We start from the raw sequence: 144,179 nt of genomic DNA, 5'->3' as shown, positions 1-144,179 counted from the left end.
GAAGCAAGAGAGAATATGATGGGAGAGGCCAGTGACCTGCACTTGCAGTACATGTGCTAGTCGAGAGTCTGACACAGCACTAAATGGGACATGTTAATAGACCCATTTTACTGAGAATAGACTAATTTCTTCATTAGTGTTTCTGGGTAACTGTTAATTAATATACTTTTGATATTACCCAAGCGTTATCTAGTTACTTATCTATATGTTAATGTTTTATACGTAAACACTGATGTTAAAATGTCAGCATTTCTCAAAAGCATTCCCCAAAATCCTTGTCCCATTATATCAAGAAAATGATTTTCTGAGCTTGAATAAATTAGGGAAATCCTTCCATTTCTATTAATCCTTGAAGATTCAATGAATCATATTAAAATTTCTAAGAAGTCCTAAACTTCAAAAAAAAAAGTTTAAATTTATTTAAACCAGTATTTTCTAAATATGTAACATTGTTCCTGCAATTAAATCTTATTTGTGATGTGCAGAGAATATATTCTGGAAGATATTGCTCTTGGCCATGAATAAACTGTTCTAAAGAAACAAAATTTGCCTGTTTTACCTAATCTTTGTGATTCAATGTAGCTTGAATAAAAAGAACGTGTTTTATTTATGTCATTAATGGTGATTCCACACATTGCTGTTTACAATATTCTTTCTCGCACATTCTCTTCTTTAATCTAATAACCCTAGGATCTAGGCTTTACTATAACTGACAATTTATGGTGAAGGAAATCAGCAATGCCAAATAATTTATTTGCTCACAATCAGTTCAGGAATGCCATTGCAAACAGGAGCCGGATTTAAATATTCTCTCTACAATTTTGCTACTAGCTACTGACACATTATTTAATGCCATTGAGCCAAGTTTTTCTCAGCTATACATGACAGATGAGGGGGAGGATTCAATAGCTGACTCTTAGTAACTATTTAATGAAGGGCAGCAGAGATTATCATCATTATAACTGTATGCTGTTACTTTCACCAAATTCATGAGGGCTCTGCAACTATATCTGGAGGAGATTAAAAAAAAAACAACATTTGGTTCAGTAGAAAGATTTGATCTCCGCTTTCATAATCCATCTAACGTGGTTCCTTCAAAATCTTCATGGACATCAGTAAGTTCCATGGCAGCTTTCACAAATTCAGAATGTCTTTTGTTGTAACACACTATCTTTTCATATTCTTTTCCCTCAAACTAGTATTCCATTCCATTGTAGTCGCTGTCAGAACTGCCACTTACCCTTTACAATCCATCTCAGCACTGCCATTTCCACTGCGAAATGTTAATTTTGCTTTCCAGTGCTGAGTTGGTTGCTCTCCTGTCTGGGTTATCACCTTTATTTTAGCATGAATATCATACTGTAGTTTTCTATTTGCTTCTCTAACTCCTCATCCTATTTCAAAACTTTTTTGAGAACATAACACACAGTTTAATCCTGCCTACATTTCTAGTGCCCGGCAGGGTGCTGGCACATGATATATTTTGTTACACATCAAAATTGCTCACAAAAATCTTTCATTGATTTTCTAACACAGGGTTTCAATGTATTTTAGGTATTTAAATTAGACTCAATAGAAAGTGATTGCAAGTATCCATCATTAATGAGTAGTTAATACACTATATCAGGTTATCCACAAAGTCATTTGAAACTCAATCATGTGAATTAAATTTACTTAGATATTTGTAGCATTGGCCACTTTTACAGCAAAAATTCATTTCTTTTTGTAAGTGTATGTGGATATTTTTATTCTCTTCATTTTCCCACGAAATCATCTCTTTGCCACTTCATCCATTTCCTCCACAGATTGATGTGGATTTTTTCACTGTTCAGGTACATATTCATTTTAGAATAGTAAGTCACAAAGACTACTTTCAATTCTGTATGGCTAAAACTTTTGTTTCCTTCTGGTTCTGAAAGTCTTTTGAAAAGTCCCACCTCTTTTCATCCCTTAAATGTCTGAAATCCCATAAGAGTAACCAGGAAGCACTGCATTTACTTCTAAAAATATATCTACAAGCAGGGTTCTGACTCTTCAACATATCATCTTTACAGATTTAATTTATGGTGTCCAAAAATGCAGACTATGTGTTGAATACAACTTAGAAAATGGTGATTGTGGATCACGGTTGCCTTCTTGGTGGCCTGTGAGATTCTGCAAAAGGTTCAAGTTGAAACTGACGTACAGTCATTTGAAGGCATTTCATGTTTTCCCCTCTGACTTGGACTGTGTATTCAAGTAAGACCTATGCATTAACACCAGTGTTATAATGAACCTATTGTTTTTGAATATATGGGTATTCTGCTATAATTCTTTGCTGTGAGATTCTGGATCTTGCTGTTATTGCATTGTCATGAAATTAACTCCATAAAACAAAGGTTTCTGGATACTCATTTTTATATTCTCTATATCCTACCAATGTGGTACCATAATGGCCATAAGTATTATAAATAATATTTATACTATTTTTATAAATAATATAAATATTTTACCTATTGATGTATATATTCACATTTTTGAAGCCCAAGTCTGTAAAGTTAATTTTAAGGTTTGAACTCATAGAGACTTGAAATCAAATCACTTTGGCATTTCGTAAAGTATTAATACAGTGCCATTTTCATGCAGTACCTATTAGGGATACAATTCAGCTGGAAGAGAATAGTAATAATGACACTGATAGAATTATAAAAATGTGACTTTATTTTCATATACTATATTACACTGGGAATAAAAATGAACTTCTTCAACTTCATAAAAGTCATCTAATCTCAGGAAATCTGTAGTTACCATTTTATTAATGGCAAAGGACTGAATAATTTTCCCCTAAGATCAAGAGAAAGTTTAGGATGTCCACATTCACTATTATCATTCAATATTGCACAGGAGGTCCTGGACATTACAACAAGGCAAACAAAAGAAATAAAACAGAAATAGATTTCATAGGAAGAAAAAAATTGTCATTATTTTGGTGACAACATGACTGTGAATATAGAAAATCATGAAGAATAAACCAAACAAGCTCCCAGAATTAATAAGTAATTAGCAAGGTCAAAATATGCAAGGCCAATACCCAAAAAGTAATTGCATTTGTACAATGAACAATTGGAAAGTCAAATAAATAAGTCCAATAACTAATGTAATTTATGATAGCATCAAAGAATAAAATTTTTACACATAAATTTAATAAAATACATGTAAGATGTATACTGGAAATAAACAAAATTGTTAACAGATATTAGAGAAGACTTTAAACAAATGTTCATGGATTGGACGTTTCAATCCTGTTAAAATGTCAATTCTCCCTAAATTAGTTTATAGATTCAAAACAATCCCAGTGAAAATTCCAGCAGGCTACTTAGTAGAAATTGACAAGCTGATGTTAGAGTGTATTAGAAAATTGAAAGTGCCTTAACTGCTCCAAACAACTTTGAAAAGGACACACTGCTACCTCTATTCCAAGAATCAGTCTAAAGCTACAGTAAGCAAGATGGTAGGATGCAGTACAAAGTAGCCAAACGGATTAAAGGAACAGTATAGAGAATCCAGAAATAGACTTACACATACAAAGTCTGTGTAATAGGATATGGCTAAAACTAACACTGAAAATACCAGTTGTTGGCAAAGAAGTGAAGCAATTGGTGAAGAAACACTTATTACTACTTGTGGGAATGTCAAATGTTTCAATCCCTTCAAAAAACACGTCCAAAGCATACTTACTCCATGCCCCACAATTTTGCTCCTAGGTATTTACTAGCCAAGAGACAAAACAAAATGTTTGGCCACACAAAATTTGTACATGAATGCTAATAGTAAATTTATTCTTAAATATCAAAAACTGGAAATCCATGAACTATCCATCTAGTCATGTATGCTTTCTGATATATTTCCTTCCTTTCTCTCTGGATATTTCCATTCAATTCTTAAAACTAAAGATCAACTTTTGAAGATCTCTGGGTATTTCCACTCAATCCTTAATACTGAAGATCAACTTGATATTGAAGATCATCTCCTCTAAAGCATCTACCCTTCGGACTAGGCTGGGTTAAATGTAGCAAATTTCCACCCAGACCTGGATTATCATGTCACCCTCACATTCTGGAAAACATGATCAATATCTTGATCTCTTACATCTTTCCCTACACTCAAAACTTTTGAGACATGAGACTGTTTCATTCATGGCAGCATGGGTATGAGGTACACCTATTCTATCTCACAAACATCCTGGTCTTACAAGGGTACCAGGGCATCACAGAGGACTGCAGGACAGCAAAGGATAGAATTAAGAGAACAATAGTAGATTCTATCATTACCATGAACAGATGACCAACTTTTAGAAACTTCTCCCAAGTACTCTGAAACCATTCGGTGTCCTAAAATTATGACACAATCCTGACAGAACGGAAAACCCTGAAGCAGTTTGAGGATAATTTTCCCAATAGCTGAGTGGTATGGGGGCTTAAAACAGAAATTAGACTAACACAAAGCTAGCAAAGTTTAATTTTCTACACAAATCTAGTGAATGTTCTATGCATACTGTTTAAAGGGTTAAGCACCAGCAACTTAGATGAATTGTTCCAGAAAATTATTTTGAAATGGTAAACTGTCTTTTGAAATCATTCGCTTAAGTTTCTGAAAATATAAACCAGCCAAGCAGAATGGAAATATGCCCATGCCATTCTCCAATCTTAGAGTCACTGCAGGAATACTAGCTAGTTTAGCAACAATTATTCTGGAAAGCATTAGAGTTGATGATATTAAGAGGCATTGGATTAAAATGACATGATCACTGGGTAATAGAAGCGATTTGACAACTGTGATGAACAAGTAGAATTTATAGCTGAGAACTAATTAGTAAATAGCCCTGGGAAACTATAAGACAGTAGAGTAAGTTTCAATTGCAATTCAAAATTTACCTGCAGCCTAGTATGCCCCATTTCTTAGAGGTTGTCAGTAAACTGACTGTTCAGGTATAGTTTCAATGTGTTCACCATAGCATTATTCAGAACTTTCTCATGTCAGTATATTCAAAAGCAAAAGGGAATTTCAAGAAAGCCTTCAATAAAGATGTTTGTGGAGCCAGGCAAAAGGTCATTATCTTTGCTGGTTGTTAGTCTTATAGAAACCCTGAAAATCAATTATTCCCATTAAGGGAATTTACTTCTAAAATCCATAACTTAAAATATGAAGGCTAGATATTGATTTGGACTTTGCAAATTGAAAAAGAACAGCTGTTTCAAGAACAGAAAACAGCTATCTTAGGTATGGACTCTAGCTTGTTTTTGAATAAATGAAAATGGCTTATTTTTTGATGGAGAACAATAATTTACAGTGAGAATGAACTGGATAAAGAATAATTTACAGTAAGAATGAACTGGAGAAAGAAACAGGAACATTCTCATTCAATCCAAAAATTCACAGTAAATTTGACCGTAAGTCCCACATGAATAACTTCTATGATGGTTAGTAGCTGAAAGGTCTACAGAGTTCTGCACTTAATGACTTTAGGTAATCACATATGAGGTTCAGTATGCCTGGCCCCATATCACTATCTTATTTGAAGCAAAAACTACAACTACACAAGATACCACTTCACATTTGTTGCATCTAGGTATCGTCACATCTGTTCATGCCTATTTTGCTGGACTTTCCACACCTTTCACAAGTCTGGTTGCATGAACAATATGTTCTCCCTTGTACATAGCCAACTCCATTTGGCAAGCAATGTCTCTGGCCATCTGCAATTGGTGCATAGCTAGTTTTGCTAATCGCTCCCAATGGCATTTACTAAATTTTTTTTCTCCCATCCTCCATTAATTGGTCCCAGGTCATTTCATCTTGCAGAGATCTGCATTTATAGGTAGCTAACACAACTAAGAGGACTGACACAAGCTGGTGGTTTCTTGGCCAATAAGAATGTTACCAGAATGAGCATGGTCTATTAAAGAAAGGGCTTGGTGCTTAGCTAAAATTAAAATCCCAAAGCACTGACTGCATCTTGTATTACCCACAAATAGTAGATAGAAGAAAACAAAAACTCAACTGTATCCCAAACATGTTAAGAGGTTCCTATATTCTTGGACCAAGATGATCTCTGTTAAAAGCCTAACAGTAATCATATATGAGAGCAGGTACTTATAGAAATGTGACAGAGAAGAAAAGGATACCTTGGTTTGACATAGGCATCATCACATAAAATTCATTTCTAGGTCTCTTTTGGATTTTTGCTAAATTCACAGTGACATGGTCCTTGAGGGGTCAAATCTGTTTGTTTCCTCACAGGCCTTGAGGAAATTGGAATGTATTGGTGATCATATGGCAAAAAATACCAGGAAACCAAGAAGTGGGAAGAAAGATATGGAGAATTGTTTCAGTTTACTAAAGCTGTCAGTATACATTTTGTAAATTAAGCGACTGGAGTTTAAATAAAAGCATGCCCAATAAGCAGAGGGCTTGAATGACTCACCAGGTCTCACGTCTTATCTGCACTCTCTTTTCTGGCACACAGACCAGAGCTTTTATTGTAGTATCTGCTAAAGCTCTCTGTCAAAATTGATGTATATCTATGAATCCAGAATATTTCTAACAGCTTTTAACACAAAATCACAATGATGCCATCCTGCTTTGTGGCCAAAATAGTTATTTCACTTACTTCTCACAATCACCCCGTGTGTTAAAGGTTGTATTTCCATTTATCACGCGAGGAATACCAGTCTAGAAAAGTTAAGAGGCTAAGGTTACACAACTAATGTTAAGTAGCTGGACTGGTATTCATGCAGAAGTTTATTTCTTTGCAAGATCTGCAATGATCTTTTTCTCCACATTTTTCAATACTTATGTAAATAAATCATGAGTTGTTTTAAAGCAAGTTAAAATAGTGAGTACAAGTAAGTTTTTTGTCAATAATGTGATATCTGTCCTAATTGGCCATCAATTGACTTATATTATAATGCTTAAACAAGTCTCCAGATCCTGTCTTTTTTCACCATTGTAAATGCTCTGGAAAAAAATGGTAAATGAGCAAACCTCAGGGAAAACCTCTCTTCACTGAAATGAAAATTGAAAGCTACCTCAATTATTACCTCTTGGCCCTTTGGTTTCTTCTGATTGAGAATGGAGTTGTGTAACTACTGGAATGTGAAATAATATGTTTAGCAGCAATGACTTTGTAAAGACTCTAGAATTAAATTCATTCCTTAATGTTTATATCTTACAATAATTTAGAAGAGCTTAGAGAAAGTAAAGAATACAACATTATAAAAAATATAATAGCTTTTTTGGTTAATAGAAAATGTGGCTAAACTGGAGATGAGAAGGTATTTTGACTGAGAAGTTTGGTTTTCTTCTTTTTACTGAAAGTTCTATAATTCCCATACGACAGAGCAAATTTCTTAATCATAGAAAAAATAAAAACAAAAAATACCCTAAAGGGAGAAATAATGAAGGATTTTAAATTAAAGAACACCTTTAGCAGGTATGGTAGAAGTTCACTTATTCATTTATCAAATATTGATTGAGTGGCTATTATGTGCCAGGAACTGTACTGTCTGCTTAGGATACACCAGTGAACAAAACATACTAACACTCTTCCTTGGAGAAACTTACATTCTAAGTCCTGTGAGAGTGCTGGTCATAAAATAAGACAGATCTTCACTGGCTAAGAAATTGCCATTCCTTTTTCATGTACCTCAAATCTCCCCATTAATACCTTCTGTGAAAAATTCTGTACTAAACTGCATTCAACAATCTGTTTGCAAATCCATTCCAAATCCTTTCTTGCCTTCTTCCTTGCAAGCTTTCCAAATGAGTTCTCATTTGCACAACTGTGTTAATTTATGCATTCTAACCTTCATGTCACAAATAACTTGGTTCTCTTGGGCGGAAAGGAAACCTCACCAGGAATAGCTTGCCTTTTAATCTTCATCAAGGGGGACTCTGAAACAACTTGAGAACTTTTACTACCAGCTGATCTCTGCACTAATGTAGCATTTCACAGGGTTTCTGCAATAACTATCTTGGGTCTTATAATAGCCATAAATATTCCTCTGGAGTGCAAGATAGGATCTGAAAGCCCTATAATAGCTATCATAAATGAATAATAAAATGTAGAAAGGACAAGCCACCATGAAAATGGCAAATGAATATGATGACGTGTGTACTGTACATGAAGTAATTATTGGAGTGTTCTATTTACATTAATTTACAGTTTTTTGTGGCGCCTGCAAAATTTAGCAAGGGTTGCATATCTTACAAAATTGGTGGCACAGAAAGAATGGTTCGGCACAATAAAACTTAGAAAACTTCTCCTTATGTTTCTCTTAGAATTAAATCAAGTACAACCGTCTCATCACACTGACTTCTGAAATTTATCAGTCTTACAACAAATTCTATGCTTACTGAGCATCCAAAAAACTCATATGCACAAAAAATAAACAATACACAAAACAGTAGAGTTCTTGCACTATCATCAGATATCAGCAAGTGATTGGAAAAGAAATTCTGCCACGAAGATGAAAATATGATTTTCATGGGAGTAGGAGATGGGAGGGTATATGTGTTGAAAGAGATTAAGAAAATGAACATTCACAAGATGGCTCTCAGTTTCTTACAAATTTAAACAAAGGCTTACCACATATCCAGTAATCACTCTCCTAGGTAACTTAAGTGAGTTGAAAACTTATGTCCATGTAAAAACTTGCATGCAAATGTTTGTAGCAGGTTTATTTATAATTGCCAAAAACTGGAGGTAATCAAGATGTCCTTATAAACGAGTGGGTAAAAAAAACCATGGCACATCCATGCAATGAAATACTATTCAGAAATAAAAAGAAATGAGCTATCAAGACAAAGAAACATGGAGTAAACTTAAATGCATATTATTAAGTGAAATAAGCCAGTTTGTAAAGGTAGATTCCATACAATGCCAGATGTGTGACATTCCAGAGAAGACAAAGCAATAGGGATGGTAAAAAGATGAGTGGTTGCCAGGAGTTCAGTAGGATGTGGGGGAGGGATGAATTGACGGGGCACAGGGTTTTTTTAGGTTACTGAAACTATTCTGTATGATATTGTAATGGTGGATACAAGAAATTACGCATTTGTCAAAAACCATAGAACTGTACAACACAAAACATGAAGCTAAATGTAAACACTAGACTTCAGTGACTAATAATATATCAATATTGGCTCATCAATTGTAACAAATGTACCAACTAATGCAAGACGTGAAAATAAAGGAATGTGTGTATGGGGGAGGTTAGTGACATATGGGAAATTGGTACTTTCTGTGCAGTTTTACTGTAAACCTAAAACTGTTCTTAGAAACGATTATTTTCTTAAAAGCCCATTTAAAAAATCATCACATAACTCTCAGTTAAAGAAGGAAGTGTGAGAGAAATGAATGCAACATTGCATTGTGCTTAGTAAGGAAAGCAGTTCCGGAAATCTCTTGGAAATGGATAAGTTGTATGTTTTACTCAGAGGAAGCTTGTAATGTTTCCTACCTAAAAGGTCATTTATCCTGCCAGGAAAACAAAAAATTGCAAAAGAATAGCTATGAGAAAAGAATACAGGAAGACCTTGAAAGGAATCACGGAATATAAAAAGAATCCTTTTGAAGTGCTGGACTGAAAGCGGTCTATGAGTTCTTACTAACCTGATACATGATATTCTGGTTCTTGGGGGTCTTGTTTTAAGTCGTAAAGGATTCATGTGGGGACTTCTATGTCCAAATGAGGAAATCATCATGAAGGAACCAAGGGTGAAACACCTGATATGCATTCTTCTCCTTTTGCTTCCCAGAATTCTTTCCATTTTAATTATGAGAAAAGACCTTATGAAAAATAACTTCAGAATCCATGAGCACTAAGGGAGAGTACTTTAGGGCAGTCCTTTCAGGTACTACGTTTTGGGATTCCATCTACCATCTTTGCATTCTTATTCCTGGCTTACCAAAGTCTCCAGCATCTGGCTTTCCTTTATTATCATTTTTCGCTCCTTTATGTGGTCTCTTCCATCTGAATCTTGAATTAATTGCCTTGTTGCCAATTTATTCTGCCCATATAAAATAGAATATTATGCCCAATCTCCAGATTTCATCAAGTGAAGCTGCTCCCCTCAATACCCCCATAGCCTTGCAAAACCCTTTTTACCCTTACAAATTTTCAACATAAGCCAAAAATAATTTATTCCCTGATCTGATCATAGATTTACTTGTGCCTACTCCCTGTTCAACATCCATCACATCTACCCAAGAATGAAGAGAAGATTGCAATTCTCTATTGTTTCTGAAGCCTTGGCTGACTGCAGCTGCTGAAAACAACTCCATATTAATGACTATTGGACCATTCATCAGACTTCATCATTGACTGCCTCGCAATGCTCATATCTGTGTACATATTCTCTCCAAACGGATACGGCTAATTTGTGGAATTTATTATCTTGGCAAATCATAGTTTTTTGCACATAGTAGATCAGCCTGAATCGGCTAAAATAGAAACGGTTTTCAGATACTCCTGACAAAAACTTGAGGTCTTGATATAAATTGAATTTTCCCTTTTAGTTAAAGGTAATCAAATGACATCCAGTTTTAAGGGGGACAAACATTCAACTGGCTAGTTTTTGCATCTGAACACTTGCTACAGACCTCCCTTTTTTGTTTACTAAAGCTGATGTGGCTGACAGTGTGTAAAAAGCAGCATTTCTGGGGCTTCTCCTTATTGAAGCAACCATGTAGCCTCTTTATAACTCCATCTTCCCATTTCCAGAATAAACATAAACTTCCTGCCCCTTCTACTACATAAGACCATTGAGAGAAATGAATGTGAAAAGAGGTGTGCAATTCATTTGGAAAGTGTAAATGGATGTGAGCTATTCTTACATGCTGGTGCATATCTTCACATTATATAGTGTGCTCTGGTGCTGATAAAGCAATATACCATTCAGTAATTTTGTTACATTGTACCCAGAAGGACATACTTCTGAGTATTTTTCTTCTTTGCTATTAGGAAGCTGGGGGTTTTACAAGCTGCGCTGGTTGCTTCTAGGGTTGAAACAATTGCTGCTAAATTACTATATGAAACCTGACCAAAGAGGATGGTTTTGAACATCTTCATTTAGTTCACTAAATTCATGTATGATCCTATCTTCAGTGTCCTCCAAAAGAGCAGATCCAGTTACTATCTTCCTTCTTTTAAGGTCCTTTCTTACTGTTCTACAGCATGTCCATAAAGCCTAGAAACACAGACAAAATTATTTTTTCATGTTTATAATAATATATCAATAAACCTTTTTATTATGCATTTGTCTAAATTACTGGACTTGGCTTCCACCCTATATTTATGGCCTACTGGAACTCAATAATGAGAATTTGTTTTATATGGGATGTTTATGAAGTATATTTGTATGAATATTGATGAAGAGATTGATAAATGGTCCTAAAAGGAAGATTCAGAGATTATATTTTGGTTCTGTATAATTTGGCATTCTTCCTAAATCAATGTTTATTCAATGTATTCTGTTTTAAAAACAGTAGCATGGATAGTTTTTTCTTTCAACAAATATTTGTGTGGTAGATTGCATTAAATACCCCAACTTAGACATGTTGCTAATCTTTTTTTTCAAATTAGAGAAGATGTGGATTTACAGAAAAATCATGCCGAAAGTACTGATTTCCCATACATCCTCACCCACACACATTTTCCCCCATTTTTAACACTTTGCAATAGTGTGGTACTTTTGTTACAAGCGATGAGGCAGTATTATTATGATTATACTGTTAGACATGTTCTTAATCCACATTCTTGTCAATAGAATCTCTTGAAGATGTACTTTTAGTTAAGGTCCAGACTGACTGAAGGTTGGAGGCCATATAAAGAGAACCTGGAAGTTGGAGAAGCAGAAAGGAGGGAACATCGCCATGTGATGGGGCACAGAAATACGAGCCAACAAAGCCCCAAGGATTGCTGGCAGCCAGCAGCAAAACACTACAGCTTTTGGGGAGAAAGCAAGTTTTGCTGTGACCTTGACTTTGGACAATATCTGTTCCAAAACATGAGACAATTAATTCCCATTGTTTAAGCTAAACTATTGTGTGGTATTAGTGATCTCAGCTCTGGACAACTGAGATATTTATACTGCCTAGTGCTGTGAAATGTGCTAGTAGAGTTCTTGAGCATATTATATGTATGTTTAAGCTATTCCCCAGATTAAAAATAAAACTAATAGGCATTTATTCTTAAAATTCCTGCTTAAAGTTCATTTGAGCCCTTGCCCGATTTCCAAATACAATTAATGATTCTCCATACTTTCTTTTATTAGAAATTTGTCTGTAGACCTTAACACATGCATCATGTACAAATTTGTTGAACAGAAAGTATAATTGTTTTCCACACTAGATTAAACATTTCATGAGGTCAGGAACTTTACATGATTCATCTTTGTATCTCCAAGGCCTATCACCTAATCTTGGCAAATAGTTAGCAAATAGCAGATACACAGTAAAAGGCAAATAATTCTTGTCATTTGTAGGTAGATGTGAGGAGTGTTAATGTGATTAAAATGCAGATCTTTCAGAAAATAAATGATTAAAATTGGAGATGGCTGTGGAAGTTACATCAAAACCCATCTTTTCTTTCTCTAGGATGTCTTACAGTTAATCAAATGAAAGAAGCATATCTGTTTTGATCCTCGCTGTCTTTCAAACAGTAGTTGCCATGACAATGTGAATCATGATACCACGGCAGAGGCTAAACCGTAGTTGACGATTCAGTTTAATTTGCTGAGACCATTTCCTGTGCCTCCTCCTTCCCTTTTGCGTCCTGGCAGAATTGACTATGGTTCATTTAAATAAGGATTAGTGGATGCTTGGGGGTGAGTATGCTCAGATATTAGAGCTACAGTAATAACACGATTGACAGTACTTGCATTTCAAGGTGCCACCATTTCACTCAATGTTCCAACAAGGATTGACAAGGGAAAACTGTTCCAAGGACAGCCTGTCTTCCATTCATCTCACATGCCCATATTTTGCCTGCTCTTCTTTTGATCCTTTGGTCAGAGTCCTACTCCACTCCCCCAGGTGACTTGTTTCCTTATTACAGCAGTCAATCCCATGCAAAATGTACTATGAAGCATTCTAACACTAAAGTGGTTTCAAACATTTGATTTTGCTGCCTATTTGCAATGTAATACAATCTTGATCTAAATGTTTGAATCATTCAGTCAGAATTTCCGTAATCAAAAAGAAAGTCATGGAAATTTATTGGACACCCTATGAGACTTGGTAGAGGCCTGAAGTTTCAGGCCATAGGCAAGCACCAATTCTACCTATATAATTAAGAGTTAGCCAGAATCAGTATTTAGTGCATGCACACACACACACACACACCAGAAACTCAATCTGATTCAATCACTGTGGTGGTAAACATACATATACACAAATGTATACACATTTAAAGAACAATCCTATGTTCTGAAAAATGGGCACCTTATGAAGCTTATCTATATACCTATAAATTTCATTTCTAGGAACTTTGGTGAATTTCTTAGCTTGGTTTATGCTAAAATATATGGGATTTTTTTTAAGGTTGTGAAGATTGAGTTATGTACCCCCAGAAAAAAAAAAAAAAACATGTTCTTAATCTTGACCCATATTATTGCGGTTGTGAATCCCATTATACATAAGACCATTTGAAGATGTTATTTTTACATAAGATGTGGCCAACTGAATCAGGGTAGGTCTTAATCACATGTGAAATAAAGTGACCATAAGAATAGTTGGTACCTAAAGGGAACAGGCTCATGGAGTTTTGTGGGATTTCTTCAAGAAGTAGGGAAAAAGCTTTCTCCATCGAGCAAAGTCTAGAACAAAAAAAGATAATACTACTACTAAAATTACCATTCCTAATAATGTTAGGCTTATATTTTGATTAAAACAAGGGCTCCTTTCACATCTACCTCATGAATCCTGGCATCAGCACTGCAAATTATATCAGTTACTTTATTGTCTAATTTATATAATCATAGAATTTCTTTAGGAGTTTAATATTCAATTTGGTAATACCTTACACTGCTCACATTACAATCTTTTATCACTTAACTTGCTTCCCCAAGACAAGGGCAAATTCATTCTTAGAGCGTTTATTATACAGAAAATAAAAGGTAGTGTATGATATCAGGGTTAACACATAATAGATAATCCATAATTTTCTGTATAAATGAATGGCTATTTTATTTGGTTCTCAATCATGCTTATGGTAGTAAAAAAGAGATCAAAATTGCATCAAAACATTCTACTAAAACAAGTCATTCTACAAGAAGATTAGACTTAAGAATAAGAAAGCTTGGATCAAAACCCAATTTCACTAGTTACTACAGATGAATTTAAGCAGTTTATTCTATCTTCCTGAGCCTTGAACTTCTCATATGTAGTAAGAGAATAATACTCACCATGAAAAAATGGTCTGAGGGGGAAAAAATGAGGAAATATAGAAAAAATGCTAAGCACAGTGGTTGCTAAAAAGTACTTTTAAATACCATTTAATAGATGGTTGAATGAGCCCACCAATTTGTGCCAAGCCCCATGAAACACTAATATATGGAAAAAAAAGGAATAAACCCAAAACAATTAACAGGAGGATGGTGATCTATGGAACATAAGTTGTGACAGATTTCTCAAAAACAGTAAGGAATGAAGTGCCTGATACAGTATCACTGAGAAAGAGGAAAGTGCAGCTTAGAATACCAAGCTCTAAAAAGCCAGGAAGGAGATGGTCTGCCCAGTAGAATACTAGAAAGCCAGGATTCCAAGACAGCAGAGGCAACTGAGCACAACAGTGACAGCAGAGATGAGAACAGGGAAATTAAAGTCTGGTGCGGAAATGGTAAAATTTCTCCATTCTATTCTGCAACACAGGCTTTCAGATCTTGTTCAAGACAAAGTAAGGAGTCATTTCTTCTTGTTGTTTTTAATATTTCTATTGTCTATCCTTTACAAACACACATACAAACATTTTTGACATACAAACATTCTATACATGGTGTAGAATCAATGCCTCACAGTATCATCACATAGTTGTGTATTCATCACCATGATCATTTTTTTTAATATTGGTATTTCTCCAGCAAAATAACTAAAAAAAGAAAAAAGAAAAAAATGCCTACATATTGTACCCCTTATCCCTCCCTTTTCAGTGACATTTAGTAGTATTTCAACCTACTCAATTTACTTTAACCTTTTTTCTCCCATTATTATTTTTTATCCATATGTTTTACTCATCTGTCCATACCCTAGACAAAAGGAGCATCAGACACATGGTTTTAATAATTGCACAGTCACATTGTAAAAGCTATATCATTATATAATCATCTTCAAGAAATCACCTACTGGAACACAGCTCCACGATTTCTGGTACTTCCCTCTAGCCACTCCAATATACCATAAGCTAGAAAGGGGATATCTATATAATACATAAGAATAAATTCCAGGATAACCTCTCAACTCTGTTTGAAATCTCTCAGCCACTGACACTTTTATTTTGTCTCACTTCTCTCTTTCCCCTCTTGGTTGAGAAGGTTTTCTCAATCTCTTGTGCTGAGTCCCAGATCATTTCAGGATTTCTGTCCCACATTGTCAGGGAGGTTTACATTCCTGGGTGTCATGCCCCATATGGGGGGGCGGGGCAGTGAGTTTGCTTGTCACGTTGGCTTAGAGAGAGAGGCCACATCTGAGCAACAAAAGAGGATCTCTGGGGCTGAGGGAGTCATTTCTTCTTTAAAGAGGTTGAATAAACTGGGTTTTATTAGGTCAGTTAGTCATGTACTGGCAACTCAGAGTTAAGTCTTTCTCACTTGTATATTGAGAGATTTCTCCAGATAAGAATTTGATCTTGTTCACACTTCCTAAAATGAAGTGTTGAAGTAAATTAAGACTCAATTTTCTCTTATTTTTTTTTTTTCGCATGGGCAGGCACTGGGAATCAAACCTGGGTCTCCAGCATGGCAGGTGAGAACTCTGCCTCCTGAGCCACTGTGGCTTGCCCAAGACTCAAAATTTTAAAATAAGATTTCTCATCATAGGAAAGAAAGATTGATATGTTTATCTTCCACCTCTAATTCCTTAGCACAGAAGAAAAACAAGTTTTCTTCTATAAACTAGTACAACTTTAGACCTCCTCCAAAAATTGTCCTGTGGTCATCAGGGGAGAGGCACCTCTTGATACCTAGGTGGGAGAGGAGTTCTCATGTTACTCAATAAAAATATAACAGGTTTTATGGTCAAAAGAACAAACTTGAAAAAAGCTATTTGACAGGCATGTTGATAATGTACATTTGAATGGAGTTATGTGGTTTGTATAGCAAAACATTAAGAATGATTTTGTTGATATTTTACCTTATTTACAATAAGGCAATACTATTGTCTTATTATAAAGGGGCTGATTTTTCATCATTTTGCTTTCTTTGTGATTATGTCATCTATATATTTATACCTCTATATCTACCAGTTGGAATTAGCTTAATGATTTACCTGTCCATATTTTAATTCCTGAAGTTATTTGTTCTTGATCACCACAGCACCTTCCAAGGGTCTTCCACATGCCTTCTAGTTTAAGGCTGCTGTCAAGCTTTAAAAATAGTGATTCTGGTTTTCCTTTATTTTAAATGCACCTAACAAATCTTAATATCCTATTTATAATCTACCAAATTTTACCATTACTTTCAAAGAGTTTTGAAAAAAGTCTCTAATTTGAAGCATAGTCAATATGTAACCTTAGAAGTCATTAAACAGCATATATAAAATACAGTTCACTTTCATACACTGCAATTGTCTGGAAACACTAATTTCCCCAGCACTATATATTTCTTATAATTCTAGCAAACTTACAAATATAGTAAATAAAAGCTTTTCTGAGACGATTCAATATTAATGTCTGCTTTAGTAAGACTTAAAAAGAAAAAGACAAATCAATTATCCAATCATTTATTCAAAGTATAGTTACAATGCACTCACTCCAATAGATCAAATTCTCCCTCAGATTAACATAACAAATATGCACAGATTCCTTCTTTGCATGAAATATTAATATCATTTTTTAACCTTCTTATATAATTATTCAGGGTTTTAGACTTATACCTGAAGGAATTACATTTGCCAGCAATTCACTGACATTTATTAGCAGAGATTTCTGGTGATGTGATGACTAGAGTCTTGTTGACAATCCAATTTCATGTGCCTATTACCATTTGTAGTTACACCAATGATTCCATAACTTTAAAATATGAATAATCATTTATTTACCTATTTCTCTGATTTAAGTTATAGATAGTACTAAATTCATGTCTTTTCACAGAAATCTGCTGCTCCCATACAGGCTGAACTCCTAATTAGAATTAGGAATTTCAAGACGTTTGTATGCATTGTTCATTATAGCTTTAGAGCACCTGCACTTTTATAGACACTTGAATTCCTTTTATTTGCACTAACATGATATTCTAAGAGATATTTAAAATTATAACTAATTGAATTCTGGATACCTGATTTAGATATGACAGAGATCCTTGCATCATAAAACGTCTTTAACTAATGTTTGTAATGCTAATTAGTTTTTATATTTTTCACCATTAAAGCAAATGCATCAAAAATACCAACATATTTGCATAGCTTGACTCAAAATTAACATACATGATTTTGTGTGCCTTCTTTTAAAATGCTTTACTTCAACTTTATATTACTTTTTCATTGCTGGGTATCAAAGATTTAAAGTTTATGTTCTTGTATACCACCTGCCTGAGTAATGAAGGTGTACTCTAATATCAGATGTGTAAGAGTAGCTTGACAAAGTCAGGGGGACTTACTGGTTCAAGTCATATAAGAAAATCCCTGTCTCATTATTAGTTTCCCACTAGGTAATCAACCAGAGACTTCAATGACCACACATGATAAAGACTACAGGTGTTACTGAATTAAGAGGACATTAAATAAAAGAGAAACAATAATAACAACAGCAACAACAAATCCTTGGGAGAGAGCCATCTGATTATCATAGTTGCCACATTGTATTATTCAAAATGACAACTTTTAAACAAAAAGTTTGAAGAAATAATGCCGAACACTTATAAAAATTTGATGAAACATGTGAATCACCACATCCAAGAAGCTCAGTTAACTGAGGAAAATAAACTCAAACAGATTTGTCTCTGGATACATGGAAAACTGTACAGTGCCAAAGACAAAGAGCTGTTCTTGAAAGCAGCAAGGGAGAAACAACTCATCACACACAAAGAATCTCCAATAAGACAAACAGCTGATTTCTATCAGAAACCACGGAGGCCAAAAGATAGCAGAAATGACATATTCAAATTATGAGAGAAAAAAGTTTGTCAGCCAAGCATTTTATATCCATCAAAATGATTCTTCCAAAATGAAGCAGAAATGAAAACATTCCCAAACAAACAAAAGCTGAGAGAACTATCCCTAGCAGAACTGTGCTACAAGAAATACTAAAGGGAATCCTTTGGCTAAAAGGACACTAGACAGTAATTCAATCTACACGAAGAAATAAAGACATTGGGTAAAGGCAACTACAAATATGAATGTACAGGATAGTATTAAAGAGAATTCTTTAATTCTTTGTGTGTGTCCCTTCTACACCTCCTTCATTATCAAAAATATAACTGTATAAAGCAATAAATATAAATTTGTATTATGAGTATGCACTGATTTGAAGCTATATGTACTCCAGAAAGACATGTTCTGAAATTTAATCCATTTCTGTGGGTTGAACCCATTGTAATAGGACCTCTTGATGAAGCTACTTAAATGAAGGTTTGATCTATCTCATTCAGCATGGGTCTCAATCCTATTACTGAAGTTTATTTTATAAATGGAATGAATAAAGAAAGAGAGAGAAAAAAACCACAGAAGCAAGAAGCTGAAATCAATGAAACCCAGAAGAGAAGGGAGAGAACAGCAGAGGCTGGCATATGCCCATCTATGTGGCAGAGAAGCCAAGAATGGCTGGCAGCCAGCCCCAGAGCATTGGGCTTAAGGAAGAAAGCGTTGCCTTTATGAGGTCTTGATTTGGACATTCTCCTGGCCTCAAAACCATAAGTGAATAAATTTCCATCATTTAATCAGACCCTTTTCACAGCACTTCCTTTGAACAGACTAAGAAACCAAAACAGAGTATATAAAGTACAAGCATGTAACTTGCATGATGATAATGGCACAAAGGAATGGGAAGGAATGGGGCAAGGGGGATGACGCTATAAAGGGGCAAAATTTTCATATCAACTGAAAATCAGCTGCTATTAATGGAACCTGTATGATGATAAAATAAGACATTAATTTTAATCACAAAGGCAGCCACTAAGAAAATATCTTGAGTATAGTAAAAGAAACAATGAGGGCATTTAAATGGTACACTAGAAAATATCTAACACAAAAGAAGGCAGAAATAGACAGAGGAACAAAAAAGACAGAAGACATATGGAACAAATAGTGAAATGGAAGATGCAAATCCTACATTAACAATAATTACAATGACTATTAAACGTTCCAACCAAAAGTCAGAGCCTGGCAAAATGGATTAGGAGAAGGACATAGGTCAATTATACGCTGTATACAAGAGACATACTTTGGATTCAAAGATGCAAATAAGTTGAAAGTAAAAGAAAAGAGAAATATCAGGCAAGCAATAGCAAAAGGAAGTGAACTTCAATAACTATACTAATATCAGACAAAATAACATGTAAGACAAAAAATATTACTAGATAAAAAACAAATTTTATGACGATAAAAAGGTCATTTCATCAGGAACATATAAAATACAATATTAAATATATAAAATATATTACATATAATACATGATACAAAAACTGGTAGTTGAAGAGAGAAATAGAAAATTCAACAATAGCATTTGGAGATATCAGCATCCCTCTTTCAATAACAGATAGAACATTTAGGCAGAAGATCAACAAAGAAATAGAAGACTTGAAAAATACAAAAAACAACTAGACCTAACATGCATCTATGAACCTTCTTCCAATAACAATGCAATAATTATTTCTCTCAGGTGCACACAGCACACAAAATCTTCCGAAGATGTGCTGGTTTGGATCATATTCTTCCCAAAGATCTGTTCAAGCCCTAAACCAGTTCCTCTAGGTTGGGATTCATTTTTTAATGAGAGCTACATATATTCTGCTAAAATGGTGTCAAACTGAAAATAGGTGAGTCTTGACAGAGTTTTTATAAGAAAAAGAAATTTGGACATAGAAGTATAGAAATACACAAATCTATTTTTTGTCACAGACACAGAGATAGATTGCCAGCAAGCCACCATCAGAATGCTACAGATTTCCAAGAATGTATGGCCTGCTGATACCTTGATTTTGGACTTATAGCTTCCAAACCATTGTTTAAGTCGAGAAGTTTGTGGCATTTTAATTTAACAGCCCTGGCAGATCAAAACACAAGAACAGAATATATGCTAGCCTACAAAATAGCCTACACAAATTTTAAAAGATTGAAATCATACAAATTATGTTCTTTGATCACAATAGAATAAAATTAGAAATCAGCAATAGAAGAAAACTTGGGAAATTCATAAATATATGGAAATTAAACAACATAATCCTAAATAACTTATGACTCAAAGAGGAAATCAAAAGGGAAATCAGAAAATACTCTGAGGTGAAGGCAAATGAAAACATGGTATACCAAAACATATATTTAGCTAAAGCAATCGGAGAGGGAAATTCACAAATGGCTATGTTAAACACGTAAAAGAGATCTCAAATCAGTGACCTAACATTCTACTTAATAAATTAGAAAGAGTAAATAAAACCACAAGAAGCCTAATGATGGATATAATAAAGATTAGAAAAGAAATAAATGATAAAGAAAATGAATGTAACACAAAGTTAGTTCTTTGAAAATGTCAGTGAAATTAAGAAACCTTTAGCTAGATTGACCAGAGCAAAGAGAAGACAAATTGTTAAAATAAAAAATGAAAGAGAAAAGATTACTGCTGGCTCTAAAGAAATAAAAGGGGTTTATTAAGGAATATTACTGTTATAACTATCAATATTTTTTGTGTGCTGCCACAGCACCCATCTTACTTGAGCAAAGCCACTTGCCTCATCACTGACCTTTGTCCTAGTAAATAAAAAGCTTTCCAGCCCTGGAGCAAAATCTTACACCAGAGACTACCACCCATACCTCCCCCAAGCCTCACTCAGAATGCACAGCTGGTCCCAAATTTTAATCTTCCCATCTCCTCAGAACAGAAGTCCCTTTCCCTTTTCATGCAAGTTTGCGTTAAGCTATCCGGTCCTTGACTCCTGTGGGAAATCTACTAACCTTCATCCCTGGATGATAATAAAGGTACAAGGCCATGGGTCTCTCTTTGCTGGTGTTTCCCACCTGCTGGTGAGCCACCCAAGCTATCATCAACCCCTCATGGTACCCCTTCCTCACTGGGATATGTAAGGAACAAACTATCTTCTCTCATGCAATAAGGCCTGAGTTTCCCGTTGCATTACACCTGACCTTCACCCAGACCCAATCTTAAAATTAGCTTCACTAATTCAAAACAGCTATGAACAATCTTATAGCAATATGCTAAATAACCTAGATGAAAAGCAAATACTCTAGATAGAAATGAACTATCAAAATTGACTCAAGAAAATTAAAAAATCTGAATAGACCAAAAACAAATAAATAGTAGTGATTAACACCCTTCCCGCAATGAAAAGCCCATATAATTTCACTGGTGAATTCCATCAAACTGTTAAAGATGAATTAAGAGCAATCCTTCTCAATTTTTTCCCAAAAATTAGAAGAGGAATACATCCCAGCACATTCCTGGAATCCAGTATTATCCTGATATCAAAATCAGAACAAGACATGAAAAGAAAAAATATATACAGACCATTCTATTATGAATAATGGCAGAGAAATCTTCAACAAAATACACTGTCAAACTGAATACAACTACATATAAATAGTTCTTTTCAAACTGTGAGCCAATAAATTCCTGTTTTTTAAGCCAACCAGTGTGTGATATTTTGTTATAGCAGTCCCGATAGACTAAGACAAAAGCAACCAGGATTTAGAACTTATCCTGGGGATTTACAAAGTTGGTTGAACTTAGAGAAAACACCATAATATTAGGAAAAAAGAGAAAACATAGTACAAGCATTTGACAAAATCGAATGCCCTTTCATAATAAAAACTTTTCACAAACTAGGAATAGAAGGAAACTGAACTTTCTCAGCCTGATAAAGGACATCTTTGAAAGGCCCACGGTTAGCATCATACTTGATGAAAGACTAAAAGTTTCTCCCCTGAGATCAGGAAAAACATAAGGCTGTCTTCTTTCAATACATCTATATGACATTGTATTGGGCAACTAGGAAAATGAAAAGGCATTCATATTGGAAAGGAAGAAATAAAAGCATCTCTATTTTTAAAAGTAGATTTTTTATTTTAAAAATAAAAAATCCTAAAGAATGAACAAAAACCCGCTAAGACTAATAAACATGTTCAGCAAAATGTCAGGATCTGAAATCAATACAAAAATGAATTGCATTTAAATATGCTAACAAATTAAATGAAATTATGAAAATTCTATTCACAATAGGATCAAAAAATATGTATGAATGAATTTAAAGGGTTACAAATCTTGTATACTGAAAACTCAAAAATCTTTCTAAAAGAAATTAAAGGAGACAAATAAATGAAAGTCACCCCATAGCTCATAAGCTGGAAGATTTATCATTAACATGACAATAATATGCAATTTTATCTATGATTTAATATGGGAACCTTATTTTAAAATACTTGCTGTCTTTTATACAGAAATTGACAAGCTGATCCTAAAATTCATATAGAAATGTCATACAGCCAAAAAAAAAGCCAAAAAAAACTTGAAAGAGAAAAAGTTGGAGGATTCACACTTCCCAAATTCAAAACTTAACACAAAGCACCAATTACAGTGCACTTGTTATTGTTCTACTTTGTTACCTGCTGGAATGCAATATACCAGAAATGGAACAGCTTTTAAAAAGAGGAATTTAATAAGTTGCTAGTTTACAGTTCTAAGGCCGAGAAATTGTCCCAATTAAAACAAGTCTATAGAAATGTCCAATTTAAGGTATCCAGAGAAATATACCTTGGTTCAAGAAGGCAGATAAAGTTCAGGGTTTCTCTCTCAAGTGAGAAGGCACATGGTGAACACAGTCAGGGCTTTTCTCTCAGCTGGAAGTGCACACGGCAAACATGGCATCATCTGCTAGCTGTCTCTCCTGGTTTCCGGTTTTATGAAGCTCACCAGGAGGCATTTTCCTTCTTCATCTACAAAGGTCGCTAGCTTGTGGACTCTCTGCTCACAGTGCTGCAACATTCTCTGCTCTCTCTGAATCTCCTTCATTCTCCAAAATGTTTCCTCTTTTATAGGACTCCAGAAATTTATCAAGATCTACCAAAATGGGTGGAGACATGTCATCACTTAATTCAGCTTAACAACCACTCTTGATTAAATCACATCTCCAGGGAGATGATCCAATTACAGATTCAAACATAAGTATTGAATAGGGATTATTCTGCCTTTGCAAAATGGGATTTTGATTAAAACACGGCTTTTCTAGGGTCCATACATCCTTTCAAACCAGCACAGCTATACTGTATCATAAAGTAGGCATATAGATAAATGGAAGACAACTGAGAGTCTAGAAATAAACCCTTATTTTATGATCAATTAATTTTAATAGGGGTTCCAAGATAGTTCAGTAGTAGAAATAATATCTTCTCAACAAATTGTCCTGGGATAACTGGATAGCCACAACCAAAAAATGAATATGAACCCTAACCTTATATCATATAGAAAATTAACTCAAAATCTGTGAAAGAACTAAATGTAAGAGCAAAATTATTAGAATCCTAAAAAACACATAGCTCTAAATATTCATGATTTGGATTAGGCAATGGTTTCATAGATATGACACCAAAAGGATAAGCAACAAAAGAAAAAAATAATAAATTTGAGTTTTGGGCTCTAAAGGATATTCTCAAGATCATGAAAAGACAGTGCACAAAATGGGAATAAATATCTGCAAAACAGATAAGGAACTATAATGCAGAATACATATAAGTATATTTCTTACAACTCAACAAAGAAAAGACAAATAATAAATTAAAAAATAAAGGATTTGAGTAAATCTTTCTCCAAAGAAAAATATAAATGGCTAATAACCCCATGAAAAATGTTCAACATTAGTAATCTTTAGTGAAACGCAAAGCAAACCCACAATGAGGTAACACCTCACACCAACTAGGAGAGGTTTTTTTTTATAGTTGGCAATAAAAATGTGTGTGAATATGTGGGAAAAACAGAATCTTAATACACTGTTGGTAAGAAAGTAAAGTAGTACAACAATGGTGGAAAATATTTTAGCATTTGCTCAAAGAGTTAAAAGTAGACTTATTACCATATGGCTCAGCAATTATATTTACAAATACCAAAAGGAATAGAAAACATAAGTTCACACAAAAACTTATATGCAAATGTTCTTAGCAGCATTATTCATATTGGCAAAAAGTGGAAACAATACAAATACCCATCAAATGATGGAGAAAGTGAATATGGCATGACTGGAATATTATCCAGCCATAAAAAATGAGTGTAGTACAGATAAATGCTGTAATGTGGATGAATCTTGAAAACATTTATGCTAAGTGAAAGGAACCAGACACAAATGGCTATATATTGTACGATTTCATTTATATGAAATGTCCAGAATAAGTAAATCTGTAGAGACAACAAAATAGAATAGTGGTTGCCAGGAGTTAAGGAGAGGTGGGAATGAGGAATAACTACAAATGGTCACCAGGTTTATTGGAGGGGTAATAAAGGTTTTCTGGAATTAGACAGTGGTGATGGTTGTTTTATACCTAAAACCATTTGCTTCTATACTTTTTTTAAGGGCTGAGCTTTATGGTATGTGAATTATATCTCAATAAAGGAAAATGTGGAGGGGACTCTGCTTTTTTCTCTCCGACCCCATTCATTTTACTACTTAAATTTTGGATTCTTGTGATCAGCCCAAAGTTAAATTTTGTAGCTGAGTTCAAAACTATACTAGGAAGAGAGAGTAAGAGAGAGTGCAAGAGAGAGAATTATTAGATTTTAAAGGGGCTTAATACACATAATTTTTGCTTGATAAAATTCAATTGCATAAAGCTTCCTGCATTTCTGGCTAGAAACATAAAAACACATTCAATCAGAATATTCAAACACTATCTTTACTTCATATACTTACTAGTAAATGCTCCCTGATGTTTATCTAATGACTTTTGTTCAATTGTTTTCTGGAGCTGTACTAACTAGGATATTTGCCACTTACCACGCATGACTATTGAGTATTTGAAACAAGCCATATTTTGTAAAAGGAAAATGCATGCTGGCTTTTGAAGGTAGTTTGAAATTTTTAAGAAATAAATAAAATATTAATTGATATGAACAAGTTAACTTGTATTTTGATATATTAGGTTAAATACAACATATTACAGTTCATTTTCTTTCCTTTATGCTGCTACTAAAATATTTGAAGTTATAGAGAGGGCTCATGTGTTTATTAGTTAGCTCTGGTAAGGAGAATATTTTTCCATACAATCAGTTATTCTTGTGACCTGAGATGTCTAGTCATTCTTAACTCAATAAATGTTAAAAGTGTGAATCTCAGCCCTTCAGTCACTTTCAGAGGAAACAAATACTTTTATCTATGTAAGAAAAATTCTTCACGTGTTGAAATGGAGTTACAGTGACACATATTTTAACTTTATCATTTACCCAATACCTCCTCTAACTCATGTAATTCATTACAAACACTGAATGAATAATTTGTAGGGAGAGTTTACTACATTTTGAGAAACTTTCAATTTATTCAAAAGTAGAGTCGTTAATATTTTTTCAAATGTGCTGGATAGCCTCCTTTTTCCCCTCCCGTGTTCACGACTCTACCCTGCCTGGCATCTTAGGTGTCTAACCTCTATCAGACCAGAATCCCTCGTCCTCTGGATTCCAGTTTAGTTTGGCTATTGCAGCACTGGTAGGAGATGGGGGCAGAAGGAGAGGGACCCTGCACATCTATGTCTCTGGTTCTCTCACAGCCAAGCTTGTTTTACCTCAGCTGTGTTTGTCTGCCTAAGACTACAGCTCCTGAAAGAACAACCCCTGTTGCCTAACCAGGGTTCTTCCTGTGAGGTTTTAGTAAAGACTGCTGTTAACCTTTCCCATAAGTGTTTGTGCTTCCTCATTTCTGTTGCCCCTAAGCCTCTACCACACCTGTGGAAACAGTACCTGCATAGAACTCTCTCTAGTCACTTATTTGAAGACTCTTGTTTCCTACCACCACCCAGAGCAAAAGAGAGAGCATCCGAAGTTTGCAATGCCAAAGGGCTCAGTGTATTTGGAGAGATGCACTGAGGGCTTTAATCTTCTCAAGTGTAAGAGTTTGGACATTTGTTCTTAGAGGCATTTAAAAGATGCTTGAGCATATTTCTCTTCAAGTTTTCATCTAGGTACTTAGCATGGATTTGCAGCTCCACCTGGATATCTATGTAAGAGACTGACACAATTTTTTGTCTAACTTTGGCAAGACTCCCTTCCCTACAAAGGACCACCTGGAAGTTTTCCAGGTAGTTCCTCATGCATCTCAGAACAAAAGGATTTCTTAGATAAGTGGCCTTCCAACATTTTTGATCATATACACTTAATTTTCGAAAGCAATGTACTTAATCACATAGTTTATCGTGACATTTAAAATATTGTGTGAGAAATTTAAATACCTTTTTAAGGAATGTCATTTCTATGCATTGTAAGCATAGACATCTTAAAAGGTAGCTCTTAATTCAATCACACATGTCCAATGATATATCAGAGTAGCACAGAAATTTGATAGCTATCACCATCAAATATAAAAATCGATGAACAAGCTCTTAATCAATAAACAGGAAATTTACATCATTTCTTTCTGCTCCTTGTACTCATGTTTCCATTTCAGCTCCTACACAGAATTTTACCTTAATGTAGCATATTTTTTATTCTTGATAGTATTTTATTGATCTTTCTTTCATACTTCACTAAAGAAAAAAATACATATTTATATAAATAAACATAGACTTTTTTCTCCCTGTAATTTAGGCTCTATGTGCTAAAAAAAAAAAAAAAGAGAGAGAAATTTTGGCATGGGTATCAATAGTGACAAGCACAAAACTGATTGCAAAGCAACAAAAAATTTGAAACTTTAACAAACAATTATTAAATAAAAATAACATGACTAATGGTGCACACATTTCTTAATTAAATGAATGAAGTGGCTTTGTTCAAATTATGTCTTATATCCATACAAGAACATCACTTGTTGCTAGAAGAAGATATAATAAAGTCTCAATTCTCTTCTATTCTTGTTTTGTTTTGCCTTTATGGATTGAAATACAGAGAAAAGTTCACATAAATAAATAATGAGTTTGAGTGCTTTGTTTTATCAATGTCACAGAATTTTTAAAATCCGTCCAAGTTATTTACCAAATGCCATATAGTGATACATCGTTAAAAGTTCTTTTAAATGATATATCAACTAACAGCTGGATCAAGTCTTTCAATTACATTGAAAGCAAACTTTTAAGTTGACATATACACAACTTTTATCACCTGATTTGCAAAAGTATTTATGACCCAGTTGTTAGAGTCAGAAACAACAATTTAAAAAAATGGCTATTATTTAGGTGCCCTGAGAATCAATTTAGGATGAGTGGGGGTCTGGCTTTTTTTAGCAATTCTGGGGAAAAGTCATGGTGAAAGGGGATAGGAAAGAAGAATCAAATCTCAGTCCAAAAATGTTCATTCTCAATCAGATAAGTTGTGGGAAAGAAAACAGCCAGAGTTTTGTGATATGGAAATCAATTGGTTTGAACTATCAGTGCCCTTTTACCCATACTCCAGCTTGAAGACTGGCACAATATGTCACAGGTATGAGTGGAGGGGTCCTTATCCAAATCCCTCCAATCTCCCTTTAGAAGCTAAATCTTTTGCCATCCTACACTGCCTGAGTTAATGTATATGAAGATCTGCCTTGAAGATATGTTTTAGTTATATAAAGAATAAAAAATTTATACTTCCCACACTTTTTCTTAGAAACTTATTGAATTCTAGCTAACAAAATGTGGACCTTACACAGAAAGGAGGAGGAGGAGCAGAAGAAAAGGAAGAGAAGGAGGAGGGGGGAAAAAGAGGAGGTAGAAGAAGGGGGAGGACTCAAAATGACAGCAATGTAGCAGATCAAGGGTCACGAGGCCAGCCTGGACCTATAGAGAGGCAGCAGTGAAACCAGCATATTGAATAAATGGTGCTGGTGGAATTCGTTATTCTCCTCAAAGAAAATACAATGGTGCCATTGCTTACTCATACACAAAAGTCTATTCCAGGTGGATTGAATGTGAAATGAAAGTTTGACTAACTTTTTGAAGAAACTAGAAAAAAAAATAGTTAATTTCAAAGTGGAGGAAGAGTTCTAAAAAGAAAAAAAAAAAGAAAGAAAGAAAGTAAAAGCACAAACCTTTAAAGCAAATGACAACGTTAAAAACTATATTTAAGAAATCTTCTTTCAATCAAAAGTCTGCTTTAAATAGGAGCTGTATACCGGGGATGTAAAAAATGAAAAGAAATGTATGTTCTTTGGATGTAGCCCTTTAAAAAGCAATAGAAAAAAATAGCTAAACTCAATGGAAAAATGTCAAATAAAAGGAACACATTTGTGGGAGAGGAGACCCAAATAATACTGGGAATCAAAGATATGAAAATTATCAAGCCACAAAGAAATAGTTAGAACTCAATAGTTTCAAAAGATTTTATATGTCAGACAGCTGTTGACAAGAATTTGGTGTAATAACTCTATGCTCTGCTGGTACGTAATTTGATACATAACATAAATTGTTGTAACTACTTTGGTAGTAATTTGACAGTATGTAGTGTAAAACTGGAGAGATTCAAATATGCCTATGATCCAAAACTTACTCTCTTATCTGTCTTCAGGAGGGAATTCTTCCTAAGACTAGCAAATATACCTAAGTAAAAGTATCCACTGCAGCATTGTTTATAAGAGCAAAATTTTGGGAAAAAAATCTTAAAAACCCATCAACTTGAAAGTAGGTTATATAACTTTGAACAAGTTATATACCTTGTTGAAGGAGCGAACTAGTACTCTAAAGCTGGCATAAAGGAATGATCTGGAAATAGATGCAGTGATAAGGATTACTCTTAAAACGTACTGTAGTTGACAGAGCTAAATGATGAATGCTACACACAGTGTGATAACACTTAAAGTTATAACTCACAGAAATGCCATATGTTGTTTAGTGACACATCCATATGTATTAAATATTTATTTAAGAAACTCAAGAGAATAATAAATTCCAATTTCAGAATAGCAATTAGCTTAGAATGGTTGTGGCGGAGAGTACCGAGGATGGGAGCAAACAAATGCAATCCTAAAAATGTACAATAGCCCTATTTGTAACTTTTCTTTCTTAAGCTGGTTGGTGCTCATTTATTTTCCCTATATCATATTAATACCATTATAATTATTGCTTCCAGGGGGTTATACTATAGGGGAGAAAAGAAGACCCCAGAAACTAGGTAGTATTGTTAAGAGTATAGAAAATCTGATGACATGATGAGAAGAAAAAATGAAGCTACACCAGAACCAAGAACAAAAATCCACCACTACCAAGAAAAGGCTATATTTGAACAGGAAGTCAATTCAAACTGGAATGGATTCCTATAAATGGTTGAATTTTATTTTTGCACACAGTTGTTATCTATACAAAATTTCAAAAAAGTTCAACCTCTATTTTTTGTAATAAATGGCTAACCAAACTATTTCCAAGTGCCAGCTAGAGATTACCTTATAAGATCTGTTCAATCAAACAAATTTCCTTTTCTCGTTGCAAAAATACATTTTTAGAAAAAAGCATTTAAAGGTAACTTTTCATTGTAATTACCATGATATGAGATGCTGTGGCACAAAGAAGTGACTAGACAAGGCTTTTTATCACTATCATTCAATTGCTTCTATACAATTTTTAATATGAATATTATTGATATTGGTAAAGTAAGACTTACATATGACAGGTGAGAAGGTGAAAAACAAATTAAAAAATTAGGTGAAGAGAAGAATAAGTAAGGGACTGATGCCCTTAACTTTAAGAATAACTAAACGAGAGATATTTTTATAGTGGATCAAAATAGAAATGTGAAGATTTAAAACATCGCTTGATGTTGGAGCATGTCAATTTTACAGTCAGTTATCAGAATGTAGCCATCCACCAGCTTTAGGACAGGAGCCCCTTTTTGACAGGAAAGTGTGAGGAGGGGCAGCAGAGGGGACCCTTGGGTCCTGGTGGGGGTGGGCGACAGCTATCGCCTAACCTTCAAGCATATTTCAATATTCAACAACTCTTCTAGTGGTATGGTGTGTACCAGTTGAACACCAACCCTGTATTTGGAGATTCGGGGAAGAAGATGGAAGAGATATTTACTGTAACTGAAAAAAGGAAAAAACCTTCCTTTAGTGCAGGAAGCCAAACAGCCACTTCAAAAACAATAAAATAAACAGCAATATAAGCAGAAAATAGCAGTATTTGGTCATTTGACTTCGATCTTAGATTAGGAATGGCTGAAAGGATTTTATTTTGACCAGTGATCCCATTTGTTGTTAAAAGATGACAATTCCTCGCTCTTGTAATACTCTTCTTCAACAGTATCCTTCTCCTCAGTACTATCGTTTATCAACCTTCTGATCCTTTCCTCATTCTGTTTGAAGATGTGAGCTTCCATTTCTCTTACTCCATTACCTATTATTCTTCCCAGAAATGCATTGCCTTACCTGTTTATTTCTACTCTCCTTTCTTTCTTGGCTTTTGTATTATTTGTTTAGTTGCCAGAATGCAGTATACAAGAAATGGATCGGGTTTTATAAAGGGAATTTAATAAGTGACAAGCTTATACTTTTAAGCCTATGAAAATGTCCAAACTAAGGTACTCAAGGAAAGATACCTTAATTCAAGAAAGGCTGATGGGTCTGGAACACCTCTGTCAGCTAGGAAAGCACATGGCTGTCATCTGTTAGTCCCTTGCTCCTGGGATCCATTGCTTTCAGCTTCTCTTTCTGTGGGCGTTCCTCATTTTGCCTCTACAGGGCTGGCTTTTATCTCTTGGCTGCCCTTGACTCTCTCCAGTTTTTGGCTTGCTTAACATCTCATGGAAAGGTACATGGCAATGTCTGCTGGGCTCCAAGCATCTCCAGATATTCATGTGTCTGCTCTCTGAAGCATCTGTTTTACAAGTGTCTACATCTTCTCTCTCTCTGTTGGCTCTGAGCTCTTTCAAAGATGTTTTCTCTTTTAAAGGACTCCAGTAAACTATTCAACACCTACCCTGAATGGGTGGAGTCACATCTCCACCTAATCAAAAGGCCACACCCACAATTGGGTGTGTCATATCTCTGTGGAGATAATTTAAACAAGAGTTTACATCCTACAGTATTGAATTGGGATAAAAATAAATAGCTGTCCCCACAAAATTAGATCAATATTAAAACATGGCTTTTTGGGGGTGCATAATACTTTCAAACTGACACAGCTATATATTGTATTGTATTCCCAAGCTTATTCTTAGACTTTGTCATCATCTGTTCTAGTTTGCTAGCTGCTGGAATGTGATACACAAGAAGCAGAATGGCTTTTAAAGGGGGGAATTTAATAGGTTACTAGTTTACAGTTCTAAGATTGTGAAAACTGTCCATATTAAAGCAAGGCTATAGAAATGTCCAATCTAAGGCATCCAGGGAAAGATAACTTGGTTCAAAAAGGTCAATGATATTCAGGGTTTCTCTCTCTACTGGAGAGGCACATGGCAAACTTGGCAATGTCTTCTAGCTTTCTCTCCAGGCTACTTGTGCAATGAGGCTCCCCTGGGGGTATTCTCCTTCTTCATCTCCAAAGGTCACTGGCTGGTGGACTCTGTGTCTCTTTTCAAAATGTTTCCTCTTTTAAAGGATTCCAGTAAAGCAATCAAGTCCCACCTGAATGAGTGGGGGTCACATCTCCATCTAATCAAAAGTTAATACTCACAATTGGGCAGGTTACATCTCCATGCAGATAATCTAATAAAAAGTTTCTAACCTACATTATTCAATAGGGATTAAAAGAAATGGTTGCTCTCACCAAAAGATTGGATCAGGATTAGGACATGTCTTTTCTACATAGGGTACATAACACTTTCAAATCAGCACAGCACCTAAAAATGAAACTCTTTCAAAATCTCAAACAGTAAGAACTTAAATCCCACATACTTGTCCCAATCTTCTCCATTTCCAGCTCAGTTCATACCCCTTTCGAAGACAGGGAATCACTTTTCTCTTACTATCTTTCAAGACTCTTCTGTCTGCTCTTCTATTATGTGAAACTTAAATTTCATGATGTATCACAATAAGAACTCCTCTGCAAAAATGTTTAACTTTCATGTCCCTTCAGTTTCTGCTCTACACAGCTGAAAGAACTTCAACCTTACCCTCAACAGGGTCCTTCATTGTATGTGTATCTAGATGAAGAAAGTCACACAGCTGTTTAAAATGAAAATTTAATTGAAATGTGTGATACCAGATATCAAGTAAGCTCAACATTGCCTGGCAATCTCAGAGCATTTCTGTGGGAAAGCTTATATTTCTACCCTAAAAATAATAATTTCATGTCTTATCTTTTCCCCTCAAACACTTTAACACTCCTCAAACATCCCATCTGCCTAGTCACTCTCAGATGAACTTGCTTCCAATTCACTGAGAGTACAGAAATAATTAGTTTAGAATTTCTTCAGATTCCTACTTGTTTTCCAAACTTACAGGCATTTGCAGCCATCTTGTTCATTTGCCTTTTGTTACATTCAAAGTTTATTCTTATTTTTATTCCATAACATTTACTCTGAACTCCATCTCCTTTCACTATCTTAAAAAAAATTTCCCCTATTGTTCACTTCTTACCTTCTCTGCTGGAATATTTGTAGAAGCACATAAGCTTGCCTTAGTATTCCACATTTAAAATTTCTTTTTCATTTTCAATACTTTCCAGCTACTGCTTTCTTTTTTTTTGAGAGGAGGGATGGATGGGCCAGGAATCAAACCTGGATCTCCAGCATGGCAGGCAAGCATTCTCCCACGGAACCACCTGTGCATCCCCTACTGCTTTATTCTTATACTCACCTACACAGACAAACTATTAGAAAGAACAAGCTACACAGCAACCAATCCCAATTCCTCACCTTCCTTTCACTCCTGAGAGCTCTACAATTTAGCTTCTTTCCCCACCACTACACTGAAATGTCTTTTTTTGGTCAAATCTCCAGCAACGTTACTTTTGCGAAATTCAGTGATCATTTTTTGTCCTCGTTTTTCTTCTCAGCAGCTTTTATCACAGCTAAGTGTTCTCTCCTTCTGCGAGCTATCTCCTCTCTTAACTTCAGGGACAAGGATCTTATCTTCACTATTGTAACAACCTTTCCAATTACCTTCATGTTGAAGTGTCCCGGGCATCTTCAGCCTTTACTCTTTTCTCTCTGCACTATTTCTCTGGATGCTAATGACTCTTAAATCTCTTGTTGGATCCCCCTATTGGTTTTTGTTAATGTTAATTTTGTTTTGAATATAAAAACCTCAAAAGTAACATGCCCATAGCAGATGTGATCATTTATTCTTCTTATCTAGCTAAATGACACAATCGTTCATACAGTTTCTTGAGCAAAAAGCACTATAGTATTTCTTCACTCCTCCCTCTCCTCTTTTCCATCTCCATCTAACATATCAGCAAGACTTATTAAAGCTTACATCAACAAAAGTCACATTCTGTCATTAAGTCAGCCCCCATGTTCAGTGGCTAGGTTAAAGTGAATAATATAGAACTAATAAATATATAAATTATTTCATTTAATTCTCTCTTTGTCATTGCCAAATTTGGAAGCAAAATGTAAATGTGAATTTCATTGACTTTTATAGGGAAAATAAATTAGTAACATTCCCTTCAAGCAAACTAAAGAAACCCACATGGTTTCTATTTTTGCATTGCCTTTCATCATAATTTTAAACCACCCACAACAATTCAAACAATCTGTGTGCTTTCTCCTCTGGGGAACTTGCTAAATTTGTAATTGAGATAAGCAATCAATACTCACCTCTGCTAAACTGTACATAAATATTATTTCAAAAGGAAATTCCTTGGAGGAATTCCTTATGGAATGTAACTTCATTAGTAAGTAATGGATTGCTCTATTGAAGGTTTTCTCCCATCAACCTAATTTGGAAACTGTTAATTGTCTTACATTTCTTTTATATGGTAAAATGAATGATACCCCTGTGTGAGAACTGACCTAATTACGCTTTTCATGAGGTAATGGTATTGACTTCATTCAACTTTAATGTTCATATTAATCTATTTATTAGAGGATATTTACAGAATTGAACTGGAATAGAATTCATCCTCATTTCCATTTTCTTCCTTAACCTTTCATAGGCTTAGGAATGGGGTGGGGGGAGAAATCCAGTAATAAAGGAAAAGATCTAAGTATCTTTTAAGTCCCCTTCAGTGTTCAAACAAATCCTTTCATCATTCCTATCTATCCCAGAACTAAGTTTGCATATGGTTGGATTTTTTTTTCTTAAAAATGGAATTACAAGATCTAGGTCCTGATTCCTATTAGAAATTTTTGTTTTTCGCTACTGATATTTAAGTGTTTGCTTGGTTCATAGGGAAAATGTCTACTTTTCACTTCAATGTACATTAGCAGCATTTTAGCCAAAGTTTCGGAGTATCAAACAACTATATTACAGCTATATTATAAATATAGAAGAGACTTTTGAAAAATATAGCAACTAACATTTTTGATAATGAGTCAGAGGTATGTACAACGTAAAACACTTGGTTTAGCCCACATCAGAAAGAACATCAAATTACAATCCTGTAATACTTCTAGGAGGAGGAGGGTCTTGTCAATTTTCCTAGCTGAAAACCATCTTCGATAGATGATGATGCTATTACTTGGGAATTAATCATGGAGGAAAGTGTGCTGATTTGTAACTGAAATTTAATTGGCAATTTTACAATTTCAAGTTAACGTCTGCAAATTAAGCTGATACTGAATTTTTTCCCAAGACTAATTTACCTATTGTAATATGTTTATCACAGGTAAATAATGAGCTAGAAGCTGTGAAATTGTGTCTCCAAATCTTCTTTTGCCTTGTTATGCTAGTTTCCAATTGCTGTGTAACACATTCCCGCACAGTTAATTATGTGGTTTAAAACCCACACTGTTTCTGTGGATCAGGAAGCTGACATGTCTTTTGCTGGGCCCTCAACCATGGTCTTCCCCAGCGAAACTCAAGGTGTCTGCAGGGCTGTTATCTTAACTGAAGCTCGAGGCCACTTGGAAGCTCACTACTTGCCAGAATTTAGTTTCTGGTATTTGTAGGACTCAGGTTCCCGCTTTCTTGCTTGTGGTCAGCCACAGGCTGTTCTCACCTGCTAGAGGCGACGTAGCACCTATCATTCCCTGCTACCTAACCTCCTCTAGTATTTTCAGCTTGCTCTGTTAAGGGCAGCGGAAAACTGCTGCTGCTGCATGACTCATTTAAGGGCTCACATGATTAGGTCAGTCCCACCCAGGATAATCCCTCATTTGAGTCTCTCCAAATTGACAAATTAGGAGCCTTAATAACATCTGCAAAAGTCCTTTTTCCATGAAATGTGATAAAATCACGTGCGTGATAGCCCGTCATATGCACAGGTTTTTCCTGAACTCAAAGGGAGGAGATTATATAAGGCATGGGCACAAGATGATGGGAATCTTGGGAGCCAGCTCAAAATTCTGCCTCCCATGTATGCTGAGTGATATTTTGCAAATATTTTATGTTTGATTTCTGTATAAAATTGTTTTATAATATCTACAACTACTAGTCTTAAGAATTAATTAAATTTGAGACCCATATAGGTCTATTCCTCCCTATTTTATTTATTTATTTACTTTTTGCTTCTGAAAGGCTTAATTAATATGCCTTCAGTCACATTACGGATTTATACCCATTAACAGCATAAATACCAAATTCTATCATCCAATAAATATGCACTGTTATACAAAAAAGTAAAAAAAAAAACTGAACATTTGGGTCCCCAAATCAAGTCTCACAGCTAGAATTCCTTTAAAAATATTATATTGAATCAATATTTTATTTCTCATGTAAGTTTATATTTGCCTCAAAAGCTAAATGCTGAATGTCATATTCATACACTCACACACATATGTGTGTGAGTGTAACTATCATGATCTACACTCCTGCTGAAGTAGAGAAGTCATAATCTGGCTCTGCTTTTTCAAGTATGATATACATAGTTTGCTAATATGACTCAATGCCATTTTCTGTACTGACTTAAGAGAATGTAATGCCCTTTCTTTATCACTAGAATAATTTTAACATTTTTTTCAGAGTAAATATAAATGTGAAATAATTTTTTACACTTGCTTTTAGGAATTTTATTTTTCAAACCCATATTTACTAATAGCTTGTTTTGCTAATGGCACCACAACTGCTGTGTGGTTATGGGTGTGCATATACACAGGCATACAACTATCCATAAAATAATTGTAGGGAAAAATATTCTCCTGACAGGAAAATAAGTGGGATAGATTTATCTCTCCTTTTCTAGTGTTTATACTCAAGAGCAAATTTTACTCTATGCTAATCAACCGGGCAGAGCCCTTTTAGTATAAGATGTTAAAAAGGATGTATTTTTCCTAACATTCTTTGGTAACATGGAAACCATGTGAAAAGAGATATGCCATATAAAAATGTACCAGAAAAGTCAAAGAGAAAGAAAAAAAATGAGTATTTTACTTAAATATTTAGATACATGATAGATATAGATAGATATAGATAGTTTAGAAAAGCACTTATATTTGAAAACTGAAATTTAAATCAGTTAAGCCAAGGAAAACTTTGTTTGTATGTGGTTCTAATATGACAATATTAGCACCTGGGCAGCTTCCAGCTGAAGTGTAAAGACAAGGATATTGAGCAAAATAGCCTATTATTAAAGCATATAATAATACACCTATATTATGTACTAGGAGGGGTGTCATTGCAATCATTTTATTTTCCGTTGTTTTTTTAAGGAAGGCTTCAGAAAAAGCATGCTTTCCATACTTGCAGGTACCAAATTCACCTTCCATAGTGTAGAAAACTAGAACTTACTACAACTCTACCATATACAGTTCTAACATAGAGATACACAACCTCTGTAAGTGGTAAATTCAGATGAAAACACAGAAAATAACGGGCAGTTGTTGCTATCAAATTCAGTCTCTACAATAAACTTAATAATTTAGCTTATGCTAGATATATTTTGTGGCTAAAAAATGTGCTCATTATCATTGAAAACCAAAGGAAAGGGAAGAATCTTATTGTACTTGGAAAACGCAGAGCACAGTAAAATTGGTTATTAAATTTAGGATTGTATTCAATTTATAAGTGATCCTATCCTAGCCTTTTTCATTTCTCTGCCTGGGTTATACTATTAAAATAAATAATAGAGCCAAACAACTAATAGCACACCTTTAAAAATCAGGAAAGCACAGCTTTTCCACTATGATCTGCCATGTGATAAGTATCTAGTAAACTGCTTTATCTTTGACAGTTTTGTCTCCTGTAGGAGCAAGAAATTCTTATTTATGGAAACATGCATACAGGCTTTTAATGTCTGTCATATCCCCTGAATAAAAGTTGAATGCAGAACACTTTTAATTTATCACATGAACATTCTAATCTTGATTTTAAAAGAACACAAAAGCCATCATGTTTCCTCAAAGAAGGAGAACTGGGAGTTTTAGCTTTTCATAGGGCTCCCCAGCAACCTTTTCTGATTTTATCAGTGGAATAACTGACTAAATAAACACACTCCATTTTTGTAATTTTTTTTAGAATATCAATTTCAAACTTGATAATTTAAAGCATTCACGAAGAAAGGAAAAAAAAAAAAACCCTGTATTTTATGGGATACTTACCAGGTGAATATTCTTGATATTATAATAGAAATGACCTTAATTTCAGGTTAATCACATTTTAAATTATATGATGTATTTTAAAATATACTACAATTCTGAACATAAGAATATTTAAAAATTAATCAGATTGGTCAAGTCTGTTGTATAAACTGAAGTTTCCTTTCTGATTTCATGTTTCTAGCAATTTGCAGGCTAGAATATTTGATCTAAAGAGAGGAGTAACTAACTGGATATAATACATATTATGGTTTACTTATAGTAACAAGAGCTGATAGGACAGTGAGGAAATAGGAGAAAAGGAAATTCACAGAATTAAATGAATTGAAATGCACTTTTGCCCTGAGGGCATATGCAGGTTTCCAGAAATTTGAAGTTTCCAGTGGGTGAGGATGATTAAATTCAAAGGCTACTTCTACAGCTGCATGTAAGGAGTTGTTGAATATTGAATTTTGTCCCCACAAAGGATATGCTCAAGTCCTCTCCACTCCGCGAGTGTGAACTTATCTGTAAGCAGGATCTTTGAAGATGTGATTAATTAATGTGAGGTCAAATTAGATCGACAGGCCCCAATCTGATATGATTGGAGGAAATTTGGACCTGAACAGAGAGTGAAAGACAGAAAGATAATGCCACGTGGAGATGGCAGGCATTGAGTTATTCCATAGAGCATCCACAAGTCACCACCAGCACTGGACAGACTTCAGAGGAAGCACAGCTAGGCTGAAGGGTTGATTGTGGACTTCTTGCCTCTAGAAACATTAGACAATACATATTTGCTGTATTCTGGCTTCCATTATTGCAGTTGAGAATTTTGCCATCCCTCTGTTCTTCATTAAATATACCTCTATTATTTTCTTATACTGTAAAAGACTAAGGAAAACGAAGGCAGGAGTTAAACCATGAAACAGTATATTAGGAACCCAAAGAACAGCATTCATAGGACAAGATTGAAAATTGTGCATTCTCGCACAGAATTTTGCTTGGACCATCCAGGAAACCCTAACCTTGAATTGGTTTAATCTAACCTTAGGTCAGTATTGTTTGTAGATGTTTGGCAGAAACCAGTGCTTACACATTCTGAAGGGAAGGAAACTTCAACCGCATCCTCAAATTATTGCTTCAGAAAATATTTCAACTATGATAACCATCACATGGTCAAATATAATTGGGCACAAAAGGAAAATTATAAGACACTATGAGTGTGAACTTCAGAGAAAATGAAAACAGAAACACATAATCAAAGGCTGGAGTTATTAGAACAATAAACACAGACTCTGAATGTTTAAAGCATTTTTTTTTTAAAGTCTGAAAAGGAAAAGAGAAATACACAGGCAGTTTACCATAACTTTGGGGGGGAAATGTATGCATTTTGGAAATGAAAAATGTACTAACTGAAACACTATTTCACAAAGCTAAGGAGAAAATGAGGAAACAAACAGCAGATCATAAGAAATTGTTGTGTAAAGATAGAAAATACAAAGAGATTCAAGAAATATGGACAAAAGGAAGTTCTTCACACATATAATAGGCCTGAAAGGAGAGGGAATATAGCAAAGGTATTAATTGATAAGATGAAGAATGACTTGCAAAGACATGAAAATTCAAGGATATTACAGGTAGACACATCATAATTTAACATGACACTGAAGACAAAGTTAAAGTCTTTAACTCTATAAGAAATAATAGACATTATATTTCAGTGAGAAACAGAGAACAGTTAAATCCTCAACTGCAATAACTAAAGCCAGAAAACAGTGGAAATGCATCTTCACCATGCTAAAAGAAAATAACTGCCAACCCAGAATTTGATACCTAATGAAAATATCCTTTCTTAGAAGGTCATTTCAATATAAACATGAAAATAAAATAATGACACTTTCTCAGAAAAACAAAAAGAAAATCTGCATAACCCCATTATAGGATATTCCAAATAACTTATTGAGAACAAAAGAAATTTGATCCCAAATGTAAGGTATTAGAGGCAAGAAAGAAAGAAGATGAAAGAAAGTGATAAAGATGTTACAGTGTAAAAGGAAAGCAAGATAAGATAAAGTTAAAATTCATAGTAATAATTATGTGTCAGTAAAGAAAGTAATGAATTGGAGTGAAAGTGCTGTAAAGGTTGCTGCTGTGATCTAAATTTCTTGCTCTAAGATACTTTGGAGGAGAGTAAACATCAGACTTTGCTGAAGAAAGTGGGTCTGCTGGAATGGCTAGTAGAAGAAGAGTGTACCGGGTGGTGCAACAGTGGCTCAGCAGGTAGAGTTCTCACCTGCCATGTTGCAGAGCCAGGTTCTATTCCCAGTGCCTGCCCATGCACAGAAAAAAAAAAAATAGTGTACATACTTTTCAAAATAGTAAGCAATGAAACTTAAGTGATTAACAAATGCTAAATTCAGAAGAAAATACATTTTAAAAACAAAGTTTGAACACATGGGACAAATAAACTCAATATGAGATGGTAAATCAAATATCTCAGCAATTCTGTCAATACAAATAGACTAATTTGTTCCAGTAAACAAAAATGGTATTCCAAACCTAACATTATAACACTTACAGGAAACCCATGTAAATTACAAAGAAAAAAAGTTGAAAGTAAATTGATGAAAAATATCCCAGAAAAATTACTTTACAAGCTAGTATAGGATTTCCAGGAAGACAGCTGACTAGAGTGGCTTGAAATTAGTCCTGCTCCTTGGAAAGGTTGGAGAGGGGACAGGAGGGCAACTGAGGTGGCAATTTGAGAGTGTGGCTGACCTGGGAGAGCCTTCTGCATCACATGCGGCAACCCTGGTTGCAGAGGCCAAGGAACCTGGCATGGAGGCGTGGAGCTGCGGAGCCTGCAGGAGTGCACAGAATGGAGCACAGGACCAGGAACTATCCTAGAACTACACATGCACACGGCCCTCAGCCTCACTTCCCAACTCTGAGAAAGTGCAGACCTGTGCAGCCAGGTCACATCTGCCCCCAATCCATGAAAGCATAACGCCAGTGTGTGGCCACAGGTCTAGGCACATGCACAAAGGGCTCCATGCCTTAGACCAGCACACACCAGGTTTACACCCCTCAGACTGGTGCACCCACACAGCTACATCCTCCCTGGCTGCTGGGTGTACATGTTCACAAACATCAGCATAACATCCCCAAACTGCACCTATACCTGCCCTCAGACTGGTGCACCCACACAGCTACATCCTCCCTGGCTGCTGGGTGTACATGTTCACAAACATCAGCATAACATCCCCAAACTGCACCTATACCTGCCCTGAAACAAATCACTGTACCGAGTGCTCCAACTGGTGCCCTGCTCCCTGCTGTACAACAATCCCACAAAGACAAGGCCTTAGACTACTGAAAGAAATCAACTCCTAAAGTAAATCAGTCAAGATATTTACATGCCATGAAGACAGCAGAAGATCTCTAAGCATATCACACTGCAGACAGATAGAACCCTGCCTAATGACCAGATTAAAACACCGGAGGAGACGCAGACATTGGAACAACTAATCAAAGATGTCAGTACAACGCTACTCAATAAAATAAGTGGAATAGCAAGTGACATACAGGAGATCAAGAAGACAGTAGAAGACCACAAAGAAGAATTTGAAAGAATAAATAGAAAAGTAGTGGAAATCACAGAGATTGACTGACCGAATAAAGAACAACACCAGATTTGAAGAGACACAAGAAAGAATAAGTGATATAGAGGACAGGATAATTGACTTTGAAGATTCAAAACAGCAAATATCAAAAAAGATGGAAAAAATTGAAGGAGAACTCAGGGAAATGATAGTCAAAACAAAGTGTGCAAAAATAGGAATCACTGGAAGGAGAAGCGAGGAGTAAAAGACTAGGAAGAGTAGCTGAGGATAAAATGGGGAAAACTTCCCAACCCTCATAAAGGACATAAATATACAAGTCAAAGAAGCCCAAAGAACTCTAAACAGAACAAATCCAAATAGCCTTCCCCAAGGCACATACTAATCAGTCTGTCAAGTGTTGAAGAGAAGCAGAAAATCTTGAAAGTGGCAAGAGAAAAACAATCTACTACATACGAAGGAAAATAAAATAAGACTGAGTTCAAACTACTGACACAACTAGCATCTTGGACACAAGAAGGCAGTGGTATGATATGTTCAAGATCTTGAAAGAGAAAGACTTCCAGCCAAGAATTCTGTACCCAGCCAAATTGTCCTTCAAAATTGAGGGAGAGATTAAAGTTTTCATGGACAAAGAAGTCTTGAAAGAATTTGTCAACAAGAGACTAGCCCTACAAGAAAGAATTTGTAAAAGGAGTTCTGCCAGCTGGAAAAAAAAAGACAGGAGAGAGAGGTCTGGAGGAGGGTACAGAATTGAAGAGTACCATTAGGGGTAATTTAAATAATATGAAAGAGAAAAAGGGAAAAGAATATATAGATCTGACAAATAAAAAAAGATAAGTGGTGGAATCAAGAACTGCCTTTTCAGTAATAACTTTGAATAACTATGGACTAAATTTATCAATTAAAAGATACAGACTGGCAAAATGGATTAAGAAACATAATCCAGCTATATGCTTCTTACAAGATACTCAACTTAGACACAAGGATACAAATAGATTGAAAGTGAAAGGGTGGAAAAAGATTTCCCATGCAAAGTGTAACCAAAAGAAGCAGGAGTAGCTATACTAATATCGGATAAAATAGACTTTAAATTTAAAGACATCATAAGAGACAAAGAAGGACACTACATACTAATTAAGGGTCAGTTCACCAAGAAGATGTAACAATCATAAATGTTTATGCTCCCAGTCAAGGAGTTCCAAAGTACATGAGTCAGATATTGGCAAAACTGAACAGAGTGATAGATGTTTCAATAATAACTGTAGGAGACTTCAATACACCATTCTCCTCTATAGATAGAACAACCAGACAGAAGATCAACAAGGAAATAGAGACATTAAATAACTTGATGAATGAATTAGACCTAACAGACATATATAGATCATTGCACCCCAAGCACAAGGTTATGCATTCTTCTCTAGTGCGCATGGAACATTCTCCAGGATAGATCATATGCTGGGGCACAAAACAGGTCTTTATAAATTTAAAAATGTTGAAATTATTCAAAGCAGTTTCTCTGATCACAATGGGATGAAGTTGGATCTGAATAACCACCAAAAAACGAGGACATTCACAAATATATGGAGATTAAATAGTACACTCTTAAACAATCAGTGGGTCAAAGAAGAAATTGCAGGAGAAATCAGTAGTTATCTGGAGATGAATGAAAATGAGAATGCAACTTATCAGAACTTATGGGATGCGAAAAAGTCTGTGCTGAGAGGAAAATTTATTGCCTTAAATGCCTATATTTAAAAACAAGAAAGAGCAAAAGTTGAGTACTTAACAGCAAATCTGGAAGAACTTGAGAAAAACAGCAAACTAGCCCCAAAACAAACAGGAGAAGAGAAATAACAAAGATTAAAGCAGAGATAAATGAATGGGAGAACTAAAGAACAATAGAAAGAAACAATAAAGCGAAAAGTTGGTTCTTTGAGAAAATCAATGAAATTGATGGGCCACTAGCAAGACTGACAAAGCAAAAAAGAGAGAGGAGGCAAATAAACAAAATCAGAAATGAGAAGGCATGCATTACCGCAGACCCTAAATAAATAAAAGAAATCAAAAGAGGATACTACGAACAACTATATGCCAACAAACTAGACAACTTAGATGAAATGGACAAATTCCTGGAGACACACAAACAAGCTACACTGACTCAGGAAGAAGTAGAAGATCTCAACAAACCAATCACACGTAAAGAAATTCAATCAGTCATCAAAAATCTTCCTATAAAGTAAAGCCCAGGGCCAGGTGGCTTCACAGGGGAATTTTATCAAACATTCCAGAAAGAACTAACACCAATCTTGCTCAAATTTTTCCCAAAAATTGAGGAAACGGGAACTCTACCTAACTCATTTTATAAAGCTAATAACGCCAAACTGGGTAAAGATGCTATAAAAATGAATTGGGACAAAATAGTCTTTTCAATAATTGGGCATGGAAAAACTGGAAATCAATAGCCAAGAGAGTTAAAGAAGATCCTTATCTTACATCCTACACAAAAATTAACTCAAAGTGGATCAAGCACCTAAATATAAGAACTAACATCATAAAACTTCTAGAATAAAATGTAGGGAAACATCTTCAAGACATAGTAATAAGAGATAGCTTCCTAAACTTTATACTCAAAGCACAAGCAACAACAGAAAAAATGGATAAATGGGAATATCTCAAAATCAAATGGTTCTGCACCTCAAAAGATTTTGTCAAAAAGGTGAAGAGGCAACCAACTCAATGGGAGAAAATATTTGGAAATCACATATCAGACAAAGTTTTGATTTCCTGTATATACAAAGAAATCATACAACTCAACAACAAAGGAATAAACAATCCAATTATGAAATGGACTAAAGATATGAACAGGCATTTTTCTGAAGAGCGAATACAGATGGCTCAAAGGCTCATGAAGAAATGCTCATTTTCACTGGCTGTAAGGGAAATACATATCAAGACTACAATGAGATACCACCTCAGACCTATAAGAATGCTTACTATTAAACAAACAGAAAACTATAAATGTTGGAGAGGATGTGGAGAAACTGGGACACTTATGCACTGCTGGTGGGAATGTATAATGTTGCAGCCACTATGGAAGACTATTTGGCAGTTCCTTAGGAAGCTAAATATCGAGTTGCCCTATGACCCAGCAATAGCACTACTTGGTATATACCCAGAAGAGCTGAAAGTGACAACACAAACAGATATTTTCACATTGATGTTCATAGAAGCATTATTCATAATTGCCAAAAGATGGAAACAAACCAAATACCTGTCAACAGACAAATGGATCAATAAATGTGGTATATACATATGATGGAATATTATGCAGCAGGAAGACAAAATGACGTCCTGAAGCACATGACAAGATCGATGAGCCTTGAGGACATAATGCTGAGTGAAATTAGCCATACACAAAGGACAGATACTATATGATTCCACTTTTATGACCAGCATAAAGGTATAATCAGAGGCTTACAATATAAAATATAGGGGACTTAGAGATAGAGATAGGGGACGTAGAGATACATGGAAGCTAGAGATGGGTGAACTGTTAGCTAATGAGGTTGAATCCCAGTGTAAGGAATAAATAGGAGTGAAGATGATTCTCTAGTGGGTCTAGAAGTAATATTACCATATTGAAGATGAACAAAATTGAAAGGGGTTGTATAGACCTATGTGTCCCACTGACTCACACTAGAAATATGAATGAGTTCTTGTAAGAATTACTCCAAAGATATGATTCCTGCATAAAGTGTTTAAGTCCAGGGTACAGTGGGAAAACCGCTATTGTGTGCTGTGAGCTGCGTTCAAAAGGAAACCATCAGCACTACCACAGTAACAGCAGAGGTAAATAATGGGGTGAGGGACAAGGATTAAGAGGAGGTTCAGATTTCCTATTTGGTGAGAGTGTGTTTATTAGTTTTCTGTCTCTTGGAAACAGTGAACTTATCTAAAATTGAGGATGCTGATGGACTGTGGACTTTGGGCCCTCTACATGATGTACGACATATGCAGGTGGCTGAAGGATGCACTGACAGAGAAGTAGATTGGCGAACGATGGTGGATACTTATGAACGAAGGTCGTGCTGCTACAAAAGGGAAGAATGCCGTGAGGAATGCAAGGATGTAAATGAACATGTGGGACATTTGGTGAGACAAAATAAGCCAGAAACGAAAAAGCAACAATGGTATGGTCACCTTTAGAAAACGCTCATGAGAAAACAGGGACCTAGATTGTAAGCTTTTAGAGCAGAAACATTAAGTCTGGAGTGGTGATTATTATTTCTGGATTTTGAGAGGCTGTTTATATATATAATCTGATATTTAGAGATAAGAATGAAGCCAAACAGATTGGGGTTAAAGTAATTCAGAACATAGGGTTAAGGAAGACTGTGTCTATATTTTAGAAACACACATGCTCTTTGAGACCAATGGAAGAAAGTTTTATTTGATCTGGAACTGAAATTTTCTGTAGTGCATAATCTAATTCAACCTATCAGTATAGCTCATTTGAACAACTGAAACACAGGAAGCAAAAAATAAGAGGTCCTTTAATCTGTATAGATTATTGTAATGCCTGCAAACATCCTAAATTATATTAAGCAGGTAATCAAAAAGTATTGACAAAGTCTCCTGAAGGAGGGGAGAAAGTCTATGGAACTATTAAACCTTACCATCAGGGAATCCCCTGATACCGTGTCAAACTTTAGGGACATCCAAATCAATAGGCCATGACCTTTATCATGAGACTTACTCTTGTGAAGCTTATGTAGGTAGCAGAGAAGTTTAGACTACCCATAGGCATCCCTAAGAGTTACTTTTGGGAGACCTCTGTTGTTACTCAGATGTGGCCTCATTCTCTCTAAGCCCAATTCTGCAAGTGAAATCATTGCCCTCCTCCCTATGTGGGACATGACATCCAGGGGTAAAAGTCTTCCTGGTGACATGGGAAATGACTCCCAGGGATGAATCCAGACTGGCACTGTGGGATCAACAATTCCATTCTGACCAAAAGGGGGAAAAGAAGTATAATTAATAAAGTATCAGTGGCAGAGAGAGTTCAAATAGAGTTGAGAGGCTACTCTGGAAGTTGCTCTTATGCAAGCTTCAGTTAGACCTTGCTACCTATCATAACCTGCCAATCCCCAACCAGGACGATTTCAGCCAATCCTAAAGAACACCAAGGACAATATATAAGATTCCACAAGGGTTCCAGGCACTAGAGTAATTTCCAGAAACCTACAACCTCCAGATGGGTCCTTGGTCCAGATAGGTCCTGAAACCTAGCCCAGCCTCTCCAGAACATCAGATAGATCCATCTCCCTATCCCATATTTGTGACAGGCTCTTCCAATATCAAAAATTTAGAACTGCCATAGCCCAAACAACCCCAAAGAGAGGTATGGAAAGATCAAAGGTGGTGGTGGAAGTAAACATAGGAGATAGGAATTAATAAATGAATATGAATGCTGAATCATTAAATTAACAACTCTTTTAGTCACCAGTATTTTAGAGCAGCTAGAAGTAAAAACCTAAAATTGGGAAATTGTAGCCCATGTCAAAGTCTGAAATTTGTTCTACAACTAATTGTGGTGCTGTGCTTTGAAATTTATAGCTTTTTTGTATATATGTTATTGTTTACAAAAAAGGAAGGACAATGTCAGTTGTGATGATAAGAATGTGTGAAACCCTCTAGCCTCCTATATTCTGGAGCAGCTAGGAGGAAAAAATATATGCAGGTCGTATGGTAGCCCATTATAAACTCTCAGATCTGTCCTGTAACCACTTGTCGTAGAGTGCTTTGAAACTATTGCTTTTTTATTTCTTTGCTATATCTATTTATCTATATCTATCTATCTGTCTATATATATATGTTATACTATACAATAAAAAAATTTAAAAAAAATAAAGCTAGTATAGGATGGTGCAATGGTGGCTCAGTGGCAGAATTCTCACCTGCCATGTCGGAGACCCGGGTTTGATTACTAGAGCCTGCCCGTGCGCCCACCCTGCCCCCACCCCCTACAAAAAAAAGCTAGTATAGCTGTATTACTATCCAAACAAATCAATTTCTAACCAAAAGCATTAGTAAAGATAAAGAGAATTACTTCATAACGATAATCATTTCCACTTCACCAGGAAGATAGAATTATTTCATCTTTGCACAAAGTAACATAGATGATGCATAAAAGAAGAATTGTACAAGGCAAAGTTTTACAAATTCATAGTGGGAGATTTTTAAACATTTCTCTCACTAACTGACAGAACAAGCAACCAAAAAAACATTAAACATTTGCTCATTTTTGCAACATAATGAGAGAATTTGCCCTAATAAATAATTATAGTCTTTCTAATAACCAAAGAATACACACTATTTTAAAACGTACTGAAGAATATTTTATAAATGACTACATATTGGAACATACAGCAATTCTCAACAACAGAGGTTTCAAAGGAAGATCAAAAGTACATGGACTATAGTGTCTCACTAAAAGGAATTACATTTGAACTCAATTATAAATATAATACAGGATGTTTGTGAATAATAAAATGCACTTCTAAATAATCCAGGGCCAAAAAATAAATAAGAATGAAAGTTAAAGAATATTTTAAGTAGAAATATATGAAATTATTGCATGTCACAAAATGTAGGACCCAGTGCGGCAAAATTTTAGAGAAAACAAATAAATTCACAAAAGAAATTTTAGTAGTTTTCTATTGCTATTTTAACATATTACCAGAAATTTGATGTCTTAAAATGACACAGATGTATTATCTTATACAGAAGTATAATAAATCAGAAGCCTAATATGTGGCTCATTAGAATAACATTGAGGTTGCCAGTGCTGTGTTGCTTTCTGGAGGCTACAGGGTGGAATCTGTTTTGTTACTTTTCCTCACTCCTAACAGCTGCCTGCATTCCTTGGCTTAGGCATGGATTTCTCCATCTTCTAAGCCATCTGCTCCCATCATCACATCTCTTTCTCTGACCATAGCCAGGCAAGATTCAACCCTTTTGAAGATGTGTGTGATCTGATTGGGCCCATTACATAATCCAGGTTACTCACTTTCTCAAAGACCCTATCCTTAGTCACATCTGCGAAGTCCCTCTTGCTTTTCAAGGTAATATAGTCACAAATTCCAGGGACTAGTACATGAACATTTTGGGAGACCATCAATCTGCCCACGCCAGAAAATTTTCCAATATTTCATAAAATCTTCAAAGGACTAGGTTCAGAGAGTACATTCTCCAGCTTTTTATGAGGTTAGCCTAAACCTGATACCAAAATCTGGTAAGTGAAGTATGAGAGATGAAAACGACAGGGATATCTCACTCACAAAAAGAGATGTAAATACTCTAAGCAAAATAGTAGTAAAAATAAAAGAATTCCTACATGGGGATGAAACTGAATGAAGTCTCAATGGCTGAGAGATTTCGAACAGGGCTGGGAGGTTAATCTGGGGAGGTTTGCTAAGCATTATATAGATAATCCTTTTTGGTTTGTGGTATATTGGAGTGGCTGGAGGGAAGTACCTGAAACTGTTCAACTGTGTTCTGGTAGCCTTGATTCTTGAAGAAGACTGTGTAGCTATGTGGCTTTTTCAGTGTGACTGTGTGGTTGTGAAGACCTTGTGTTGATGTTCCTTTGTCCTGGGTGTAGACAGACGAGTAAAAGAAAAAATAAAGATAAATGATAGATTAACAATAGGAGGAGTTGGGAGTAGAGTTTGGGTAAATCGAAGTGCTGTGGGTCAATGGGAGGGAGAGGTGAGGTGTGCGGGATGCATGAGTTCTTTTTTTTTTTATTTCCTTTTCTGGAGTGATGCAAATGTTCTGGAGATGATCATGGTGAAGAATACACACACACACACACACACACACACACACACACAGACAAGAATCCCAACATGAACAATATGCTTCTATAGCAAGAATGCAAAATGGGTTTAAGACTAGAAAGGAATCAATACAATTCATTATATTAATATATTAACAGAGATTTAAAAATCATATAATTATTTAAAATATGCAGAGATGCATTCGATGAAATCATAAACAAGAGAACTCTTAGAAAACTGGAAATAGAAGGGAGTTTCCTCCATGTTTTCAAGGACACCTCCAAAATAAACCTCACAGCATACACCATATATGCAGAAGAATACAAGTAGTATGATTACATTTGTTAAATCGTTATTAATCAGCAGGACTAAACTTCAAGATGTAAGGATGACTATGTAGACTGGGTAAAGAAGAGGTAAAAAGTGATTATCATAAAGGAAGGAAAGTCATTGCCTAAAAACATCCTTTGAGAGGAAAGAATCAAGAAGAGGTACGTTGGGTGGCTTTGGGTTGTGGCAATTCCATTTGTCAACATGGTTGTATGAGTATTTCTTTTAGAATTATTGGTTAGCCTGTGCATTTATAGTTTAGGCATTTGTGCTATATTTCAGAATAATATGATTAAGTAATGAAAGGGCATTTCTTCAAATACATTATACCAAAGTAATCATTGTTTGTAGTTAGAAACATCACAAATAAAAGCATTCAAAAAGTCAAAGGGGAAAAAAAACCCACAAAAACAAATATTCCTTCCATGTTGAAGTAACAAATAACAACCGTAATATTTCCTTTGGGGTATTATCTATGTGTATAACTATACAAATAGGTATGATTTTCAAAGGGACTCCAGCACACATACTCTGAATTAGGAATACAAAATGAATGTTTTAGCATGTCAATATAACTCAACAACACCATTTTTTAATTATACACTTATGCTGTATTACTAGAAGAATTGCTTGGTCAAACAGAATGCAATATTTATGTGATTTCATATATATATATATAGTCATACTGCACTCCAGAAAGTTTTTATTAATTTATGCCCCAATTAGCTGTATAATAGAATGCCCATTTTGTCACATCCTTATCAAAACTAGCCATTATTATTCTTTTATAAATCTTCATATGTGAGAAGTAAAAATGATTTTACTATTTTTTTGTTAGTATGTCCTTGGTTAGTCACTAATTGGAACAGTTTTTTCATGTGTTTACTTATTTTACTTTTTCATTTGTATTTCTTTTTTTATGAAATGCCTGCTGAATACCTTTTATCCCCCCACCCCTTGGAGCATATCCTGTGAGAAATCCCCTTGATGCTAGGATAACCCCAATCACTGCCAGTAATGTACTTAGAAGTCACAGAACTGACTAAACTTGAATAATTCAATCACATGGTTTAATAAATCAATTTAAAATTGATATATTTTAACAGTGACAGGGTCAACTGGCAAACTTAGGCTAGGTGGGCAAGTGTGAGGAGGGGACACACACTTGGGGCCTGGAACAGGTAAAGTCCATATGTCCTGGCTTTCTTTCTGCCACATCAACCTTCTCTGCTGATACTATGGTTAAGGAAACTGGAGCAAGACTTCTGTCCAACTGGACAGAAGATGTCTGATTGTGCTCATACATGCCCCACCAGAGAGACACAGGCGTAGGTGGGGATACACAGCTGTGACCCCACCATTTCGCCTCTTGAACAGTCATGGATTTATTTTGCTTTTTCAGATAGAGCATAGATGGAGCCAGAAGGGGACTATACTGGTGTCATCAAGTGGTGGTCAAATACTGGGGTGATACCGTTGTTAGGGGAGAGGTATAACTATGACTCAGTCTTTTCAACTCATCCTATCTACAAGCAGCACTCTTATTGCCCCACTTTTCTATTTGTTTTCATTCACTCTATTTTCTTTTTTTTCTATAGCAGAATTGAATAACCTCAAAAATGTAGCAAAATCACATTACAGCACATCCAACGTGATTTCTATGACTTGTAACGTTTCATAAATATCCATCCTTTGTTATGTGAAGTTGAAATCTTCATTTGTCTTTTAAATTTTTTTGTCTTCTGGTGGTACAAAAGTTTCACATTTTCATATAGTGAAATATGTCAGTCTTTACTTTTGTATTTTCTATCCTTGTGTGTTAATACAAGAAAGTCTTTGTTAAGCATAAATTAAACATAGTTCTATTTATTTTCTCCTGATAATTTAATGTTTCATTTCACAGTTAAATATTTATTTCATTTAGAAGTTTTTTTCTGGGATAAAATAATATTAATAAGTTCTTATGTTTTTATTTCATAAAAGTTACCCAACTATAATGCTCCCTTATCACACAAATTCAAAATATCATTTTTATTGATTCTAACTTATTATATATATGTAACTAAATATGCATTTTTAGAATTTTCCCTTATCAGCTTTTAAAAAAGTCCTGATCTCCGATACCATATTGTTCTCTTCTTTATTCCTCCCTAATTCATTATCTTTTATAACAGGAGTCATTTATTTTTTCTTACTTTCTAATTTATTGGCTCTATTTATAGATACCGGCTTTCAAACATACTGTTGAAATATTTTTAAATTGTAAACAAAACTCAGCTGGTATTTAGGTTGATACCACGTTGAAATTTAAACTAATTTTATGAGAAATGTTATATTTCATTCTTAGACTTTCTCATGCAGAGCCACGGTATATTTTTGAAAAACATATTTTAATCATACGGACCCTGAATATTTGAGGAATGGATTGATAATGCCACATATTATTTTGGGTCTCAGTTTGAAGTTCATTAATATGTAGCCTACATTTTTAACAAAATATAGAACCAAAATAATAATAATCTTCATTCCAATTGCTAATGCTTGTGTTAGTGAGGACTATGCTTCTTAATGAGGATTACTTCTTCAGTCCTCACATTATCCCTATGAGTTAAGTTATATTATTATCACTATTTTCAGTGAGATTTACAGAAAAGAAGTTAACTGCCTGAGACTATTCATTTAGGAGAGACAAAAGTGCTTGGATCCGGTTTCACTCTAAAATATGCAAACCTGACAATTACGCTAGATTTGCTTCCCAAATGCATCAAGAATAAGGATTTAAATTTTTTCTGAATTACTGAAATTGCTTCTTAATATATAACAACTACATTGGTTCAGAACAAGACCTTAAGCTCATTCAAACAATTTACTCAAGTCACTTGTCTGAATAGATACAGATATGGAGTATAAAGTTTCTATGCAGTTAGAGAGGACATTCTTCCTCACCCCGCGTTTCCTATATTATTCCTTGTTGCCATTCAAGCATCAGCTAATAATCTATGCAGTGCTGCAATATAACTGGAAAACAGACATACCTCTTGTGATTAGAATTCCATATTCCTGCCACCTTAAAGACATTATATATGGAAATACAAAACATCCAGAAAAATGCATTGTAGAAAAATATCCTTTACAAAGAAATCTTAAGGTAAGATTACCTGGAAATAGAAAAAAATATTGATTCCAATTCTGCTGAGCACAACAGAGGTTGAAAAAAGCATGACTTTGGAAAGTTCATTAAATTCTGTGGTCCCAATGATTTATTTGAACATTGGGAATTGTCTATGATGATGACAGAGAAAAGTAAATGAGGACAGTGTTGAGTCTCTTTGCACAGCTGCCCTCTTTACCTTAGATCGTGTTTCCAGAGATTATGAACAAACATATGTACTGGAGAGAGTGGAAATAAATTGAATCTGCCTATACCCTAGCCTAAGACTACTAAATAAGTGTCATCATGATGGATATATTTCAATTATGATGTAAAAAATGGAGTGCTGAATTGGTCAGTGAATGTGCCCTGGAAGAGATGAGAGCTGGGCTGCACCAGAAAGAATGGGTGAGATTTTGACTGGCAAAGAGTGAGCAGAAGGCAGGTAGTATTCATGTGAAGAGGAAGAAAAAGGTCCAAAGCACAGGACCATTCATATATTCAAAGCATTCATTGATCAACTACAATGTATCAGGTAATGTAATAAGATCTGGAAATGCAAGGAAATGAAAGATGGCTCCACTCCTAAAGACTTTATCTTGGAAAAAAAAATGATACATTTAAAACTGAGTAATAAGCAAAATTATGGAACTATGCAGGATATGAAAAAGTAGAGAGGAAAAATGAAGTAAAGAGACTGTGGGCTCATTTGGGTATAACAGGAAAGTCCTCAAAAAGGTACAAATATTTGAGCTGGGTTCTGAATTAAAAAAAAAACAAAACAAAAAGGAAACTTTAAGGAGTCAGAAAAAAGTCTTCTAGGAAAAGGAAAAAACATGTGCTTTTATGGAGAAAACAACCATTTTAAATATGTTTTCCTACATTTAAATATATTTTCCCATATTTCCCATATACCAGATAGTGTGAGTGGTGGGGGGATGTGGTAGATAAAGAAAGAAAGGACAGAGATACGGGAGAGTCAAAAGGCAGAATGAGATACTCAAAGGCTTATATTGCATAAAAAAAATGGAATTCATTCTGTAGCAAATGGGAGAACTATTAAAGAATGTTTGGTAAGAGAGATTCATAATCAGACTTCCATTTTAGGAGGACTTTTCCATATCCATGGTAGAAAAAGATTTAAATGACATTAAATGGAATTAGGGAAACCAGTAAGGGGATGCATGCTATAGAATACAAACAGGTGAGGAGAAAAACCCGAAATGAGTCAGTAGCAAAGAGGATGAAAAGGAAGAGGGTACCTGAAAGATATTAGGAAGAAGAAATAACAAAACACTACACTGATACAGGGAGGGGTTAAAGATCATTCTCAGTTTGATTTGAAATGTTATCTGGACTCTGGGGCCATTTGGGATAATTAGGCAAGATATGAAGTTTTGGAGAAGACAGAAAATTCATTCAGAATTTATTTTTATATTAATTTTTAGCGCTAATAAGAAAAACTCATGGAGCATTAATCTATGTAATGGCTAGGTTTCTGGGTCTAGAAGTGTGGATTTAAAAGTTGTAACAGTAGGAAGCATGCACGTAGTTGGACAGTCCCGGAGAAGATGAGGATTACATAGTGAAAACAGATGTGGAACTCTAAGAGGATCCTAAGAAATTGGCACAAAACCCCACATTCTACTAGTAATGAAGGATGAGCTTGGTAGGTTGAGTCATGCCCCTCACAAAGACATATTCAAGTCCTAACCCCCATCAGTGGACTCATTTGTAAATGGGAACTTCAAAGATCCGATTTCAATGAGGCCAAATTGAATCAGAGTGGGCCTTAATCCAATATGAATGAAGTCCCTATAAACAGAGGAATCTAAATAGAAACACAGATGACAGAGCAAGAGTACAAGCCACAGGAAGAAACTTAAGGAGATAGCTAAGTGAACCAGCCTGTGTATTTCGAGATAGCAGCCCTGGTAAACTGAGAAAGTGAAACTTACTATGCATATTCTAATAGAGTATCAGAATGAATACATGAGGAAAAAATTTAATTGATTCGAATACTTGGATATTTCCTACTGGGAGTGATTTTAGTAGACACTTGTTGCAATTTAATTTGCAAAAATTCTCTCTTCTCTACTACAATTCCTATTTTTGTCTTATATGAATCTGCCCCCTTCTCTATTTAGCTGATGTATCAAAAAAAATTGGTTTCTTCTAATGTGACAATTCAGTTTCTTTCTCTCAGAAATTCAATTCGTATAGAGATAAATAGATTTTGGAAGTCAAAGTTGAATCATGAATGAAAATATCCAAGAGAAAAAGCCCTTTTTGGCTCATTTTGTTTTCAAATAAACAAACCCATCTATTAAAGCATAACTTCTGAGCCTCAGAAAATAATAAGAACTGCAAAATGTGTAGGTTTTTCTAGGTATCAATTGAAATAGCAACTGTGATATAAAATAGGGAGTAAATAGATGGTACATATTACTATTATTATACTTGATCCTATAAATCAAAAACTTAGATATGTAGGACAAACCTTTGTCATCAGTTCTGAATTCCTTAATTGTCATGTACATGTGCATATGTCAGGAGTACATCTTGAGATGGGAAGGTCCAGAGAGGTTCTTCTTTCCAATGGGATGTGATCCAATTTATCATGGGCATTTTCCCCTCTATTCAAGCAGCTCAATTTGAAATGTGAGAAAACAGCAGCTTAAATCCATTGCAAAAGAAAGTCACCAAAAAGTTCTAACGCTGTGAGGTGAAGATTTCATTGAAAAGATTGACACAAGATTCTGGTAGGAACGATGTTATAATGCTTAAGAGTTTAGGCTGAGAAGACTGAGAAATCAGGTGGGAGTTTGTATACCAGGGCAGAATTCTCAATTGTGATAGGGAAGATAATAATAATCATCTATGAATTTTCTTCAAATTCCTTTCTGACACATATGCCCTAGACATTGAGTTATACACATTATAAACATTCGTTAAACATCTATGAGAAAAACACATTTAAAAACAAGATAATTCAAACAGAGGTTGAAGAGATGAATAATTAAAGTAAATATTTTAAATGAAACTGGGCTACATCCAACTAGGTTACCTAGTGATAAAATTTAGTGTTAAAAAGACCTGAAATATTTAAAAAATAGATTCAGGCTAATTTCCTCACCAGTGGTATGAATGAGATAAGGTAAGTGATAAAAATACAACTATTTCTACTCTCTCAACTTTCTCTGATCTCACACACAAAAAAGGCACTTGGTTAAAACAACATGAATAGCCCTAGAGAAACAAATAATTTAATCTGTTATTAGCACTTAAATCTAAACCTTTATTACAAATGAGTTAAACTCCTTGAAGCCTAATCAATAAGATGACTGATCAGGAATCAAGAGAAATAGTAAATTCTGTTGCCAAGTAAAAGAATAGAAAGTATCATATTTTCTGGGTGAGGATGGTTGAATTACAATTGTAATGCAGTAATACAATCACCAGCATCGATCACCATCTGCCAGTGATCAACTGTAATTTGTTTTCTGAAAACTCTGTAGAGTGAAAATTCCTCTGTGTTAAAAAGATAGAATACAGAAGTAGAACTGAAGAAGGTATTTGTGACAGTGGTTCTTTGTAAATAAAATTTCATGTGGTTTGGGATGCATTTAATTCTGGATTTTTAAGAAGTCCACAAATTAAGTGAAAGTTTAACTTTTTAATGTTCCATGAAAGGAGAAGCCACTGAATAAGATTATTGGTGGGGGACGGGGTTAATTCATTTGAGAAAGTGAACTGTTTTCAAATTTTTGAGCAAATTTTGCATACTGTTGGAAGGTAATATCTATTCTTCTCTCCACGTTTCCATGAGGAGGAATTTTCCTTAGCATGGCTTCTGGCATCTCTTTGTCCCTTTACTCGAGTTTCTCTAAAGAAGTAAACTGATTTACTGATTGGAAAACTCGGGAAGAATAACACGTAGGAGGCAGCCAGTCCAAGGATGACCTCAGCTGCCATGTCCCCACAGTCTCAGCACAGCAGAAAGTGATCTGCTCCTGCCTGGGAACCAAAGAGTGTGGGCAATTCTGACATTTAGAAGCAGGCTTACTGGGTTGTGTCCTCAACTGAAACAATTGTTGGTAATAAAATGATGTTTTGCTGTCCTTCTTTATTGTTTTACATTATTTTACAAATTAAACTATTTTAGGCGGTGAGGAAAAATGTTATTTATTGGACGCTGACTAGGACAAACCAACACATAGACAGTGTGTACTAATCACCCAGAATTTTGCTGCTCATTGAAAGACCTGGGAAACATTTTCATATCTGGTTAGTTATTAGGTTACATGATTTCTGTATGTAGCTAATAACAACAAAAATAAATGCATTTTCTAATATCTTGAATCCACATCAGTGTGCTTCTTGGAGCTGGTGCCCGGCGAGAGGAATTTGGCAGCTTGATATTTTCTATCTCTATGATCTGGGAAATTAAGAAAATGCCACTGTTCCAAGGCTCCATCTCTCAGAACTGTGGTTGCAATTTTAGAATATATGGCTAAAGTGAATGTCTGAACAAAGGTTGAATTTCAAAGTGAATAATGGATCAAAAACAGGTTTGAAATCAAATAACAGATTAAAGACAAGGCTTGTTTTCAAAAAAAGTGATATGAATGGCTACAGAAAGTGCTGTCAGATTTCCTCTAAGGTTTCAGAGGAACAATCATGTTTTTTTTTCCCCCAGACCTATGATTAGCTGATTCAATTCCCCTTTTCCCAGTAACTACAAAGATAATGTGCGTAGCTGCAATTGAAAAGAGGCAAAATAAACCTTAAATACAGATTGCACAGGGCATAAATTGAAAAGGAAAATTAGGATGGAAGGGGAGAGCTGGGAACCTTGAACTAGATATTTCAGGGATTTCTGCCTGAGCCTCTGCGTATATATGGTTCAATGACAATGCAAAGAGAAGGAAAGTAAAGAGAAGCTTAATGTATTGTTTAACAGTACCTGATATAAGAGAATAAATCTCCTGAAAACCATGTTTGTGCACAAACAGAACAACCAAATTTTTATCCTTTCTGCACTGCAGTCTATAATCTTTTATAAGGTAAAGGCCAAGCCTCATGGAGAGTTGAGGAAAAGGCAACAGAAATTAAAAGACTATGTATAATCCTATAGTTTAATGAGGGATATGAAAGCAATCCTATGCCAGGTAAGATTGTTTTAAACATTCTGAGCAAAATAAACTTGTACAAGCAGATTCAATGAGAATCAAAATCCATAAACTCAATGCAGAATCTCTGTTCTCATTGTGCCATGCAGCCAGATGCAGATCCAGGAAGATATGGCCAATTTCTTTCTTGTAATCATGCCAATCAGGAAAAAAAAAAGACGCATTACCAGAATTAACGCGCTGTATGACTTTGTGAATGCCCGTTCAAGCTGTCAGTCTTCTTGCCAGTACAACGGCAGCAGCATTAACCGACAGGAGTATGGACTTATTTCAAGCCCAGGTGTCGAACAATTTGAAATGCATGAGTTCCTTGTTGTGAAACAATCATTTCCTCTGAGGCTCATATTGTCCTCACCACTCCATGAACTATGCACATGGTGAATATGCATTTACTTGCTTTCCTACACACAAATTTCCGAAAGGACAAGAATATTGCTGTCTCCTGATCTCTTTACAAGTTCTTGCAGCAGGGATCAGAAGGCAAGCTGCAAGGATGGAAAAAAGGAACTGAATTTCAAAACTGTCCTAAAATATTCTAGAATGACGAAATCGCCAATAAGCATGTCACCGATCCAACAGATGGCCTCTGACTTAAAACAGACAAGTGCATCATTTAGTATTATTTAAGAAATCCCCCGCAATAGGTCTAAATTAAAAATTTTCAAGTAAGCACAATGGGAATTCCTAGGTAGCTTTTTCTAGGATTATTGACAGTTATTTCTTAGCTAATTCACTTCTTTTTGTCATTTTCCTCAGTGTCACAGATCAAAAGTGATTGTTTAAAAGTGATTATGAACAGTTCTTTTTTCTGTGTTTCATTTGATTTTAGTTGGAAGTGAGACTTGAAATAACTCCAGTTGCAATCTATATCTGTTAGTAGACCCCAATCTCTGCTCCCCCAGGTCAAATTAAAATGACAATTGTAGAGGTTCATGGGTCCCTAAAGGACGGATTTATTATTATTTCTTAATATTGTGCCAATATCTACAATAAGGATCCTAGAAGACTCAGTATGGTTATTTAAGCTGATTTTAACAATGTTATAAACAAGTTATAAATACATTTTGAAAATATAATCAACAATGCACAGTGTGTTGGAAGGATATATATAGGAAAATGTTTATAGCTGAAAATCATGGTTTATTTTTAACACAAATCAATCTATTAGATTGACCAGAATTTATAATATAAAATGACTGGGTTTATGGATAAAAATATGGGTTCTGCATTCAAGTGTCCTACCATCCAACACGCATCCTACAGCTCACAAACCAATATCCCCACCTTATAGGGTTACTATTATGTTAGCCCTGTTACAGTCACAAGGAAAATGGCTGGCACATAGAAAGTGACCAGCAAGTTTGAATATTATAATTAACATTATTTCACTCAAGTTGAAGACATACACATCTCCACCTCATTTAGGAAAATATAGGAAAAAATCTGAGTTTGCATAAGAACAAGAGATAGATATGTAAAGTCCCATCAAAATTCTCTTTAATGGTGGTGTAATTTTGATTAGAAAAAAAAATCATAGGGATATGACATTTTAGAAATAAAAAATAGTATAAATTAAAAAAAATAATCTACCTACCTTATGACCCCAGGCAGAAGGGATTTTAAAAATATGTGAACACACTTCCATATATAGGGATATATAAATAAAAGATGCCCCAAAGCCTTTTTTTTGGAATCTTAAGTTAAAAATTTGCCCATGAGATGAAACTCTGGAGTGAATGTTTTTCTAGTTAAGGTGTGAGCACTGTACCTTAATTATAGCAGGGAGAGTAGTGCTGGCCTCATGAATTTAATGAATATATTCTCTGGAAAAGCATTCTCCAATTGGAAAAAAAATAGATCTATGTTAAAAGGTACCTAGTCTTACTAAAATATGATACTAACAGAATTTTAAATGCAAATTAAGGTTGCATCTAAAATAAGGAACAATAAGCAACATATTTGCAAGCATAAAAAGAATTCTGAATTGTATCTGCAGCTTTGTTTGCAATTACAATACAAGAGTCATTTATCCCGTTATACAGGAGCTTGTGAGCTCTCTTAGCTCCTTATTGGTGTTATGAGACAAACACTGCTTCTAATATCTCATATTGTATGGGAAGCCTCTTCATAAAATATCTGCAATTTCCCCCTCCCCACAATTCAAGCTGTTCCTAATAGTGGGAGGAAATTGTTCTTCCTCTCCAAGCACATCATGGGTATTTCCATGAATCACTTCTTACACTATGTGGAATCATAATAGAAAAATAAATGTTGATCCTCCACCACCGATAGATTTTCTCTACCTTTTTAAAAATTCAAAGTTCTTCTGAAATATATTATAAAAGAGAAAATAAATGTCTGAGTTTTATAAGTTTGAGTATAATTTAATATTTGCATTTTAATAGTTCAATATGATCCATTCTCATCTAACACAAACTCTGCTGGATAAAGAAATATTTTATTGACTTTTGTTTAATGAAAGAAAGTCATTTCTTTCATTAAACATGTACAACCATGATGAGGTTGACAGCTGTCACTTTCTACTAATTATAACCTTTTAAGACAGATATATCCCTGACTGAGTCTGTGTGTGTCTTACTCCTTGCCATGAGTTTACATTTATGTTACGTGAAGAAAACGGGCTTCAATGGGAAGTTATCATTTTCTGATTGTTATCATTCTTACTAATGTGTTTTAAATATCACAGAGTTGGAATAAGGCCACTGGAAGGGCAGGGGATGCTCTTGTTCCCGCTGGTTAACACCTCTGCTAGGTCTCCTCCTCTCCACTCTTCGCCTCACTTCCATCAGCTGGTATTTTCTCAGTCACTGTGATTTGTAGGAACATCCACAGGACACTCAGTTTCCTTTAGACTCGGGAGAAGAGAGAGACGAGGATATTGCCCACACCTCTTTGCTCTGCTGTCATCCTTCCCACCCACAGGTAAAGTTTCTGTTCAGAGGAAAACAACTGCTACTTACAACAGCAGCAGGCAAAAATTCTCAAAAATAGCCAACTATACAAAGGCATCCAAGAAAGAAACAGTAACAACGTAAACTCAGCATTAACCACTGTCATGGTCAGGTTTATGTGTCAACTTGGTCAAGTGGTGGTACCTGCTTGTCTAGTTGGGCAAGTGCTGGCCTGTCTGTTGCAATGACGACATTTCATAGAATTTAATCATGATCATGTCAGCTGCATCCACAGCTGATTCCATTTGTAATCAGCCAAGGCAGGTGTCTTCTGCAATGAGTGAAGCTCAATCTCATCACTGGAAGCCTTATTTTCCAGAGAATATGTTCATTAATTCTCCTTTAAAAAGGAGGATTCAGAAGAGACAGGCTCTTCCTGCTTCGGCTGGTGAGCCTCTCCTGTGGAGTTCATCCAGACCCTCCCTTGGAATCATCGGCTTCACAGCCTGCCCTGCAGATTTTGGACTCTGCGTTCCGACGGTCACGTGAGACAGTTTTATAAATTCTATATTTGTGAGTGTTCCCTGTTGATTCTATTTCTCTAGAGAACCCTAACTAATACAACCACTCAATCCATTTAACAGTAAAACAAAAGAGTTTGGTGTAACAAGAAAAGTAAACCTGCTGAACATTCCTTGAAACAAAGTCTGAGATGTATCAGCAGGTGATCACACATTCTCTCTCAGATATCCATCAGGGGAGGTGATGTCATATCAAATGCTAAATGTGAAATGTTTATAAAATTGACCTAAGTAGATTAAGAAACATAGGTCACAGCTATTTATTTCACATTCTGCATTTATTCAGAAATAAAAACAAATTTTCATTAAGATCGAAAAGGAAAAATTGTAAATAAATCAACTGTGGATTTTTCACTTGTACCTGTCATTTTGCCTACACCAGCTCATGCTGAATTAATTTGTTCTTATCAACATGTGAGTGCCACATTGAATTGCAAGGGCTTAGGGTTCATTTCTCTGATACTACATCCTATGGTCAGATATGTTGTTTTTTAATCTCTATTTTGAAAATCAAGCAAAGGACAAAATACCGTGTACTTGTAACTTACAAATAAAAATGATGAAAGTTTGTCCAATGAGTAAATTGTCATTGCATGACTAGGAAACAACTAGGTATTTCATTCCACACACACACAATCTAGGATACAAATATCGCCATTATCAACATAGAAAATTATATACTTTCCAAACCAGGATCTTGAGCAAAATTTAAAATTCATAAAAATAACCAATAGGATGGACAAAGTACATACATTGTAAATCAATCATTAGGATAATCTGATTTTTTGATGTTTGAGATATAGTGATATTTTAAAGCATGCCATTTGGTTACTTTTCTGAAGTATGATGGGCAGGGAATGAACATGAAATTAATTTAATGGATATATATGGAGTAACTTTACTAAAAATGTAAATATATTCCTAAAACTTTAATTTCAAGCAAACTAGATAAACCTCAACTTCATCCAAATTGAAAAAAATTCACCTATTTTGGCAACTTGGCTTTTCAAAGTGATCTTTATAGTAATGGCTCTCAAATCTCAGTTATCACATAATAGTGTGATTTGGTCTCATAACTATAACCAGAAACATACATATCTATATATTTAATTTAATACCTATGAGTAATTTTAGAAGTCAGTGGCTATGTTACTATACTTTACAAAAGCCAATTCTAAACTAGAGATTCAAGACCTTATTGCTATGACTCTAGATGGCACTTTTGATAAAGTCTCAGCGATGACCATGGGAATTAATATATATTTGAACAGAATATACTTTATTATCCAAGATAAAATGAGCTATTTCAAAATTATTTACCTTAAATATTTCATAAATATTGCATTTTAATTAAAGCATTTACCTCATGGACAGGCCTTACACTCCACTCTAATTAATCTCCTTCTGTCACTCACCATGCAATTTTTTCTTATTCTTGTTCTCTGCCTATGACAGTGTTCAGAATTTCTTTCAGCAATCTTTAAGTGAAACAAGGATGAATGAATATTTCAATGTATTCTGGGGCTGCTTTTTGTGATTCTTTTACACAAAATAATAGAATCTTCCTCATGGGATTCTGAGATGAAAGGGCGGTGGTAGATTTTGGATGCAGGGGTCAAATGTTATCATCAAGAAAACCATTTTGTACTTTCTCATAGGGAGAACATGTCTTAGAACTTAGCCAACAAAACACTTCTGATGACCATGCTTGTTTGGATATAATTCCACGATAATTGAGATGTTTAATATACACCTTTTTCAGTGATTCTGATTAATTATATTTTGTAGTGGAAAAAGGAAGAATTAGGTAAAATTATCACTAGGCTTTTAATTTTGCTAAATAGCATGACAAACATGATGTTAGTGTGGCAATCACCAGGCGAAGGTGGGGAATGAGATGGGTGTCCGACAGATGCTGTGAAATGTGGACAGGGTAAGGAAAAAGTAGAAAGAAAATTTTACTTGTTATAAGAAAAAGAGAGAGCTGTGGTTCTCTTTCCTTTCTACCGGAATATTCATAAGCTCACAGTATGTTTCTGCAAGTAAAAAAAAAATTTTTAAGGCAAGAAAATAAATCTTTTAAAATGCTACTTATTCAACTTAGATTTCAATTCCACAATAAGGATTCCATTTCTGCTTATGAGGTGAGCAAAAAAGTGGCTGAAATAGAAGAAAGCAGTTGAAAATTGAATCTCTACACTTATACCTGCAAATGAAATCAATCATAACACATTTTTATGCTTGCAATGCCCAGTGATTGATGATAAATTTTTAAGAAATAGGTCTTGACTTTAATTTAAATCCTGCAGATCAAGGAGCAAACTGTTAATCAGGGTTAATAGAAAAAATCTTGATAGACAAGTATAAATAAGAATCTGGGAAGGAGAATAAATGTTAAATAATGCATACCTTAATATGATTTTTTAACATAACTCTAGAATCACAATACTAGATTTTATCATAATGTCTAGCCATCTGAAATAAGTGAAAATGTAAAATCCTTAAATTTCTTCAAATTGTAGTCTTCCTAGGATATGTTTGTATGTGGGAACCCGTAAGGAAAGTTACTGTTAAGGAAATAAGTTCTTTTTCCCTTGGCTCACAACACACTATTTTCTTGTTCTCATCTTACAGCAAATACCGTTCTTTATACAGTCACTTCATTGGCTTCTACTACACTGTATGGACTCCTTAGTTTAGAGTTACAGAAACTTAGTTCAAACTAGCTTAACTAGAAGAGAAAATTTTATAGGATCATACCATTCTGACCAAAACTAATTAGATGCAATTAAAATATCTCCAATTATTCTAGCAGAGAGAAGGAATAGGAATTCAAAACATAAGCAAGGTATTAAGTTCGGTTGTTGAAACCAATCTATCAGTAGAGTAACCTGCCCAGGGGTTAAGGAATTTTATTCACTCTGATCATTCAAAAGAGAAGTTATTAAATAATTAATTGTTTAACTTAAAACTGTGGTATGCAGATGTGAAACATACCCTGTTTTCAAAATTTGGACTTAGACACCTTTATTGGTCTAGGGTATATAAAGTATCTTAGCATTGCACTTAGGTCAAGAACAAAATTTCCTAGAATGTCTTCAGTATATCTCAAGACCTATTTAAAATCCTGGCCAATATTTATCTTTAGCCATTTGAATCAGTACACCATATTCAACTGATTTAGTGATATCCAATTCTCCTGGAATAATATAATTGTTGTCCTCATGGTTAAAGGTCATTAATCCTTCAGAATTTAAATTTAAGTTCAGAGAAAGTAAAGCAAATAATAGTACTAATATTTTTTGTATTAAATTTAGGAAAGGTCTGTGTATATTTGGTGTTTTAAATTATTTTAATTTCGGAGAAAATTTGGTTAAGTAGTTTGTTATTCCATGTTAATCAAGTAGGTAATTGATTTAGGCTTGTCCTCTTAATTTTAAGGTAATGAGAATTTTCCTTAGTGTGCAAACAGTATTGGAGTGTTTAAATTAATCATATTTAGAATTTTAATTTATTACATTCATAGGAATATCCTAGTACTGAGGGAGGATTTGTTAGACAATTAAAATATTTAAAAGGGCAATCAGATATCTTAATGTTGAAATTTAATTAGCTATAAATTTAAAATGGTTGGCAAATATGTTAGCACTGCAAACTGAATGAAAAAACAGAGCAGCTGAACTATATCTTAAGGAAAATTACATGTTGACAACTGCCACGTGAAAAAATGGTAAATTAGTAAAAAGCAATTACAAGTAATCATATGTGCATAAAAACTTCCTTCAAGGACACTAAAAATCTCATTTTGACAACTGCCATAGTTAGGAAAGACACCGAGGTGGCTCCAGGACCAAGGAAGCGCTGTGGTCCTTATGAGAGTCAGAAGCCTGGGTCTCTTTAGAAAGCGCTGCCTTTCCTCCATGCATCTGCCTTCTCTGCTTGCTTGTTTCTCTTTACATGGTGGCCACATCTCTCTCAAGACACACGGGTTTCCTCCACTGGATATGGGACATACCCCCTTCGTAAGGCTCATGATTCAAGTGAAAAAGAAAATTCACTTCCACTTGCAGTTCAGAAAATTCAAAGGGCCTCATGTCCAGGGTGATATTGTACTAAGCTTGACCTGGTTTCAGTGACCAGCCTGGACACCAGGAGACTGAGAGCTGCTCAAGACCATGTGGGAAAAGGACCCCTTTCCCACTGGAAGGTGTGCAAGGCTTTGTCTCCAGTTCCAAACTCTACATCCAGCAACACAATTGTTTTTACTCCTTTCAGCTATTTCCTTATTATAAGATCAAAAATTAGGAAGGTAAATAAAACCTAGTGTCTATACGTATATATGTAAACACACACACATACATATAGCACATCTCTCTCCTAAAGCAATTTTTCTCTCAATTTGCTAGATTCGAATCTCAAGATAACCTTCAACTTCCTTTAACAAAAACAGCAGCAATAATAATACTATCATAGTGGTTATGAGTTTTCTCCACAACTTTTGATGCAAGATACAGAATTTTTGTGTTTAAATATCACACAAACAGCCATATTTTGTACAATTCAGAGATGGCAATTCAAATTAGAGGCCATACTTCTTTCTCCCAATAGATTAAGATAAACTAGGTGGCCTTAATTAGTTCTTCAGAAATAAGTCTTCCATCCAACCTGAGCATCACTCACTTGCTCATAGTCAAGCCTTTATGGTTAGTGCTATTTCCTCTTTGATTGCAGTTCTGATAAACCCAACTGTATCAGCAGGTGGTAATGGAGATTGGTGGGTCATTGCAATAGACTACCTGGCATAAGAAAAGACCCAAGATAAATTAAGTTGCTTCAATTGTTGATGGAGGTGAGCTCTCTGTAGTTTCCCCAACACCAAAGTTTTAGGATCTCAATTACCTTGGACTTAAATTATTTCATGTTTGACCTTTCATTATTGGGTATACCATTCAAGTAACTGGTATTTCAGAGAATTATTTTGTTTGCTCTTATAAGTTTCTGAAAAAAATCTAAATTTAAATTCATTATTGAATTATCTAATCCTTAATAAAGACTTTTGGCCATATTTCTTCTGATAAAGGAATGAAGCAATAAAAATGCAAATTACTATTTTATGTGTTTTATGCATATGTAAATATACGAAAAGATATATAAATTTTCCTTTCAAGAAGAGATCCATATATTTTTCTTTAAAAAAAGGTTTTTTTTCACTTTGAAAAGTAAAGTAAATATCTTTGCATAATTTCTACATTTCCTCCCAATCTGTTTTTTCAGTAAATTCACTCTCGTATTGTAAACAATGTATTGCTTCTTCTTCTGACAATTTAAAAGAATGCATGTACAATTTAACAAGTAATGCCAAGATCATAAATGAAAGATAACATTAAGCCAATGTTGACAGTCTATTTAAAATGCCAGCCTTAAGAGATAAATTTGAATGTCCAGATTTAAGAGATATAATATAAATTGGAATACACGGAACATATTTGGAACTTGCTACCAATAAACAAATTCTAAAAAGTCATTCATAGGGCAATCAGGGATATTTGACTACAGACTATTAGATACTAAAGGCTTATTGCTAATTTTGTAAGTATGATTATGATGATGATATTGTTGTTACATAAGAAAATTTTTCTTCTCACCACCAATTCCACTTCCATTTTAAGGTTCTTACCGCCATTGTCATTTTTCTAGTTCACATTTAAACTTTTGGTGAGTTGTTTCATACCTCCCCAGGAAACTCAGCACAATTAAGCTGCTTTGAATACTTCAGACAAGGCAAGAAGGGGGCAAGGACAGAAGAGGGGTGGAAAGGAGAATCTAACTTTCTCTAGGATGGAGAAAATATATCCTGAACCTGGGGCTTCAACTGGGAGTGGTGAGATACTTGTGCTTATTGGTACTAAGAAAAAAAGTGGGTGCTTATTGCATGCACAAAATCAAAACATAAATCCACATTACCATCAGTGCAAACAGGGTAGAATGTTTCCTTCGATTTCCCATGTCTACAATATATCCCTCTCAGCCTCTATCTTTGCAATTCCCTTTCCTTTCCTAGGTTTCTCTTCTTATGCATTTTCAGTCTATTTCTCTAGTAGAATGGGTCTTAGTGGGATACATTCTATGCCCTGACATGAATCTAAATGCTTCTTTGCCACCAGAGATGTTTCAGAATGGGAAGTTCATTAGAAATGTACTTCTTTCCTTCATTTCTCAGAGCAATAGCCAGTAACATGCCCTGCCATATGCACGGGAAAGTCTTTCAGAATCTCCTGCTCCAGAAAAGCCTCTTTCTGCCAAAAGCAGTCTGTGGCTGGACTCAGCAGCTGGCAAGAATAACTTTTGGCCACACATAGCAGCAGGCAGCCTGACCTCCCAGGCACCTATTTTTGTGCGCATCATCAACCAAAGCATTTATGAGTTGCCAGTTCGCTCAGGCAAGGCAACACTGAGAAGCAAGCCAGCTTGGTCTTTGGCACATCTCTCTCATCACAAACTCAATCCCGTCCTCTGGCCAGGCTACCACATAATTATTTCAAAAGATAATCCTCATGTTACAAAACTCAGAATGAGTTGGCTTTAATTTACTAAAAGCCTATAATATTTGAACCAAATGATTACATTCATGTATATGTTTAAGCCATGCAAAAAAACATATCCCTCAAATATAGTAATCTTTATTAAGTCTATCCTTTCCTTTCCTTTAAAAGTTTAAACAAAATAAAAGTTGAGAAGCAAAAGGGAAATGAGACAAAAGGAACCAGAAAAAAAGAGTTTGGAAAGCGAGTGGGGGAGAGAAAATGGAGAAAGACCAAACCATGTTTAAGGTAGCAGACAAGAAAAAAAGCAGAGAGAGATGAGGGGAAATTATTTTTCTCCAGAGAAAGGAGAAAAAACAAGAACAGAGAAGTGAGTAGGAGTGGTGGAGGAAAGGGAAGAAAAAAAAAATAGTCTGCAGTTGAAGGTATTCCTAAATTTGTATCTTCTCTTCACTCCCAATTCTCATAATTCAATTCAGGTGCTTATTCTGGGGTCATCTTGGTAATTATCATTTTGTTTTATGGAAAGTCTTATTTGTACTGGCATTGTCTTGTTGTTCTGAAACCTTTACTTATTAAAATATTTACTGTAAAATCTTACTACAAATATATAACTCAGTCTAATGATTAATGTATACTGTATCAGAAATGTTCACTGTGAACTATTATTTAGCAAAGTTTCCACTTTAAAGGAGACTTATGTGATATCCTAGCTTCAGCCAGGGATGGGCTCCAGCAAGCTCCTGTCAACTCAACATTCTGGAAGATACATTACTGTGGGACATTTATTTGATCTGAAACAGTTTCAGTTTCTCAGTAACTCCACAGAGAGAGCCATTTTTAGATCATTATAAAAGAGAGACTTTGTTAATGCAAAGACATGACCTCTTGAATGACATCATTTGTTTTTGTTCTGATGAAAAGCAACAATTTTCATTTATGACATGTTTATGATCACCATCCAGAGAATAGTTTCTGCCCTATGTGGATTTACTCCAAGAACAACGATGAAATTATGCTGGATGATCTGTATATTGAAAGGACAGTTGAGATGATGACCAATTGCTCTTAAAAATTCCCAAGTTCATATTACGTATAGACAGTCCCACAGTGTTATGTGTAATGAAGTTGTTACAGAAAAATATGGTTCTTGCAATTTAAAATGGACTGATTTATAACACATTCCTTCTCTGTGTAAACAAAGGTTCTTAGGTTTAAAACACTTTACAAATTAAAAATGTTTTCACCAACAATTAATTTTCTCAGAGTCACCAATCTCTAAGTAATAATAGAATAGGTAGTATTGCCCAAACTTATGTGGAATACTTAACACTTTTTCTTGGGATACCTGTTTATCTGAAACTGATCTTTATTATTTAGTTTGGACAGTAGAAAAATAGAAACCTAGAAGCATGAAAATATGTTTGAAATATTCTAGGTTAACCTATGTATAAGGTTCACAAATGAAGAAGGCAAAAACAAAAACAAAAAAGTATATGACAGGAGGGGGCTGCAAGGTGGCAGTTCCTCATGGTCTGGATTCCCAGCCAAGTGTTATTTCTGTTAATATCACTCTTCCTATTAATAGATGACTTTTGTGCTCAAATTTTTTTAATGTAATTTCAGTTTGTGAACATACCAAGTCCACTGTTTGGACCATTTTGAGGCCGAAACCATCTAGTAAATCCACCATTCCTATTTACCTGGATGTACTGCCTCCCAGTAATCAAACATATTTTGCAAGCTATACTAAATGCCAATTATAGAATTGAAAGAGGAGAGAGCAGACAAATCAAAAAAAGAAAAAAAAGTCAAACAGGAGAAGTCACAAGATAAAATCATGAAGAACTCAAACAATTTATGCTATGATGTGGAATTGGGAGCCAGTTTAGGGATATAAGGAGTGGCCAGAGAAGCTGGCAGAAAAAGAAAAAAGTTAGGATAAATACTGTCAAAGTATGGGGACATAAAAAGTTACCTGAAAGCTACCTGAAAATACTTTAATCAACCTATCTAAAAAGTTAGGATAAATACTGTCAAAGTATGGGGACACAAAAAGTTACCTGAAAGCTACCTGAAAATACTTTAATCAATCTGGAAGCTCAGATTACATTATAGGATTTAAACTTGATATGGTAGGGGATTTATACATCATATGTGATACAAAAGATTCTTAGTATCCATACTTGTTGGCAGAAAGAATTTAAGTCCTGAGTAGTTGCCTTTTTTAAAATCTATTTTTACTTGTTATCCAAGTAGACTTTCTTATTCCTAATGGGTACTTGATCCATATGGACATTATATGCATTTAAAATATTAAAAAAAAAAAAATCCAAATCGTGGGCTCAACTAAGATTGTCTTGATTCAACCTTGGTTCCAACCACCTACTACTCTGCATGTGACCTACCATCACTGAACTTTTTTTTTTTTTTTGGCACGGGCAGGCACTGGGAAATCGAACCCGGGTTTCCAACATGGCAGGTGAGAACTCTATCACTGAGCCACCATCACTCCAGACCCTCTGACTCATTTTCATCATCAGTAAAATGGGGAGAGGAGGAGTACTTAACTTCAAGCTGTGAGGAATAAGTAAGATGATGCATGACTTCCTACGTATCTGCCTAAGGTCCCCAGTTCACGTTTTGGAATCTTTTTCATTCCCAAGCAGTATTTTCACATTGGCACAAAAGACTTGGTGACTTGCACATTTAATTTGACTTGCAACTCTGCAAACCAGAGAACTGGACTTAAGCCTAATCCTTATCTTTGTCTGCCTTATGGCGACATGAGGATTATGCTTAAGATTCCTACAGCAAATACTGTCAGTGCCCTGCCCATTTGCTCTCACCACAGTCGATAAGTTACTTGAAACTTCAGTGGAAATTGTATCTGCTTCTGCTTCCTAACTCAAACATCTATGACTCTCTTCCTGAGTGAGTACGTCCATGAGGAGCAAGGTAGAAATGGCATAAAATTAACATCATGAGTGTTAAATGAGTGATGATATTTATTGCATCAAATCTCTCAGCTTTCTTAGCCCTCAAATGGATAATTCTAAATGGATTATATGGATACTATTCTATCTAATTTCTCACAAAATTTCCAATGGGATTGAGTTCTGTCTACAGTGGTAATCTGCTCATTAGTATACAATTTATGAGCTTTCCTTTATTCTTTGTTTCACTTCCTCATTGTTTCACCCTACTTCCTGGGATTACCTCCAAAGTGATTTACTTTGAATCCAAATTCTTGCATGAGTTTTCTTCTGTCAAATCCAAACTAAAATACCCTATCAGGTACCCATAGAAATTTCAGGATTCTCAATCCATTCCATGAGTTGAAATTTCAAGGCACTAACTTTGTTTTCCTTTTGGTAATATTTTTACCACAAAGTGTTGTCGTGTGCTCCAAATGAACTCACCATCATCATGCTAGGAATCAGAATCACAATCTAGACCTCCACTAGCACCTGTTCCATTTCTTAACTTCTTTTTAAATAAGATGTAAGAGAGCTGTCACTCTATCCTATTACTTACTGCCAGCAACGAGGTGACTGTTGTATTCATTAGGTATCTGAAGAGCTTGAACTTAGAAAGCCATCCTGATAGTCTGTTTCTCAGGGCCCTTCATAGTACCATTTATTGCAGTAATACCAGTCTCATTTGGGAAATATAATTCCATTCAAAGGGATTAACAACAACAACAACAACAACAGAAATTCATGATGGCACCATTTACAGATGTGTGTCCAAGGTAAAGAAACCAACAAGACAGGCAGAAAGCCATTTCCATTTTTAAGCCTGATACTGTTTCCAAAGCCTGAGAGTCAAAGCCATTGACAATCTAATCCTAGAAGCAGGTAGCCACTGATAGGCTGCTAAACCGATGCATAGGAGCAGGGAAGCAGAGGGGGAAAGGATGGAGCAATGGAAGAAATAGCTGACCACCCTCTCCTCTGACTTCTTACTTAGCCTCCCTTTGGCTAAATCAGCTGGAAATAAATGGGCATGGAAGCCAATGTGATAAAATCCTTAGGAGCAACCCACCTAGATGTGGAGGAGAGAAGAGAAGGTAAGAATGGATTAGGTGGAATAAATAGAGAAAAACTGGCATATGTATAAGCTACTGCTGTTGTTATTAACATTAATTTGTCTTTAGTCTTATTTCTGCTACTCCTGGACCACTAATGAAGCAAGTCATAGCCAGTCTTTCAAACTAAAGTAGAAGATAGATAGTTACTTCTGTAGCATGGTTTCTATCAAAGAACATTCTTGACCAAATCTATCATTTGACTTTAATTCCTTTAAAGTGTTTAAGAAGCTGAATTTAAAGGCTTTTTTTTTTCACATGAAAGTGCTATGTTATTTGAAGGGCTAATACAGAGTAAGCCACACATAGGTAATTGCAGTTATTAGTTAATACTTTATAAAGAATGATCTGAAATTCAGCTGAGAGCAAAAAATGGATGAATAAAATAATCCATACACCTGAAAAAGAAATGAAAAGGGAAAGAAATATGAGCAAGGGGATTTAATGGCAAAATTTGATAAGGTCCACCTGGATGAGATAGAAAGCAGGACTCACAGCTCTGCAAAGTGTTTTCTAGTTTTCTAACTATTCTGGATCTTTAGTCTCAGAATTATAAATTCAACTCCTCAATTGTTTAAGAATTTTAGTTAATTGCAAAATACTCGAATGTGGCTTATAGCTTTTATTGAAGCAAATGAATTTTCTAATCAGGACAACAAGAGGGACCACCTATATATTTCAATTCTTATTTTCTTCCACAGAATAAAGAAAAGCATTTTATATGGTCATGCATGAATAATTAAAGATTTTGTAAAATGACTACATTTTATTCTTTAGAGTTAACTTTCTAATGTTTCTGGAAATGTATTTGAAGTTCTCTGCTCCATTTAGAATTTTAGGAAAATACTTCAGTTTGTGAATCAGAAGTCTCAATAATAAGTCACAAGCAGAAATGCATTGTTTGGAAATAATGAGGAAGTGCTCTCTGCAGTTTCTGGTAGCGGTTGGCAAAGCTATGGGCATGATTAGGTTGAGAGATTCCATGGAAGCCTGTACAATGAACCCCCATGAGGTGCTCTTGGCTGTGATGCAGAACAGCTGCTTTTTGCAGTAAGTTGTTTTGCATCTTGGGAAGATAGGAAGTGGTACATTTTCTTAAATAAAGTCAGAATACCTTATATTACCATGATGCACACTAGTCAATATGAAGTTTATTAATAAAATGAATGAACAGACAAGCTTTTCAATAAAATATTCATAAGACAATACCCCCTACTCACCCTCACCCTCACCCCCATAACACACACATATTCCCCGAAGTGGAGAAGTACTCTGCATGGTCAGATCAGTGTGTTAAAGGCTTGCTCAGTACACCCTGACACAGTGAATCACGGCATCTCTGAAAGAGCTATTATATCCTATCACGTCAATGGTCTGTGCACAAGGATTCCCTCAGTGTGCATTGGCACGCTATGCCACGATGGCTTCAGAACATATGATTATGATGTCAATGGAAAAAGCATAATGGTTCCCCTAAGACTTCAGCAAAGCTTCAATGGGAGTATCTTGTGTACTTCTGATGAGATCCTAATGACTCAGATGGGTTTGTCAGGATCTCAGAAGAAGTTAAAAAAAACAGAGGACAGCCAGTAAGGCTGGGCCCATTCAAAGTCTGTTTTGTTTTTATTAACTCCTCCTCTGTTTAAAGCATTTTTTAAATTGTTTACAAACTATATATATATATATGAAATTAGGGGTGGATTTACTGAGAGATTTACAAAAAGAACATAACAAATGGGATTAAAAACAAGCACGTATTAAGTATTTACCCTTCGTTGTTGTGCTAGGCACATGCTATTCATTTTGCAGATGTTATCTCATTTGATCCTCAAAACCACCTCTGAAGTTGATGCTGTGATTTTTTTTCCTTTGTCATGGTGAGGAAATCAGGGGCTTACAGAAGATGAGTAACTTGCTCAAGGACCTAGAGTTAATACGTGATCAGATGCTCTAGTCAAATGAGCATAGAAACTTGACTTATCTTACTTTGTCAATTATATAAATGCAAGTTTCTGCATTTCAGTATTCTTATGAATGACTGCCATACACTTTGAGTTTATTAATAAGCAATTATCTGCATATAGTAAGTGCCTAAGGAATTCTGTAACTTTTTGAATGCTTTCACAAATTTTCTTGTTCATTTCTCCCACAACATATAGAGGAAGATAGGATTAGTCCTATAGTATGGAAATGGAGATGATAATAGAGATCACTGGCCTGGGTCCAGGTTTACTCAACCTGCCTCAAGGAATGTAAAAGGGCCCAGGTGATAGTCTAAGGGGGATGAATTTACCAGTTTTTCCCTCCATATGCACAGACTCTCTCTTCAAATGAAAACATAAGCAAAAGCTTAATATAAGAGAAAAAGTAAGAGTTGTTCTGTCTCCCCTAAGGGGACAGTACAAGGCAACTCATTCTGTTTGCCCCCCCCCCCCCCATTCAATCCCCAGGTCGTTTCTGAAGAAACTACTCAGAGGCAAATTACAAAAATAACGCTTAAGGTAGTTTTGAATGTTTAAAAGGCTTTGCGTTTGTTCAAATACAAACTAAATCCCATATGTATGGATAATTTGTAAGGCGTTAAATAGAAAGCAAGCTTGTGCCCCTATTCACATCCTTGCTAAACTGTTGGAACTGCGGAAAAGATATAAAACTTTAAGATGACCTAAATTGAAAATACCAGATGGCTATTTTCCTCTGGAAACCAGGTTTTCGTGAAGTTCGGAAGATGGAATGCTTCCCAGTATGGGATGTTGTAATTGACAGTTTAACAAGTATTAAATATCATGATAGTGTGTGGGTAAGTGGAATTTTAGTCAATACCCTATTTCTTTTGATATGGACAAGGTTTAGGAACAATTTAGACTAGGGAGAATTTTGTTTTATTTACCCCATATTGTCATAGCAGGGACCCTTGAACCAGCCAGGGATCCTTGTCATTTTACTGAACATGACAATCTAGAACAACAGACTAATTCATGGCCAATAATATTCACTCCAGGCAGCTGTGAGCAGCCTTCACTACAATGTCCAAACAACCAATTATGGCATTCTGCATGAATATTGCTAACCCTGATAGTAACCCTTTTCATAATAAAAGAGTGTTTTTACCCAGAAAACAAATCACATGGAAATGTCATAAGGTTCCAGAAAAAAAACTCTCCGTGATTATGGGTATATATTGAAGATGACCAAACAAAAGGAAAATAATGCTGTTATCTTGGTGTTGCAGTTGACTCTTGGTTGTTGCAGAAAGAGAAGGGCTTTGGAAAACTAAAATTCAAGCTGAAATATAGAGGGCTATTTTTTGTTTATTTAAACAATGAGCTGCTTAAATTTTACTGGGGAATTCAAGCATGCAAATGAAATACACATTAACCTTTAAAGGTATAGCTAGAAGAAATATATACCTATTTTCATCCTAAATGTTCCATCTGCCATGGCTCCTTGGAAGAGGAAAAGGACATCCAGCTGCTCTGAGAAACCACTTACCATGAAAATAGAGAGAATGCAGTGCCCTGGGCTCTGACTGTTGCTCTAAGTTTGCTGTGTGATTTGAGACAGGCATTGCTATATTTCTATCACTCACCAAAAGGCCTCAGATCATGATCAGTGAGAAAAATCGTATTTGCTCCTTTTTACCCTTTCAGGAATATTGTGATGCTTCAAGATATGAATGCCTGTTAAGTGCTTACTTAGGAAGCATGTGATTTATGAACACAGATCTTACAGAGGAGAAGGTAGGATCTTTCTTACAGTCAGAAGAAAATAGGACAAATCTTGCACTTTCCAAACTGCAACCTGATATTTTTTTAACCAGACAATGTAAAAACATTTTTTAAGGAGTCCACATTTAAAGAAGAAAAACTAAGACTAAGACAAAAATCTAAATAAACATAAGCATCCTACACCATCTTCTACGGAATTAAAGAATATATCTGAGAAGTAAATATATTTGCTGTGTGGTTCAATTATTTGCCAATAATTACATTTCTATAATTATATGTGCATACATTCCCATATAAACAAACATGAATATGTATGTATATATGTATTGTCTTAAATATAATTTTTGAATATATGTAGGTGAAGGATAGATTGTTTTATGCACACTTGATTTAGACAACTTGGAATTCCATATGTTTTGATAGGTAGACAATCTTACTTTTTTTTTTATTAATTAAAGAAAAAAAAAGAAATTAACCCAACATTTAGAAATCATTCCATTCTACATATGCAATCAGTAATTCTTAATATCATCACATAGATGCATGATCATCATTTCTTAGTACATTTGCATCGATTTAGAAGAAGAACTAGCAAAACAACAGAAAAAGATATAGAATGTTAATATAGAGAAAAAAATAAAAATAATAATAATAGTACAAAAAAAAAAAGACAAACAAACAGACAGACAAAAAAAACCCTATAGCTCAGATGCAGCTTCATTCAGTGTTTTAACATGATTACTTTACAATTAGGTATTATTGTGCTGTCCATTTTTGAGTTTTTGTGTCTAGTCCTGTTGCACAGTCTGTATCCCTTCAGCTCCATTATGCTGAGTGAGTCTAGCCAAAAACTAAAGGACAAATACTGTATGGTCCCACTGATGTGAACCGACATTCGAGAATAAACTTGGAATATGTCATTGGTAACAGAGTCCAGCAGGAGTTAGAAACAGGGTAAGATAATAGGTGATTGGACAATCTTACTTTTTTAAACATGTTCTAGTCAGTTTCACATCCCACTGGCACAGCAAATATTAATGAACAGAATCTAATTTTCCTTCAAAATGCTTATTATTCTTCCTTTAAAATTATGGGTGAAATTATATTTAATTATTGGACTTTGGAATTCTCATATTTAAAAAAAAGCAGTAGTCCTTCTCTTAAGTGGAATGGAAGTCAATCTTCCTCAAAAGCATTTGGGGGAGCTTTCACAATTTTAACTAGATAATAGATGGACAAGCACTCTAGCCCCAAAGAGCAAAACCTTTCCCTCCTGAATTATTATGAAATCTACCATATTTTTCCAGGGATTCCAAACTTAAAAGTCATATGACTGAGCTTGGCTCCACGGTTACAATGTCACCTAGTAAAAGAAAAAATTCATTAATGTTTCAAGAAAATGTTAATTAACATTGTTCAAATGCCAGTGTGCCATTCAGAAAAGATGGCATTAACCCCAATCTGTCCCTTTCTCATTTAACTTGCTCCTGTTCCAAAATCTATTTTATACAGCAGGTAATTGAAGAACACCAGAATTCATGTATCTTCATTACATGCTCTATTGATTAAAATATGTTGGAAAAATGCACTGAATGCATCAGTTTCCCTCCACACTAAATAGACTATAAGTTCCTTGAGTTTACAAAGTGCTTAAAACAATCCCAAGAAATATGGACAAATCAAGGCACTTCATAGTATTCCCATTTCATCCTCAAAACTCAGAACTACAGTGCCAGCTTTTCCAAACCTGACACAGTATTCCTCTGTCATGAAGGTAAAGAGGAACTTTTTTGCCAACTGTTGAAAAGACAGATTTCTCAAATGCTGAGGAATGGTTCTTCCCCTCTGTCCCTGAAGTTGTTGGATGCTTGACAAGGCCAAAAGGGCAAGAGAAGCTGAGAGACTCTAAGCATTTACATAGAAGTTCTCAGAAGTTTGCAATACTTCATACACCATCAATTCAGTGCTTAGAGGCAAACAGAACTACCAGCATTCATTTTCAAGTTAGATCATGGGAGTAAGTTAGACACATTAGAATCAGCAATTAACTTACACTGAACACTGGGGTATCACAGAGCCTATTGCAGCAGTAATTTGTTAGATGGCACTCTAGTGAGCAGAAAGAGTCTGTGCAGTTCCCCATGTGCTAACTTATTCCTAGGAAGTCATTTGCACACTGGTGGAACCCAGCTGATTAGAGCCCATTTATTCCATAATGTACTAGACCTGGTAGAAGACACAGAGTCATTTCAATGGCCTCAAAATCAAAGATAGACATACAGCACAAACAAGAGTTGAAAACCAGATGCCAGTGAAAGTACGAGAAGTATGGTATAAAGGTCTTTTGTGATAAGCTATGTTCTCTCCAATGTATTAAATGTTAGATGGCCTTTAATGTATAGCTGTATATCTAAAGATACCTGATATTTCAGAAATGTAACATTAATACCATAACCCGAGTACAAAAAAGAGCAACCTTTATAATACTGGCCCTCCTTACTCCTGCTAATTGTAGTGATTCAATAGAGCTTCCAACACTCAAAAATAATCCCATGGAGTGCATTTGTAGAACATTATATAGGGATTAAGTATAACAACAATATATTAAAACCAGAGAGACACCATTTATGGATTTGCTTCTCTGTTCTATTTGTTTATTTTCCATGTTGAAATTATGATGCACATTACTTACAAAATGTGTGAGAATCCATTTGAAAAATCTTATTCTTTGACCTACCAGTGAAGAACAGGATATGAGATAACTAGTTTTGTACTCTGTGTGGTTCCTTTAAAGAGTCCTTGAAGAATATGTAATGCGAATTTTATTCCATTTATTACTATGTTACATACAGTGATCATAAAAATGGGAAAATATTGATTTTCAGTGGGAACATTATTTAAAACATTTATTTTATGCTCATCGGTTCAGAATTAGCTATAAACGGGAAATAAATGACATTTATTTAAGCTGTGTGACCTGCTATGGCAGGGAAACTGCCGCTGAGTGGATACTTGTCATAGGAGTGTTGCTTAGCATAACTGACAGAGAATTTTTCCTAAAAAGCTGAAAAAAATCACACTGTTTAAATACAAAAATCTCCTTTTGGACTGTGTAAAACATTTATTCTTGAAGACAAATTATGTATGAACAACCCTGGAGAATGGCACCAACACTGAAATGAGGTCTAGAGCCAGGCTTCATTTTTCTTCTGCTATAATGACTAGAAGAAAATGAAGAATTTCAATATCAAGCAGGAAGTTAGCGATTCTGTTCTCTGTCTCTGTGGAAACTTATTTTTCTCTTTTTCAGTTTATGGCATAGCATCATTTTTCCTGCTAAAGTAGTTGAATGTGCAAATGAACTGTAAAGCTTGATAATAAATAAATAAACAAACTCTCTCTATAGTTATACACTGTGATCAAAATGAGGGAAATATAGAAACAGAAGCAAAAGATAAAGGAGATAAGCATTGGCTAAAGCTAAAGAAAATAATAGTGGAAACACCTAGCTATTTCACTGTGGCATTCTTGTCATGTTTTGAGGGGTGGGGCTGGTCTTTGGGGGAACATGGCTTTCTCCTGAGATCTGCTCACAGATGAGCTGTTCTAGTTGTCCTGTTGACCCAGGGCATCAGGTTCGGAGCTTTAGGCTGGATAATGGCGAGCTTTCAAGAAAGTATGTACTACAGAGATATATTCAAATTTGCATACTGGAAATAACTGTATATAATTTTCCAAAGAAATTAACAAAACATATATATATATGACAACCTAAGTCTTAAGTCTAAGAATAAAATATATATCATTTCATTTTTACAAAATACTTATAGTGAGCCTACCATGTTTGGTATGATTCCTAGTCTGTAGTACACCAATCCAAAGACTAGTAAGACACAAACCATGACTTGAAGAAATGGACAGAATGGTAGAGTAAGAATTCAATTGTGTATATAAAGAATTATTGAAGGTAGAACAGGAGGTGGAATAAGCAACAAATCTAAAATTTGCAAATTAAAATAAAGTTGAGGAAGCCATATCTGTTGCAATGGAAAGGGCATTGGAGTCAGAAAGATCTATGCTCAAATGACTGATGATGATGATGAGACAACCTTTTAGGGTTAATTACCATAATGTTGGAATAAAAACAAACAAAAAAAGAAACTTTACAAATTGAGTGCTACAGGCATGCTTAATGGCACAGATTATCTCATTGCCCAGTTGTCAAGAAAATGTCCCAACCTCACAGAAGGTGGCAAGGAGTAAACCTCACAATACTGCAAGGGCCTAAAGCAGGCAAGAAGACACACTGGATCAGAGCAAGATGGTTTATGACTCTTAGTTAAGCAAACAGTATGAATGTCAGCTTTGTAGTGAGGCTCTTGCTGCCCTCAAATACCACAGAGGGAAGGGGGGCCCAGGTAGAGGTTACACACCCAGTGGACTGAACTATAGCTGATGAATCTGGAGCCAAGGACGCAGCATCTTCTGTATAGCCAGCAACCATCAAGGCAGACCTCCTCCCCCAGGGAGCAAGCAGTTGGCATAGACTGGTCCCCTTGACCTACTGAGCTGCTTCCATGACCAGCTAGAGAAACTCTTCAGTATCAGGGGACAATAAGCCTTGCCATCTGGCATACCACGTAAGGATTTGCCAGGAGATTTGGGCCCATGGTGGACTGCCTTTCCAATGCCATTGTTAGAATGGTGTGAGTAATTTTTCATATAGGTATTCTGAAGACATAAGTAAAAATAAAATTTAAAGTTTAACATGTACTTAAACACTTTTGTGAGAGAACAGAGATAGAAATATAATAATCTATAAAAAAATGCTGATGGCACTAGAGGTGTAAAAATGGGGGGCAGGGGAGCAGGGAGAAGCCAGTAGAGAGAGATAGTCATCGATTAGGACAGTATTTCTCAACCTTGGCACACTGACTTTTTCTTTTTAACGTATTTTATTATGAAATACAACACACATACAAAAGTGATAAATTTAAAAATACATTTTAACAAGTAGTTTTTACAACAAATTTCAAAGTATGACATGGATAACAGTTTCCACCATTTCAGGAGTTTCCTTTTAGCTGCTCTAAGCACTGGAGACTAAAAAGAAATATTAAATGTAATGATTCAGCAGTCATACACATTTGTTAAATCCTAACTTCTCTGTTATTACTCCTACTTCTCCTTTGATCCTTCTCCCAATCTTTGGGGCTATTTAGGCAATGACCATTCTAACTTCTTCATGTTGAAAAGGGGTGTCAACATTGTGAGGTATGTGGATGCAAATGGATACTCTTGGAGACACTGGTAACTGGGTTTCAGGGCTTACCTGGCTTTGGAACCATCTGGAGGTTTTAGGTTTCTGGAAAGTAAACTTAGTGCATGAAACTTTTAGTCTTTAGGATTTATAGTAATACTGTTGGTTAGGACTTGGCATACCATGGCAATTAGCAGTATCTAGCTGAAGCTTGCATAAGAATAACCTCCGGAATAGCCTCTCAAATCTATTTGACTCTCTTGGCCACTGATAACTTATTTTGTTACACTTTTTTCCCTCTTTTAATAGGGTAGACATTGTTGACCCCATGGTTCCAGGGCTAGTGTAATCCTTGGGAGCCAGGTCCCATGTTGCTAGGGAGACTCACAGTCTTGGATGTCATGTCCACATGGGGGGGTGGGGTAATGATTTTCCTTGAAGAGTTGGGCTTAGAGAGAGAGGCAGCATGTGAGCAACAAACGAGGTTCTCTGGAAGTAACTCTTATACATAATGACAGGTAGGCTTAGCATCTCCATTACAGATATAAGTTTCATAAGCAAGGCTCAAGGTCAGGGGCTTGTCAGCGCACTGACTTCTTTTCTAACTTTTTAATTGTATAACCTAACATATATGCAAAGCAAAGAAAGAAAAAAGCAATAGTTTTCAATTTTTCAAAGCACTCTTCAACAAGTAGTTACAGGACAGATCTCAGAGTTTATCATGGGCTACCATACCATCATCCCAGATTTTTTTCTTCTAGCTGCTCCAGAACATTGGTGGCTAGAAGGAATAATATTTTTTTTTTATCATCACAATCAACTTTTTTTTCTTTTTTGTGAAAAATAACATATATACAAAAAAAGCAATAAATTTCAAAGCACAGTGTGACAATTACTTATAGAACAGATTTCAGAATTTGGTATGGGTTACAAGTTTTTACTTCCACCTGCTCTAAAATACTGGAGACTAAAAGAAATATCAATATAATGATTTCACAATCATACTCAATTGTTAAACACTACTTTCTCTGTATAACTCCTCCATCACCTTTGATCTTTCGATCCCACTTTATAGGGGTATTTGGGCCACGACCATTCTAATTTTTTCATGTAGGAAGGGACTGTCAATAATATGGGGTTGGGAGATGGAACTAGCTAATGTTCTGGAGAGGCTGACCCCCTCTAAGTTTCAGGACTTATCTGGTCCAGGACCCATCTGGAGGTTGTAGGTTTCTGGGAAGTTACCTTAATGCATGGAACCTTTGTAGAATCTTATATATTGCCCTAGGTGCTCTTTAGGATTGGCTGGAATGGTTTTGGTTTTGGTTTGGCAAGTTATAATAAGTAGCAATGTCTAACTGAAGCTTGTGCTAAAGTGACTTCCAGAGTAGTTTCTTGACTCTATTTGAATTCTTTCAGCCACTGACACCTTATTGGTTATACTTCTTTCTCCTCTTTTGGTCAGGATGACATTGTTGATCCTATGGTGGCAGGGCCAGGCTCATCCCTGGGAGTCATCTGTCATGCCACCAGGGAGATTTTCACTCCTGGATGTCATGTCCCATGCAGGGAAGAGGGCATGCTTTCACTCGCAGAGTTGATCTTAGAGAGAAAGAGGCCACATCTGAGCAACAAAAGAGGTCCTCCAGAAGTAACTCTTAGACATATCTATAGGTAGGCTAAGCTTCTTCACTATATACATAAACTTCACAAGAGCAAGCCTCAAGATCAAGGGCTTGGCTTATTGCTTGGGTGTCCCTAATCCCAGTGACATTTTGATAATCATTTCTCATGGGGTCTATCCTGTACATTGCAGAGTGTTTAGCATAGTCCTGACCACTACCCAGTATTTTCCAGAAGTCCCCTTCTCCCAGTTACAGCAAACAAAAATATCTCTAGCTATTTCCAAATGTCTCCTAGGGGGACAAAATCACCCCTGGTTGAAAAACATTGAATTAGGGGAAGGGAACAGAGAAGTGGGAGTGGGGAGGGAATGTGTGGAATCAAAAATAGGAGGAGGAGATTTAAAAAGAAAATTATCAATCACTTACTTTATGCCAGGCACTTAATAAGCCCCTTAAGTACATGAGCTCGCTTAATCCTCACAGCACTACATTGCTAGATGTACTGTTTATTAGCAGCAAGAAAACACAAGCTCCTACAATTTAAGTAATTTGCAGAATATGGCATGGCTTACAGATGCAGTTTGCTAACAGTTTGAAAATTTCACTAGGCAATAGCAGATTGCTAGCTGCTAGCTACAGAATTGGGGCGCTTCTGTGCCTCACTGACACCTGCTATAGAAGAACTAAAATCACACAATGCAAGACTCGAATCTCTCACCATCAGAAATGATACATTAAAAGAGTTTTTTTTTTCAAAAACACAGGCCAAAGGAAATATCGTTACCACTTTTTCTAACGTACTTATCATTAAGTGTTGTCATTTAAGATGAATCTCTTAAATCTAAAACAAAAACTCACAGTTTTTTTTTTTCAGTCTGTATTCCTTTGGAGCCCAATTAGCAAATGAAACGATAGTTAAGACCAATGAAAGAAAACTACATGGAACGATATTTCCAACATCTCTTTCAAAAGTGTCAATTATCCCAAACTTTCCCATATTCAGAACAAATGCAAAGAAAACAAAGAGACAGTAAACTTCCTACAGACTAATTTGTCACTTTAAAAAAACACATGGCTAAATAGCTGGGCTCTAACCCAAAGTGATAAAACTGTATTCAACTTCCACTTGGAATTATATTCCTTTGCAGGAATCACTGTGTAGTGCAGTCTACAGGAATCTAATAACTCAAAGAGATGCACAGACTAGAACTTTGCTTATTCAGGAATAAAAAACAGCCAAAATTTTTCAACCACTCTGACCAATACTGAGAGTATCTACAGAGTATGAGAAGCACTAATCTAAAGATCTATTCATTATGTTACCAGACTCTGAAATCTGAACAGAATGTTCTGAGGAGGCTGTTACTCTTAGTAGGTTTTTGATTCATCCTCAACCCGAAATATCAGAAAATTATTAAAGACTGGAGACACAAATAGAATTGTGCTACATTAGGGTGTGCAATCTTTCTGGCTACCTGTGTTTATATTTAGACGGCTTATTTCATATAAATCTTAGGATACTCATATACAATTAAGTAAGTACTTAATCAGATTAAATTCTAACATGATGCCATTTTATGCTCACAATGAATTGAGAACCCAAAACTTCATTTACGATGAGTGAATATGCATTCATTACCGTGTTTGTACTTGTTTATACATTAAGATATAGACGGTGCATTTGCCTTACACAAGGTGAGAGATGTGATATTGTCTCTACCTTTAGAAGGCTTACATGCTAGAAGAGAGGCAATAGAGATGAAAGCAAGCATAATACACAGTGCAGAAGGAAAAATAATTATCAGTGAAACGCAAGGTAGGTACTATTGGAACACACTCATTAAAATTATGTGTGGTTTTCTTTTGCTGGAGCAACAATAAGGAAATCCAAGGAGTCGGGGCATGAAGGAAGTGAGGGAGATTGGCAGGAGATGAAGTCAGGGAGATAGCAGGGGTTGGATCCTCTGGCGTTGTAGGTTCTTGTGAGGACTTGGGCTTTACTCAGTGTCTGAGCAGAGGCATCAAATCATCTGTCTTAAGTTTAACAAGATCACTGGCAGCTGTGTTAAGAACAAACTTAAGAGACTAGAGTGTAAGAGGGAAAGCCAGTTAGGAGGCTGGTGCATAATTACAGGAGGGAGATAAGGATGGCTGGAACCAGAGTGGAACAGAGCATGGGAAGAAATCCCATATCAGTGTTATAGGTGGAAAATAGTTTGTGGATTTTGTGGAATGTTCCTTTTTAAGAGAAAACTAAAGCAGACCCTTTGAAGACACCAGTAAATACACATTTTTCTGGAAGTTCAAATCAAGGAAAAGGGCTAATAACGTCTATAGTCAAAAATGATAAAATGACAAGGGACATACAACCATTAATATAAAAGATCAAACATTATTAAGAAATATTCTGTGTAATTGTGCATGCTAATAGATAAGAATATCTTAATCAAGTGCATAGACCAATAATTAAAGCATTTCAAGGGGCATTCACTGTAACCAGAGCTGTGCTTCATGGGTGATGGCTTGTGCAAGCTAACTTTTAAAATGGGATATGGGGTGTACTTCAAGGATCATAAGAAAATTATCAGGTCTTATAAAAGATTGGTGCCAGAGAGATGAATGGATAGATGAATGGATGGATAGACAGATCAAATAGAATAAAATAAAAACACAATGCAAGGAGTCCAAGCAGAGCCTAGTAAGCTTATTCTGGGGACAAAGAAAAGCTGACTCCCAGTTTCCAGCCCCTGTGAATGCCATTACTAAAGTTAAAATGAAATTAAAAGAAATATTTTGAAAGAGAGAGAGAATAAACTTGGTTTTAAAATGTTGAATAAAACAAGACAAGCAAGTACAATGGTGTAATAAACAGAGAAGATGGATTTAGGGGAACTACCCATCCCTGATTTATTTTAGGTTGAGAGCAGGTTGTTTCATGGGTCACCAAGGTAAATTAAAAGGGACAAGGGGCAGCATATATAGGTTATCCCAAGGATTTATTATGACAAACATCAAGGCTGTTGCCTGTTCAAGTGCGTGTATTTATGAAGGAAGAAGTAGTACACAGTTTCATGAATCAACCTGTCAACCCCATAGCTTCTTTCCTCTAGGATAGCTCAAGATGGTCTGGCATAAAACGTGGAAATGCTGACAAAGTCAAGGGCTTTCGTTCATTACTACATTTTCTTGGTCATGGAAACTCAAAGTCCTTCTGGGATTATTTTTTGAGATCTAGTTCAAATATTTCCCCAAGTACAAAAAGTGCAATTTAAAAAAAATACAGACCATCACAAATATGAAATAATAATTTTGTCCTTATATGGCTTCTCTACCCACTAAATTAACGTCAAAAACCTTACATAGAATATTATCTTACTCTCACCAATTTTAGTAATTTTTAGCAATTTTCAGTTTAACAATTAATACAGAACCCTTAATATTTATGCGATCGTTCCCATCTGCCCAGCGTGGTGATTGCATTGAGCTGCTTATAGCAATATTTTTTGATTGTAGCATTATTAAAAGTCTCCTTTAATAAAGATATTCATATCTTTCCTAAAATAAGGTGAATGAATGAGAAAGTATAATGAAAGTCATCAAAGAGAGAAAGCATTAACCTTTTCTCCTAGTTTAATTTTAATTGATTTTTCTTTCACTACTTTTCCTCTACCCCCAATTTTTCTTCTCAAGAAATGGAAAGCTGTCTTTTAAAAATATTGCGTAATTAGGCCACACTAGGTCTAGAAGAAAAAAAAAAGGGATAGGATTTTCCTGGATATATAGTAACGGTATTTCTAGTAACGATTAAATCATCATTTGCATTTCGGGGTAGAAAATATTGCTTTTGTTCCTTATGGAGTGCTCAGTGTCATTCTCTTTTTGTCAAAAAGTAAATTAAATAGCTCAAAGAGGCTTTGTGCAGAAGTGTTTGCTTCTTTGTTATGCTTTAGAAGGTTGGGAATACAGATATCTCCTTTCTTTGTAAAAGGCAATATAATAACCCTGACAAGAATATCAGCAGAGTTGTCAGCTAAGGTAAAACGCAAATAATATGGCTAAAGTCCCAGCTAGGAATAAGCAGCACATTTGTGATCCTTTACGACCATGTGTTTAAGGCTTTATTTAATTCACTTCAATTCAAAGAAGGATATTTGATAGTTTCAAATTTAAAATAAACTCTCTCCCATTTGTCCTCACTATTTAGAACTGGAAGAGTAAACCAGCTAGCTTTCACTCCTGAAACACTGCTTAATGCTTTCTCAATGGCTTAACAAAGGGCAGCTTTATTTTTATTCAATAAGACACTAATGTCTCTTACCATTACAAGGATTTGTTTCAAATTAACTTTGAAAGGAATCCATTACAGTTGCTCTATTTTCCACATAATCTTGAGGTATTGCAAACCCAAATGGGAGAAAACAATTCTGTAATGTAAGGCAAAACTTTGGTGGAGTGTGACATGTAAGATTTTGAGCACATGAATCTCCTTCACCAATAGTTTCATTGATCTGATTGGTCTTCAATTTTATTTTCAGAAATAGACCTAAAGTACTAGGTCAACACTTGATATATTGAGTCATTAAATCTTGGACTTTAAAAAACATAATTTACTGGATTTTAAAATAAAAAGTACAAATGCTCATTTGTACATGAATGCTTGTTCATTTTCTGCACATTCATTCAAAACACAAAGCAACATTCTCATGTGATCTTCAAGACTAATCTGACCTTGTCTTTAAATAATAAGTTGTGGAGGCTTATTTGGAGTCTATCAATACCAAACATCATTTTGGAAAATTATCTACAGAAGTGTTTCACAATGTATTTTTTCACTTCATGTACTTTACATTTTATTAGCAAGGACCCAAGAGAAGAAGGAGAGGGCAATGTACACTGGAGAATGCAACTTGTTAAACATGAATTGAGTAAGTCCTGGCTGCCAAACGGAATTGTCAGATGTTTTAAAAAAAAAAAATCACTAAAAAAAAATCTTGCCTTCAGTTCTCACAATATACAGAGTTAGCCAAAATTTAAAGGTAGCTGAAATATCGTCCAGCATTTAGAAGAAGGTGTAAAATTTTAAAAGGGAAAGGGAACAAAAAAACGCACTAAATTTCCTACCTGTTATTCACTATTAGTCTCACTTATAAGAAGAGAATGAGAACGTCTGAAGTTTCTTCAAAACTACATCCATCTCCTTTCAATATTTATTAAAAAAAAAAAAACGTATAATAGAGATTGATTGGGAGCTCCTTTCTGCGAAACACGAGTTAGATATTTTGATCTAGGAACACCCTGTGATAAGGCTTGCTTGATTGAGTGTGTGTGTGTGTGTATGTGCATGTACGTGCATTTGTAAATGGAATTGAAAGGGAGAGAATAAGAGAAGAAAACATTGGCTGCGCTGTGCCAGGCTTTCACAACAATTCTAAGAAAACCAAATTATTACTTTGATTTTTAATTTTTAGAACACGATCTCCTTTTTTTTTTTAATATTAAGCAAATGTTACTTGCAACTTTCACATACAGTGCTCACAATAACATAGATGTTGGGCAGAAAGCAAAACAAGCTCTCTTTTACTCCAGAACTCTCAACCCGGAAATGCAATGCTGGTTTCTTTGAGTGATGATCTGAAAATAAGATTAGCATAGACAGATCCTCATCTTCACAATTCTATAAATGTAGGGATTTAAAATATCAATGTTATGCTAACTTGATCACTTATGAATATAAGCTTACTGAAATATTACGTTTTTCACACTTTTACTAAGTAAAACAAAGCGGTTAGCTTTGGAAATTATAGCAATGCCTTATTACCTTCAAGAAGGCCAAGAGAAATTATAAAGTATTCTGCCAGAAGAATGTACATGAATTTTCCTTATTCAGAATAATATTCCTGCTTTACACTGTCCTTTAACGAAGAGCAAACTCATAAAAACTGTTTGCCAGGGATATATAGCTCTTATAAGGACAAAAATGACATTTACCCAGGAGAAAGTCACATTTGATCATCAGTCTTTGAAAGCTGAAATCATGGAACAACTTTAATTTTACATTTAATGGGAATGGCGGTGGTACTCATGGATTGCCTTTTGATTCTAGAGCCTTTATTTGTTGAGCATTAAGATTTAGATATCTATTCTCATTTCAGACCTTACAGATGGCTTTATTATAGATTTAAATCTGGGCTTAAGTCCTATTTTCCTTGCTTTGACATAACCTGCCCAGTTGAGCTATGGTATTAGTTTATTGTAAATCACTGTAGAAAGAATAGAATTGAAAGGTACTGAATAAATTAAGTTCATTTTTCTTGCCTGTGTCCCTGGACAGAAAGGAATCTGAAGCTTCAAGGGAAAGTTTATGTCACACACAAACTATGGGGATGCACTCTAGTTGTGGGGTAAAGGATTGTTATAAGAAGGTATTTACTATCCAGGTCTGTGTTTTAAGTTAATATATGATCACTTTATTTATGAAGTCTAGAAGGATCAATCCACAAATTGCTTACTTATCCTGAAGGGTTTAATTACTTATCCTGATTAACAGGAACTGTGTTGCCTTTATGATATCCTTGAAGGAAAAGTAAGTGTCCAAGGAACTGGGTAATGAAAATTGTTCTATGTTCAAGTAAATTACTCAAAGAAATTAGTTTGAGCCATCCAATGCTGGGCTTCCAGCCTGCACAAACCTGTCCTCTGTTATTTCATTTCTCAGCTCCTTGTTTGGATTGAGGAATTCTCGCATCCTCCCCTCCTCAAAGTTCCCTTTCACCCATTCATGCCTCTTTCTACCCTATCATTGTAAACTTCTTTTACCAATGCTAATTCCACTCTTTGAAACTTTTCCCAGGTAATGAAAACTATATTTAATACTTTTTAGACATTTACAGGCAAGTCTTGTTCCAAGTCTTCTAAATGAATTGCCTTATTTCATACCCACGGCAACACTGTGAAGTAGATAATCTTTGTATTCTCATTTGATGAGTGAAGTAATTGAAATAAGATAAAATATTAGCAAACATCCATGATACTTTCCATTTCAGTTAAGCAGAATCCAGGAGTAAACTTTTTCTAAATCCAACCAGACTTTCCAATCTTTTTCTGTCCCAGTACTCAAAGTAGCCAATGAAAGGGATTCTCAGTCAGGTGACACATGGTTCTTCAGGGTTGGGGTACATGAATGAACATAGGGTAGTACCCAGACTCCTGGAGAGGTAAATTTAAAACTATCACGTAGTTATTCTTTTATATGTCACTGTAGAAGGGTACTGTTCCTTCAATTTAAACCTCTGCTCTATTAAATCCTATTCTTAAAATTTGCATAAAAGCATCTTTCAGGCTTCAACTATCATTCAGATTCTAATGAAATCAACATTTTAGCACACGTGGCTGTTCATGTGACATCTATATGTAAGTGTACATTTTCAACTCAATGTGCCCACAACTGAATTCAGCATCTTCTTTCACAAACTGTCCAGCTTTATCACCTTTGTCAGTAGGCTAACTCCTTAGTTACCTGCCCTAGGAGACTAGGAATCACCCTCCACATCACTTTCTTCTTTCCTGTTCCCTACCATTAAATTCTTCAGTTTTACCTTTTCACTCAAGCTTCTCCCATCTCTTTCAACCCCATTGTTAACTTCTTAGGTAAGAACGCTACCATCCATTTCCCAGCTGATTTCAGAACTTTCTTAGCTATTATCTCTGCCTCCAGTCTTTCTCCAACTTGACCCATACCCTCCATCACAGGATACCTTGCTTTCATAATGACCCAATCTCCTAGCCCCATTTCACTTTATCCATGACTCTCAGTGGCGTTCTATAGTCCAGCCATGTTTCTTTTGTTTTGATTGTTCAGGTCCCTCTTTTACTCCTAAGTCAAAGAGATCCAAGTAACTCTAATGAAGCTGCCGTTTTAAAGTATTCCCTTACTTCCCCATGCAGAGTTAGCTGCCCTCCTTCCTCTGTACTACATTGGACATCTACCTATTGGAAAACTGAATTTCACTATAATTATCTGTTCACTGATCTATCTTACTTGTTAAACTGACAGCTCCTCAGAACTAGACCCTGACCCTTGTTTACATATGAAACACGAGGTCTGTTTACTGGAATTTAGGAAGTGTAAGATGTGGGGAAAAAAGCGCATCTCTTTAGCAGTTGGTGCTTGAATTCCCTTGAAAAGAGAGACCAACTTGTTACAAAGCTCTGAGAAGCCTTTCGGGGATAGAAATTGCTGGGAAGCAGGGCCCGTAGGTTGTTTCATGAGGACCCGACTTTGCATACTAAAGAAGACCGGTCTAGAATTGGAGAAAGATTCCCTGTTGGTAGCTACAGAGACTTTGGACAGAATAGAAATACCTACTGGGGATTAATTAAATAGTCTTCTTTGTTGTAGGAAATGATCTATCTCTCTTAAGATGTTTTCGATAAACTCTAAAAGCTCACTGCTGAGAAGTGACTATTTTATGGTGAATATGAGGAAACACTGAGCCCTGCTTCCAGAATTCTTTCAATATCAAAGTAACAACATTGCAAATTTTTTATATTTTTGTATTTATTTTTGTTTTTGAACTCTTCTTAGTTCTTTGAGTATAAAGAGCAGACAAACTGAGCAAAGCATTGCTGAATACATATATGCATATATAAATTAAGCAGTACATTTAAGTACTTTTGATTTCCTAGAAAAAAATGAACCAAAAAGTATGAATTTTTATGACTTTTCAACTGTATTTGGGTGCAAAATGTCTGTTCCAAAGTAAAATGTCAGTAGAACAGCAGTCAAAGTTTGATTATGTCAAAATGGCTAGTAGCCTAGGTGTTCAAAAGTTTACTAAAGAGGAGAAAAGATGATAGATTGGAAAAGTATCAGTGAGGCCAAGCCTGAGTCTAGTCTTTCAATTTGTTGTACAGATAAAACCACAGCATCAGGATTAGGTCCCCTGTTTTGGCACTTACTTTGCCACTGTCACTATGCTAAACGTTATTTCACTTAATCCTTAAAAAGTGCAGGGGAAGCTATTATTCCTATTTTACAGACAAGATAGCTGAGGATGAGAGAGGCCAAAAATCTTCTGAGAACAAGTGGCAATGTAGGAATTCACACGGATGCCTTTAAAAAAGATTCACTGACTCCAAAATCCGTGCTTTTTAAACTCCACACGTTACCAATTGACAGTGATTGTGTAGGCTCCACAAAGCTACATTTGAAATGATAACCAGTACAGCACCAGCTTTGTCTACAAATATAACAAATTCAGGAAAATAGCTCTCCAAATAAAGAGAAAATATACATTTTTCCATGCAAAATTTTAGTCGATACAGTATTTTTTCTTGCTCCAATTAGCTGAATATATTTTACTGAATATGTTTTGACATATCCCAACATCTTGCATTAGAGCACTCTTATGCATTTTATTTTATTGGTGAAATTCATTTATTTCCTCTCCCCTACCTTTTCTCAGCTAATTCAAGACTACAGGAAGGCTGGAAGGTTGAATCTGAGGGCCTTGGTTTCCTAGAAATCTCAGTTTTTCAAATTGTGCACACTTCTGTGCAATTAACAGGAACAGTTTATTTGGAATTCTCAATAATCATTTAACTGTAAATATTGTCATAATAGTCACTGTAATGCATTCTTAAACTTAATCTATATCATACTGAAATGATGGGAAATATTGACCCATTTAAAATATTTTTAAAATGTGAATGTTTTAGTTAAAGGGGTCTAGCTGATCCTTAAAAGAAAGAGCTAATAAAAGCAAAGTATCAGGATAGACCAAAACCAAAAGGTCCATGACAATATGTTCTTGGGAAGCAGATACCAGCCAGTGTGCTAAGCTACTCACAACATCAGAGTCAGTTCAGTGAAGCCCAGCCATCACTCCTGTGTCTGAAGGGAAGGGATAACTTTTGGCTCCTGACTCAATTGTGCCCACTTATTACAATCAATGGTTAGTGAAATTTCAAACATTCAAATCTAGCCCTTCATAACCAGTGTGCTATTAAGTCATAATCTAAATTACAACTGCTATGGTGATTGCTTCACACTTTGATTACAGGTTGCACAATGAGAAAGTATCCCTACAGGTGTTAAATGATCATTTTAATGGACTCTGTAAAGTAAGTGGCCTAATGGGACAGAGGTAGACCAGAATATCTTAAATTTTCTTCTGTAATTTTGAAATAATTCTGGAGAATGCATTTTTTTAAAGGATTTTTTGAAAATTCCTTCATGGAGAAAAGTTCAAATCAGTTAGGCTTTTTGTTACTGTAAACTTCAGGGTAATTGTATCATAAATAATTATTACAATTATAATTATAAAGATGCAGAACTTTTCTAGAAGGCATCATGTTAGAAACAAAGTGAGGAAGCCAAATCAGATTCAGTATCCCAGACAACTGTAGTCTCTAACAGTAATTAAACATTTATGCTAAAAAAACCCACAAATATGCAAAATTATGTCAATACTCTTAAAGTGGAAAAACAATGCTTTAAAATGATTTGCATATTTCATACTTTCCCACATTCCTGTTTGATTGTAGAGCTAATCAAATTTACATCTATGGATTAAGTGAAGGACCTATTTTTCTCTCACCAATGAAATTTTCATTTTATTCAAGTAAAGATACAAGAATATATGTATTTTTTTGGAGCTTTCATTAGATATTTTGTGACTCTGAAACCACAAATTGTGGGGTTTATTGAGATAATGGACATCATTTCACTAATCTGAACTGCTTTAGGGTACAGGCTGTCTTGTCCATCATTTTATGTTGATCAATGCCAGCTCAGTTCTTGGCTCCAGGATGCTCTAAAAATTGCCACTTGGTTTAATTTCTGAATGAGAAAACTGAAACCCAAATAAAGAAGCTCTTTACTCAAGATCTTGTAACCAGTGATGAATGGGGCCGAAGCAAGTCTTCGATTTTAGAATATCAGTTCATAATGATTTTTCTAAGTATTAACAGACTCAGATCAATCTTAACAATGCAGTCAATTAAAAATGTCTTATTTTTATTACAAAAATATTTTTCCTAATTGAAAAATTTAAATAGATGCTAATAGAAACTCACTTGAGCTGGATTCTTTAAGCATCAGTTTAAAAACGTAATGAAAGTACCAGCGTTCAAACCTAAGAGTGCTAACAAGTTCTCTAAACTCTGCTATATAAAGCATAATTTAGTGTTGCAGTCAAGACCGAAGTGAAAAATAAACCAGTACTTTGTAGTTCCCTTTGTGCTTGCTAAGTAAAAATACTGAGAGTACAGAATTAACTAGCTATTGATACTTTCTAGAATTGACAGGTTGATAACCAGAGGAAACGGAATCAATCACATTGCAGAATGCTAACTAATGTAATTGAAATTTTAATAAAGAACATAAAAGTGCATCTTCCCTTTTAATAGACAACACCTGCAACATATGAAAATCATTTGTTTGGATTGCTAGATTTTCAATGTTTCTGAAGCAATTGATTGCACCCCTATGTGCATTAAAGATATTTCCTGATGAATGAATACATTAGAATTGAAAGATGATTCATTCCTGAAAAATGATGAAAAATGACTCATTCCTTGAAAAAGAAAATTGGTTGTGATATCTAATATAGCAATATAAACATCATTAATGAGCCTCCCGTTAGCAATCTGCTGAGAGACAATAATTAGGAAAGCAGGTTTAATATTTCACTTTTTTTTTTTTTTTCCTTTAGGACACTTAGCAAGATATCATTTTGGGAAAGTTATCTCAGTGATTCATGCTGATTATACTTTATCTTGAATAAATACCATAAAGTGTGCTCTTCGATTGCTAAGGTATGTGAACAGTCTTCAATATGCTAATTCATTACAGACAAACTTATACACCTGCCAAAATAAAACCTAACGTGCAATTCCTTATTCTATTATGAAAAAATTCCTGGAATTTTTCCAGACATCTAACACTAAATCTACCTTTTGACAAACGCAAACCCCTTGAAAACAAATTAGTATTTACCTACAGATAGCAGACATAAGAACATGGTTACATATTAAGGATAAAATTCTCATATCATTTAAAGAGGAGAACCACACTCAGATTAACAAAACAAATGAGGAATTATGGTTCTGGAAGTACTTCACTTATTTAGGATAAAACATAATTTTAACTTACATTTCCTTAAAATTTTAATCTAAGCTGTTAAAAATTGAAAGGAGTACAATTTCATTATACAAAATTAAAAAACAAGCAAAAATATAGTGATATCAGGGCGGGCCGCGGTGGCTCAGCGGGCAAGAGTGCTTGCCTGCTATGCCGGAGGACCCCGGTTCGATTCCCGGCCCCAGCCCATGTAAAAAAACAAACAAACAAACAAAATATAATAAAAAACAAGATGTTTCCCTTTCTTCTTCCCTTCCTTCCTTCCATCCTTCCTTCCTTCTCTGTCTTTCCTTCCCTTCCTCCCTCTCTCTTTAAAAAAAAAAAAAAAAAAAAATATAGTGATATCAAAAGAGCAGTTGAATTAGGGGTATGGTAATGGCTGTGAGGGGGCATAGAGGAAAGCTTCTGAGGAATCTAACAGTTCTGTAGATGTATATGGTTGTTACACAGATGTGTTCATTTTGTGAAATTCCTCACATGTATACTTAGGATCTGTGTGTTTTTCTGTATATATGTTACACTTTTAAAAGTTATCTAAAGAAATTTTTTGTTAAGGCAAATAGTAGCTGTGATGATTAATTTTGTGTGTCAACTTGGCTAGGCTGTAGTACCCAGTTATTTAATCAAACACCAATCTAGGTGTTTGCCCTGAAGGTATTTTATAGACGTGGTTAACATCTACAGAGAGTTGACTTGAGAGTGTGGGTGGGCTTCCTCCAATCAGTCGAAGGCCTTAAAGGCAAAAGCTGATGTTTCCTGAAGAAGAAATTCTGCCTCAAGACTGCATCATTGGTTGTTTGCATCCTACTGGCCTGCCCTACGAATTTTAAACTCAAACTGTAGTATTGCTTTCTGCCTGAGTTTCCAGCCTGCCATTTTTCCCTACAGATTTCGGACTTACCAGCCTTCACGATCATGTGAGCCAATTCCTTAAACAAATATATATATACATCTCTTATTGGTATTGTTTTTTAAGAGAACCCTAACTGAGACTAATTCTCCTTAAAAGCCTAATAGCCAGTCTGTCGTTAAGTTGGAATTATAGCTTTCAGAGTCTTTCAGGTGTGATATGGGAAGCTCAGGAAAAGGATATGGAGAATCTGTAGTTTTCTAGCCAGTTAGGAAAAAAAGGATGAAGATAAAGGAAACTAAGCTCACAAATTTCAAAATGTGGCTTAGAGCAGGCCCTATATACTTGGATAAGAATAATAAAAATTGTTTTCTGAGGTATTTTTACCATGGGTAGCTGTGAAAGTATGCAACTTGTGTACTTTAAAGCTTTGATTTTAACAAACATATCCTTAGTATTAAAAGTTTTGTTCCCAGAGGAGTCACTAAATGAAGTTTCATTGAAATAAAGGATGGTGATAAATGTGAAAAAAAAAAAAAAATTGAAAGGAAAATGAAGGTGATACCTATTAAGAATCAGGACCATATTGTCATTATTTCTCCACTCATAAATTGCCATCATGATACACTGTGAAAAGAGCCAGAATTTCAAATATAATTTACATTAAAAAATGCTGTAGGTCATCCAGAAACCTGATGAGTGCCAACATGACTTTTTTTTTTTTTTTTTTTTAACATGGGCAGGCTCCGGGAATCGAACCCAGGTCTCTGGCATGATGCAGGCAAAAATTCTATCACTGAGCCACCGTTGCATCGCCCCAACATGACAATTTTACATGGTATAACAGACACTGAAAAAAGTGATGATAGAGACACACAAAAAAGAAGGAAAACAGAAAGAGAGGAAAAAAGCAGGATTTTAGATAAAGTTAGATATATCAACATCAACCATAGCAAAGGAAAACTGATTAAAGCAGATGTTTAGGAATTCTATGCACATCAATAGCATCATTTTGCTTATTTATTCCAATATGTTAGACGAATACATTTCTCTGAATTGTTTAGACACTTGATTTAATTATACAATGGTATATAATGATATGATGGAAACAGAACTACAATTCTCTGATCTCAATGAGTCCTTATTTTAGTGAGGAGGGAGGGATAACACATGGAATAGAATAAGTTTTTGTCAACTCTGTTAGCCCTGTTCTTCCTTATTAAATTTTATCTACAGTAGATTTCATTCTATGAGCTAACTTAGTTTTTCTCTTGCATTGACTAAGCATTTGATTAATTTCCAAACTTTTATTTTATTTTTCATTACGTACATGGGTTCAGAGAATTCATTGTAAAATAGTAAAACAAAAACCTTCTCTCAAAAAAAGAATATATCAAATTCATTGGCATTGATTGATAATGACATTAGAGTATAGAGGACAGTGATTGAAAATTGACAATTAATGTCCTTGCAGAAATGTGTATGCATTTAGTAAATAATATAATAAATTCTTTCCTCCTTGAAAAATTGGAATTTAATTTTTATTCTGTACTTACTCCCTGATTTGGGAATGCAGGTTTTTATGTGTGAGAGTAAACAAAAAATTTAAAGGTAGGGTATGTGTTTTATAGCTTTCAGAAGGCCTTTGGGCAAATATGATCCGGTATTCAGAAAACTCTGTCTTTAAAATTTCATTACCATATACTCACTTGCATTTTTATAAAGTATTTCTCTTCTTGTCAATGCAAGGCAGTAATTTAGCACAGTAAATATGTAGACATTGGCTCAAACTACACAAATGTGCTCTTAAAATTTATATTTTGGGGATTTTTTTCTGTTTCACTTATTCTCAACAAATTTCAAAATACAATTATTGATTTTTCAATTTCTTTCCATGGTTCTTTCAGTTCTGCCAAACTATGTCATTTGATGGATACATGTTTCTGATTTTATATTTTCTTGATTTTTATAGAGATCCCTAATTGAACATTACATTTTCTGAATATTTTGGTTTTCACTAATTAACACTGTTATCATGCTTTTCTTTTGACTTACAGTTTATTAATCTTTTGTTATCTTTTATACCTTATTTTTATATTTAAAATATCTTACATCTCTTTGGGATTTTGTTTGCTTATTTTAATCCATATATATATATATATATATATGGATTATCTTGTAGGAGTATCCCAGGCTCCATTTTTAAGTTCTTGACAATACCCATTTTGTTATTCAATCTATCTGTCATGTTTGTTCTTTCAATTATATCTTTTGTTCTGTATCTTCTAATTCATTCTTTAAGCCTGCTTATTTTTATTTCATACTGATAATAACTCGCCTTAACTTTTTAGGATATTTAGTTTTTTTATTTCAAATTCTCATTCTTAATTATTAATTTTATTTCCTCTAAACTGAGTTATTCAGTTGGTTGATTTCATTCTATTATGCTTGTACTCCATATATCTCTAGCTTTCCCTCTGGGAACTTACCTTTCTTTGATAGTTATTGCTGCCATGTTTCTTTGTGACTTGGAGATAAATTTCAACCCCAGCTCTTACCCCTTCAGTTGGATTTGTGGCAGATATCACATCTCAGCTGTTAGAGACTCTGGTGCTATAATCTAATCTTGACCATCTTCTATTTATTCCTCTCCTCCTTCTTAACACGCCTCAGAAAAACTTGCTCTAAATTCCCCGCTGTTTTCTGAGAGCTGGCATCAGGGCTCAGCTAGCCATGGGAAGAGGGTCACACTGTCCTTGCTTGTTTCTACCTTTTGATATCCACTCATCTCCTTTCCTCAGCCAGAGTCTCCAGTACTATTCTGGAAGTGGTACTAAACTAATGCAGCTGTATTTCTCTCCGCACGTAGAGACAGGGCTTGTCATGACACCCAGGGGAATATATTGGTGGAAAAGGACACAGATTTTTCCCCAATGAACCTTTTTCATAAGTGCATTCCTTGGCATTTTTATGTTCTAGACTGTTCTTCTCCAGTTTACACTTATGTTTTCTGGGAGAGTCACGTATTTTCACTAGATTCTGAGATGCATCCTTCTCATTTTGGATTAGAGAAACAATTCAGCATTACATGTTGGTTTACCCTCTTCTATGAAGCCCAATTCATCCTGCATAACATCTGACCAATCATTAAGAAGTTCTTATAGAATAGTTGAATCTATTGTATTCCTATTCAATGGTTTATTAATACCTGAATTTTATGGATTTTATAGTTTGGTTCCTTTTTGTCTTTCCTTTTATATTTTATATTCCTTCCTAATATAAATTCCCATTATTATTAGGCCTATATCTTTACTGAATTTCTCAGATACTGGTCTCTTCATTCATTTGCTCATATTATTTTCACTGTCTAGAATCTCCTATCTCCAGCTATCCCTAATCAAATTTAGTTTTCAGAGCAATGCACAAATTCTACTAAATATCCTACACCTCTCCTAGTGTATATTTGAGTAATGTCACTGACTTTTCTAAAATATATTTTTTTATTGAGAAATCTTCACATACATATAGTCCATCCAAAGTATACAATCAATGGCTCACAATATCCTCATAGGTTGTGTATTATTACCCTAATCATTTTTGGAATATATGCATCACTCCAGAAAAAGAAAAAAGAAAAAAATCATATATACCATGTCCTTTACCCCTCCCTCTCACTGACCACCACTATTTCAATCTATTCAAACTTTTTTTTTACCCATTATCCATTCCTATTTTTTACATTTATTTTTCTTATTTTTTATTCATCTTTCCACACCTTAGATAAAAGGAAAACCAGAACACAAGGTTTTCACAATCACGTGGTCACATTGCAAAACCTATATACTTATACAATCGTCTTCAAGAATCAAGGCTACTGGAATACAGTTCAATAGTTTCAGGTACTTCCCTCTAGCCACTCCAATACACCATAACCTAAAAGGGGATATCTATATAATGCATAAGTATAAAATCTAGGATAACCTCTTGACCCTGTTTGAAATCTCTCAGGCACTGAAATTTCATTTTGTCTCATTTCTCTCTTACCCCTTTTTGTCAAGAAGGCTTTCTCAATCCTATGATGCCAGGTCCCAGTGACTCCCAAGAATCCTGTCCCATATTGCCAAGGAGATTTACACCCTTGGGCATCATGTCCCACATAGGGGAGAAGGCAGTGAGTTCACCTGCTGAGTTGGTGAGTTAGAAAGACAGGCCACATCTGAGCAACAAAAGGGGTTCTCTGGAGGTGACCTTTAGGCATAATTATAAGTAGACTTAGCTTCTTCCTTGCAGGAATAAGTTTCATAGGGACAAGCCCCAAGATCAAGGGCTCAGCCTATTCAACTGGTTGTCCCTATTGCTTGCAAGAATATCAGGAATTCCCCAGATGGTAAAGTTTAATATTTCCTCTTTCTTCCTCATCCCCCAAGAGGAGTTTGAAAATACTTTTTTATTTTCTGTCCAAATTACCCTAGAATATATCGGGGCATCACACTAACCTGAACAAACCAACAAGATCTCACATGCTATTGAAGATTCCATGTAATTAAGGTGGTCAAATAAACTGACCATACAAGTTCAATTAGATAGTGAACTACCCAAAATATAAATTTTGCACCAAATAGCATCTCTCCCTTTGCTCTCATATAGAAGTTGAAGTTTTAAAATATATACCATATCATCCTTTACCTTGTATTCTTATTTACTTTAGTTCTATCCAGATTGGCTTCCCTCATATCTCTAGTAGAAGCCTGATCCTTTTTTCAACTTTTAAGCAGTTGCTGTATGGGTTAAGGCTGACTTTCATAGCTTCAGAGCTCTAACTCTGAGTTTCAGGTGTCACATAAATACCTGAAGTTTCAGGGAATGACTAAGTTATACACAAATAGCTCAGTATCTCAGAATTTAGAAATAATAGTTACAACTCCAGAACAGATGTGACAGCTGTAAGAACTTATAATCTAGGACCATTTACAATAGGCTCCAAACTGATCACCCATGTTCTTGACTTCAGTTCTCTGAGTTTCCATATTGCAGTTAGTCCATATGAGTGAGGCTTGATAATATTTATCTTTTTCTTTCTGACATTTCATTCAACATACTGTCCTCAAAGTTCATTCACCTAGTTGCATGCCTCACAATTTCATTCCTTCTAACCATTCCTCAGTAGTTCCATTATATGCATACACCACATTCCCCCTTCCATTCCTCAGTTGTTATACGCTTCGGCCACCTCCATCCATTGCCACCATAAACCCAGTTTATGTCCATTCATGTCTCCACTCTCAGTTCCTCCTATTACATACTTAGCAATGGAGTTGCAGGATCATATGGCAAACCCCACCCCTAACCTCCTGTGGAACCATCACGCTGTCCTCCAAGGGGCTGTGCCTCTCAGTTTCCCTACCAACAGTGAATAGGCACATCTTTTTTTCCACATTTTCTCTGGCACTTGTTTCTCTCTGTTAATTTTTAAAGAGTTTTATTTGCACATCATACAATCCAACCTAAGTAAACAGCCATGCCTTTGCCACCATAATCTATATGAAGACATTTCTTTTTCATCTGCAAATAATCCAATAGCCTCCCCTATGTCCCCTGCCTGTTGACATTTAGTTTTGGCATAATGCCTTTGTTATACTCAGTGGAAGCATACTACAATGTTATTGTTGACTATACACTTTTTTTTCTGCATGGGCAGGCACTGGTATTGTTGAGTATAGACCCCCTAGGTTGCATCGACTATATTTTGTCCTGTACACTATCCCATTTTCAATGCCTTGAAATGTTGATATCCATTTGTTCTTCCCCATATAAAAATGTTTTTATATGTGTACATTTAATTGCCATAACTGTCCACTCTATATTATATTCCTAACTTATACCCAGTCATTGACTTTTTTTTTCCGCATGGACTGGCACCGAGAATTGAACCCCAAGTCACTGACTTCTAATGCCTATGTAAATTTGTTTATGTAGATATTACATTTGTGTTGCTTCATTGATTTCTTTCTTATATCTTTTTCTATCTTACCATTTGATGCTCTCTCTGGGCTTATCTCTTAATAATCCTCAACTGATACCTCATATCTAACCATATTGATTCAAGTGCAGCTTTTCTAAGATTTGGAACCCCTACTCCCTCTATCGGAATATCATTTCTGCTTTCTACTGTTTCGATTTTTCACTTGACTATCTTCTGCTCATCCTTCATCATAGTACCCAGTCATCAACTCCACCAAGAAGATTCCCTGATTGCCCAATTGGAGGCAACTCTAGCACCTGTGTAATCTCATAGCACATGGCCACTCTTATACTACAAATACAATGGACAGTGCTCTCTGCAAGGATAAACCTATGAGCGCACCATAACGTATCCCTGTGGTTAATTTATTTAACCAGCAGTTCTTTCCAGGTAGATCTACTGCCTTGTTGAGGCCTTTCACATTGAAGCAACCATAAGAGCATTCACTTGGCTTAATCCCACCTTCACCACAGGATGCACTTTCTCAGATGCAAGCCTGTTTGCCTATGCTTGGGGTTCAAGAATTCACACTGCCTTACTGCAATACAATATTGTCCAATAAAACTATAATTTTCTGCTAGAATGGAAGCATCTGTACTGTCTACCACAATAGGAACCATCCACATGTGCTAGTGACCATTGGGAATATACTTAATGTGACCAAGCAACTGAATTTTAGTTTTAGTTTCTATCTTTAATTAATTTAAATGTAAAGAGCCACATGTGGTTAGTGGCCATATATGAGACCTCACAGGTCTGGGATCTTGGAACCAAGTTTAGGATATAGCACTGCAAACCTCCATTTTTCCTAAAAGTTAGTTAAAACATTCCTTTACTTCTTGAAAACTTGAACGTCAGGATTTGAGGATAGAAAGGAATATTACCAAAATATTAGTGGGCATCAGAGGAAATAACCCGCCTGCTGATTGTCTCATCTTTATGATAACAAGATTGGGCTATGTGACAACTTGGGTCACAATCCATTCTAAAACTGTAATTATTATTCTATCATCCATCCACTCACTCATTCATGCTCATTCTTTCATTAATCACTTATTCATAAGATGCGCATTTTAATTTCTTGCTAGTGCAAGCAGTGTGCTGGACAGGCAGATGGTTCCACCTATCTCAGTTAGGACTATGAACTGAAGCACTATTTTTCTTAATCAGAAAAGCATTATTTTTCTATTTCTCTGGAAAACGAGATATGTTCTTCCCTTCAGGTGGGAAGGGCTTGTTGCCTGTTTTAGCATTAGCTTTTTCAATACTCTAATTATATTTAATAAGAAAAACACTTGTCAAATACCAACTTTATTTTTGGCTCTATAATCACAGTTTTATATTTGTGGGAGAATAGCATGTATACTTTGTCAAAACTCATCACTATAGGTCATTTTAGCTGTGGAACTTTATGCAAGTTAATTCTCTGAATTTCAGAATTTTTTTTTTTTGGAGGGGGGACATGTACAGACTCTGGGAATCGAACCTGGGTCCCCCACCTGACAGACAAGAATTCTACCACTGAGCCACCCTTGCACCGCCCTCAGGATATTTTTGATGCACAAGTCAGGGTAATAATTATATATACACACATACACAAAGTGCTTGTGTTTCTGTTTACTAAAGCTGCCGGAATACAGTATACTAGAAACGGACTGGCTTTTACAAAGGAGATTTATATTAGGTTACAAGTTTACCATTCTAAGGCCATGGAAATGTCCAAATTAAGGCATCAACACTCAAGAAAGGTCAGTTGTGTCTGGGTTCCTTTGTGGAAGGGGAAGGAACATGGTGATGATGGCTGTCCTTCTCTCCAGGCTCCTGATTTCAAACTGCTCTTTTGGTTCCTGTTTCCAGTAATTTTCTCTCTCAGCATCTGTGGGTCCTCACTGAGCTTCTCCAGTGCAGACCCTGGGTCTCATCACTTAGCTTAGTATCTCCAAACAGCTGTCACTGGGTTTCATCTCTCTGCTCTCCATATCAGTTCTGAACTCTCTGTGAGTTCTGAGTGCTTTCATGCTCTTTCTCTCTTCTCTCTCTCAGCTCTTTTAAGGATGCCAGTAAATCAATTAAGGCCTACCTTGAAAGGGCAGGGTCACATCTCCATGGAAAAATCTAATCAAAAGGTCCCACTCACAATTGGGAGGTTCACATCTCCAAAGATAAAAACCTAATCAAAAGACCCCATCCACAATAAATCTGCCCCCACAAGATTGGATTAGGATTAAAAGAACATGGCTTTTCTGGATTATGTAGTCATTTTAGATCAGCACAGCTTCCTATCAAATTCATATCCTATCCTCTTAATTACTATACATGTTTGCTATGCTTTTCTAAGTTAAATGTGTATACATATATGAAAAATATATACCTAGTTGAGTGTAAGAAACATTAGGCCCCAATAGACTATTACCTATTTCTCCTTCCTGTGAATATTATACTAGAATATAATAACTAAGTGTGCGGGCCACAGGGATATAATGTCTGGGTTTCAAACCACTTACTAGCTGAAAGAATGTGGACAAGGTACTTAAACTTCTTTTATACTATACCCATATCTAAAATGGGGATAATAAAAGTAGCTAATCCATTGGGTTGTTGTGAGGATCAAATGGTTTAACACATAAAGTACTTAGACAATCACCTAGCACGATAGAAGCACTCAATTATCTGTTATCATCATCATTGTACAACTTTTCTTATCAGTTGCTTCTAAACCCTTGGCTTCATAGGACTAAAATGTTGGGCAATGGACTTCAATATCAGATAAATGTAGTATTGAACGATGTAACTTTGTCCAAATTGTTTTACCTCTTTCATTCTCAGTTTCTCAGTTTCCTCATTTATAAAATAAGATCACTGTCCCTGATATATAGAGTTATTTTTTAATACATTGGAAAAGTGCATCAAGCATCTAACACATACTCCATCTCATAATAAATCCTTAATAAATATGATTTCTCAACCATGTCAATTTTAGGCTATATTTACTAAATGAATTTTGAGGAGTTTAGAAATACACATTCAAAAAGTATCAGTTATATATGTTTTTGCTTCATATTCTTTAAGCTAACCCATGATTCTTAATTTTCCATGGGATGATCTGGCTATGCATACATAAATACACTTAATAAAATTTCTCATCTACTCATTTATTCTCTAGCAAAATGAAGATTCCCATTATGAGACATGTGTGGCCCAATGGTCGGAGTGCTGAGCTGGGAGTTAGAAGGTATTGCCCGTGTGTCCTGCTTGGCTGCTTGGTTTTGTGGTGTCTATTAGGAAAGTCACTTAACTTCTCTCTGCTTCACTCCCTCCAGCTGTGAAGTAAGGATCAGGCTTCCCAACAGGAAAATTTATAAAGTTGTTGGAGAGCCACAGATGAGAGTCATGCCCTTTCTCCTGCTGCACTTAAATTCCCTTTCTCACAGGCATACTATCTCTGAAGTACAAGTAGAGTATATCTAAAGTTGGCAGCGTAACCAAGATTACACAGTCAGAATCAAGAGTTAAGCATCTGGGTGACTTTGATGATCCCCAAAATGACCCCATTCTGTACTCTGAAAATGCGTTTCCTTCATTTTCCACATCTTTCCCCCACAACCTGGCAGAGATCTAATGATTTTTCAAGGGCCAGTTTAAATGTCAACTCTTCTTTGAAGCCTTGCCAAAACTTGTTGGCTCTGCTCCACAGGCCGAATCTCTCCATCCCTACTTTTGTAATTCTATGGCATTTAATTCATGTATTTAGGAAAATGTAGGGAATTAATCCAATTTACTACAGTGCCCTTGTTTACATGCCTGTCTCTCAGCATAGACTGGGAGTTCCACAACTGGAGAACCTTTGGTTTTTCTTTGCATCGCTACCTAGCACAGTGCCTGGCCTATAGAATGGATTCTATGAATTTCACATGAATTAAACCAAGAACTTTCTGCCATTTCCTTTAAGCTATTTCAACACATAAAATAAATATTATTTAATGATTAAATGCTATATCAAATCTAATTTTTATTTTTCTCTTTGAAAATAATTTAGGGTTTGGGAGAATAATGTGTGCTAAACTATTTAAACAGTTCTAAAATCATTGAAGTACAAGACAATGCTCATTCAAATTGATAAAAGCTAAGGAGTTATCAACCCACCAGAATTATCCAAACTGAGCATGTATGAATATTCTCACACATATACATACACAGAAACATCCATGCTTATATATCTATGCATGTAGATACACACACACACACACACAGAGAGAGAGAGAGAGAGTTTATAGAATTAGCACTCAGCAAAAGGATGTCAGTTTCAAACATGATTTCATTTATAGTTCATAAACTTGATGGACATAATGGTAAGCTAATACTACCTATGAAAAAATCATGTCAAATATTATTATTGATATTTTAAAAATAAACCAGTCTAATGAACTTTCAATCAAATGAAGTATGAAATATGCACATACATAAATATTTGTTCTATAAGGAAATAGACTAGGCACTTAATAGTTTCAATGCCTGGGTTTAAATTGTATCTACATGAAACCAAACAGCTGCTTAAATCAGTCAACTGTAATCTTTCTTTCTCCAAAATTATACCAAACATGTTTTTCAATTCACTTCTGAAAAATAAAGGAAACTAATTTTAAGACTAAAGATCTCATGTGGTTAATAGGAAGGTGTTCTAGTTTGCTAGCTGTCAGAATGTAATATAACAGAAACAGAATGACTTTTAAAAAGGGGAATTTAACAAGTTGCTAGTTGACAGTTCTAAGGCCAAGAAAATGTCCTAATTAAAACAAGTCTATAGAAGTGTCCAATCTAAGGCATCCAGGGAAACATACCTTGATTCAAGAAGGCTAATGAAGTTCGGGGTTTCTCTCTCATGTGAGAAGGCACGTAGCGAACAGGTTCAGGGTTTCTCTCTCATCTGGAAAGGCACATGGCAAACACAGCATCATCTGCTAGCTTTCTCACCTGGTTTCCTGATTCATGAAGCTCCCTGGGAGGCGTTTTCCTTCTTCATCTCCAAAGGCTGGGGGACTCTGCTTCGTGGTGCTGTGGTATTCTCTGCTCTCTCAGATTCTCTCACTTCCTCCAAAATGTTTCCTCTTTTATAAGATTCTAATAAATGAATCAAGACCCACCCAAATGGGTGGAGACATATCTCCGTCTAATCCAGTTTAACAACTACTGTTGATTGAGTCACATCTCCAGGGAGATGATCTATTTCAAACATACAACACTGGCTAAGGATTAGAAGAAACCGCTGCCTTTACAAAGTGGGACTAGGATTAAAACATGGCTTTTCTAGGGGACATACATCTTTTCAAACTGGCACAGAAGGAATAGATATATTCTAAGAAACCAGTTCTTTAATGATCTTAGTTGTGCTGCTCTCCAATTAGTGCTGGGTGGTCAATTAATTATTTTCCAGGTACCCAGGCTTCCTGGATGCCAGTTCAAGGCTAGGATGTCTTAATCTTTTCATCTAATGCTCCAACTACATTGATTATTTTGACTTGGTCAGAGTTGGAAAGTGGCTTTCTTAATTATATATATATATATATATAATAATTTATATATATTTAATAATTATTATATATCTGAAATAATATATAATAGTGTATATGTAATATATTATTTCCCATTTATTTTTAAAATAGGCCAAATTATAGTAAGGCTAATCAGTTTTATTGTCATAACTGTTCCAACAAAACCTACCTGGGCCACTGGTTGGTGCATTCTCCACCTGTATTCTTTAACACATTTGTTCAAGCTGTGGTGGGACTTGGTCCTAAAATTTCTTCCATTCATTCCACAAACTGCTCATGTGAAGGAAAAGGAATTACCCTGTGGCATGCACTAAGACTCATACTTCTAAAAGCAGGAGGTGCTAATACTCTAGCAAATGCCTTTCCTGGTGGCATTGTCACTGTTCTAGTGTGCTAGCTGCCAGAATGCAACACACCAGAGATGGATTGGCTTTTAATAAAAGGGAATTTATTTTGTTAGTTCTTCAGAGGAAAGGCAGCTAACTTTCCACTGAGGTACTTTCTTATGTAGGAAGGTACAGGGTGATCTCTGCTGGTCTTCTCTCCAGGCCTCTGGGTTCCAACAACTTTCCCCGGAGTGATTTCTTTCTGCATCTCCAAAGGCTGAGCTGCGAGTGCTGAGACGAGGTATTAAGTCAAACGTCATTCATTGCAGCAGGCACGCCTCCTAGCCGACTGCAGATGTAATGAGCAACAGATGAGGTTCACATGCCATCGGCTCATGTCCACAGCAATATAACTAGGCACCTTCACCTGGCCAAGTTGACAACTGAATCTAACTACCACAGTTACCAATGCCTCTCTTGCCAAAAATGATTGTGTTTCTCAGAGGTATCTGGAAAACACCTGCAGTAATTCTGTGTCACGCAAAGATTTAATTTAATCATTGCCATAGGGAAAACCCTTAATCCTGATGAAGTTCATTAGAAACTCACTGGAAGAAGAAAGTTAAAATTATAAGTAGGATAGAGAGGACTCCACCACCAAAATATATCCAAAAACCACAAAACAAACAAACAAACAAACAAAAAACCTGGATACACAATAAGGACAAAAAAATTGAAACATGAGTCATATAAGTCTACAATTTGAACCAAGTGAAAACCGAAAATTTACAAAAGTAATTTATATACCAAAAAGATGAAAGACACTGGTTGGCTTTTGGGCCTCTAAAACATGTAGAATGAATTCATTTTAACATCTACTGAAATGCACTAATTGGTGAAACTTTATGGACCTAACTGATAATGGTGATCAAATTATAGTTTTATCTGGGGATTACACTAAATTAAAACAAGATACCTCCTATATACTTGGAATAGTTATCAAACATCAAAGAAGTGATTAATAGGTATGCCTCACCTTAGCCATCTGAGTTATCCTTGTCTAAATTTCTCACAGCCATAGGGTCCATTGTTCTGAAATATCCCATTAAGGGCATGGACACTCTGATCTAATGAATAATATATTAAAATTAAATGAATTGTTTTGGCACTTATAATTGCATTGCCATATTGGAGCCTCATGGAAAATACCCCTTAGTTAGAATAACTACTATGGCCTAATGTTAAGTTAAAACAGGGCTTCAAGAATTGGAATCTATTATACAAGACCCATGTAGATAAGGGCCACTATCCCCGCTGCTTCTTCAATTCACAGTCCAAGTTAGCCTCTTATTAAACTCAGAAAGGACAGCACCTCACAATGATCTGGACCCATTAAAAACCATTACTCAATATTACTACACCATTCATTCAGTACCTGATATATTTTTTGTGTTATAGATTTTACTAATATGATCTGCTCAATGCCTAGTTCAAAGCCTCTCAATCACAGTTTGGCTGTACCTTCAAAAGGATCAAATACAACTTTATCCAGCTACTCACAGGGTACCTCAACAGCCCAAGCATCGCATACAATCTTTGCAGGCAAGTGCTTAACCACATCAAACTTTCTACAATAATGACATTCTCCTCTAAGAAGGTTCATTTGATTCGCTCATTTAAGACATAAAAATACTCACCAAAGAGCTCCCAAAAAAGGGATGAGCTTTTGTCCCACACAGAGTCCAATGACCTGCTATATAAGTTAAATTCCTTAAAATCATTTGGTTAGCTGAGGCCCTCTCCATCCTTAGACATTATTAGGGAAAAGCTTGACCTCCTCAGTACTCACAACATTAAAACAATTTCCAAATATTTTAGCCCTTCTTAAGTTCTGCTGGCAATTTATCCCACATTTACAATTTTGCTGAAGTCCAGGTAGGCTGTTACTTACCAGTCAGCCTACTTTGAATGAGGACCCCTACAACAACGGGCTCTGAAATCCATCCAAATTGTAATGCATGGGTGCTTCCATTATTATCCCACCCCTGCCCCCATCCCCAGAGAAGCCTTCTTCAGCAAAACCCTCTTTTACCTCCTGGAATTTATTTTCTACCCATGATGATCATGGGTAGTACATAAACTTCTTATGTAAGAAACCACCCTTGTCGGCTCCATGCTACATACCAGTAAAGCAGAAATTGCCAGTTGCATACTAGACTCTATTAGAAGCAGAGGCTCTCACAGCCTCTGAGTATGATGCACATTATGCTTTGTGTCATGGAAGCAGCACCTTGAAAGCTTGTCACAAACTCCAAGCCCACCTTTGTAAAATAGAAATGGTACATAAGGAAAAAGCCAAACCTGAGTACTCTGGGATAGCCCACCTGTAGGAATGGGTGTCCTCCCCTGTTTTCATACTTTTGGCTAACCCTCAAGTGCTAGAGGAGGGCATCCCTCTCCTGAATCCCTAGGTCCCCTGAGGACCCCTTGAGATCAATTGAGTGAACAGCAAAGTGAGTTCATGCATTGGATAGATTGCTACCTTCATACATGTTGGAGCTCATTGGACAGATATTGTTTTTTATCTCTTAATCAGGACATCCCTTACCAAGAAAGAAGTCCTAGAGTAGGCAAACTGGGTTAACTTCAGTCTAATACTAGACACTCTGGCCAAGATTCACCCACATCTGAATATCTTAACAGATTCTTGGACCATGGCCAGTGGTCTAGCTACCTGGTCTGGCCAATGGCAGCAAAAATACCTTACTCCACATTGCCCCATTTCAGTAAAGCATACTGGAAATCTCTTGCCTCATAGCTTCCAAAAATATAAATTAAGAGCACATATTTATCTGCACATACTAAAGCCATAGTACAAATCCTCACTAATAAACACCTTATCACCTTTGGAGCTCAAGATGTCACTGGTAGCAACCAAGACACTCATTTCACTTCTTCACATACCTAATGCAGGACTTTCAAACAAGGCATTTATTTAAACTTTTAATTCCTCTACCAGCTTTAGGCAACAAGCTGTGAATAGAGTTGCTATGGCATGTTGTGGGAACACAGGCTCAAGCATAACAGAAAACTTCAGCTAATGACCACTTTCTAACTTACACAGTACAACAGATCCAGAAGAGCAGAGGAAGAGGTCCCATTGTGGCTGGTCTCCTAGGGAGGCTAACTGATGCTGTAGCAGTAAGTTGCAGCTCCCCAAGTCCCACTTTACATCAGAAAGAGAGTCTAGTATCTATACACCTCAGGGATAAGGTCCCTGCCCCTTACAGCTCCAGGCGGATAAGCATGCAGGGCTGTTTGTGGGTCAGGTTTGAGGTACTATCTAGCCTTTTTATTAGGCCTAACACCTCCCCTGGGCTGTAGAATGGAAACATCTGCACACAATAGAAAAGAAGGTGGGGGTGGGGGTAGATGAGGGCTGCAAGATGGCCAATGAGTTTGGGCATTTGTGGGTCTGTGACTACCATAGCACTGGCCTCATAAAGAGCCATAAAACCATAATAACTTATTTAAGCAAATTCAGTGAAATGATTCAAAGTTCATTTCAGTCATCAGGAGTGAATCATAATAAAAAGTCTGATTCCATTTTAGATAATTGACTGCTGAGAGTGTTTCGGCCCCAGCATTCCCATTTCCCTTTCTGCTCCACATATGGGAGAGCTGATAAAGCCTGGGCAAGCGCTCTATTGGAGCCAGCAGGAAGATTTCGCCTTCCTGGAAGTTCATTCACCCCATCCTACCTTCTAACCACAATAAACATCAAGGCCAGTGTCAGGTGTCCACTTCCTGCTCTCTCAAGCCATTTTCTGACCAACCTGAAAAGCCCTGCCCAGCTCTCCCCAGAGAGCCTCATTATGTGAGCAGTAAACTTTCCATACTCTGCTGCTGATGTGTGTGTGTGTGTGTGTGTGTGTGTGTGTGTGTGAGAGAGAGAGAGAGAGAGAGAGAGAGAGAGAGAGAGAGAGAGAGACAGACTCATCAGCCTCAAGGTCGGAAACAGATTTTTCGTTGGCGATCCATACTCCTTCTTCAGACTGGTTGCAGCACAGCAGGATGAAAAGTCCTTGAATTTAAATGCATATAAAAGAAATGGGCTTATACATATATAAATTTAAAAAAAAGTAAGAAGGGCTATCGTGACAGATCCTATAGATATGAAAGGATTGGTAAGAAAACATTAACAGGCCTGGTTGGCAGAGCTCCCGCAGGCTCCCTGCAGCCGCAGGGCTGGACTGGAGCCGCTCCGAGGGCCACACGCTGCCCGGCCCCGCCCTGCCGCCCCTGCGCGTGGTCGCCTGGGCCCCTGAGGTGCGGAGCCTGATCTGGGGACCCTGGCTGCAGGCCGACGTTCTTCTGTCCATCTTTCTACTTGCAGGAGGAAAACTCGGGGGGCCAAGACCTCACTCCCTGGTCTGCCAGAGGCTGCGAAACATTTCTGATCCAACAAGGAAAAATAAAACCTTTGAAGATCATCAAAAGTCCATTTATACTCACTAGATTTAGTGAGTATAAATTTATTATTCCGGACTAATTTATTTTTATTAAATTAATTCTATTTATTAATATTAAATTTATTATAAATATTTATAATATTTTTATTATTTTATTTTATTAGTCTGAATTCACATCTGTACACCTTTGGACGGAAACGATGGAACACTGTAGATAAGCCATAGGATGTATGACACTGTCATTGAAGGACTGAAGGGAGAATCCCTTTACGGGGTGGAATGCATGGCCCAGTCTCCCTGTTACCATGAGTGCTGTACATGCCCAGAAGAGGATCCTCAGGCCCAGCAGACAACTCTTTCTTGTCCAACCAAGGAACCACAAATTGAAAAAAGATTTTTGTTCCCTTTCCCAGCATCAACCTGCAGCAGATGCTAAACCAAGTCCCAAAAAGTTTTGGGGATGAGAGAGGCACCATTGTTCATTACAGGATTCTCATTAACCACATCTCCTGGCAATGTTTAGGGAAATACATGGATTTTAAAATGTTCTCTGATGAGTTTTTTTTTTTTTTGCATGGGCAAGTGCTGGGAATTGAACCTGGGTCTCCAGCACGGCAGGCAAGAATTCTGCCACTGACCCACTGTCACACCACCCTCTCTGATGAGATTTTGCTGTCATTGGCAAGAAATGTCCTTCTCCAAAATTTAGAATTTCCTATAAATGTTGTAGATTGGCCCTTGGAACACCAAAACGTCAAAGAAACTCCTGGCCCTCTTCCTATCATTTCACAGTGTGGCTCTCTGGAATCAAGAGACACTATCCTTCTTAGGTGCAGCATCACTCGCTCCACACTTGAAGCAATGAAAGGTGTTGCTGATGATCTCCTCTCTATTCAGGGAAATGCAGGACCCTCCTGGATCAATACAACAGAGACAGCTTTCTTCAGAGGTAGAGATAGCTGAGAGGAAAGGCTTCAGTTGCTACACATGTCCAAAGAAAATTCACAGCTACTAGATGCAGGAACTACAGGATGTTTCTTTTTCCATGAGAAAGAAAAGGAGCTTAGAAAAACTAAGTTGATAGGTTTCTTTGACTTCTTTAAATGCAAGATCAAGTGAATGTGGATGGAACTGTGGCTGCTACCCATACCCATGTCTCATGCTGAGTGCAGCCTGGTTCTGAAGCAGAACTCACCATATTATGAATATTTCTACCTGGCACTAAAGCCTTGGAAACATTATGTTCCAATTAAAAGAAATCTTGTAATTTACTAGAGAAAATTAAGTGGGCCAAGGAAAATGATGAGGAAGCCAAGAAGATAGCAAAAGAAGGGCACTTGAGTGCTAGGGGTCCGCTACAGCCACAGAGGCTCTCCTGCTGCTTCTAGAGTGCTGCAGAAAGATGCTGAGCGGCAATCCTGCAAGCCTGAAATATGTGATGGACTAGAACTTGTTTCTCAGCCAGATGATAGCACATCCATCTGCTAGTGCCACAGGAAAAAGTCTGTAAGAGAAAAGCTCTAAGTCCAGCCTGATTCACACTCTTGTATATGCCAGCTTCATCTTTATTGGAAGCAGGATGGACCATAAGTTGTGAACAACAGCACAAAAGCCTTCACCCTATAGACAGTCTTCTTGGTGGAGTTATATAGCTTGGTTGTGGCAATGTTAGACATGTTACCAAATATCTTTGGATATTAATTTCTTTTAAATAGGAACTGCTGTTTTCAGCGTCATAGTTTCTCTAAAAAGAAATCATCAGGGATCATAGTAGATGGGCTTGCCAAAATAGAAATCACACTTTGAAACTAATTCATAACATATTTATTGTTTATTTGTATCTCTTGTTCATTTCCTCTCTTTCTCTTCCAACTGTGTAAAGTTGGAAAAATGTTGTACATTTTCCTACCCTTGCTGCATCATTTCTTCTCTTACAAGCTGCATTTGGCATTTGGTTATAGCAGCCCACTCCTGGAAAATCTGGTAAGAATTATTATGGAAGATAAGGATGACTGTTTAAAGTAGCATGATGATTGTGAAGGGAATATACATTTTTTTATTTTATAGTTTATCTCTATATCCACCAAACATACACTCTTCCTTGCCCTTCACCCCATGCCCTGGTATCCTCTATCTCTTTTCTGTTTCTGAGAATTTGCTATTTCTAGAGCACTCTTATATGTGATATCACACAATATTTATCCTTATGTGTCTTGCTTATCATGTGAAAAGAATACTTTTTAAAGCACTGCTCATATATTTTTAAACCGATGTCACCAAGGCCTCAGACAAAAATCAAGGAGAAATTGTATTTCAAGCTAATAATTGCTGGTTTTTGGGGTTTTGCACAGCCTTTAAGGGAGGCATAGTCATTAAAGCAGATAGCAGCATCCTACGGGTACCGTTCATTCTGTATAATCCATTCTTTATTCCACACTCCTCTGTTTCAGAGGTTTCCATTGCTAAATAAAGATGTTGGTCATTTCCTTTGCCATATAGGAAACAGTCAAGAATTAGGACTCCATAGCCTAGAAATTCAATATACACCTCTTATAATACCACTAATCCCAGACTATATTCACTAAAGAATATGCTCTAAAATCAAGAATTATTTTCTGCACTCCTGATTTCTAAATATTTACTCCCAAATCAATGTACTTACTCTGGAAGCAATGAAACCATTGTTAGAGTGGTCATATATATTCTTTTAGAAAACAATAAAAGCATGAGATTTTCTTTAATCAAAAGCAAAGAAAAATTTGAGATCAGTATAATCAAAACCAGGAATCCAAGGCAGACTCAAATAACCTGCTGATTGTTCAAACCACCCACAAGTACAAAGTAAAAAATAAAAGGCAAGCAGTTGCACTCCGACCTAATGAATCCTAATGAATCTGTGACTTGCGTTAAATTTAGAATTCTGGTCTCATTAAAACTCGTATTGTGGAGAGAGAAGCTGCTTCCTACACACATCCTTCTCTCCAGCCCCAGTTCCCGATTCCAATGGCATTTTCTTAGAAACATCGTAAATTTTTAAAATGTATATCATCTGCAGTTAAATAGGCCTAAAGCTGGAAGCAACTTCAGACCAACCTAGCAGTTTCTGGAAGTGTGCTTGAGAAAGGAATTGGAGCCCCCTTATGAAATCCTGTAGGGGAGAACACACCCTTCAACTGAGTAATCCTGCAGCCAGTCATAGATCTTAGAAAGAGCCAGTTTTACATGGCTTTCTGGTTTTTTGATCTGAATATGACTTAGGAAAAAATGGCATTACTAAAAAACTGTTTCTTTCCCTTTCACTTCATATATTACCATTAACCACTTTGAAAACTTCAATTTCCATTAAAATAACTGAATTTTATGCTTAACTAATGAGGTTGAACTGTAAAGAAATAGATAGAAGGGACAGCAGTTCATTAGTGGGCCTATAAATCATATTACCATATTGAAGGTGAACATGAATGAAAGAGGTTGTATAAATCCATGTGTCCCACTGATTAATAGTACAAATATAAGTAAGTTCTTGCATGAACTACTGCAAAGGTCTGAATCTTGTTCAAAGACTGTATACATTCGGGGTATAGGGGGAAAACTGCTATTCTATGCTATGGGTTATGTTTAACAGGAAAACATCAACAGTGCTACAGCAACACCAGGGGTAAATAATGGGAGGAAGGGATAAGAGTTAAGGGGAGGTTTGGATTTTCCATTTGGTGAGGGTGTGTTTATTCAATGAAATTATCTAAATTTGAGAGTGAGGATGGACTGTTGACTTTGGACATTATACATGATGCCCAATGAATGAAGGTGGGTGAATGACGCCCTGACTGAGAAGTTGATTGGCAAATGATGATATATACACATGATCAAATATCATGCTCCTACAAAAAAGGAACAAAGTTGTGAGGCATGCAACATTGTAGATGAAACTGTGGGACTTTTGGTGAGGCAAAATAAGCCAGAAACAAAAGAAGAAATACTGTATGGTCTCATTTAGAAAATACTTATATAAAAATAGGGGACTAGAGGCTAGCCTCTTATAGCAGTCATATTTAGTCAGGAGTGGTAATTGTTATTTCTGGATTTTGAGAGGCTGTTTAGATATGTGCAACCAAATATTTAGAGATAAGAATGAAGATGATCACGTCAGAATTAAGGCAATTCAGAATACAGGGGTAAGGAAGACATTGTCTGTATTTTAGAACTTCATCTATTCTTTGAGACCAAAGGAAGAAAGGTTTACTTTGTCCTGAACCTAAATTTTCTGTAGTGCATAATCAAACTCAACCTGTCTGGATAAATTATTTAAACAATTCAAACTCAGGGAGCCCAGAATAGGAATAAGGACCTTTAATCCTGTATAGCTTAATCTAATTCATGGATACATCCCAGAATATATTGAGCAGATAAAAAGTATTGGCAAAGTCCCTTGAGGGGAGAAAAAATATGAAACTATTAAACTTTACCACATTAACCTGATACTGTGTCAAACATTAGGGACACCAAAATCAATTGGCCAAGCCCTTGATCCTGAGGCTTGCTCTTGTGAAGCTTTTGTGTGTAGTGGAGAAGCTTAGCCTACCTATTAGGTATGCCTAGGAGTTACTTCCAGAAGACCTCTTTTGTTGCTCAGGTGTGGCCTCTCTCTGTCTAAGCCCACTCTGCAAGTGAAGTCATTGTCCTCCCCACTATGTAGGACACGACATCCATGGGTGAAAGTCTCCCTGGCAGGATGGAAAACAACTCCCAGGGAGGACGTTGGCCCTGGCAAAATGGCATCCTGACAAAAAGGGAAAAAGAAATGTAACAAATAAGGTGTCTGTGTCTAAAAGAGTTCAAATAGTGTCAAGAGACTACTCTAGAGTTCACTTTTATACAAGCTTCAGTTAGACATTTGCTACCTATCATAGTTTGCCAAACCCCAAACAAAGCATTCCTGCCAATCCTAAAGAACACGTAGGACAATATATAAGATTCTACACAGGTCCCATGCACTAAGGTAACTTTTAGAAACTGACAAGCTCCAGATGGGTCCCTGGACCAGGTAAGTCCTGAAATGAAGAAGGGTCAGCCTCTCCAGAACATCCACTAGTTCCGTCCCCATCCCATCTTACTGACAGCCCCTTCCAACATGAAAAATCTAGAATAGGCACAGCTCAAATAGTCCTAAAGAGTGTGAGAAAGATCAAAGGTGATGGTGGCGTCATACAAAGACTGGAGGGTTTAATAAATGAGTTTGATTGCTGAATCATTATAGTGATATTTCTTTTAGTTTCTAGTATCTTATTGCAGCCAAATGTGAAGACCTATAATTGTGGAACTGTAACCCATACCAGACTCTGAAATCTGTTCTACAACAAATTGTTGCACTGTGCTTTGAAATTTATTGCATTTTTGTATATGTCGGTTTTCACAAAAAAAGAAAAAGAAAGTCGATTGTGATAAATGCATAGTAATATGATGACTTTGTGAACCACGGATTGTACACTTTGGCTGATTATGTGGTATGTGAATATATAATATATATCAACAAAAAATTTAAAAATACCTGATTGTTAAAAAGAGGGGAGTAGTGTAAAGATATGCAAATATATATAAGTAAGTAAACTGTCAACATGTTAGTTGCAGCATTGCTTTTATTAATAAAATATTAGAAACACCCTGAATAGCCATCATTAGGGAATTGGCTAAATAGGTGATGATAAATCAATGCAGATATTAAAAAAATAATGAAGTTGCTTTAAGATTTCCGAGCACTGGCCTGACCATTGTTGCAAAGATATTTCATGGCTAGTTGATAAACCAGAAGGCTGGGGTATTAAGTTATTAAGTCATCAACCAATTGATTGTATCTGTGGCTGATTACATCCATGATCAACTAAGTGGTGTCTCCCACCAATGAGATAATTCTATCAGTTGAAGACTCTTAAGGAAGAAGAGAGACAGTTTCACTGCTTCTTCAGTCGGCAAAACTCTCCTGTGGAGTTCGTCCAGACCCTTCATTGGAGATGCCAGCTTCACAGCCTGTCTTGTGTACATTGGACTCTTCCATTCCCATGGTTGCACGAGACACCTTTATAGATCTCATAATTAAAGGTATCTCCTTTAATATTGAAAAAAGCAAATTACAGAATAATATGTATAATGTTAAACCTTTTATGTAAAAAAAATTAATGTATCCATGTGTTTGAAAGTCAGGAGGGATTTTCACAAATATATGAGCAATGAGTGGAGAGAAGTTAACTCTTTTTGCTTTATACCTTTTCATAATATTTAAATAGTTTGTATCATAAGTATTAATTAAATTGTTAAATTTAGAAAAGTAGAAACCTGGGAAAAACAATAAATGCCCAAAAGATAAAAATAGGTAAAGAGAATGGATATTTATATTTTCCATTATGAAGTTTTTAAGTCTAGTATTTTAAATTGCAGACCATTGCATACACTTTTAAATAAAGTAAATTTTCTAATTAAAAAAGAAAATATTACAAAAAACTGTAAGCCAATGAATCTGATAACGTAGAAGAAATGGGCAAATTCTTCAAATTGATTTTCTAAAATGGACACAATCTGGACTTAAAGCAATTACTTTTGGTTTCCTATACCGTATATACTTCAGTTTCTTGTTACTATTTGGTAACCATGAGAGAGCTGGTTCTTATGGAGATGAATGCAAGTGTTTTGGGAGAAATAGACTCAGTATACTAACAACTATGAGAACAGTGCATGCATCATTTTAGTCTTGGTGGTTTGATGATAAATTCATACATGTTGCGTATTATCCAGGACTATTACACTCTACTACAGAGGAAATGAGAGAAAACCATTACATTAATAATTATCATACTGTCAATATGCTAAAAATATTTCTGAAATGAAAGTTTTATTACATTGTGTAAAGGCAAAATGCAGTGAGGCCAAATACTATAAAAGGAAGAAGAGCAGGAAGGGAAAAAGGGAGGGAGAGAGGAAAAAAGAAGGTTCCAAACAATTATAATTTTGAAGCTATTTTTTGTTTGGAGTATATAAAGAGGTCCTATTGTAATATGTGCATATATATATGAGGGTCTCATATGCAAAGAATTTGTAAAGTAGCAAGAAATATAACTTAGTAGTAAACTGAAAGAGTTAGAAAGAGACAACCAAGAAGATTTTAAAATACAGTGTGCGTGTGTACTGGGACACAAACCTGAGGTTCTATATTACATTGCTGTTTCATAACGCTTTAACTGCCTGGACAGCTACAAAATAAGGCTTTGTATAATTATTCCTGAAAGTACATAAATGTCAGCATTCATTACAAGAAATACTAGACTCTAAATGTTTAATTGAAACTTTCCACTCGTCAGTTTTTGCTACACAAGGATTCCATTATATGAATAATGAGCATGTGGCAATGATTTATTTGTCCACTTTATTCACAGGGCTTTTTGTCTTCCATATAGTAAGGGGAAGGCCTGGGAGAAAGACAGTATAAGGAATAAAAACACTGGATTGACAGTTAGGAAACCTCACGTACTCTGACACATTCAGTCACCGATTGTAATTACGTGGAAAAATCAGTTACCTCCATCGACCCTTTCCTCATTTTTCGGAAAAAAAGATTTGATGAGATGAGCTCTTAAAATCCTGCCCCTTTTATTATGTTTGTTTCCCAGATAGGATTTTTAACTTACTCATTAATAAAACTTTAATGTTCAGGGGTAGATTTAATTTTTCCAAATAATGACAGCAAAATTAAACTAAAGAGCTCTTAGGAGGCAAGTCTTCTGAATAAGAAGATGATCCATCATTCATTTTTTAATACATGTGTAGTAAGAGCATATCATATGTCATCACAGATTTAACAAATATGAAGCAGAAGCCTGATTTCTGCTTCCTCAGTTAGTCTTCCTTCCATGATTGAAGGAGATAGGAGCCTTTCTCTCTCCTTCATTCACAACATCATCCATCCACCCGCCTACCTGCTCAAGTCAAAAACTTAGAAAATGTCTTTGATTACTCTCTTTGTCCACCACCACATCCACTTCATCTGCAAATATTTTCAATTCTATCAAAACCATATTATGAATCTCTCCATTTCTCTCCATTTCTCTACTTCTTTCACCTTAGCCATCATGTGTTACCTATATTTCGTCACTTCTGCTCTTGCTTCCTCACCCAAAACTCATTAAAGGCAGAGTAGTGTTATAAACATGTACATCCGATACAATCTCACCCTAAAGTCTGCACTGACTTCCCTTTACACTCGACATAAACTGAGACTCCTTCTCTTAGCCTATAAAGTTCTGTATACCCAGACTCCGCCTTCTCTTCCAGCCTTATCCAATAAGACTTTACAACCATTATGTGTAAGCCATACTAACTTTCTTTCAATTTAGCAATGCAGCATTCTTTATGCCAACAATTGTCTGCCTGGAATGTTTTTCCTCCTGATTTTCATAGAGCTGCTCTGTCAAGGCATTCAGGTCTCTGCTTAAATGTCTCAACTCCTGACCACTACTCTTGCAGATATACTCTATGACATCACCTTGTCTTAATCATCTGCATAACGCTTATTATCAGATGTTTTCCTCCCTCTTTAATTATAAATGCTTCCTTTTATCCTACCCTGACATGTAAATCCCACCGAGACTAGTAGTATGCTATTTTGCTCATTCCTGTGTCCTTATATCCTAGAACAGTGCATGGATGAAGGAACAAGCCCAGCACATTGCGACGCTTTATGACAATGTTTCCATGTGATCAATGCCTTATTTATGGAGCAGGAGTAAAAAAGTAATGATCGACAGTGACATTTTTTTGTTGCTAGTAAGCTGTAGCTGGGCTTGGAGTTTCAAAATACTAAGAGAAAGGACTGTGAATATTAGATTCACAAGATAGCTACTTTGTAAAACAACAATCAGATCCATGTAGATATAGTTTGCAAAAGTCAGTCTCAATTCTTGATACCCGTAGCTAGTAGTTAATCATATATCAATAGATATGTCACCATTATCATGGTATAATTTAAGACTCTCTCAGAGGCATAGAAACTGATTCCAGTTCATTAAAGGGGATTTTACTGTGAGGATATGGGCAGCTCACTGAATTGAAGAATAAGCTATAACAAACAAAAAAAGAGAAACAACTAGTCTGCCAATGGTAGGACTTAGGGTGAATATTAATTTGTTTGCATTCCTACTAAATTATCATCATTCATGGTTTCTAAAGCATAGTCTTTTTTTTTATTTTTTTTATTTTACATGGGCAGGCACCGGGAAGCGAACCCGGGTCCTCTGGCATGGGAGGCGAGCACTCTTGCCTGCTGAGCCACCGTAGCCCACCCCTAAAGCACATTCTTGAGCTCCAGCTAAGTGTGCTCAATAGCTCATAGAGAGTGAGCATGTGTCCTAATACCGTGATGCTCCTAAATACTGCTTGTATGATTCTGAGCCACAAGGTCACTTAATTTTGTTGAGCCCCACAATCTTGGGGACATCAAAACTCCTGTCATGGATGTCACTATGATGATGAAATGAAACAATGTAAAACAAGTATAAACATGAATGTACTAAACAAGTTTTAACAATCACTACACTCATTTCACTATATTGTCAGGGATTCAGTTTCCAATGAATTGGTAAGTGTTCTAGTTTGCTTGCTGCCAGAATGCAACACACCAGAGAATGATTGGCTTTTAATAAAAGGGGATTTATTTAGTTAACATATAGTTCTCTAGAGGAAAGTCAGGTAACTTTCAACTGTGGTTCTTTCTTACGTGGGAAGGCAGAGGGTGATCTCTGCTGGCCTTCTCTCCAGGCCTCTGGGTTCCAACAACTTTCCCTGGGGTGATTTCTTTCTGCATCTCCAAAGGCCTGGGCTGAGCTTTGAGTACTGAGATGAGGTATGCTGAGCTGCATGGGTTGTGCTACGTTGCGCTCTCTCATTTAAGCACCAGCCAATTAACTCAAACATCATTCATTGCGGCAGGCACACCTCCTAACTGACTGCAGATGCAATCAGGAACAGATGAGATTCATATGCCATCAGCTTACGTCCACAGCAATATAATGAGGCAATTTCACCTGGCCAAGTTGACAACTGAATCTAACTACCACAGTAAGGTACTGACACGAACTATTTAAGGAAGACCTTTTTGACATCCTTAAAGTGAAGATGCCTGTTCTAGCCTCACTTAAAGCTGACCCTGAACGCAGTTCAAGGACAACTGCTGTTCTGTCTGGATGACAATAATTGCCATTTCCCTCACAGCATTTTGATGTGTCTCTGTTGGCTATATAGGGTGGTGAAGTTTGGGCCCCTTCTATTTTATAGAACTGACATGATGCAAATTTGGTGAATTGTATTTACCTAAATACAACTAAATAGAGATAAGCAAAGGCTTAACTTCTCTTTATTTCTCTACATTTCTCAATTTAGATTAGCTCAAAAAATCCTACATGTACCCAGCAATTGAAATATCCAGTATGCTAATTCAAGTAACTCAGTGACTTTCAGTATAAAATAATGTTTTCCTTAGTAACTACTTAGTCATTTCCGGATTATCCACCCTTCTTCTCTTTCTTTCTTTTCTCTAACTGGCAACTGACAGCACCAGGGTCATATTCTAAGTAAGACTATGGAATACTAAATTAGAAGGATGATGTTCATATGTGATAGTTCTGTTATCACTGGAGTGTCATTTGCTAATTGATATCCTTGGGCCCTCAGTGGCATCCCTGGGTCACATTTACTCACATGGCTTCTTCATCTTCTCAACCATGAAGTGTCCTCTAATGCCATCCCACCCAGTCACTTCTGCATTAGATCAGGGGAGTAGAGCTTCAGGAAATTTTAGCTGCTTTCTCCTCATCATATAAAGTGCAGGAAACACCCTGAACCTCCCCATACAGACATTTTTCTTCTTCATCCCTCTTGCTTCCCGTAATGAGTGCTTCAGAGTTCAGGAACCATGTTCACTAAAATGGTTTCCTCAAGTTTGCCATCTCTCAGGTAACTTCCTGGGAGGCCAGGCAAACTTCCTTTCCTCCCTGAAAGCTCCCAACTTACAAGAGGTTTTTATTGTTCTCCATATACCTTGAGGGTAGGATATTTAAGAGCTAGGCCTTTTCAGGAACCAACCAGCATCTAAATACTAATCACACCCCTCATATCCCTTGGCTCTCTCGTTTTATTACCTGATTAAGCTCTCACATACTTTTCTGTAGGAAAAAGAAATGGCTCTTATGTGACCATGCATCATTCCCTAGCATATATCTTATGGAGTTATCTCTATACTTCGATTCATCTCAGGATATACCTCTTGTTATTTATAGCAAACTTAAAATTGTAAAAATGTTCCCTCTAACAAGCTTCTGGAGGCTGCAACAGAATGCCATGGGTTTCAAGACAATTCTTTATGCTACAGGTTTTCATAACTTTAATATGGGTCCCAAACTCACAAATGAGTTATCCCCATTTGAGGGGCACATTGAAAGAACACCCAGCTGCATGAACGTCAAGCATGGTATAAAAGAGTATGACACAAAGCTATGTCATACTTGTCAAACTATGAACCCTGTGTTAAAGCCAGCCTGCCACATGTTTTTATACATAAAGTTTTATTTCAACACAGCCATAAGTTCCTGTATTATTTATTCCTACTTTCATGATACAATGGCAAAATTGACTAGTTGCCACACAGATCATATGTCCCTCTGAACCTAAAATATTAACCATCTGTCCCTCTATGGAAAAACTATTGATCTCTGCTATAAAGCTTAGTTTTATATCAAAATGTAACATGCCCCCCAATATATATATATATATATATAACATGCCTAAATAAATGAAATATACTTATTGCTTTTCTACAGTTTCAGCAGCTTAATCTGAATGATACATGTCCCTTATTTCTTCCCATTCAGTACATGCATTCCTAAATAACAGCCCCGAAGTTGTAGTCAGAAATTTGGAATAAGTGAAGGAAATTAAGGTTGATTGAGCCTTACTCTGTCACCGACACTGTGATAAGGATGTTAAACAAGTTAACTCTGTTAAGCTAGATTTTAATCTTTTCATTGGCCAGATTTACATCATCAGAAGCAACTACATGTAGGGTCCCTTCCCCTTCCTCCAGCGCTGACACCCTTACATCCTAATTCATGTGGACGCCCTGTGGTGGGAAGGCCATAATCTGACATTGCAATTATATTGCATTAGATGGAGTGTGAATTTTTTTTAGTTTAATTTGTGAACATGTTTTAAAGTTTAGAGTGTTGAAGATTAAATAGAGCTATGGATTTTCAACATCCCTTTCCCTGTCTGGGTGGGAGGTGGGTGGCAACAAGGTTGTGATTTATCCCCTGACTTTGTTGCTGTGTTTGTCTAAACATCATTTCTCACATCTATAGAACTCAAAATTTGGACAAGATTTTCCATTCAATGTTTTTTTTAAAGTAGGGCTTTTTAGAAAATCCAGATGCTATTAAGCAGCACTATTTACTCACTAGCAAGGAAACAACAAATATTTGGCACTATCTAGTTTACTCTTATATTGAGCATTCTGTGGCTATAAAGACAAATGACAGTGCAGTTGTTCTAGAGGGAAAGGGTTGAGTTATTTTGATGCATCCACCTTCTCCAGCCAGGGCTTCCTCTCGCATTCTTTAAATGGTATCTAAGCTTAGGCAGAGGATCTTTAATTTTTTTTTTTCATTTCCACAACAACTTTATGTGCTTTTATCCTCATCATTTGAGATTATTAATGAGATGGTCAAGGCTGCCATACCACTGACAGGTGTTTTCTGTTTACTAGTGATCACAAATCAGCAAAACTGTTTCAAAGTGTACATATCTGTAAGTGGTCTAGATAGTTTGAGTTTGCTCACAAATAATCTCTTGGCACATAAACTATCATGTTGGGCAAGGAAAGTCTTCACAATTTCAGTTAACTTAGAAATAAAAGGTCATAGAAGAAAAATAAGAATATGTTGAATAGGGAAGGGAAATGAAAATTATTGAAAAAAATTTGTAGAACTTGTTTTTAAATAATTTTTTACATATATCTACTGGGCTACTACTTCATTTACTATCTTAAACAATGGTTCATTAAATGGGAAATCAAACTTCATTCTCCTACATTTAATATCTTCTCTACAATATTCTGGGAAGCATTTAACTAAATTTTTCTCAAAAAACACAGTATCTAGGAACTACATACAAGAATGCTTTGCCCACTGTTAAACATTTCTAAGTGAAAAGTGATTCTTAATATTGAGCTAAGAATTTGCCATCCAATTGCTTCTCCCATTCTCCTATATATATATTTTAATAAAATATGTATATTCTCTGTTTGTACACAACAGGCTTAAAAATATTTGAAAACTGGTTATTATGTTTCCTCCTAGTCTTTTCTTCCCTAATCTAAACACTCTATGTTGGTACAGCAAGGTTTTCAAATCCCTCATTCTGTTTGTCCTCTTTTGAACACATCCATTTTGCAATAAATTTCTTAATATGAGATGGTTATACTTTACTACTGCCTTCCATGTGTGCAGATATGCAGAAATTTATAATAAAGTCTTTGCATTATTCTAGATTTCTTTTGCCCTCAATCTGTATTCAAGTGAGGCATATAAACAATTCTGATTATTGACATATCATGTGTGTACACTCAAAGCTCTTTAAAGAAGTGAGTTAAAGAAGAGTTTTCCTCTGTAAACTGTCACTCTGTCTAGAAAGCAAGCTTTAATTTGATTTGAAAAGTTGTTTACTTCATCATGTAAATTTAAACTCTGAAAGGATAGCTAGAGCCAGTGGATCTTCTTTTTCTATCTGTCACCTCACTGTCCTTTATTCTTGCTTGATCTTTAAGTATACTATCCCCATTTTACAGCAAAGATAACCACTCAAAGCTCAAGAATGAGTGGCAATGATTTCAGAAGGATGAGAGCCCTAATCCCAAATGTTAATAGAATTTACCTCAACTAACTCTGAATAGCCTAGCTTGGAGCGTGTGTCTGCTCCATAATCAGTCACTTAACCCTGGGAAAGTCCTGGGATTGACCAGCATCTATGTCATGCCCACATGCGGGTTACAGACACTGAGGACATTTGATTGGTAGTCCGAGGACATGGGAGAGCCAAACTCTCAAAAAGAAAAGTCTTTCAGTTTGCTAAAGCTGCCGAAACCAATGAGACAGAGATGGACTGACTTTTACCAATGAAGATTTATTAGTTTGCATGTTTACAGTTCTGAATCCATGAAAATGTCCCAATCAAGGCATGAACAGGATGATACCTTCCTCCGGAAGCCTGCTGGCAATCTGGAACTCTTCTGTCACATGGGAAGGCACATGGCAGTGTCGCTGGACTTTCCCTTCTCTTCTGGGCTCCATTACTTTCAGCTTCTGGCTGCTCCATTCAGTCACTGCCTTTCCAGTCTTCCCTGTGTTTCTCTTTGCTTCTCTGTCTCTTAGCATCTCTCAACTTCATCTCCTATAAAGGATTCTAATAAGAGGATTAAGACCCACCCAGGGCACATCTGAAATGAAATAACCTAATCAAAATGTCCCACAAACAATTAAAAGGTTTACACCCAAAGGGATGGATTAACTCAAAAGCATACTTATGTGGAGTCCATTAAGTATCCAAACCAATGTCTTCACAGAGGACCACTGTGTATACTTTACTGCACTCTGGTACTAATGGGTAAAATTTTCAAAATATTCCTTGGACCTTCATGAATTCCATTTAATAACAATTAGTGTATGGGCCACACTAATGCCCATGTGTCACAATAAGTCAAAACAACCATGGTCAGAAAACAAGAGAGATCTAATGGACAATCAGTACATTATCATCATTATTGTCTTATGCACATTTGTGTTGCCAACAATAGGCCCTTGATGGAATCAAAGTCTGCTTTGTCATGGAAGAAGTGTCTCTTATTAGTAGTAATGTGTTCCTAATTTATACATTTCAATCTTGCACATTATTTATTCATGCATTTATTCACTTAACAAATATTTACTGAGATCCTACCCCTATGCTTGGCAACTTTCCAGGGCTGGGGATATAATACTGAACAATTCCTGCATTTTCCCTGACATCATGTGGCTTAAGCACAATGTAAACCACAAATCTTAAACAATTAATTATTTGATTTCAGTTATAATAAAGATTGTAAAGTAGAAACAAACTATGGTGTGCTAGCCTCTTATAAAACTGTGAACATTAAGATATTCTATGGAATCAGAAAAGATTTCTTGGGGAAATCTAATTGAAAGCTTAAGATGTGGTGGAGGCATCAGAGTAGGAAGGTAAAATGTATCTGTGTCTGTGTATGTTGGGAGGATGAAGAGCAAGAGAGAAGAGTTTTTCAAAGGCCAGAGCCTATAGGGAAGCCGGAGACAGGATGGATCTGAGACCCTAGCATGACAGAGAGGAGTTAAGAAGCAAGAGGCACCAGACTACATAGGCCTTTTAAGGGATTTGGGCCTATCCTAAGAGCAACAAAAAGCCATTGAATTTCTTGAAGCAGAGGCGTCATATGGACAGATTTGCAGCTGTAAAAGTCCATGATGTTCCTTTTGAGAACTTGTTGGTTTGTACAGGTTAGTGTGATGCCCTGATACACCCCAGCATAATTTTAGCAGAAAATAAAAAAGTATTTGCAAAGTCCTCTTGGGGGACTGGGGAGAAAGGAGGAAATAGTAAACTTCCTGATCTGGGAAATTCCTGGTATTTTCATAAGCAGAATTTTAGCAGAAAATAAAAAAAGTATTTGCAAAGTCCTCTTGGGGGACTGGGGAGAAAGGAGGAAATAGTAAACTTCCTGATCTGGGAAATTCCTGGTATTTTCATAAGCAGTAGGGACAATAAATTCAATAGGCCAAGCCCTCGATCTTGGAGCTCGTCCCTATGAAACATACCTGCAAAGCAGAAACTGAGCCTATTTATAATTATGCCTGAGGATTACCCCCAGAAAACCTCTTTCGTTGCTCAGATGTGGCCTCTCTAGGCCAACTTGGAAGGGGAATTCACTGCCTTCCCGCTACGTGGGACATGACTCCCGGGGGTGTGAATACCCCTGGCAATGTGGGACAGGACTCACCAGATGAGCTGGGACCTGGCACCATGTAATTGAGAAAGCCTTCTTGACCAAAAGGGGGAAGAAAGACATTAGACAAAATAAAGTTTCAGTGGTTGTGAGATTTCAGAGTTGAGAGTTTATCCTGGAAGTTCTTCTTATGCATTATATAGATATCCCTTTTCAGTTTATGGTGCATTAGACTGGTAAAGGGAAGTACCTGAAACTGTTGAACTGTGTTCAAGTAGCCTTGATCCTTGAAACGACTGTATAACTATATAGCTTTTACAGTATGACTGTGAAAATGTTGTGTCTGATACTCCCTTTATGGAGACATGAGTAATAAAAATGAGGGGTAAAATAAATTGGGTAGATTGAAATACTAGTGGTCAATGAGAGGGAGAGGTAAGGGGTAATGGATGTAAATGTTTTAAATTTCTTTTTCTGGAGTGATGTAAATGTTCTAAAAATGATCATGGTAATGAACACACAACTATGTGATGACACGGTGAACCATTGATTATATACTTTGGATGGACCGTATGTGTGTGAAGATATCCCAATAAAGATATTTTTTATAAAATACAAAAAAAAAGTCCATGATGTTTGCATAGAGGGGCCACTTTTAATACAGCAGTGGCCATGGAGTTGGAAAAATACAAATAATAGGTCAGAGACCAGTTTTGAAAGTAGCATTATCAGAACTTAGTGATCGCCTGCTTTTATGTGCTTACACAAGGATGGCTCACTCTTTTACCCTAATGTTAATCATAATGAAGGTGTGTTTTTAAATAAAAGTAGCTGATTATGTTATTTATTACATTACACTGGGGACATAATTAGTTGCTGGGACCTGATTTTTTTTTTTTCCATTGGACAAGAGCTTAAATTAAAACTTTTCAAAACAATTTCTCCTCTTTGGGGATAATAATTCATTTTGTCATTTCCATAAAAGACAAAAAACCCAAGAAGCTATAAAATATCATCAAATATAACCACATTTTTGCCTCACTGGAGTTTTGAAAATCCAAGAGAAAACACAAAATTTACCTAAAATAAAGGTACAAGAAAAGTGATAAAGAAGAAAACAGACATTTGAGAAAACTAAACAGCAGAACAACAACACCCAGGAGGGAAAGGCAGTCTGCCCAACTTTTGCCTTTACCTAAATTTGAAATATCTAAGGAGACAAGTCTACATGCATGGAATCAGGTATCTGAGCACCCCTGACTCCTAAGGTTGCACTGACCTCTTTTAAATGCACCACACTTCACATTCATTCTCCCGTAACTGAAATGGACTGACTACGCAGCAGCCTCTTCATGAGCAATGATCTTCCCAAGGCTATTACTTTTTCTTTCTATGTGGGGTCATAATAATAGCAGCAACATGTTGAGAACTTATAGTGCACCTTGTCTGGTTTTAACTGCTTTACCTGCGTTAACTCACTGAATCTTTGCTGCAAATCTCTCAGGTAGTTACATTACTGCCACCATTTTCCCGAGGAAGGGACCAGGGTGCGATGTGATCACAACATTTTCCCCAAGGTCACAAGCTAAGAAATGGCTGGGATCCTAGTATACACTGTCTGGCTCCAGAACTCAAGCAACTGACCACTTGTTCTATGAATGCCATTGTAGAAGGGACAGTAACCATCAATAAAACCATGAAGGCTCCTCATGCCAGGGACCAGTGGTTTATAAGGTGATCTTGAATTCTCTGATCGAAACAACAAAGGTAGTTATAATTATTCTCATTTTCAGAAAAGAAATCAGTGTCTCAGGGACCTTTCTGTTCCGCATGGATCTTATAACTAGTGAGAAGTGTCAGAGCCAGATAGCATAGTCAGGTGTGTCTGAAGACGTAATCTGCTCTTTTATCAGCATCGAGAAACCTAGATCTTAGTTTTAACTCTACCACTGACAGTATAACAATGACATCACACTTAATCTCCTTAAAGTTCAGTGTGCTCAACTGTATAATAGAGATTTAATCTGTAATCCTCAAACATTAGTATTTTTAGGATCCCCCTGGGATGTTTGTTTTACAGATGCAGATATCTTAGACAATCCTAAAAAACCTGATCAAGTAGCTCTGGGGTAGAAGACTGCAATCATTTGTATTTGGAGTACTAATCCCTGGAGATTCTGATCAAGGTGGCATATTGATTGATTTCAGATGCAGTAGCTGAGCTCTTGAAGCCATCATCAAAAGCTGTTTTTTCATTGCTCTGCTATGACTTTCATAATAACTCAACAGTCCTAAGGTAAACATATTGCACCTGAAACCCCACCCTATTGGAGATTTAAGAATAATTGATTTAGAATCCATCTAATTAAATGACCTATGGGAGTCAGCATTCTTCTGACTTCCACAATCCATTGAAATGATCTCATGTTCATTCTTCATGGTATCTTCATATTTCCTGGGCATTTATACACTCATAGGCCAGGTTCTGAGACCATATATTTTATGGATTGAATTGTGACCCTTCAAAAGGTATGTTGAACCGTAAACACCTGGTACCTCTGAATGTAACCTTATTTGGAAATAAGGTCTCTGCAATTCTGATTAAGTTAAGATGAGGTCATCCTGGAGTAGAGCGGGCCCTACTTCAATATGATGTCCTTTTAAGAAGAGAAGAGATGCAGACACAGAGAAGAGAACATGTGATCTCAGAGATGCACAGAAAGAAGATGACACAGAAGGAGGCATAGATTGGAGTTATGGAGCTATGAGCCAAGGATTACCTGCTCCACCAGAAGCTGGAAGAAGCGAGAAAAGACCCTCGACCCTTCCAGAGTGAGGATGGCCTTACCAACACCTTGATTTCTGACCACTGACCTTTGCCAGAACAGTTAGAGAAACTATTTCTTTTGTTTGAAATTTCCCAGTTTGGGGTACTTCATTTACGGCAGCCCAAGGAAACTAATGCAGTGTATGTCATCTCACTTTTCCCGCATTAGGTGCGAGGGTCATGTGCGGAATTGAAAGTCCTGCAGTGGGCTCTGTTTTCTCATCCCCATTTCTCCATTGCTGCTTACAGCCAAAGTAGCACCACTGCTTGACTTCATAACACTGCTCTGCTTTGTTCATAACACTTATTAGCATCTAAATTTATCTAATTCATGCTATACATATATCATCTTTCTCATTTTTCCTGCTAGAAATTAAGTTTCACAAAGACATAGACTTTGAGACGTTCACCAATGAACCCCCAGCATCTCACAGTACCTGGCCCTAAGTTTAATGAACAGAAATATCACTTAAATTTTACTCTATTTCAGTACCACACTTTTAAGATGGAAGAATTTAGAGGAAACCATCTGAAAATATATAATATATGTTATCACTGTAAGCAGGGGTTTCATAAACTATATTCATGTCTTTATCCAATATACATTCTTGATGGAACCATCTATTCTAGATTCTGTTCATATGACATTAGAATTACTGCCACAGCTGGTCTCTCCCTCTGGAATTTTTTCATCTATAATCTGTTCTGTATATTTCTGACATCATAATCTTCCTTAAATATCATTTCATTAATACATCTATAATTGATCCAAATCCTTGCATTGATCTCTGGCTTCTACTATATCAGGCAAAAACTGTCTCTCTTATTCTTAGAGTTGTATATTCAATTCCAAAACGCTTCTCTACCTTTATAGTTCCTTAATCCTCAAAGCACATCTTGCATTTCAAATAGGGGTGTCCCCTCACTGTTCTGAAAACACACCTATGCTCACTCCCATGATTTGGGCTTTGCTATTTGTCACTTCACTTTGAAGAACAAGAGAATGTGATGGAGTCTGACTCAAGTCTCATCTCTTTGAATATAAGTTCACAGACTCTCATATTATACTTTATGTCGTTTCATATGCTTTTTCTCTCCTGAACTAGTTATAACCCTGAAGACAGAGTCCTTATATACTGTATAACAGTGCTTTTTAAATAGCTGGCCATGAGCCTCAATCAACATTTAAAAAAATAAAATAGAATAGTACATCCTAGAATAGGGTAGAGTAGAAAGCAAAGACTATAACAGAGTGCTTTGCAAATAAATAATCTAAGTTTTGCTTCTTGAAACTTTTGTTTCTGTTGAATGTGTGCATGTATCCTGGTTCACATCATACATTTTATTTCTTTACTGTGTATCTTATTTTAACATGTTTGAAGACCACTGCATTATAGAACCAAAACACTGCGCTGATCACGTTATAGAACCTTGTTAAGCACCTGCCATTTGATTGGTTGAAAGGACTTCCAATTAATATGTGCAATTAGTGTTAGGAAATTAGGTCCAGTGTTATACAAAATAATTGTATTGATGATAAAACACTGTACTAAAATATGACTTCTCTAATTATTAAACAACCTCAGAGGAGGAATTTTTAGGTTACACTGGCAGTATGACTCATTTAGTATCACTTACACTTGCATTAATCTTGTTTTCCCACTTAATCTCTTCTCTAAAGAAAAGTCAACTCCAGATTTTGAATTTGGCGAGAATAGGAAATCTAGTGGGCCTGTTATTTTTTAAGCACTAAATTAGAAAAGGGCTTAAAGTTGACCTAATTTGTTTTAGTTTAATGGCTTTTAAACTTAAGTCTTACTTTATTTCACCTTACCATAAATACCCAAAATTTAGCACTAAAACTTCTCTCCGTGGTATTGTCTATAATACAGGAAGAATGATAAAACTGGAACTTTTTGAGTTTGGTATAGAAAGTGACTAATTTTAAAAACAGGTCACCATTGAAAGCTGAATTAAATAATGCCAGCTTTTGAAGAAGTCCATATCATGCATGTGTTTCATTGGTTTATATTTCTGCAACAACTTCTGGATGAAACAGAAGATCTGGCAAGATGGTCAGGACAGGACTTCAGTAACTAACACTTAATGATTTATGGCAAATACGGAGCAGCATGAATTGATTTTAAACTGCTTGGAAGCAACATGAGTGAATGGATTATAATCACTACACATTCCTGCCACATTTCTCCTACGATATCTTTGGCAATAATTTTGAAACAATGATATTTGTTGATAATTTCCTTTCCTAATGTCAACACACTTTTTAAAAGATGGTCGAAAAAACTTTTTTTCCTTTTTGTTTTACATAATGAAAAATCTGGAAAGTAAAGGCAAACCAGAGCAAGTACAAATGCTGCAAAGATAGCAGATATGAATTTTTTGAGAATAATAAAATGTTAAACAATGCAAAATGGTATTCAACAAAGTCTACCGAGTCAGGCCTGGAGAGGAAGTAAGATTAAGCGGGGTTGTGAGGGCTCTGTGGCAATCACCAATATTTCAGAGGACCATGCATGGAAGAAACTTAAACAAATCGCAAATTGTATTTCACTCAGGAATCTGAAAGTCACAAAACCCTTCTAAATTTCAAAGTTGAAAGGGACTTAGTTCAATAATTTCACAGAGAGTAAATTGAATCTGGTTCTGCTAAGTTATGTAGTGTGTAGTCCGTGTTTGCAAAAATCACGAACAGCTTTTCAATACCAGGATTACCTATCAGATAAAATATATATATATTGGTCTCCCTCCCCTTATTCCCTCACTGTTTACCCCGCAAAGTCCCTTTATCCCTCCTTCCCCTCTTGATTTCTATAATTCTTTTCTTTTATTCATTAATATACTAAGTGCCTTCAGCTTTTTGAGCCTAGTCATAAGCATTGGAAATATGTGATCCTCATTTTCAGGAACTTCATGATAGAATAGGTGAGAAAGGTGATATAGCAGACAATTATAGTGCAGAGACATAAATTAAGAGATTAATGCGTGATACCATAATTCTCCATTAAAGTGACAAATTACCCATTTTCTAGATATATGGCAAGTGTGATGCCTAAGCTGAATCGTAAAGCATTAGTAAGAGCTAGCTAGATTTTTAGAAATAATATGCAATAGAATAAGTGCTTTATAAGTTTACAATTATGCATGTGTAGAGGTTGGGGAAGGAGAGAGACTTGATTTATGTGTACACGGTGATTTCACTACAATTGTCTGAGTAAAGCCTCTTCTATTAAAAAGCCTTTTTTTTTCTATGTTCACTCCAAAGTGATTTCATTTAGTAATATAGTTTCAAATACCATCTGTTTGATGAAGATATCCCAGTTTTTATCTTTAGGTTGTTCTTTGTCCTTGAACATCCAGACTTATGTGGCCAACAGCTTAGCCAACGTCTCTATTTTAAAGTCTAGTAGGCATCCATAATATAGTATTTCCAGGAACAATACCTGTGATATCCTCTTGTTAGGGGTTGAATTATGTCTCCCCAAAAAGTCCTTATGTTGAAATCCTACCCCCCACCCAGTACCTCAGAATATGACCTTATTTGGAAATAGGGTCATTACAGACAGAATTTGCTAAATTAAGATGAGATCACACTGCGACGGGGCAAGCCCCTACCGTGAAGGTCAGTGAAGGCCGCGGAGGCAGAGCCTGGAGTGAGGCATCTATAAGCCAAGGAACCACGGATGGGGCTGGCAGACACCAGAAACTAGAAGAAGCAAAGGAGGAGTCTTCCCTGCAGGTTCCTGAGGAAGCTTGGCCCGGCTGACACCTTAACTTTGGACTTCTGGCCTTCAGAACGGTGAGACAAGAAGTTCCTGTTGCTTCTAACTGCCTCATTTTGGGCACCTTATTACCGCAGCCCTAGGAAACTAATATGCCTTCCAAACCTTTTCTTCCTGCAAACTTCTTCATTCAGGTAAAAAACCTTGGAGATAGCCTAGACTCATTTTACCCTCATCCAAGTTCTTTTAGCTGTACTTTCTCAAAGAATCTCAATTGTTTTCTCAATTTCTGCTATAACCACTGTATTTTATACTACCAGGATACCATAATTGCTTCTCTGTATCTACTCTTAACCCCTTAGGTCTATTCTCATTGTAGCAGTCAGATCCTATCTAAAAATAAAAATGTTCGCATACCACTTTTTTGCTCAAAATGCTTGAAAAGCTTCTTTTCTCCCCTAATCCTTACTATAACCACATGGTTCCCCACGTTCTGACCTTTTGTTGTTTCTCTACTTTTATCACCAATTTTTTTACCTCCTGCACACTCTGCTCTAGCAACGGGGGCCTCGTTTTTCAGCAGGCCTACTCCTGCCAAGGAACTTTGCACTTGCCACTCTCTCTACTTGGAGTACTCTGCTGAGATATCCACAAGGCTCGCTTTTTTCGCTTCCTTCATATCTCTACATAAATGTCACATCCTCTGTGGGCATTTGCTGGCCATCCTATCTAACATATTTTACATGCATATCTTGTTTTAGTTTTCTTGGGTTTTTGTTTTCCTACCATACCCTAGGAAGTAAGATCTACAGGGGCGATGTTCCCTAAGATTAACAATAGTCTCTCGCAAGTTGTTACAAACTGACTCCAGCATACCATTCCTTATAAGCAACAGTAATGAGAATGAAAGAAAAAACTCCAGCCCAAAGATACTTTCATATCACTGGAAATGCCATCATTAGTGGTTCCTTAGCATAAACATTGGTTTTTCATCTCTCTAAATGTTTATATTCTTGGGAAGAGAAACATCAAGTTAAATGAATTATTAAATACATTTGCATAAAGTCATTAATTGTATCTTTGCTTCTATGACAACCACCTAAAATTTTTTCACTTAAAAAAAAAGAGGTTTTAAAAATGGAGAGAAGGAAGGAATAACTTTGAAAAAGCATGGCATTCCCTGAGGGAAATAGCTCAGACTACCCTAGGAAATAAGAAGCCTGGGGACAGAGTGAAGTTTATGTTAACTTGCTGCCTGTGGCCACCTCAGCTATAAGAGAGACTGAAGTGGTGAAGGACTTCTTTAGTTCTCAGGGTGAAACTTCAGATTAAACCAGAGAATTCAAGTCACAAAGGTTATGTTGTAAACTGGGAATCATAATTACCTTGCAGGTTTTTCTCTTGAAAATATATAAAAATCTGCATTGAATAATGGTTGTAAAAACATCTACTTTTGTATATAGCAAACAGAAGCTACTTTAACTAAGAACAGCTGTTTGGATCATTGAGGATTCAGAGGTTCTTTGATGGTTTATATTGACACATTTCATATCCCATGAGGATACTCGATACATTATGTTTAAAATATAAATTATAAGAAGCAGATGGATGCCCTACAGGATAGGGATTTGACATTACATGTTGGTAACGGACTCCCCTCCCATACAATCATTAAACCTCGCCTGGCTAGTTTAGTTCATGCCTTAATGCTAATGTAGAAATGTGGTCTCAGATGATGTAGGGTCAGTTCTATTACTCCATGACTCTGAAAATAGATGCTAGGAAAAGTCAATATGTGACGGATACAATTATTTCCATTTAATAAATCCATCACTCTCAATCCTAAATGGTACCCAAGACTGATGAGCAAAGAGATAAGACTGCAGATGACAGATGCCCAGAAATAATTAATAAATGGAAATATAGATGTTTATTTCTTGATTTTTTTTTCAACCTAGGAATTAGCCATAGCTAGTAAATAAAAGCGACCTACATTCAGTTCTCTGGTCCTCCCCTCTTTTGTTCAAAAACAGTGGGGATTCTGAAATTCACATTTTATATAAAGTTCTGGCAAAGAACAACAATAAGAAATCATAAATATTTAATGTACAGTAGTCAGAAACAACAGCAGGAAGCAAAAATTAGAAAGGTAATTGATGGGGAAGTCTGATCCAAATGAGGGAGCAATTACTAAGGATTCTTGCTTAAGCAAGACAGAGTCAGGCTTATAGGGGACATTAGTTGAAAAAAGGAATCAGGACTGATTAAGAACAAGTGGGTAAGGGAGGGGCTGAGAAGGACATCATTACCTTATGTGAATTCAATATAACTGACTCAGATTATCCCAGTAATTCAGCTACTTCCTAGCTCCACAGGCACTTTTAGAAATAGAATTAACTCTCTCAGAACTATCTTTGAAGTCCTGCAGAATTTTCTTACAGTAGTTCACAGACGTGTCTCTGCCAGAAAATCTCCAGTTCCATCGTGAAATGCTATATCAGGAAATATTACAAGCCCAAACAATTTAGAAACCAAATGCAGAAATATTACCTCTCCCTATTTCTCCCCCAAGAAAATGCCAGACATTCAAAGGTGGAAGTCTGAGAAATTCCATTACCATATTTCACATTTGTAATATATTTTGTTTCCAAAAACTGTAAATCATTTTGTGGTGTGGATTTCACAATCCCTTCCAATTCCCAGAGGGAATAGGTAGCATTGCATTTTCTTATTGATACTATATTTAAGGTATTGCTGGAAACTAGAAAAAAAAAAACTGATTTTGACAAGTGAGCGTCCTGTAACTGAGTATCCAGGCAGATATGCTTACATTCTTGCTCTAAGAGAATAAACCATATGGATATCTGAAGGTGGGTTTCCAAAGGACCTCTGCCAGTTATAACATAGTAACAAGAAAATAATGAAATAATACTTGAAAGAAGATTTCAAGCAAAGCCATATTTACAACTATGTCCAAAAAGAGAGCCCGCAAAAACGCATTAAGCCTGGAAGATTTATTTACAATGGGATAATTACTTCAACTATTTCTTTTTTAAATAAAATGTCTTAAGTGATTTAGAAGTAAAATTTATTTTGTATGTCCTGTTTTATGCATTGTTTTATATAACATATTTAAGATTTAGATTCTTCTTTTACATAAAGATTTTGTACTAACTTGAATCATTAGAGATATCATAGAAAAATAAAATAATGACGCTATATAACATGGGCAAAAACAAATATTATTAGATTCCTGTAAAAAAACAATTACTATAATTAAGACAAGTCAGCTACTATACTTCCCCCAAGAAACCCGTGCTCATATCAGACACCTTAAAACTTTGAATTGGGACGTTTCAACGCAGGATTTCATGTCTACTCAAGTTCTGGCATACTTCAGCACCTTATATAATATTTGTGAATTTGGGCTCTTACCATGGTTGGCCAAGAAGAATAATACTTAAACGGTGGCAAATTAATGATATTTTAGAGTAACACTTCTCATACTTTACTATACATACATATCACCTGGAGATCTTGTTAAGCTACAGACTTTGATTTAGTGGATTCAGGGTAAAACCAGAGATTCTGCATTTCTAAGCTAGTCCCAGGTATACAAGGCTGATGCTATTGACTCAGAGGCTGTGCTTTGCACAGAAAGACTTTGGAACTTAGTTGATCTTTTTTCATCAATAAATATTTGTTTAGTTATAAGGAATTACAGATTGCCAGGCCGTAAGACTTTGTTCTGATATCTAAATCGGAAGCAGACTTACAGTGCATAAGAAGTGGTAACCAAAACCTTTGCTTTCTCACAGTTCTGCTTCCAGATCCTTTATCTCTATTCTGCTTTGAGGCTAGAGAATACTCAACAAGAATAAACCCATAACAGCAAGAGACATTAATGAAATTATGCATTGAGCCTCTGCATTACAGACTGCTGGCTTGGCCATTTAATGTCAGTCTCTTTCGCCTGCACAGAATGTGCGTGGGAACAAAGATTTGGTTCCTCTTTGACTATTGTTACAAAATGTAATGCTACAGTGGTCACTTTAACATCAAATTTCAGATCTCTATTTACAAGATATTTTAAGACTGGATCTACCATTTATTTGGTTCAGGTTGACACATGCTTTCCTTGGGACCTCAGGTCTCTGAAGTCGTATACAACTGCACGAGTTTCCACACTTATGCACAAAATGTATGCTTGGTACAAAATTCTCTGCTAGTCCATGGCTTAGTATATTTTGCTTCCTTTCCACAGTTATAAAGAAATGATTGGTGTCTGCATATTTCCCATACTGTTTCTCTGCAGTGGTATTTTCTAAAGGATCAGGAAATGCACCAGCCCCACTGACAGGATCAACACCACCATTAAATTGGTTGCATAGGCTAAAGAAAGCCAAGGAGTGTATGTATGACTCGAACAAATACAGATTATGAGTATAAAATACGCAAACGAATATGGAATCTGAAGTGGTAAGAAACGGAAAATATCATGAGCTCACATACTGATTGTAATTGCTAGCCCTTTGACAATCCAACCACCATCTTCATATTTAGGAGCACATAAAAATAGTAAATGCAAACCTCCAGGTAAATAGGTATTTTTCATCCCTGTCCTTGGGCTTTATCTGGAATATTGTCTTTAAACCCCTAAGCAAAGAAACCTCCTTATCCAATGTACTTATTCCATACCCAAGATCTTTTCAACAAGGAAGAAAGGAGTGCAATTGCAACCAAATCCTAGGACCACACGATGTCGACTATAATCCAGACCACAGTCATTCAACCATGACCTCAGGGAACCAGAAAATGTTTACCTAATGTCAAAGCAGTTACTCAAGAAGGCTTCAGGTGCACATTGCCAGGAAGAGACATGCAGAATCTCTCCAGCTGCTTGTTATGGAAGAACAAATCTCTGACCCCAGAAAACAGACTTGGACTACGAAAGGTGAATGCTCCAGCTGCAGGTACAGTGGAGGTATGTGCAAGAATGCAATAAACAGATCACAAAAGAAATAATAAATGCTATTTTATCAGAAATAAATGGTAGATGTACATTATTGACTATTGAACATGTTCTAAACAGAAAATTGTATAATCTGAATCAGAGAACTAAAAGAGAAACAGAAAAAGAGTCAGGTTAGGGATGTTTCTTAAAGTTAGCAAAAAAAAATTTTTATAAAGCAAAAACAGAAATCTATACACCCAAATAATAGAGCCATTTAGTGACTATACATTTACATGTATATGTTTGTGTGTGTGTGCATATATATATATATATATATATACACATATATACATTTTTTTTTGCATGGGCAGGCACCAAGTCTCCTGCATGGCAGGTGAGAACTCTGCCACTGCACCACCACTGTCCGCCCTACATGTATATTTTTAAAATATGGAATTAATACATGCATATGAAATTCAATGCACCACTAGAAAATCTCAAGCCAAATAACAAGCATTAGCATTGTATACAGGAGAATTTAATTAAACTTGTCATTATCCTCCTGAAAATAGATTCATTGCCACAAGTGGTTATGATCTGTTTTGGAATTCAGCATTTTCTTACCCTGTTATGGATATTGCCAAGACGTCAGAGAAGAGTAGACAGCACAGCGGTAGAGAAATAGTCAAACTTTAATTAAAAATATTGTTCCCTCTAACTTATAAATTGTTTAGCAAAATAAAAATAATAGCCCTAGATCTACCGGGGATCATTATGAAATCTATTATTTAAGATAGAAGCTCCTTTTAATGTTGAATTAATTTTATGTTGAGTTGCATTGAACATGGAGAATCTCTTTCTGCTTCATGTTCCCTAATTTTAATTGCCCAATTAACTGGGGCTTCCTTGTTCAGGCTTAACAAGAGCAAGCCAGATCACCTTAGCAAGCAGCACAATGGTGAGGTCTGGCAATTCACTCATGTGTAATTAGAAAGCAAATTATACTGCATTCCTCCTAAGTCATATCCATGTAGGAACAGTATCCAAAATTCTAAAAATAATGACCAAAAAATGTAAGACCACCTTACTGATCTACTCAGCAAATATTCTGTATTCATTTCACAAAGATTATAAGAGAATGCACTTCATTATTATAGGCTCCAATGATCATAAAGAAGAATCTTTTTTTTCTAAGGGGGCTTCTTTAAAATTGCCACTTTCTCTGGAGGTTAAGACAACCAAGAAGTATTTGATTACATCAACTGAGAAATATATCTTGACGTCACATAGCAAGAGAGAATTGTTTTAGGCAAAATAAACTAATAAGAATTACAGCTTAATATACTAGATGTTGACTTTTTAATTTTGATGTTGATGCCGTCGCTATTCTTTTTCATAAAATGCATCCTTAGTGAAAACAAAGTAAAAAAAAATGTGAGCTTTCTAACAGACTATTTTTAAGTCTTCAGATGTTTATTTCCTGTCAATTTTTACATTTAATGGCAAATAAAATTGAGGAGTAATAAAAATGTTAAAACGATATAGCTTTAAATACAAAAGTATTACAGAGTAGAATTTCATTGTGGTGAAAAATAAATCATTATACAATAAAAAGTATTAGAAATTAAAGATATTAGGACACTATCCAAAAATAAATAAAAAAGAAATGGTCAATAGAAAAATCTTGAGATAGCCCAGGCGTTGGATTTAGTAGACACCAGTTATTATTAGTGTATTGAATGACTCAGGATAAAATGTTGGTCTTAGTGAGTGAACAGAGAAGGATATTCAGGAAAAAAAGGGATGGAAACTATAAAAAGGAAACAAATAGAAGTTATACGACCCTCTGATGTGAAATACTCACGGGATGAATTTAGCAGATTGGAGATGGAACAGCTTGGTGATCCTGAGGACAAATGTGTAGAAATGATACATGCTGAAGACGGGCAGAGGAACAACTGAGAATAAAAGAGAAGAGCCCCAGGGACAAGCGGTCTAACATGTGTATTGGGAACTCCCAGCGGTGAGGAGAGAGATGCTATTTAATAAAGTAATGACTGGAAATTTTCTCAAAACTCTGAGTTTCCTCATCTACAAAATAGCTAGTACCTCCCTTATAGGGTTATTTTAAAGATTATAGGTAAATATCAGCTTTAAAAAAAAAAAAAGCTATTTGGCTTTAAACTCATGGTTTGCTCAATTTAGTTTTGATTTTCTAAAAATGCTATGGCATATGAACATTTTTAGGTGCTAAACATTTGCGACTGGTGCTTTTCCCCTGAATCTGAACGCGGTAACCACCTGAGCCCCCCTGGTCCTGCCTCAACTGTAATACCTGGTACAAATGAGCTCACACATGGTCATGAAGATATTTATTTTAGAACTTGCCTCACTGAGAAAATATCTCTTGCATAAACAGAAGGCATTGAGAAAGGATGTGGATGATTTATAAAACTATGCCATTTATCATTTTTTACAATGAAGTGTATTCAAAGGAGTAGAGTCCCCTAGAGACCTTTGCCCTGTGTGGGCTACAGTGAAAGTATTTCCCTTTGATGTTGACACATTTATAAGTTCTATATGCAATACACAAGGCGCAAACATTTTGTAATAAGAACCAAGAAAGTTCTAGCCTGTCTCGTTGATCTTAATTATGACAAAGCCCAAGTATCAAGGTATAGTATATCAAGTGTATATTTATTTAATGACATTTAAGTGAATAATGCTTTTGGTATTTCAATTTGAGAGTTAAGGTACAAAAAAGGAAGAGCTAAAATTAAGCTATGACTTGCATTTCTATTGAATCACTACAATGAATGAATTGCATCAGAACATAAAGACACTCAGGCAATTCGTGTGCTACTACCACCAAGTGGAAAATGGACTATCAGGGAAAAAGAAGCTCATCCAAAATCCATGAATACATAAATGATATTGAAGCTTAAAGTGTAAAGGTAAAATATGATAAAGAAAGGTGGAAAATGAAAAGACGATTGCTGAAGACATTAAGACAAATAAGACGTTTTTTTCAAGCATGGAAGGAACAAAAGGTCAGTGACAGAGAGACTGGAGTTTCTTACCGATGGCCAGAGCAATTTACTGACTGAAAAGACAGGCATTGCTAAAACAAAAATCAAATGAGTTCATTGCCTTTCTATTCTCACAGAGGGCCTGGGGAATAGAAAGAGAAATAGACATGCATCTCAGGGGAATATGAAAACAATACCAAAGAAGGGCTACACTGTGCTGAAACAAGTGCTAAAAAAAGGCCATTTGCTTTTTTCAAAAAAAGAACTAAAGAATTAGATATGCTACACAACGATGTTATTTTATAAGTTAAAAAAAAAAAAAGCTTCCATAAGGAGTCTTTGAAACAAAAGTATAACAGGACCCTAGCAGTCCTCCATCCCAGTTGGCATAGTCACAGGAGAAGAAGGGTCTTCACTTGAAATCTCTGTCCCATAAGCCAAATAGATTTACAAGGCAGCTTCAGTGGGAATCCCGATGTCTATAGCAACCAAAAGAAAGAGAAAGCCGTCAGCCTACAGGGACCATCAGTTCTGATAAATGCCAGAGAGTAGTACCAGTAAAAAGCCTGACCCTACAGAAAAGCCTGGACTAAGCAGGAAACTAAATTTGTAAAAAAGAAATCACAGCATCACCTTCACTCAAATAAATAATGCCAGAAATGAGTGAATGTTGTTAGATCAGCCTCTTCGATCACAGAACTGGCGATTTAAAGGTGCAGCTGGTCCTCTATGACAAGTACCGAAGAAGAGGCTTTTAAATACCTCCAGGTGGAGAGTGAGAATTTCATTAAACTAACATAACATGAAATAAGTCAACAGAATGGAAGAAGACAGGAAGTCTTGTATGAAGCCTATGAAGCAACTACAACTAAAAGTAGAATAGAGTGGTTCAGGTTTGGAAGCCATACCTTGGAAGATGTATTATAAAAAACGAAATACTTTAGACACCACAAGGCACCATCTGCTGTGTTCTTTGTGTGAACTGAGTGAAGCCAGGAAGAGGAGGAACAAAATATTTTCCTCCCAAAGTCTTTTTCTGGGGATACATACCCAGAAGGTTAGGCAACTGCTGTGCATCAGTATTAATTTTAAATTCCTTTTAACATCTCGGGCCTCATAAAAGTCATGATCCAGAAGTGTGCCGTGGTGCTGGGTCCTGTGAAAGCAGGCTTCCTATTAGTCCCTTTATTCTGAAACTCACTCTTGTTACTGC

At 35.9% G+C, this 144,179-nt stretch overlaps 1 pseudogene; it reads left to right on the top strand.

Annotated features, from left to right (window-relative positions):
- The first annotated feature begins 58,407 nt into the window (after positions 1 to 58,407).
- Positions 58,408 to 113,895, top strand: LOC143680486 (protein O-glucosyltransferase 3-like; annotated as a pseudogene).
- Positions 113,896 to 144,179: the final 30,284 nt, after the last annotated feature.

Source organism: Tamandua tetradactyla, chromosome 4 (genome assembly GCF_023851605.1).
Source record: "Tamandua tetradactyla isolate mTamTet1 chromosome 4, mTamTet1.pri, whole genome shotgun sequence".
Taxonomy (NCBI): Eukaryota; Metazoa; Chordata; class Mammalia; order Pilosa; family Myrmecophagidae; genus Tamandua; species Tamandua tetradactyla.
Note: the sequence above shows the minus strand (reverse complement) of the source record. Positions and strands in the feature narration are given on the sequence as shown.